At 48.9% G+C, this 142620-nt stretch overlaps 5 protein-coding genes across 9 annotated transcripts in view; 3 read left to right on the top strand and 2 right to left on the bottom strand.

The window, feature by feature from the left end:
* The first annotated feature begins 23050 nt into the window (after nucleotides 1–23050).
* Nucleotides 23051–70676, top strand: MUC16 (mucin 16, cell surface associated). The gene is made up of 88 exons (XM_048927234.1): nucleotides 23051–23486; nucleotides 23909–24028; nucleotides 26778–27386; nucleotides 28428–28573; nucleotides 30692–30902; nucleotides 32931–33539; nucleotides 34457–34576; nucleotides 38634–38813; nucleotides 39963–40571; nucleotides 43019–43161; nucleotides 43275–43342; nucleotides 43734–43906; nucleotides 43998–44036; nucleotides 44267–44409; nucleotides 44523–44590; nucleotides 44982–45154; nucleotides 45240–45278; nucleotides 45509–45651; nucleotides 45765–45832; nucleotides 46224–46396; nucleotides 46486–46524; nucleotides 46755–46897; nucleotides 47011–47078; nucleotides 47470–47642; nucleotides 47728–47766; nucleotides 47997–48139; nucleotides 48253–48320; nucleotides 48712–48884; nucleotides 48970–49008; nucleotides 49239–49381; nucleotides 49495–49562; nucleotides 49954–50126; nucleotides 50216–50254; nucleotides 50485–50627; nucleotides 50741–50808; nucleotides 51200–51372; nucleotides 51458–51496; nucleotides 51727–51869; nucleotides 51983–52050; nucleotides 52442–52614; nucleotides 52704–52742; nucleotides 52973–53115; nucleotides 53229–53296; nucleotides 53688–53860; nucleotides 53950–53988; nucleotides 54219–54361; nucleotides 54475–54542; nucleotides 54934–55106; nucleotides 55192–55230; nucleotides 55461–55603; nucleotides 55717–55784; nucleotides 56176–56348; nucleotides 56438–56476; nucleotides 56707–56849; nucleotides 56963–57030; nucleotides 57422–57594; nucleotides 57680–57718; nucleotides 57949–58091; nucleotides 58205–58272; nucleotides 58664–58836; nucleotides 58922–58960; nucleotides 59191–59333; nucleotides 59447–59514; nucleotides 59906–60078; nucleotides 60164–60202; nucleotides 60433–60575; nucleotides 60689–60756; nucleotides 61148–61320; nucleotides 61406–61444; nucleotides 61675–61817; nucleotides 61931–61998; nucleotides 62390–62562; nucleotides 62648–62686; nucleotides 62917–63059; nucleotides 63173–63240; nucleotides 63632–63804; nucleotides 64821–64969; nucleotides 65046–65113; nucleotides 65422–65594; nucleotides 66094–66208; nucleotides 66842–67014; nucleotides 67348–67511; nucleotides 68187–68254; nucleotides 68691–68845; nucleotides 69346–69509; nucleotides 69608–69672; nucleotides 70335–70510; nucleotides 70612–70676. Exons 1-88 carry the CDS (start codon nucleotides 23051–23053, stop codon nucleotides 70674–70676), a joined length of 11727 nt encoding a protein of 3908 aa, XP_048783191.1.
* A 317-nt stretch (nucleotides 70677–70993) lies between these two features.
* Nucleotides 70994–77196, top strand: ACTL9 (actin like 9). Its single transcript, XM_048927939.1, has 3 exons — nucleotides 70994–71336; nucleotides 72217–76687; nucleotides 76894–77196. Exons 2-3 carry the CDS (start codon nucleotides 75512–75514, stop codon nucleotides 77194–77196), a joined length of 1479 nt encoding a protein of 492 aa, XP_048783896.1. The 5' UTR covers nucleotides 70994–71336; nucleotides 72217–75511.
* Nucleotides 77197–84201: 7005 nt separating this feature from the next.
* On the bottom strand, nucleotides 84202–97130 carry NFILZ (NFIL3 like basic leucine zipper). Of its 5 annotated transcripts, none has more exons than XM_048927934.1 (3): nucleotides 96985–97130; nucleotides 88103–88263; nucleotides 84202–86838 (listed from the first exon to the last, which is right to left on the bottom strand). In XM_048927934.1, exon 3 carries the CDS (start codon nucleotides 86815–86817, stop codon nucleotides 85945–85947), a length of 873 nt encoding a protein of 290 aa, XP_048783891.1. In that variant the 5' UTR covers nucleotides 86818–86838; nucleotides 88103–88263; nucleotides 96985–97130; the 3' UTR covers nucleotides 84202–85944. The 5 variants fall into 5 exon arrangements, with proteins under 5 accessions (XP_048783891.1, XP_048783890.1, XP_048783888.1 ...); XM_048927933.1 differs by lacking the exon at nucleotides 96985–97130 and adding an exon at nucleotides 93408–93622; XM_048927931.1 differs by lacking the exon at nucleotides 96985–97130 and adding an exon at nucleotides 93370–93622.
* A 9437-nt stretch (nucleotides 97131–106567) lies between these two features.
* Nucleotides 106568–127563, bottom strand: LOC125685117 (tyrosine-protein kinase ZAP-70). Its single transcript, XM_048927923.1, has 13 exons — nucleotides 127365–127563; nucleotides 115003–115457; nucleotides 113407–113567; nucleotides 112794–112932; nucleotides 111566–111644; nucleotides 111266–111306; nucleotides 110422–110470; nucleotides 109556–109730; nucleotides 109039–109245; nucleotides 108572–108764; nucleotides 108112–108252; nucleotides 107531–107643; nucleotides 106568–107199 (listed from the first exon to the last, which is right to left on the bottom strand). The coding sequence occupies exons 2-13, from the start codon at nucleotides 115402–115404 to the stop codon at nucleotides 107076–107078; spliced, it is 1824 nt and encodes a 607-aa protein (XP_048783880.1). The 5' UTR covers nucleotides 115405–115457; nucleotides 127365–127563; the 3' UTR covers nucleotides 106568–107075.
* Nucleotides 127564–131900: 4337 nt separating this feature from the next.
* Nucleotides 131901–142620, top strand: part of ADAMTS10 (ADAM metallopeptidase with thrombospondin type 1 motif 10) — a 49017-nt gene continuing 38297 nt past the window's right edge. Inside the window, exon 1 of the mRNA XM_048927917.1 lies at nucleotides 131901–132220. The gene's annotated coding sequence lies outside the window, so the exon portion shown is untranslated. The remainder of the gene's footprint in view (nucleotides 132221–142620) is intronic.

Consider the following 142620-nt stretch of genomic DNA (forward strand, 5'->3'; position numbering starts at 1 on the left):
CACACTCTGATGAATGCTGTTTTGAGTACTTCTCCAATGGTATTTACCATTACCCATCACTCCCCATCTCCTGCTCCACGGTAGGTGTGGAGGGCTCAGTGATGTGTTGGGGCTCAGTTTGTTGCGATAGGACAGGGGGAAATGATTTCACACTAAGAGTGAGGAAATTTAGACTGGATATAAGAAAAAAAGTTCTTTAGAATAAGAGTAGTGAAGAACTGGCACAGGTTGCCCAGAGAGGTAGTGGGTACCTCATCCCTGCAGACATCCAAGGTCAGGGGATGGGGCTCTGAGCACTGATGGAGCCATGAGTGTCCCTGTCCAGAGCACAGAGTGGGACCAGATGGCCTTTAAGGGTCCCTCCCAAAGCATTCTATGATTCTATGAAATCTCTGTGTGGGTTGGGGATGTGCTGCTCGGTCTCCATTCTGGCAAGGGAATCCCTTGGGTTCCTTTCGTGGGGAGAGAGCACAGCTGCCTGGCTGCTGAAAAACCCAGTCAGGGTACGTTTGCCACCAGAAAGGAAAAGCCCTTCTGAAGAATGCAATGCTAGAAATGCAGGTGTACAGGATCCACACACGTCTCTGAACACTTGACCTTCAAATTCATGCTTTTCACCACACCCAGATCGATGGGCATCTGGTCGAACTTCATGCCGCAGGTGCTAAGCTTTCCTCTGTGCAATGAGCCAGAATGCCTCATCCATTGTATTGGCATTTGCCTTCCCACCACCCCCTTCATTACTGCCTTCTTAACCATGTCATTGCTGAGGAGCACAGAACACCATCTTCAAATCCAAACCTTGATATATCAGATCCAGACTTCAGTATCTGTAAAATTCAGAGTCTGGGTTTCAGTGCGATCCAGCAGATAAAGATGGGATGATTGCAAAACAAAGAGCCCCAGCAGTGGTTCTGAATCCCAAATTCAGCATGCCATTTTGCCTTCTCTACAAAGTCTATTTTGCAATGCACCTGCAAAAGAGTTAACCTCCGTGGGACTGCAATTTGACAGGATTCCAGGCATTCGCACTATTTTCTTTCAGAAAAGTCCTTTGGGCTCTTAATCAGTTACAGGATTTAGTGTCATTATTTACACCTTGAAAGGAGGAAGAGAACCCCCCCACAGCCCCTGGGGGACAATGCTGGGCCCCTCCTCACCCTGACCGCACTGCGTCAGCACTAACCTTTCAGAAATCTCCTCTTGCAGAGCCTTGTCACCTGCATAGCAGTCTGTGATGTCCGGCGACTCGAAATGAATGGAGGAGATTAATGCCCTTTGTGAGATGGCTTTCAGGATTTCTGCATAGTTGACACGTTTTTTCTTGTAAGAAGCTGGGCATGAGTGATGGAATCACACAATCACAGAAACATAAAATCACCACGGTAGGAAAAGATCTCCAAGATCATCCAGTCCAACCACTGACCTACGACCAATATTTCCCCACTAAACCACATCCCTCAGTACAACATCTAAATGTTTCTTGAACACCTCCACAGACAGTGACTCCACCACCTTCCTGGGCAGCCCATTCCAGCTCCTGAACACCCTTTCTGAGAAGAAATGTTTCCTAATATCCAATGTGAACCTCCCCTGGAGCAAAAAAATCAAATGAGCAGCAACTGTGGTGACCCGGTCCTGTTCCTCATGTCCCCAGTGGTGCCCAGGCATATGGAGGAACTTTGCCTGGTAAGGTCCCCCAGAGCTCCAGACATTTCCCTCCCGTACTGCTGGGTGTGTGCTGTCATCAACCTGATCTGGTGGGGGACGACAAGCCCATGGCAAGGGATGGAACTGGAGGGCTTTAAGGCCCTTCCAACCCAACCCAACCATTCTGTGATTCTATGATCTCATGGGGAAACACCATTCCAAAGGACCTTCAGAGCAGATCCTGCTCCACTGCAGCCACCACGAGAAATAAAGACAATTCTTACCCATATCCTAACTTTGCTAAATCATTCATTCTGCACACTGGATGCTCACATTGCCAACGTACTGAATGTCCCTTGCAGAACCTCTAGACTGATGACATCACAGCCCTTACAAGCTGCAGTAGGATGAGTTATGTGAGATTAGCTTTCCCCTACAAATGCAAATTTGTGTTTTGGGGGTAGGTCCCATTGAACCAAGCCTTGTAGAGATTTTGTGATTTTCCCTGTTTGGCAGCAATATAATTACAGTCCTGTGGATGGCTGGGAGGAAACAAGATCCCAGGAGCTGCCTATGGCTGCTAGCGCAGACTGGCTTCCAAAGAGCAGGTAAGAGCGGGATTTCTCTTGATAATTTCCTCTTACTCACTCTGGCCATTTACTATCACATTGTGCCTGCAATCCTCAAAATGCTGATGTAGCTCTGCATATAGTTTCACCATGGCTTCTGACAGATAATGACAAAATTAGGTAAGAAAAAGGCATCCACAAAATCCCACTTTTTGTCAATCAGTGATTTAACTGCCAGGAAATAATGGTATTGCATGCAACGCTATGGGAAAAGGTGTCATTGTTTTATGATGGGCTGCTCTTTGTGTGAACAAATGCTTATGGTTTACCAAAAAAAGAAATCAGGAACATTAAAGTATTTTAATCAGGGGACAATTTGTTTGTAAAACCTTTCAAGCCTGCAAAATGTTTCCCTCTGTAATTCCTTGTAAGATCTGAGTAATGGACTTCTGAAAGTTTGGTGCTTTAATGCAGTACTGGCTTGGATACTGTGGGGGAGGATGAAATAAATATCTAAAATTTGACCAGACAAATTGGTTAAAAAGTTGCATGGAAATATCTAGAAGCAGATTTTTCAAACAGTTATTTGAAACTGGTGTTGCTGAAGGAAAAGTCAAGGTTTGCCATTAGCTCCCTGTAAAGCATTATACTACTGAAATCATTATTGCTGTAATGTAATTAAACCTGAAATAAAGGAGACATAGACTCCTAAAGAGAATATCTTTCACATATTGAAGCTCATAATAAATCACACAACTGTCTTCCTACTATAAGAGCACTGTCTTACTATTGTTGTACCATTCCTTTTTTTTGGTAAAAATAAGTTTCTCAAAGAGAAAACCAACAAACTTCTTTTGCTAAGTGCTCACCCCTACCAGTGCACCAATAATTTAAGTGGTAATATATGCTTAGGAAGATTTAGTGTAACGTTCCAAGGTGTTTGGAAGGCACGAGAATCTCAATAATGAAATTATTTCATTACTCTTCGCGTTTAAATGACTTTCCATGAACAAACCAACACCTCTGAGGATCATTTCTTTCTAGTGAGAAGCACGCAGAAACCTGAATCAGCCCTCAGGTCTCACAGCAGCCTTTGCTATTTGGGATTCTTCAGTGTAGGGACTTTCCAGCAGCCCCCAGCACACAGCACAGGTGTGTGTCCCAAGGGACCCCCAGTGCCATGCTGCTGCAGACTCCTTGATGGCATCCCTAGAACCTAAAGCAGAAGAACTGAGGCAGCCTTGGAAGTCCACTGCATTCAGCCAAGTCTCCAAGAAAGTCCCTCTGATATTTCCTCACTCCTCAGATGCTGACAGGAGCATCTTCCAGACACCAAGCCTGATAGATTCATGAGGTTGTGCTGCCAACACACAAAGCAAAGGGACTCCAAAAATTGGAGTTAGGGATGTTTCTATCCAAAGGTCTAACGCTGGGGGAACTGTGATGCTCTACTTGGAGATACTAGGTTAGAAAGGAAACCAAAGGGATTCTCAAATTCTTTCTTAATTTAGCCCATCCCTCCAGGCTAAAGAAATCATGCTCTGACAAAGGAGAAAAAACAATTCCCAGATAGCACAAGCCTACTAACCTCTAGCTTGCTTTTCCCGGCCTTGTTCCACCCTGAAATGAGCTCACCTAAGCCCAGAAACAGCCAAAGAACCAGAGATGAATGAGGAAGCCAGATAACAAAAGGTTCCTAATCCTTCAATTGTTCCCTTTGCTGTAAAATCTCTTAGTAATTGGTCAGTGAATTAGTCACATAACTCCTCTGACCTCAGGATGGGCACTGAAGCATTAAGAGAAAACAATCTGCACTTGGGACTGCACCAAACCCTCCACATCTGATGAAGGCAAAGACAGGGTTTGTCATGTTACTGACCTTCCCTTCCCTTCCCTTCCCTTCCCTTCCCTTCCCTTCCCTTCCCTTCCCTTCCCTTCCCTTCCCTTCCCTTCCCTTCCCTTCCCTTCCCTTCCCTTCCCTTCCCTTCCCTTCCCTTCCCTTCCCTTCCCTTCCCTTCCCTTCCCTTCCCTTCCCACCACTTGCCCCAAAACTAAGAGATGAGGGTCCATCAACTTGTTTGAGAAGGTTCAAAGCTGTTTTACTCCTTTCCCAAGCATCCTAAACTTCAGAAGAGAACTCAGATCCTCTCCCAGGAGAGAAGAGCATACAACACATTACTTGCATCTGCACAGCTGCTATAATGACCATTCACGTTAACCCAATTTGCAATAGTTCTATTCTTATATGAGGACATACAAAGTAGTGTTTTTCAAATACTTCCCACTGCAAAGCAGATAACAGCACTAAATGTAGTAGGGAAGGGAAATTAGTATAATCAGCAGCACACTCACTAGGAAATAGATCTGTGTGTGCAAAGACATGGCCCAAAGGAGTTCAAGGAACAGTCTTTGCCTCTGGCTAAATTGGCCCTCGTTGGGTCTAAACACTCTCTGGCAAAATGTCATTATTTATCTGCATTGCTTAGCTGGTGACACCAGCAAAACTCATTGCAATTTTGGATCCTTTCCCTGCTGACCTCAAAGGCACCGAGCAGCTGGGGAGGTCTGAGCACCTCTTTGCCTTCCATCTGCATTGCACAACACAGCAGAGGCTGCTGCTGAGCTGGCCCTTGGTGAGGGGAGGAAACGTCTCCAACAATTTGTTAACATCAGGGCAGACGACAGGCTGTTCCTCATCTATTCTAAAATTTGTAGGAGCAGCTTCTTTCCTGGGGCCTCGTGATCCCACGTCTGAGCCAGAACGATGTAACTGCATGATTCAATGGGAGCTTAATGGGGGATGAATATTGGAATTTACGGCATTGCAGTTTTGTGACAGTTACTTTATTCCCCTTCAGAACACAAAACTTTTCCTTGTAGAAAGCAGTTTTGTTTTGTTTTCACAGCTGAGCTATTGTTTGTGGATGGCATTTGTGTCAACGTGCAATCAACAGATGCACACAGCCCTCTAAGAAATAAATCTTGTGCTTTCGTTGCAGCACACAGAGAAATTCCAGATATTGCAGGGGAATTTAAGTCAGAACATCTAACAGGAGAAATGTCTTCCATTCAGTTTTTTTGGTATTATTGTTATTGTTAGCATTGTGTTCTGGCCTCAGCACAACCACTTTCAAAATAAATACACACATCTAGCCAGAACCAAAAGCAATACAGAACCCAAATTATTTACCTTGAACCTTTTTCCAAACTAATGGATTGAAATGGAAGAAATGTAGGCAGTGCTTCTGCGGGCAGAGATTTACTTGGACTCACTTCTGTTTCTATGGGCAGAGCAATGTGACACAAGCCAGACTGCTGCTCAGCCATGGAGGATCAAACATGCTCTGATTCTCCTTTTGTCCCCTAAGTAAATAACGATAAGAGGCTGCAGAGAAACCTTTAGTGCATTTCCTGCTTGTTTCTTTGATCATTTGAAAATTAGGGATACTCTTGCTCTTGGAACTGTATTTATATTTGATTTCACGAGGTAAAAATCAAAAAAAAGCTTTAAAATCAAATCTTGAAAATAGGAGATAAAATCAACACAAAGCAGATGTATCAACAAGTTATTTTCCTTACACTTTGAATCTTCTGTCTGCTGAATTAATGTGTATTATAAGAACAGCAGGAGGAAAAAAACCAGAAGTCCTTGTAGTGATGCTGGTCAGGCACTGGTACAGACACAGGGGATGGTGGGGTCACCGTCCCTGGAGGGGTTCAAGGGACGTGGTCAGTGGCATGCTGTGATGGGTTGGGGATCTGAGAGGTCTTTTCCAACCTGGAGGAATTCTGTGATACCCCCCAGAAGTGCAGCTAGTAGAACTTCAATTCTATTTGAGCAGAACCCTTACGCTTAGGGAATGCATTGTTTTCTTGTTTAATTTATTCTCAAACTTGCCATATGTATGGCATATGTTCAAGGCAAGTCTTAAAAGGACACAAAGCAAAAATACAAATCCAACACAGATCTCGGAATCTGATACGAGTAAAAATAAATGGGCTTGCATGATGGTCTACGCTACTGGATTTTGCTGCTTTCATTATCCAAGATATTTCATGCAAATCCCCCAAAATGCCTTTGTGACATTGCCATACACTGAGTTCATGTCTATGTGCACCTTATGAGTCTTGGCTGCTGTTCACCAATCCTGGAACCAACCAAGGGCAGCCTTGATAACTCAACTGTTCCTCACTCCACACAGCAAGTTAAGCAAAGAATACCTGTTATCTCAAATAAAGCCAGTTTTAAGCTCCTCAAAGAAATGGTGTTCTTTGGGTTTATAAAGTCGTGATGCTTACACCCCAGCAGAAAACCTTTGCCACCACTGTGAGACAACTGGGTGGTGCTGAGCGCTCCTCTTCTATTGGAGAGAGAAAGCAGCTCTGCAGGGCCGATGCCCCTGGAAACAACACCGCTATTATTCACTACCCAGTGAGAACTGGACTTTCATGGGAGGAGATGAAAACAAATAGGTGTTGCAATAAATCTTCCTTACAAGCTGGACAGGTGTCCTGAAAAAGATGTTTATTAATCCAATTCTGCTAAATACCAAGACATAAGGAAGTTAAGGCAGGTAATTCTCTCCATAGCAGTCACAAAGCAGCCCTTTTTCCAACAGTACTCTTCCTTATGCATGACTTAGAAGTTACGCTGTTACCTTTTAGCCCTAATTTGCATTACTTCCTTCGTAAAAGCTGTAAAAATAACATTAAGTATATGGAAAATCAATAATTTCATCTGAAGTTATGTGTACAGGAGACTGTAGAAGAACTCACCTCCAAAATCTCCTTAATAACTTCAAGGAGAATTGGCCACGTTTGCACCTACTGACAGGACTCCTGCATGAAGCAGATTCCCCTACCAATGTGGAACATCCCAACCTTTGCTTGAATCTATATCACAGATCAAATCTGCATATTCCATTGTGTCCCTGTCAGGGATAGAATAATCCTGGAGATGGCATTGCATCAGCTCTTACAACCTGGTATTTTATATTTCATCGTCACGGAATGGAAGGATGCAGTTTGCTAAGTATACGTTGATGCCACAAATGACAGCCTGCATTTTGAACCGTGCTGCTATAACCCAGTAGACAAAGTGTTCTTAGATTAATTATTACAGATGATGGAAAAAAAAAAAAAATCTATACAAAAGATGTCAAGGTTAATGATTCAATCAGGAAGAAAAGTGCCAGCTGAAAAAAAAAAAAAACCAAAAAAAACTCTGTATGACAGAAATTATTATGCTGAATGAACAAAAAGAATTACAGATTTCAGAATAAAAGGTGGCACTTAGAAAATGCCAGCACCCCCACTTGTGTGATTGTAAGGCTATAGCCTACCCTGAGATTTTTCAAGCAAGCAAACCTTTGCTCTCCCACATTCTATTTTCTCCAAAAAGAAAAATCCACCAAGACCTACATTTATACCCCAAATTCTAAAAAAGACTTCAAACATGGAGCTCGTTACAGGGGGTGGTGTGAAAATTCAGCCTGCTCAACTGCAGCATGCATGTCGACAAGTTGTACCTTGGCTCTCTGCCTTCAGGCACAGGTTGGTATTTAAAGCTCCGACTCGTCCCACCGCCACCGTACTACGGGACTCGTGTCTTCTCTATAATGAGGGCTTATTTTTCTATCAGATCTGTTTTGCCTTCAGCTAAGGAGTGTTAAATACACTTAGGGGAGCCCGCCGCCCTATGAATTACCTCCTCTCTGTAAATCTCAGCTTCTCACTTTCACTTATTAATTATAAAATCGCCAGGAAGGTCTTAATTTAAAATGGATGCTTTTAGCGGAGCGCTCTCAAGATGTTCAGATGTTTATTTGGGCAGGTATGGAAGCCTCGTGGAAGTAAAACATGGATGTGCTTAGCACTGAGCTTCATCTCTGCCTCACCCTTGACCATCATCATCTGCCCATACACCAGCTGTGCACTGGAGAAAACGGGAGACAGGCTCTGCTCCTTCAAAGGGAAATGTGGGGCTTGCAAGATCCTTGCAATTTTAGTTAAGCTTGTAAAAATTAGATGCAAAATGCCATATGATGACCTTGCTCTGAAGCCCAGCTTGGTAGACTAAGCTCAAGTTCACTTGTTGCTCTTGCCCTACAGTAACTGTTTGCCCCCCTCACTCTGTATTGCTCCATCAGAGCCCAAATGCCTCATGTTTTATTGCTGCACACTGACAAGGGCTGACCTCTCCCTCCACTCCTACTACAAAGGCTTTTGTGTGTTGTGTGTTGCTAGGAGGGAAGACATGGAAGGACTGCTCTGCATTAGCTTTGCCTTTGCCTCCTTCACACCCCAACGTGAGCTGCTTGACCTCAGCCCTTACCCATTGGCAGCTTCCAATGAGGAGGAAGAGATTCAATACAGAATTTAATCCGAAGTTAAACAGAAAGACAAAACGGGTTGGCTGAACAACAAGAGTTCCAATACTCCGCCATGAATCCACACCAATATCAGCTGTAACTAAAAGACCACCAGACTGATACCACTAATGGAAACGCGACCTCGTGCAGCGCAGAGCCCTTTGTGCCACCTGTAGCAGCTGCTTCAGAGGAAATCCACCAACCTCACGTTTTGAGCAACAAACAACCGCCCCAGAAACAAATTGCTTTAAAAATCTCTAGTTTTCCATCAGCCTTTTATGAATACTCGCTGTTGCTCTTCATTTGTACCTGCAAAGCTGCTTTCTGAGGTATAGGATGCACTCTAGTGGTTCTCACAAGTCACAATAGGGACCCCGTCCTGTTTCTCTGAGCAGAGCATACACACAACGGGGACATAGAGTCAAATGTGGGCTGTGCCCTATAAACTGGCATCAGGCAGAATAGGTACCAATCTCCACAGAACACCCCCTTCCCCATGTCAAACAACAAACGTAATAATAACAAGATTTCAGATTTTTCATTTCTGGAGACACAGAGTACTTTCTAGATTATAGTTTTGTCTCATGTCTTTGTTTAAGAAATCTGCCACTGCAGAACCTATGCCTAGGTAAGACAGGAGGGTCTTGGTCAGGGTTAGGGGAAGTGATGAGCAATATTGCTTTGGTATGAAATGAGCTCAGTAGTCTCATTCCAGCTCCCATATGACACTTCTGAACATCTCCAGTCCACTGCTTGGACTGGCACTGATGATCATTCAGCTCTTTGGGTACCTGGTCCTTACCTGAAGCTGTGGCAGAGGGAGAGTCACCATTACATTCCCTGCAGCAGCATTGGGATTAGAGGTAAAGCGGCTCATTTCTGTGCAGCAGTAATCTCGATTCATCCCTCTACTGTCAGTGTGGGGGCAGCAGAAGAGGCAGTGTGTGCCTTGTCTTTTGTGGGATCATAGGGCTAGCACATTTCTGGATGAAATGAAACAGCTGAGGGGCAGTGGAGCCCTTGTATGACTGCCTGCCTCCGTCCTAGCCCCACTCTGGCTCCAAAGTCTAGGCAGTTGGGTGTCCCATCATTTTCTGATTCAGTGATGGCAATGCTTGCATTTTCAGACCTGCCCCGTTCCCAGGTTGATACGTAAACTTTACTTTCATACTTTCTTTCTTTCTTTTTTTTCCCCCCCGTTTCTTCTTTTAAATTCAAATGCTTTTACATTGCTTTTCCCACAGCCCATTTTCACATACAAAGACTTCGCTGGCAGTACAGGTCCTCGTGAAAGCTTTAAATGGATTCACAAACATAACTGCATTTTTGTAACCATAAATCAACACTTCGGGTCCACAGCCTTCTTGCCCAGATAACAACAGGCTTCTTAAACCAAGCAGGACTTTAAGGTGTGTCAGCTGCTCAACTAACAGAGCAACGTGCTTGCATTACCTGAGTTACTTCCATAACATTTGCAATTTGCTTGCAGAGGTAGCAGAATTGCGAGGAGCCTGAAGCAAACTCTCATGCAGACAAGAGGTCTCAAGGCAACAGAATGAACTGGAAACAACGCTCAGTGCAATGCTTTGTAAAAGCTGCATTCATTGTCTTGGCATTTTATCTCGACACGTGCACAACAGGTAGGATGCACCCTGTGTTATTTCATGCAGTGCTCCAGGGGAACCGTAAGTTTTGTACAATGGAAGGGGAAGGTTTTTAAAAGAAAATGGTGTATGTGCATTTATATGTCAACTCCATATGCTTGTGTCTAACTGTATGCAAAGATAGAACCAACAGGAGCAGGTTGTATTGAAAGTTTTTCTGCAGAATATCTGTCCATATACACGTGCACAGTGCATGAAGTCAAGGCAGGATGATTTATGGCAAAAAAGCTTGAGCAGGCTGTGGCCTTGTGCTGAGATGTGAGGCTCCTGCAGGTGGTTGGTCAGCCATAGGGAGGTGGCAATAACGGTGGTGTCAGAGAGATGGATCAAAGCTGCAACTGCTGCTTTTTGAGGTTGTTCTGTCTATTTTCTCTCTCGCTACTAAAGGAAACAAGTGTCTAAATTTGGGTAGCAAAAAGATCCAAGTTCTGGTAATAATTCAGTGAGAAACTTTTGACCACTTGATGGGCTTATGTCTAACTTCCTCTATTTGAGTAAACAGAGAAAAGCTGTTACCATCATGCTCTGAGATTTTACCTCCAGAGTGCAGGCATCCTCCTATCTGAGTTCAGCACATGAGAGAGAAAACATCTCTGCAATTTTTGCATGCAGAGTCCCAGTCTGGTTCAGCACAGTGCAAACACCAGAAGGTACATTTCCAGTCAGGTCTGGGAACACAAATCTAATTCCTGTTCTATTTTGTTTCCAAATCTATTTCTATTCTGTTTTTCTTTCTATTCTGTTTCCAAATCTAATTCTAATTATTCCTAATAATTTTCTAATTCCTATTTATAGACCTGATCCAAGTCTATAAATATCTAAGGTGTGCGGGGCAGAATGGCGAGGCCAGACTCTTTTCAGTGGTGAGTGGAGACAGGACAAGGGGAAACGGCCAGAAACTGCAGCATAGGAAGTTCTGCACCAATGTGCGAAGGAACGGCTGTGCAGTGAGGTGAGGAGCACTGGAACAGGCTGCAGGGAGGTGGTGGAGTCTCCTTCTCTGGAGATGTTCAAGACCTGCCTGGATGCCAACCTGTGCGACCTGCTGTAGGGAACCTGCTTTGGCAGGGGGTTGGACTCGATGATCTCTGGAGGTCCCTTCCAACCCCTACAATTCTGTGATTCTGTGATTCACAGTGCAAAACAGAGATTTTGAGGTGGGGGGGGGGGGGTTAGGGAAGAAAAAAAAAAAAAAAAAGGGCTTTCAAAATCCATCCCACAGGGCTGTAGATTGTGCCTGTGTAATTGCTGCAGGAATCCAGAAGGTCACTGGTTAAAACTGGTACACATCCATTTGCCACTAAACGGGCGTTTTAAGCCAAACAACGCACAAATTGCCATTGTATTTGACTTATTTGATTATGCCTTAGAAGATTTCTCTGTGCTATGGAATGGTTCTTAGCTGCTATGCAGGGCTAAGAGGAGCATGTGGTCTGGAGGGCCCATCTGGGCCACCACGTCCTTGTGCTGCTTTGAAGCAGCACCTGAGCCAGAGCTGTTCTTCTCTCCGCGCAGAGCTGTTGGGAGGAGATCTGCCATTGAGTGATGCCCTAATCCAGAAGCAAACCGAAATAAAAATAGTATGGAACAAGAGGAAATCACTTCCATCCACAGCTCTTACCCGCTGTGTGTTGAAAGTGCAATTCTTTGTTAATGCCAGCAGAAGGAAGTAGTCGTTTACAAACAGACCGCTGAAAGCAGATAAATCAAGCAGTGTGCTTTATGGAGTGCTCATTAACACAGGACAGTCAAAGAATGACATTTCTTATCAATTGTTTTCCAAGTGATTTAGAGAAGTACTCATGTTTCCCAATGAAGGTTTTCCTTCGCCGCCTCAGCAGAAGTGCAGGAATTAATTCTGTTTGAGAACTGAAGCTCTCATAAGGAAGTTCACCCCTAGTCAAAACATCAGGCTTCAAAACCAAACAACCATGAGCCCTTCAGAAGGTTCTTCATTCTTTCCAGGCTAGTCAGACCTTCGCTTTCATTTACGTATGCACAAAAAGAGGTGTACACAGGTAGGTGCTCCCTCCCTGCAGGTACAAACAATTGGATGAGTAAAGATGCTGCCTTGGGTGAGTGCTACTACAGAAACCTCATGGAAACTTCCCTTTTTCATTTTTTTCATTTATTTTTTTTCTTTTAAGGGGAGTTCAGGTTATCCTTTGTAGCAAATATTGCTTTTAAATCACAGAGGTGTTTCTGATAGGATATGTTTCCATGAGTGAATTTTGATTGCAAGTTCTTTATTTTGTACAAGTATGAAGTCCACCTGTTATGCCTCTCCATTGCTCTCCCATGTAGGATTTTGATGCTGAAAACTGAAACAATAAGCAGACTCCTCTGGGTATTTATACTTAAGAGTGAAAGCAGGGCTTATATATAGAATCATAAAGGTTGGAAAGATCTTTAAGATAATCCAGTCCAACTATCCACTTGCCACCAGTATTGCCCACTAACCATGACCCTAAATACCACACAGAATCATAGAATCATTAAGGTTGGAAAGACCAGTAATATCATTCAGTACAACCATCTGCCTACCACCAATACTGCCCACTAACCATGACTCTAAACACACATCTACACACCTTTGCATATATTTTCAGAATGAATTGCAAAGCTGGTTTGCCTCGATTTTATGTTTCACTATGCTCTTTCATACTGCCTCTGTCTTTCTCTCCAGCTCTCTAGAATACAAGGAGCACTTTTCTTCCATTTTTTTAGAACGATTTTATGCATACAGATAAAAGAAAACTGAATAAAGACAGCAATCAAGGAGAAGGGAGTTGTGAATCACACATCGTTTCACCCTTACTAACACTTAAGGGAAAGGTCAAGGACAGCTGTTCAGCTTACCTAACTGCTTGCACAATGCAGAACACTCACGTCAGTCCCTTGGACCATGATGTTGTAGCTACCGTAATTTCAGAAACTTTGGGAGGAACTGCTGGCCTTTATAGGTTATACAACCTGTGCACACCAAGGAATGAAGAGTGTCACTTAATCACGTAAACAAATGGAAGCTGCATTTTACAGAAGTATAATATCTATGTGAGCAATAACTATTTAGTTATTCAAGTAGGACAATTGAATTCACTTTAGTTTTGTCATAAACATATTAACCAGTTTTTATTACTACTTTATCCATAGAAAAGGTCATTTTTAATGTAAATTATCTCAAATATTTACAAAAAAAACACAGATATTCAAGGCCGAATTGTATCCGGCAATTTGTACAACAGAGAAAATTTAACATGATTTTTAAAATCTAATAAAACAAACTATTAATGCTTATAAAGTAGGTGTTAAACTCTAATTGCATGCTAGAGACCTTCCAGACAAACATCCACCTTTCTATAGGAATGGCTAGTTGAAAATTTCCTCCCCCAATCTGCACTGCTGATGACAAATTGATCCTCTACACCTAAAACTGAGTTAATCACAAAGCCTGTCCACCAGGAAGAAGGCATGAAAAGGTTGTTGGCCCTTTCTCTAGTCAAAACACAGTGTAATGAGAACTGTTCACTAGAATCTAATGGAAAATACAGACCATGACCTGCTATTTCTGTGTCCATCTTGGAAAAGAAATTTCAGTTCTGGAAGAACGGTGAGAAAAAGGAAACAGAAAAAGTGAAAGAGGATGGAAATTAAGGGATGAAGGAACTCCAAGCCATACAAAGTCTGTGGCATAAGTTACACCTGTAGACTTTCATGTCCTTCATAGATTAATCATGATCAAGAAATCATCAGGCACAACACTTATGTCAAACTCATTCAATATTGTCAATGGTTCTAAATAGTCAAAAGCTTTTAAATTATTTTCTCAATTCATGGCACATGGCAGTCTGTCTTCCTTAAATGAAACTGTCCAGTTACCTAACAATAACATCTGCTGAATTTTGCCACTTTATTCATCTGTCTGCTGTCATGCATCCCTTCCATGTGTTCTCCTGAGACCTTTTGTCTATTCTCTCATTTGGATGCAAGGGGAGTTATTTCAGGGGATGACTGAGGCTATGTAGAGTTGTTTGCTTGCAGTTACAGCAGTGAGAAATAATCATGGCCCAACAGAATCCATACAATTCAGCTAGGAAGGATGAGGCTGATGGGATTTTTCTTAGCAATCAAGCTGGTTAGTACACAGCTCTTCATAGAACACCACCAAGAGATATTTTCTCATCCACACAAGAAGTTGCAGTACTGCAACACAGAGCTCAGCAAAACTGACTGAAAGTCTTCCTTTCTGTTGCGTATCCACCCTCAACTTAAATATCTAAGGGATGAATGTGTGATTGTGGCCTTCTTAAGGGTGTAAACGAGTATCCATTCCTGATTATTTCATGCTCAGATTAATGCACACTGACCTTTTCAAACAGCGAACTCCTTATTTCCTTACCTAGAGGGAAAGTACCACATTCTAATTTTAAAATCCTTGGTCTGTGAGGTACAAGCAGGTGTGTCACTCATCAAACCCTCAACAAAGCACTGGCATTATGCAAGGTGCTTAAGTTTAAGAACATTGCACCCTGAACCATCAGACTCATCTTCTTCCCTTCCCTGCGAGAGCTATTTCTACCTTACTAAGAGCAGAGCAGATACTGAAGGGATTGGACTCATCTGGTGAAACCACAGCCTAAAAAAGATGGATTGGACAACAAATTTATTTTGCTATAAGTTTATATACCTCATCCTTGCATTTTGCTGCTTTTCAGGTAAGTTTAGTTATATGCTGAGAAACTTTCTCAATGATTACTGTAGAGGTCTACATACTTTAAAATGAAATTACTACCACTAAAAACTGTAACCAAGGATAAAATGCTGCACTTGTGTCTGTGTGCTTAAGCAATACTGTCAGTTTATTCAGAAATATAGATCTAGGGAAAATACCTTTGCCATACAATTTTCTAAGTGGCATGCTTATTGAGCTCACTGCCTTGTCATCATTTAGCATGCAGTTTTTAATCAGATGTAGAAAAGAATGGATAGGAGTACATGATAATCCACCATTGGTGAAGAATATAAATGGAAAGGTACTGATCTAATTTTGTTTAGCAAATTCCAGAACAGATTATTATGCTTGGTTCTAGGAAACCAAGGAAACTGTGGGAGCTATTGGGAATAGGTGAACGGTTGGACTGGATGATCTTTTAGGTCTTTTCCAACCTTGGTGATTCTATGATTCTATGATTCTATGAAACCAGAGTTAATTTCTTACGTATTATTAAAGAATGAGTAAGATGTTAATAATTCCTTGATGAACTGTTATGTACAATCCTCACTTTTTAATTCATAGACAGAGAGAAAAATATTCCAGTGCATGTTTCTGGAAAATAATCAAAGTTAGAAATAATTTGAAAATGCTATGTTTTCAGATATTATTCTTTTTTTTTTTTTTTCCCCATAAAAGTGGTGATAAAGGGGCACCTGAAAATAAATAGTGAAATTTTCAGTGGCAACAAAATTGTGTAAGGTCTGAGGTTCTGGAATTCCCAGGTCACTGAAACAGTATTTCCTATAAAAAGGGAATTAGCTTTGTCATTGTCATTAGCTATGAATTTAAAATTCTGAAGGCATTCAACCATTAAAAAGTCAATTTTTTAATTATTATTATTATTATTATTTTAAATTCCAGTTTGGGCTATTTGATTTCTATAAAGAAAAGAAGCTCTGCGGCTTGAGTGACTTCTCAAATGAGTATAAATCTTATTTTCTAAAACAACTAAGACATTTAGGACTTGAAGTGCCGATGACTTTCAGAGCCATCCAAGCAAAGATATTCAGCAGAAGTGAATGGAGGTTAAGTTTCAGACAAATTTGTATATATATATATATACAAAATACATAAAATCCCTTTGCTTATCCAACCAATGTCCTAATTATTATTTGTTTAATGATAAAGAGAATTAAGACTTTTGAGTCTGAAGCAGAGAGGAAACAGGGGAACTACACACTACTTTAAATGATGCAAGCTCCAAGGAAACCACATGTATGAAAATTGCATTACTTCTGACTTTTCCCAGTAACCTTTTGGTTATTTTCATCTTAGCTCATGTATAAAAATCTGCAGAAGGATTTCAGCCCAAAGGCAGAATTTAAAGGGGTAGCATTGTGCCAGTTGAGATGAAAATATTCTCCTTTTCCCATTGGATAGCATAAAGCCTCAGCTTTGATTTAATGCATAAAAACTAGTGTTCCACTGCTCTACACATTTCTGACTGGGACTAGAAAATCTATGAGGTATTGCAGCACTCGTGTGATGAGATTTGGATGTTTTGGTGAATAATTGTGAGTAGAGCTGCAGTGGAAGGATAGGTAACGTCCTCAGATCAATAAGTGTGCAAATCCATTTTAATATTTCAGTGTATGCAACTCATCCAGTTATTCTCAGATCAATATACAGTGCTTCCAATTTGCTGGTTAGTGTACTAGTTTGGTGCACCTCACTGAAACATTGCACCTTTCTGCAAGGAGCTGCTTAGTCAGCAGCAAACAAATTGTATGATGGATGGGTGGACTAGATGACCATGGAAGTCTTTTCCAACATTGGTGACTCTGTGATTCAGTAAATAAATAAATAAATAAATATCCCAGCATCAAGCAACTTAGCAACAAAAGTGTTCCTAATGTTTACACAATCCACACCCTTCTAATAAAGGAATGCAGCTTCATTGAGTCCTCCATGAACATGCAAGTTTCTTGTTTATTTTAATCCTTACTGTAACCATAATCACAATTTTTAGTATTCTACAGGCTCTTGAGCCCTCTCATGATAAAAAATGCTAGAGTCAAGCTTGAATGAATTTACAAAGTAAGAAAAATATCATCAAAGACAAAGGAATTAAGAAAGGGCAAGGCATAATTTTTGCATAAGGAGGAAAGAGGGGTGGTTTGATTTGTGCTTACACTTGAATGCAGCAATGATTAGATTGCTTAGAACAGCAACTTACTGTAACCGTAAAGTCTCTAGGTTGGAGCCGGCTTGCAAACAAGATGATTGACGAGGTAGGAGGATAACCTCTGATGCTCTGGAAATGAAAGCAGAACCAACAGCTGCAGGCAAGAAAACAAATATTCAGATACACATTTATGCATATGGCATACAACAAAACAAAAGAAAAAGCTTGAAGGGATGAAGGAACACAATTAAGATGCGTTAAAATAACATTACACATTAAAACAGGGATATGATTCAGCATAGGGTTGTTAGATCTACAGTAGTACGGAAAGGTTGTGGTTAAACTAGATGACCTTTAAGGTGATTCTAAAATAAATTCCCCAAACACATTTTTTTAAAACAGCATCAAGCAATACAACAGAAAAAACGACGTCCACCGCTGCAACAAACAGCACAACTACCACAGTCACCACTGCTCTGCTCACAAGCACCAATGCAGGCCCCACTACTTCCACCACCATCTTCACTTCACATACGAGCACCTCTGCATCTCTGACAAGCACACCAGGTGCTACCACGTCGCCTCCTGCACCCACCACTGCTCAGGAGACCACTTCTCCAGCTGGGACGGCATCTACAAATACACCCACCACTACACCCGCAACAACCTCTACACTCACAAGCACTCCACTCCAAAACCCAACCACTGCCCTCTCAACCAATCCTGTAGAAACAACCCCCACTGCTACCCTCGCCACATCACCATCCCAAACAACAGCTGCAAGCTCGGCCTCTCCAGTGCCTACTCTTGTTGAAACAACTACCTTTCCCTCCTCAGCATCTGAAACATCCAGCAAAGCAGAAGAAACGACCACTGCACTCACATCAAGCCCAACTGCTGCATCTTCGGCTCAAACACCTACAAGCTCTCCTCAAGAGACTACATCCTCGCAAAACACCTCCCCACTTACGTCCACCTCTACCCCTGGAACAAGCCCATCTCCTACAAACACCTCACCAGCTACTCTAACCACTGCTCAGCAGAACACTTCTCCTGCTGAGAGTGAAACTGCACCATCCTCGGCCCTAACAACAACCTCCACTTCAACACTCACTACAAATTCACCGCTCCTCACCAGCGCTACTGTCTCCTCCACACCTATACAAACAACCACCACCGCTACCCAAGCAACATCTGCTCCTGACACTACAATTACCAGCTCCTCCACTCCAAAGGAAACTACGGCACTGTCGACAACCACCACAGTTCCCTCAACTATGCAAGACATCTCCAGCCAGGCTGCTGAAACGTCCACCGCTGCAACACACAGCACAGCTATCACAGTCACCACTGCTTTGCACACAAGCACCAATGCAGGCCCCACTACTTCCACCACCATCTTCACTTCACATACGAGCACCTCTGCATCTCTGACAAGCACACCAGGTGCTACCACGTCGCCTCCTGCACCCACCACTGCTCAGGAGACCACTTCTCCAGCTGGGACGACATCTACAAATACACCCACCACTACACCCGCAACAACCTCTACACTCACAAGCACTCCACTCCAAAACCCAACCACTGCCCTCTCAACCAATCCTGTAGAAACAACCCCCACTGCTACCCTCGCCACATCACCATCCCAAACAACAGCTGCAAGCTCAGCCTCTCCAGTGTCTTCTCTTGTTGAAACAACTACCTTTCCCTCCTCAGCATCTGAAACATCCAGCAAAGCAGAAGAAACGACCACTGCACTCACATCAAGCCCAACTGCTGCATCTTCGGCTCAAACACCTACAAGCTCTCCTCAAGAGACTACATCCTCGCAAAACACCTCCCCACTTACGTCCACCTCTACCCCTGCAACAAGCCCATCTCCTACAAACACCTCACCAGCTACTCTAACCACTGCTCAGCAGAACACTTCTCCTGCTGAGAGTGAAACTGCACCATCCTCGGCCCTAACAACAACCTCCACTTCAACACTCACTACAAATTCACCGCTCCTCACCAGCGCTACAGTCTCCTCCACACCTATACAAACAACCACCACCGCTACCCAAGCAACATCTGCTCCTGACACTACAATTACCAGCTCCTCCACTCCAAAGGAAACTACGGCACTGTTGACAACCACCACAGTTCCCTCAACTATGCAAGACATCTCCAGCCAGGCTGCTGAAACGTCCACTGCTGCAACAACCAGCACAGCTATCACAGCCACCACTGCTCTGCTCACAAGCACCAACGTAGGCCCCACTACTTCCACCACCATCTTCACTTCACATACGAGCACCTCTGCATCTCTGACAAGCACACCAGGTGCTACCATGTCGCCTCTTGCACCCACCACTGCTCAGGAGACCACTTCTCCAGCTGGGATGACATCTACAAATACACCCACCACTACACCCGCAACAACCTCTACACTCACAAGCACTCCACTCCAAAACCCAACCACTGCCCTCTCAACCAATCCTGTAGAAACAACCCCCACTGCTACCCTCGCCACATCACCATCCCAAACAACAGCTGCAAGCTCGGCCTCTCCAGTGTCTTCTCTTGTTGAAACAACTACCTTTCCCTCCTCAGCATCTGAAACATCCAAAGCAGAAGAAACGACCACTGCACTCACATCAAGCCCAACTGCTGCATCTTCGGCTCAAACACCTACAAGCTCTCCTCAAGAGACTACATCCTCACAAAACACCTCCCCACTTACGTCAACCTCTACCCCTGGAACAAGCCCATCTCCTACAAACACCTCACCAGCTACTCTAAACACTGCTCAGCAGAACACTTCTCCTGCTGAGAGTGAAACTGCACCATCCTCGGCCCTAACAACAACCTCCACTTCAACACTCACTACAAATTCACCGCTCCTCACCAGCGCTACTGTCTCCTCCACACCTATACAAACAACCACCACCGCTACCCAAGCAACATCTGCTCCTGACACTACAATTACCAGCTCCTCCACTCCAAAGGAAACTACGGCACTGTTGACAACCACCACAGTTCCCTCAACTATGCAAGACATCTCCAGCCAGGCTGCTGAAACGTCCACCGCTGCAACAACCAGCACAGCTATCACAGCCACCACTGCTCTGCTCACAAGCTCCAATGCAGGCCCCACTACTTCCACCACCATCTTCACTTCACATACGAGCACCTCTGCATCTCTGACAAGCACACCAGGTGCTACCATGTCGCCTCTTGCACCCACCACTGCTCAGGAGACCACTTCTCCAGCTGGGATGACATCTACAAATACACCCACCACTACACCCGCAACAACCTCTACACTCACAAGCACTCCACTCCAAAACCCAACCACTGCCCTCTCAACCAATCCTGTAGAAACAACCTCCACTGCTACCCTCGCCACATCACCATCCCAAACAACAGCTGCAAGCTCGGCCTCTCCAGTGCCTACTCTTGTTGAAACAACTACCAATCCCTCCTCAGCATCTGAAACATCCAGCAAAGCAGAAGAAACGACCACTGCACTCACATCAAGCCCAACTGCTGCATCTTCGGCTCAAACACCTACAAGCTCTCCTCAAGAGACTACATCCTCGCAAAACACCTCCCCACTTACGTCCACCTCTACCCCTGCAACAAGCCCATCTCCTACAAACACCTCACCAGCTACTCTAACCACTGCTCAGCAGAACACTTCTCCTGCTGAGAGTGAAACTGCACCATCCTCGGCCCTAACAACAACCTCCACTTCAACACTCACTACAAATTCACCGCTCCTCACCAGCGCTACAGTCTCCTCCACACCTATACAAACAACCACCACCGCTACCCAAGCAACATCTGCTCCTGACACTACAATTACCAGCTCCTCCACTCCAAAGGAAACTACGGCACTGTTGACAACCACCACAGTTCCCTCAACTATGCAAGACATCTCCAGCCAGGCTGCTGAAACGTCCACTGCTGCAACAACCAGCACAGCTATCACAGCCACCACTGCTCTGCTCACAAGCACCAACGTAGGCCCCACTACTTCCACCACCATCTTCACTTCACATACGAGCACCTCTGCATCTCTGACAAGCACACCAGGTGCTACCATGTCGCCTCTTGCACCCACCACTGCTCAGGAGACCACTTCTCCAGCTGGGATGACATCTACAAATACACCCACCACTACACCCGCAACAACCTCTACACTCACAAGCACTCCACTCCAAAACCCAACCACTGCCCTCTCAACCAATCCTGTAGAAACAACCCCCACTGCTACCCTCGCCACATCACCATCCCAAACAACAGCTGCAAGCTCGGCCTCTCCAGTGTCTTCTCTTGTTGAAACAACTACCTTTCCCTCCTCAGCATCTGAAACATCCAGCAAAGCAGAAGAAACGACCACTGCACTCACATCAAGCCCAACTGCTGCATCTTCGGCTCAAACACCTACAAGCTCTCCTCAAGAGACTACATCCTCGCAAAACACCTCCCCACTTACGTCCACCTCTTCCCCTGGAACAAGCCCATCTCCTACAAACACCTCACCAGCTACTCTAACCACTGCTCAGCAGAACACTTCTCCAGCTGAGAGTGAAACTGCACCATCCTCGGCCCTAACAACAACCTCCACTTCAACACTCACTACGACTTCACCGCTCTACACCAGCGCTACTGTCTCCTCCACACCTATACAAACAACCACCACCGCTACACAAGCAACATCTGCTCCTGACACTACAATTACCAGCTCCTCCACTCCAAAGGAAACTACGGCACTGTTGACAACCACCACAGTTCCCTCAACTATGCAAGACATCTCCAGCCAGGCTGCTGAAACGTCCACTGCTGCAACAACCAGCACAGCTATCACAGCCACCACTGCTCTGCTCACAAGCACCAATGCAGGCCCCACTACTTCCACCACCATCTTCACTTCACATACGAGCACCTCTGCATCTCTGACAAGCACACCAGGTGCTACCACGTCGCCTCCTGCACCCACCACTGCTCAGGAGACCACTTCTCCAGCTGGGACGGCATCTACAAATACACCCACCACTACACCCGCAACAACCTCTACACTCACAAGCACTCCACTCCAAAACCCAACCACTGCCCTCTCAACCAATCCTGTAGAAACAACCTCCACTGCTACCCTCGCCACATCACCATCCCAAACAACAGCTGCAAGCTCGGCCTCTCCAGTGTCTTCTCTTGTTGAAACAACTACCTTTCCCTCCTCAGCATCTGAAACATCCAGCAAAGCAGAAGAAACGACCACTGCACTCACATCAAGCCCAACTGCTGCATCTTCGGCTCAAACACCTACAAGCTCTCCTCAAGAGACTACATCCTCGCAAAACACCTCCCCACTTACGTCCACCTCTTCCCCTGGAACAAGCCCATCTCCTACAAACACCTCACCAGCTACTCTAAACACTGCTCAGCAGAACACTTCTCCTGCTGAGAGTGAAACTGCACCATCCTCGGCCCTAACAACAACCTCCACTTCAACACTCACTACAAATTCACCGCTCCTCACCAGCGCTACTGTCTCCTCCACACCTATACAAACAACCACCACCGCTACCCAAGCAACATCTGCTCCTGACACTACAATTACCAGCTCCTCCACTCCAAAGGAAACTACGGCACTGTCGACAACCACCACAGTTCCCTCAACTATGCAAGACATCTCCAGCCAGGCTGCTGAAACGTCCACTGCTGCAACAACCAGCACAGCTATCACAGCCACCACTGCTCTGCTCACAAGCACCAACGTAGGCCCCACTACTTCCACCACCATCTTCACTTCACATACGAGCACCTCTGCATCTCTGACAAGCACACCAGGTGCTACCATGTCGCCTCTTGCACCCACCACTGCTCAGGAGACCACTTCTCCAGCTGGGATGACATCTACAAATACACCCACCACTACACCCGCAACAACCTCTACACTCACAAGCACTCCACTCCAAAACCCAACCACTGCCCTCTCAACCAATCCTGTAGAAACAACCTCCACTGCTACCCTCGCCACATCACCATCCCAAACAACAGCTGCAAGCTCGGCCTCTCCAGTGCCTACTCTTGTTGAAACAACTACCAATCCCTCCTCAGCATCTGAAACATCCAGCAAAGCAGAAGAAACGACCACTGCACTCACATCAAGCCCAACTGCTGCATCTTCGGCTCAAACACCTACAAGCTCTCCTCAAGAGACTACATCCTCGCAAAACACCTCCCCACTTACGTCCACCTCTACCCCTGGAACAAGCCCATCTCCTACAAACACCTCACCAGCTACTCTAACCACTGCTCAGCAGAACACTTCTCCTGCTGAGAGTGAAACTGCACCATCCTCGGCCCTAACAACAACCTCCACTTCAACACTCACTACAAATTCACCGCTCCTCACCAGCACTACTGTCTCCTCCACACCTATACAAACAACCACCACCGCTACCCAAGCAACATCTGCTCCTGACACTACAATTACCAGCTCCTCCACTCCAAAGGAAACTACGGCACTGTTGACAACCACCACAGTTCCCTCAACTATGCAAGACATCTCCAGCCAGGCTGCTGAAACGTCCACTGCTGCAACAACCAGCACAGCTATCACAGCCACCACTGCTCTGCTCACAAGCACCAACGTAGGCCCCACTTCTTCCACCACCATCTTCACTTCACATACGAGCACCTCTGCATCTCTGACAAGCACACCAGGTGCTACCATGTCGCCTCTTGCACCCACCACTGCTCAGGAGACCACTTCTCCAGCTGGGATGACATCTACAAATACACCCACCACTACACCCGCAACAACCTCTACACTCACAAGCACTCCACTCCAAAACCCAACCACTGCCCTCTCAACCAATCCTGTAGAAACAACCCCCACTGCTACCCTCGCCACATCACCATCCCAAACAACAGCTGCAAGCTCGGCCTCTCCAGTGTCTTCTCTTGTTGAAACAACTACCTTTCCCTCCTCAGCATCTGAAACATCCAGCAAAGCAGAAGAAACGACCACTGCACTCACATCAAGCCCAACTGCTGCATCTTCGGCTCAAACACCTACAAGCTCTCCTCAAGAGACTACATCCTCACAAAACACCTCCCCACTTACGTCAACCTCTACCCCTGGAACAAGCCCATCTCCTACAAACACCTCACCAGCTACTCTAACCACTGCTCAGCAGAACACTTCTCCTGCTGAGAGTGAAACTGCACCATCCTCGGCCCTAACAACAACCTCCACTTCAACACTCACTACAAATTCACCGCTCCTCACCAGCGCTACTGTCTCCTCCACACCTATACAAACAACCACCACCGCTACCCAAGCAACATCTGCTCCTGACACTACAATTACCAGCTCCTCCACTCCAAAGGAAACTACGGCACTGTCGACAACCACCACAGTTCCCTCAACTATGCAAGACATCTCCAGCCAGGCTGCTGAAACGTCCACCGCTGCAACAACCAGCACAGCTATCACAGCCACCACTGCTCTGCTCACAAGCACCAATGCAGGCCCCACTACTTCCACCACCATCTTCACTTCACATACGAGCACCTCTGCATCTCTGACAAGCACACCAGGTGCTACCACGTCGCCTCCTGCACCCACCACTGCTCAGGAGACCACTTCTCCAGCTGGGACGGCATCTACAAATACACCCACCACTACACCCGCAACAACCTCTACACTCACAAGCACTCCACTCCAAAACCCAACCACTGCCCTCTCAACCAATCCTGTAGAAACAACCCCCACTGCTACCCTCGCCACATCACCATCCCAAACAACAGCTGCAAGCTCGGCCTCTCCAGTGTCTTCTCTTGTTGAAACAACTACCTTTCCCTCCTCAGCATCTGAAACATCCAGCAAAGCAGAAGAAACGACCACTGCACTCACATCAAGCCCAACTGCTGCATCTTCGGCTCAAACACCTACAAGCTCTCCTCAAGAGACTACATCCTCGCAAAACACCTCCCCACTTACGTCCACCTCTTCCCCTGGAACAAGCCCATCTCCTACAAACACCTCACCAGCTACTCTAACCACTGCTCAGCAGAACACTTCTCCAGCTGAGAGTGAAACTGCACCATCCTCGGCCCTAACAACAACCTCCACTTCAACACTCACTACGACTTCACCGCTCTACACCAGCACTACTGTCTCCTCCACACCTATACAACCAACCACCACCGCTACCCAAGCAACATCTGCTCCTGACACTACAATTACCAGCTCCTCCACTCCAAAGGAAACTACGGCACTGTTGACAACCACCACAGTTCCCTCAACTATGCAAGACATCTCCAGCCAGGCTGCTGAAACGTCCACTGCTGCAACAACCAGCACAGCTATCACAGCCACCACTGCTCTGCTCACAAGCACCAACGTAGGCCCCACTACTTCCACCACCATCTTCACTTCACATACGAGCACCTCTGCATCTCTGACAAGCACACCAGGTGCTACCATGTCGCCTCTTGCACCCACCACTGCTCAGGAGTCCACTTCTCCAGCTGGGATGACATCTACAAATACACCCACCACTACACCCGCAACAACCTCTACACTCACAAGCACTCCACTCCAAAACCCAACCACTGCCCTCTCAACCAATCCTGTAGAAACAACCCCCACTGCTACCCTCGCCACATCACCATCCCAAACAACAGCTGCAAGCTCGGCCTCTCCAGTGTCTTCTCTTGTTGAAACAACTACCTTTCCCTCCTCAGCATCTGAAACATCCAGCAAAGCAGAAGAAACGACCACTGCACTCACATCAAGCCCAACTGCTGCATCTTCGGCTCAAACACCTACAAGCTCTCCTCAAGAGACTACATCCTCACAAAACACCTCCCCACTTACGTCAACCTCTACCCCTGCAACAAGCCCATCTCCTACAAACACCTCACCAGCTACTCTAACCACTGCTCAGCAGAACACTTCTCCTGCTGAGAGTGAAACTGCACCATCCTCGGCCCTAACAACAACCTCCACTTCAACACTCACTACAAATTCACCGCTCCTCACCAGCACTACTGTCTCCTCCACACCTATACAAACAACCACCACCGCTACCCAAGCAACATCTGCTCCTGACACTACAATTACCAGCTCCGCCACTCCAAAGGAAACTACGGCACTGTTGACAACCACCACAGTTCCCTCAACTATGCAAGACATCTCCAGCCAGGCTGCTGAAACGTCCACCGCTGCAACAACCAGCACAGCTATCACAGCCACCACTGCTCTGCTCACAAGCACCAATGCAGGCCCCACTACTTCCACCACCATCTTCACTTCACATACGAGCACCTCTGCATCTCTGACAAGCACACCAGTTGCTACCACGTCGCCTCCTGCACCCACCACTGCTCAGGAGACCACTTCTCCAGCTGGGATGACATCTACAAATACACCCACCACTACACCCGCAACAACCTCTACACTCACAAGCACTCCACTCCAAAACCCAACCACTGCCCTCTCAACCAATCCTGTAGAAACAACCCCCACTGCTACCCTCGCCACATCACCATCCCAAACAACAGCTGCAAGCTCGTCCTCTCCAGTGTCTTTTCTTGTTGAAACAACTACCTTTCCCTCCTCAGCATCTGAAACATCCAGCAAAGCAGAAGAAACGACCACTGCACTCACATCAAGCCCAACTGCTGCATCTTCGGCTCAAACACCTACAAGCTCTCCTCAAGAGACTACATCCTCGCAAAACACCTCCCCACTTACGTCCACCTCTTCCCCTGGAACAAGCCCATCTCCTACAAACACCTCACCAGCTACTCTAACCACTGCTCAGCAGAACACTTCTCCAGCTGAGAGTGAAACTGCACCATCCTCGGCCCTAACAACAACCTCCACTTCAACACTCACTACGACTTCACCGCTCTACACCAGCGCTACTGTCTCCTCCACACCTATACAAACAACCACCACCGCTACCCAAGCAACATCTGCTCCTGACACTACAATTACCAGCTCCTCCACTCCAAAGGAAACTACGGCACTGTCGACAACCACCACAGTTCCCTCAACTATGCAAGACATCTCCAGCCAGGCTGCTGAAACGTCCACTGCTGCAACAACCAGCACAGCTATCACAGCCACCACTGCTCTGCTCACAAGCACCAACGTAGGCCCCACTTCTTCCACCACCATCTTCACTTCACATACGAGCACCTCTGCATCTCTGACAAGCACACCAGGTGCTACCATGTCGCCTCTTGCACCCACCACTGCTCAGGAGACCACTTCTCCAGCTGGGATGACATCTACAAATACACCCACCACTACACCCGCAACAACCTCTACACTCACAAGCACTCCACTCCAAAACCCAACCACTGCCCTCTCAACCAATCCTGTAGAAACAACCCCCACTGCTACCCTCGCCACATCACCATCCCAAACAACAGCTGCAAGCTCGGCCTCTCCAGTGTCTTCTCTTGTTGAAACAACTACCTTTCCCTCCTCAGCATCTGAAACATCCAGCAAAGCAGAAGAAACGACCACTGCACTCACATCAAGCCCAACTGCTGCATCTTCGGCTCAAACACCTACAAGCTCTCCTCAAGAGACTACATCCTCACAAAACACCTCCCCACTTACGTCAACCTCTACCCCTGGAACAAGCCCATCTCCTACAAACACCTCACCAGCTACTCTAACCACTGCTCAGCAGAACACTTCTCCTGCTGAGAGTGAAACTGCACCATCCTCGGCCCTAACAACAACCTCCACTTCAACACTCACTACAAATTCACCGCTCCTCACCAGCGCTACTGTCTCCTCCACACCTATACAAACAACCACCACCGCTACCCAAGCAACATCTGCTCCTGACACTACAATTACCAGCTCCTCCACTCCAAAGGAAACTACGGCACTGTCGACAACCACCACAGTTCCCTCAACTATGCAAGACATCTCCAGCCAGGCTGCTGAAACGTCCACCGCTGCAACAACCAGCACAGCTATCACAGCCACCACTGCTCTGCTCACAAGCACCAATGCAGGCCCCACTACTTCCACCACCATCTTCACTTCACATACGAGCACCTCTGCATCTCTGACAAGCACACCAGGTGCTACCACGTCGCCTCCTGCACCCACCACTGCTCAGGAGACCACTTCTCCAGCTGGGACGGCATCTACAAATACACCCACCACTACACCCGCAACAACCTCTACACTCACAAGCACTCCACTCCAAAACCCAACCACTGCCCTCTCAACCAATCCTGTAGAAACAACCCCCACTGCTACCCTCGCCACATCACCATCCCAAACAACAGCTGCAAGCTCGGCCTCTCCAGTGTCTTCTCTTGTTGAAACAACTACCTTTCCCTCCTCAGCATCTGAAACATCCAGCAAAGCAGAAGAAACAACCACTGCACTCACATCAAGCCCAACTGCTGCATCTTCGGCTCAAACACCTACAAGCTCTCCTCAAGAGACTACATCCTCGCAAAACACCTCCCCACTTACGTCCACCTCTTCCCCTGGAACAAGCCCATCTCCTACAAACACCTCACCAGCTACTCTAACCACTGCTCAGCAGAACACTTCTCCAGCTGAGAGTGAAACTGCACCATCCTCGGCCCTAACAACAACCTCCACTTCAACACTCACTACGACTTCACCGCTCTACACCAGCACTACTGTCTCCTCCACACCTATACAACCAACCACCACCGCTACCCAAGCAACATCTGCTCCTGACACTACAATTACCAGCTCCTCCACTCCAAAGGAAACTACGGCACTGTTGACAACCACCACAGTTCCCTCAACTATGCAAGACATCTCCAGCCAGGCTGCTGAAACGTCCACTGCTGCAACAACCAGCACAGCTATCACAGCCACCACTGCTCTGCTCACAAGCACCAACGTAGGCCCCACTACTTCCACCACCATCTTCACTTCACATACGAGCACCTCTGCATCTCTGACAAGCACACCAGGTGCTACCATGTCGCCTCTTGCACCCACCACTGCTCAGGAGACCACTTCTCCAGCTGGGATGACATCTACAAATACACCCACCACTACACCCGCAACAACCTCTACACTCACAAGCACTCCACTCCAAAACCCAACCACTGCCCTCTCAACCAATCCTGTAGAAACAACCCCCACTGCTACCCTCGCCACATCACCATCCCAAACAACAGCTGCAAGCTCGGCCTCTCCAGTGTCTTCTCTTGTTGAAACAACTACCTTTCCCTCCTCAGCATCTGAAACATCCAGCAAAGCAGAAGAAACGACCACTGCACTCACATCAAGCCCAACTGCTGCATCTTCGGCTCAAACACCTACAAGCTCTCCTCAAGAGACTACATCCTCACAAAACACCTCCCCACTTACGTCAACCTCTACCCCTGCAACAAGCCCATCTCCTACAAACACCTCACCAGCTACTCTAACCACTGCTCAGCAGAACACTTCTCCTGCTGAGAGTGAAACTGCACCATCCTCGGCCCTAACAACAACCTCCACTTCAACACTCACTACAAATTCACCGCTCCTCACCAGCACTACTGTCTCCTCCACACCTATACAAACAACCACCACCGCTACCCAAGCAACATCTGCTCCTGACACTACAATTACCAGCTCCTCCACTCCAAAGGAAACTACGGCACTGTCGACAACCACCACAGTTCCCTCAACTATGCAAGACATCTCCAGCCAGGCTGCTGAAACGTCCACCGCTGCAACAACCAGCACAGCTATCACAGCCACCACTGCTCTGCTCACAAGCACCAATGCAGGCCCCACTACTTCCACCACCATCTTCACTTCACATACGAGCACCTCTGCATCTCTGACAAGCACACCAGGTGCTACCACGTCGCCTCCTGCACCCACCACTGCTCAGGAGACCACTTCTCCAGCTGGGACGGCATCTACAAATACACCCACCACTACACCCGCAACAACCTCTACACTCACAAGCACTCCACTCCAAAACCCAACCACTGCCCTCTCAACCAATCCTGTAGAAACAACCCCCACTGCTACCCTCGCCACATCACCATCCCAAACAACAGCTGCAAGCTCGGCCTCTCCAGTGTCTTCTCTTGTTGAAACAACTACCTTTCCCTCCTCAGCATCTGAAACATCCAGCAAAGCAGAAGAAACGACCACTGCACTCACATCAAGCCCAACTGCTGCATCTTCGGCTCAAACACCTACAAGCTCTCCTCAAGAGACTACATCCTCGCAAAACACCTCCCCACTTACGTCCACCTCTTCCCCTGGAACAAGCCCATCTCCTACAAACACCTCACCAGCTACTCTAACCACTGCTCAGCAGAACACTTCTCCAGCTGAGAGTGAAACTGCACCATCCTCAGCCCTAACAACAACCTCCACTTCAACACTCACTACGACTTCACCGCTCTACACCAGCACTACTGTCTCCTCCACACCTATACAAACAACCACCACCGCTACCCAAGCAACATCTGCTCCTGACACTACAATTACCAGCTCCTCCACTCCAAAGGAAACTACGGCACTGTCGACAACCACCACAGTTCCCTCAACTATGCAAGACATCTCCAGCCAGGCTGCTGAAACGTCCACCGCTGCAACAACCAGCACAGCTATCACAGCCACCACTGCTCTGCTCACAAGCACCAATGCAGGCCCCACTACTTCCACCACCATCTTCACTTCACATACGAGCACCTCTGCATCTCTGACAAGCACACCAGGTGCTACCACGTCGCCTCCTGCACCCACCACTGCTCAGGAGACCACTTCTCCAGCTGGGACGGCATCTACAAATACACCCACCACTACACCCGCAACAACCTCTACACTCACAAGCACTCCACTCCAAAACCCAACCACTGCCCTCTCAACCAATCCTGTAGAAACAACCCCCACTGCTACCCTCGCCACATCACCATCCCAAACAACAGCTGCAAGCTCGGCCTCTCCAGTGTCTTCTCTTGTTGAAACAACTACCTTTCCCTCCTCAGCATCTGAAACATCCAGCAAAGCAGAAGAAACGACCACTGCACTCACATCAAGCCCAACTGCTGCATCTTCGGCTCAAACACCTACAAGCTCTCCTCAAGAGACTACATCCTCGCAAAACACCTCCCCACTTACGTCCACCTCTTCCCCTGGAACAAGCCCATCACCTACAAACACCTCACCAGCTACTCTAACCACTGCTCAGCAGAACACTTCTCCAGCTGAGAGTGAAACTGCACCATCCTCGGCCCTAACAACAACCTCCACTTCAACACTCACTACAAATTCACCGCTCCTCACCAGCACTACTGTCTCCTCCACACCTATACAAACAACCACCACCGCTACCCAAGCAACATCTGCTCCTGACACTACAATTACCAGCTCCTCCACTCCAAAGGAAACTACGGCACTGTCGACAACCACCACAGTTCCCTCAACTATGCAAGACATCTCCAGCCAGGCTGCTGAAACGTCCACCGCTGCAACAACCAGCACAGCTATCACAGCCACCACTGCTCTGCTCACAAGCACCAATGCAGGCCCCACTACTTCCACCACCATCTTCACTTCACATACGAGCACCTCTGCATCTCTGACAAGCACACCAGGTGCTACCACGTCGCCTCCTGCACCCACCACTGCTCAGGAGACCACTTCTCCAGCTGGGACGGCATCTACAAATACACCCACCACTACACCCGCAACAACCTCTACACTCACAAGCACTCCACTCCAAAACCCAACCACTGCCCTCTCAACCAATCCTGTAGAAACAACCCCCACTGCTACCCTCGCCACATCACCATCCCAAACAACAGCTGCAAGCTCGGCCTCTCCAGTGTCTTCTCTTGTTGAAACAACTACCTTTCCCTCCTCAGCATCTGAAACATCCAGCAAAGCAGAAGAAACGACCACTGCACTCACATCAAGCCCAACTGCTGCATCTTCGGCTCAAACACCTACAAGCTCTCCTCAAGAGACTACATCCTCGCAAAACACCTCCCCACTTACATCCACCTCTTCCCCTGGAACAAGCCCATCTCCTACAAACACCTCACCAGCTACTCTAACCACTGCTCAGCAGAACACTTCTCCAGCTGAGAGTGAAACTGCACCATCCTCAGCCCTAACAACAACCTCCACTTCAACACTCACTACGACTTCACCGCTCTACACCAGCACTACTGTCTCCTCCACACCTATACAAACAACCACCACCGCTACCCAAGCAACATCTGCTCCTGACACTACAATTACCAGCTCCTCCACTCCAAAGGAAACTACGGCACTGTCGACAACCACCACAGTTCCCTCAACTATGCAAGACATCTCCAGCCAGGCTGCTGAAACGTCCACCGCTGCAACAACCAGCACAGCTATCACAGCCACCACTGCTCTGCTCACAAGCACCAATGCAGGCCCCACTACTTCCACCACCATCTTCACTTCACATACGAGCACCTCTGCATCTCTGACAAGCACACCAGGTGCTACCACGTCGCCTCCTGCACCCACCACTGCTCAGGAGACCACTTCTCCAGCTGGGACGGCATCTACAAATACACCCACCACTACACCCGCAACAACCTCTACACTCACAAGCACTCCACTCCAAAACCCAACCACTGCCCTCTCAACCAATCCTGTAGAAACAACCCCCACTGCTACCCTCGCCACATCACCATCCCAAACAACAGCTGCAAGCTCGGCCTCTCCAGTGTCTTCTCTTGTTGAAACAACTACCTTTCCCTCCTCAGCATCTGAAACATCCAGCAAAGCAGAAGAAACGACCACTGCACTCACATCAAGCCCAACTGCTGCATCTTCGGCTCAAACACCTACAAGCTCTCCTCAAGAGACTACATCCTCGCAAAACACCTCCCCACTTACGTCCACCTCTTCCCCTGGAACAAGCCCATCTCCTACAAACACCTCACCAGCTACTCTAACCACTGCTCAGCAGAACACTTCTCCAGCTGAGAGTGAAACTGCACCATCCTCGGCCCTAACAACAACCTCCACTTCAACACTCACTACAAATTCACCGCTCCTCACCAGCGCTACTGTCTCCTCCACACCTATACAAACAACCACCACCGCTACACAAGCAACATCTGCTCCTGACACTACAATTACCAGCTCCTCCACTCCAAAGGAAACTACGGCACTGTCGACAACCACCACAGTTCCCTCAACTATGCAAGACATCTCCAGCCAGGCTGCTGAAACGTCCACCGCTGCAACAACCAGAACAGCTATCACAGCCACCACTGCTCTGCTCACAAGCACCAATGCAGGCCCCACTACTTCCACCACCATCTTCACTTCACATACGAGCACCTCTGCATCTCTGACAAGCACACCAGGTGCTACCACGTCGCCTCCTGCACCCACCACTGCTCAGGAGACCACTTCTCCAGCTGGGATGACATCTACAAATACACCCACCACTACACCCGCAACAACCTCTACACTCACAAGCACTCCACTCCAAAACGCAACCACTGCCCTCTCAACCAATCCTGTAGAAACAACCCCCACTGCTACCCTCGCCACATCACCATCCCAAACAACAGCTGCAAGCTCGGCCTCTCCAGTGCCTACTCTTGTTGAAACAACTACCATTCCCTCCTCAGCATCTGAAACATCCAGCAAAGCAGAAGAAACGACCACTGCACTCACATCAAGCCCAACTGCTGCATCTTCGGCTCAAACACCTACAAGCTCTCCTCAAGAGACTACATCCTCGCAAAACACCTCCCCACTTACGTCCACCTCTTCCCCTGGAACAAGCCCATCTCCTACAAACACCTCACCAGCTACTCTAACCACTGCTCAGCAGAACACTTCTCCAGCTGAGAGTGAAACTGCACCATCCTCGGCCCTAACAACAACCTCCACTTCAACACTCACTACGACTTCACCGCTCCTCACCAGCACTACTGTCTCCTCCACACCTATACAAACAACCACCACCGCTACCCAAGCAACATCTGCTCCTGACACTACAATTACCAGCTCCTCCACTCCAAAGGAAACTACGGCACTGTCGACAACCACCACAGTTCCCTCAACTATGCAAGACATCTCCAGCCAGGCTGCTGAAACGTCCACCGCTGCAACAACCAGCACAGCTATCACAGCCACCACTGCTCTGCTCACAAGCACCAATGCAGGCCCCACTACTTCCACCACCATCTTCACTTCACATACGAGCACCTCTGCATCTCTGACAAGCACACCAGGTGCTACCATGTCGCCTCTTGCACCCACCACTGCTCAGGAGACCACTACTCCAGCTGGGACGACATCTACAAATACACCCACCACTACACCCGCAACAACCTCTACACTCACAAGCACTCCACTCCAAAACGCAACCACTGCCCTCTCAACCAATCCTGTAGAAACAACCCCCACTGCTACCCTCGCCACATCACCATCCCAAACAACAGCTGCAAGCTCGGCCTCTCCAGTGCCTACTCTTGTTGAAACAACTACCTTTCCCTCCTCAGCATCTGAAACATCCAGCAAAGCAGAAGAAACGACCACTGCACTCACATCAAGCCCAACTGCTGCATCTTCGGCTCAAACACCTACAAGCTCTCCTCAAGAGACTACATCCTCGCAAAACACCTCCCCACTTACGTCCACCTCTTCCCCTGGAACAAGCCCATCTCCTACAAACACCTCACCAGCTACTCTAACCACTGCTCAGCAGAACACTTCTCCAGCTGAGAGTGAAACTGCACCATCCTCGGCCCTAACAACAACCTCCACTTCAACACTCAATACAAATTCACCGCTCCACACCAGCGCTACAGTCTCCTCCACACCTATACAAACAACCACCAACGCTACCCAAGCAACATCTGCTCCTGACACTACAATTACCAGCTCCTCCACTCCAAAGGAAACTACGGCACTGTTGACAACCACCACAGTTCCCTCAACTATGCAAGACATCTCCAGCCAGGCTGCTGAAACGTCCACTGCTGCAACAACCAGCACAGCTATCACAGCCACCACAGCTCTGCTCACAAGCACCAACGTAGGCCCCACTACTTCCACCACCATCTTCACTTCACATACGAGCACCTCTGCATCTCTGACAAGCACACCAGGTGCTACCATGTCGCCTCTTGCACCCACCACTGCTCAGGAGACCACTTCTCCAGCTGGGACGACATCTACAAATACACCCACCACTACACCCGCAACAACCTCTACACTCACAAGCACTCCACTCCAAAACAGAACTGCAGCTGTCCTTGTAAAAATTGCAGAGACAACACCCACTGCTATCCTTGCCACAACACCATCCCAAACAACAGCAGCAAGCTCGGCCTCTCCAGTGCCTACTCTTGTTGAAACAACTACCTTTCCCTCCTCAGCATCTGAAACATCCAGCAAAGCAGAAGAAACGACCACTGCACTCACATCAAGCCCAACTGCTGCATCTTCGGCTCAAACACCTACAAGCTCTCCTCAAGAGACTACATCCTCGCAAAACACCTCCCCACTTACGTCCACCTCTTCCCCTGGAACAAGCCCATCTCCTACAAACACCTCACCAGCTACTCTAACCACTGCTCAGCAGAACACTTCTCCAGCTGAGAGTGAAACTGCACCATCCTCGGCCCTAACAACAACCCCCACTTCAACACTCACTACAAATTCACCGCTCCTCACCAGCGCTACTGTCTCCTCCACACCTATACAAACAACCACCACCGCTACCCAAGCAACATCTGCTCCTGACACTACAATTACCAGCTCCTCCACTCCAAAGGAAACTACGGCACTGTCGACAACCACCACAGTTCCCTCAACTATGCAAGACATCTCCAGCCAGGCTGCTGAAACGTCCACCGCTGCAACAACCAGCACAGCTATCACAGCCACCACTGCTCTGCTCACAAGCACCAATGCAGGCCCCACTACTTCCACCACCATCTTCACTTCACATACGAGCACCTCTGCATCTCTGACAAGCACACCAGGTGCTACCATGTCGCCTCTTGCACCCACCACTGCTCAGGAGACCACTACTCCAGCTGGGACGACATCTACAAATACACCCACCACTACACCCGCAACAACCTCTACACTCACAAGCACTCCACTCCAAAACCCAACCACTGCCCTCTCAACCAATCCTGTAGAAACAACCCCCACTGCTACCCTCGCCACATCACCATCCCAAACAACAGCTGCAAGCTCGGCCTCTCCAGTGTCTTCTCTTGTTGAAACAACTACCTTTCCCTCCTCAGCATCTGAAACATCCAGCAAAGCAGAAGAAACGACCACTGCACTCACATCAAGCCCAACTGCTGCATCTTCGGCTCAAACACCTACAAGCTCTCCTCAAGAGACTACATCCTCGCAAAACACCTCCCCACTTACGTCCACCTCTTCCCCTGGAACAAGCCCATCTCCTACAAACACCTCACCAGCTACTCTAACCACTGCTCAGCAGAACACTTCTCCAGCTGAGAGTGAAACTGCACCATCCTCGGCCCTAACAACAACCTCCACTTCAACACTCACTACGACTTCACCGCTCTACACCAGCACTACTGTCTCCTCCACACCTATACAAACAACCACCACCGCTACCCAAGCAACATCTGCTCCTGACACTACAATTACCAGCTCCTCCACTCCAAAGGAAACTACGGCACTGTTGACAACCACCACAGTTCCCTCAACTATGCAAGACATCTCCAGCCAGGCTGCTGAAACGTCCACTGCTGCAACAACCAGAACAGCTATCACAGCCACCACTGCTCTGCTCACAAGCACCAATGCAGGCCCCACTACTTCCACCACCATCTTCACTTCACATACTAGCACCTCTGCATCTCTGACAAGCACACCAGGTGCTACCACGTCGCCTCGTGCACCCACCACTGCTCAGGAGACCACTTCTCCAGCTGGGATGACATCTACAAATACACCCACCACTACACCCGCAACAACCTCTACACTCACAAGCACTCCACTCCAAAACGCAACCACTGCCCTCTCAACCAATCCTGTAGAAACAACCCCCACTGCTACCCTCGCCACATCACCATCCCAAACAACAGCTGCAAGCTCGGCCTCTCCAGTGCCTACTCTTGTTGAAACAACTACCATTCCCTCCTCAGCATCTGAAACATCCAGCAAAGCAGAAGAAACGACCACTGCACTCACATCAAGCCCAACTGCTGCATCTTCGGCTCAAACACCTACAAGCTCTCCTCAAGAGACTACATCCTCGCAAAACACCTCCCCACTTACGTCCACCTCTTCCCCTGGAACAAGCCCATCTCCTACAAACACCTCACCAGCTACTCTAACCACTGCTCAGCAGAACACTTCTCCAGCTGAGAGTGAAACTGCACCATCCTCGGCCCTAACAACAACCTCCACTTCAACACTCAATACAAATTCACCGCTCCTCACCAGCGCTACAGTCTCCTCCACACCTATACAAACAACCACCACCGCTACCCAAGCAACATCTGCTCCTGACACTACAATTACCAGCTCCTCCACTCCAAAGGAAACTACGGCACTGTTGACAACCACCACAGTTCCCTCAACTATGCAAGACATCTCCAGCCAGGCTGCTGAAACGTCCACTGCTGCAACAACCAGCACAGCTATCACAGCCACCACAGCTCTGCTCACAAGCACCAACGTAGGCCCCACTACTTCCACCACCATCTTCACTTCACATACGAGCACCTCTGCATCTCTGACAAGCACACCAGGTGCTACCATGTCGCCTCTTGCACCCACCACTGCTCAGGAGACCACTTCTCCAGCTGGGACGACATCTACAAATACACCCACCACTACACCCGCAACAACCTCTACACTCACAAGCACTCCACTCCAAAACAGAACTGCAGCTGTCCTTGTAAAAATTGCAGAGACAACACCCACTGCTATCCTTGCCACAACACCATCCCAAACAACAGCAGCAAGCTCGGCCTCTCCAGTGCCTACTCTTGTTGAAACAACTACCTTTCCCTCCTCAGCATCTGAAACATCCAGCAAAGCAGAAGAAACGACCACTGCACTCACATCAAGCCCAACTGCTGCATCTTCGGCTCAAACACCTACAAGCTCTCCTCAAGAGACTACATCCTCGCAAAACACCTCCCCACTTACGTCCACCTCTTCCCCTGGAACAAGCCCATCTCCTACAAACACCTCACCAGCTACTCTAACCACTGCTCAGCAGAACACTTCTCCAGCTGAGAGTGAAACTGCACCATCCTCGGCCCTAACAACAACCCCCACTTCAACACTCACTACAAATTCACCGCTCCTCACCAGCGCTACTGTCTCCTCCACACCTATACAAACAACCACCACCGCTACCCAAGCAACATCTGCTCCTGACACTACAATTACCAGCTCCTCCACTCCAAAGGAAACTACGGCACTGTCGACAACCACCACAGTTCCCTCAACTATGCAAGACATCTCCAGCCAGGCTGCTGAAACGTCCACCGCTGCAACACCCAGCACAGCTACCACAGTCACCACTGCTCTGCTCACAAGCACCAATGCAGGCCCCACTACTTCCACCACCATCTTCACTTCACATACGAGCACCTCTGCATCTCTGACAAGCACACCAGGTGCTACCACGTCGCCTCCTGCACCCACCACTGCTCAGGAGACCACTTCTCCAGCTGGGACGGCATCTACAAATACACCCACCACTACACCCGCAACAACCTCTACACTCACAAGCACTCCACTCCAAAACACAACCACTGCCCTCTCAACCAATCCTGTAGAAACAACCCCCACTGCTACCCTCGCCACATCACCATCCCAAACAACAGCTGCAAGCTCGGCCTCTCCAGTGCCTACTCTTGTTGAAACAACTACCATTCCCTCCTCAGCATCTGAAACATCCAGCAAAGCACAAGAAACGACCACTGCACTCACATCAAGCCCAACTGCTGCATCTTCGGCTCAAACACCTACAAGCTCTCCTCAAGAGACTACATCCTCGCAAAACACCTCCCCACTTACGTCCACCTCTTCCCCTGGAACAAGCCCATCTCCTACAAACACCTCACCAGCTACTCTAACCACTGCTCAGCAGAACACTTCTCCAGCTGAGAGTGAAACTGCACCATCCTCGGCCCTAACAACAACCTCCACTTCAACACTCACTACGACTTCCCCGCTCCTCACCAGCGCTACTGTCTCCTCCACACCTATACAAACAACCACCACCGCTACCCAAGCAACATCTGCTCCTGACACTACAATTACCAGCTCCTCCACTCCAAAGGAAACTACGGCACTGTTGACAACCACCACAGTTCCCTCAACTATGCAAGACACCTCCAGCCAGGCTGCTGAAACGTCCACCGCTGCAACACCCAGCACAGCTATCACAGCCACCACTGCTCTGCTCACAAGCATCAATGCAGGCCCCACTACTTCCACCACCATCTTCACTTCACATACGAGCACCTCTGCATCTCTGACAAGCACACCAGGTGCTACCACGTCTTCTCTTGCACCCACCACTGCTCAGGAGACCACTTCTCCAGCTGGGACGACATCTACAAATACACCCACCACTACACCCGCAACAACCTCTGCACTCACAAGCACTCCACTCCAAAACCCAACCACTGCCCTCTCATCCAATCCTGTAGAAACAACCCCCACTGCTACCCTCGCCACATCACCATCCCAAACAACAGCTGCAAGCTCGGCCTCTCCAGTGCCTACTCTTGTTGAAACAACTACCTTTCCCTCCTCAGCATCGGAAACATCCAGCAAAGCAGAAGAAACGACCACTGCACTCACATCAAGCCCAACTGCTGCATCTTCGGCTCAAACACCTACAAGCTCTCCTCAAGAGACTACATCCTCGCAAAACACCTCCCCACTTACGTCCACCTCTTCCCCTGGAACAAGCCCATCTCCTACAAACACCTCACCAGCTACTCTAACCACTGCTCAGCAGAACACTTCTCCAGCTGAGAGTGAAACTGCACCATCCTCGGCCCTAACAACAACCTCCACTTCAACACTCACTACGACTTCACCGCTCTACACCAGCACTACTGTCTCCTCCACACCTATACAAACAACCACCACCTCTACCCAAGCAACATCTGCTCCTGACACTACAATTACCAGCTCCTCCACTCCAAAGGAAACTACGGCACTGTCGACAACCACCACAGTTCCCTCAACTATGCAAGACACCTCCACCCAGGCTGCTGAAACGTCCACTGCTGCAACAACCAGCACAGCTACCACAGTCAACACTGCACTGCTCACAAGCACCAATGCAGGCCCCACTACTTCCACCACCATCTTCACTTCACATACGAGCACCTCTGCATCTCTGACAAGCACACCAGGTGCTACCATGTTGCCTCTTGCACCCACCACTGCTCAGGAGACCACTTCTCCAGCTGGGACGGCATCTACAAATACACCCACCACTACACCCGCAACAACCTCTACCTCTACACTCACAAGCACTCCACTCCAAAACCCAACCACTGCCCTCTCATCCAATCCTGTAGAAACAACCCCCACTGCTACCCTTGCCACATCACCATCCCAAACAACAGCTGCAAGCTCGGCCTCTCCAGTGCCTACTCTTGTTGAAACAACTACCTTTCCCTCCTCAGCATCTGAAACATCCAGCAAAGCAGAAGAAACGACCACTGCACTCACATCAAGCCCAACTGCTGCATCTTCGGCTCAAACACCTACAAGCTCTCCTCAAGAGACTACATCCTCGCAAAACACCTCCCCACTTACGTCCACCTCTTCCCCTGGAACAAGCCCATCTCCTACAAACACCTCACCAGCTACTCTAACCACTGCTCAGCAGAACACTTCTCCCGCTGAGACTTCAATTGCACCATCGTCTACGTCTCTACTCTACACAAGTCCTTCTTTCTTATCCAATTCTGTAAAGATATCCACCACTGCTCCCCAGGGCACATCACATTCCCCCACTACTACAAGCTCTTTCACACCAAGGGAATCTACAAGTCTTGTGCCAGAATCTACATCTCTGTCTACGTCATCAATGCCATCCTTCCCTTCTTCTGAATCAACCACCGTAGTCTCCTCTATCCTAGCTAGCACATCCTCTCCTTATCATTTCAGAACTTCTACTTCTTCAACAGCACAGGCATCTACACTTCCTTTTTCTGATGTTGGAAGTACCACTTATTTTGAGAAAACTTCTCATCTTAATTTTTCTCCTCTTCCTATTACATGTAAGTATATTGATCTTATAATGAATGGAATTAAAAACTAAGTGAAATAAGTAAATTTTGTACTTGTTAGATTAGCTTTTCCATTGAGGTTATATTTTCCTTTTTTATTTTATGTGCATTTTGTAATAGATCCAATGGATACCTCATGCTCCTTATGCTCTGATCTTCTTCACCTTAGTCAAATATTGTATTGTCTTGAAAGCAACTCTATACAATATTTCTACTGCAATTAAATTCGTACTTAATTTAGTAGGTCAGAGATTGTACTTTCTGCTGTGAGATTATACCCCTGAACAAAATAATTCGTATCAGCATTGGAGAATTATACCAGTCATTACTCTCATCAATTTTTATATTACTTACTGAATGGGAACAGAATGCCAAAACTTGCACACTCCAGGAAGTTAGGTGTACTTGCACTTCCTTTCTGAATGCCTTACTGATATATATTATGTGATATAAAATGTGATATTATGTGATTATGTGATATAATTCCACTCTCCTCTGTATTGTCATTTTATCAGAAAAGATGAAGGCTAAACAGTCTTCAATTATGCGATAGTCGAAAGACAGAATTATGTGCAGTGTATAATGAAATCACAATGAAGAGTAGAGTGGAAAATTAAGCAGACAAGAGGAGCAGTAACATACAAAAGAAACCACTGTTGCCCTCCATAGGAAAGTGAATGTAGCACCTCTCTGTTATGTTTTGAAGGCCACATATACATAAATCAATAAAAAAATAAGTAACCTATTAGACTGTGAAAGACTATAGAAAAAGCGTGAGCACGTGGCCAAACAGAGATGTTATGCATGTACAAAGGATTAAGAGTGCAGAAGAAAATAATGAAATTATACTCAAAGTAAAAGGAATTTTAAGAAAAAAAAGGTAAGTAATAAGAATTAATGGGATTACATTAAAAAAAATAAATAAACATAGAAAAACAACAACAACAAAAACTAAAAAAAGAGATTAAATATAAAATATATAAGAAAAATAAAAAAATAAAAATATTAATTCATAAAGATGAACTAAAAATCATAAAAGACAACAATAAAAAAAATGCAAAACAGAAAAAAATAGTGGACTATAAGAAGGGAATACAAAACAAGAATTCTAGATAAAAATACATCTCCTAAAATACAGACAAATAAGAAAAGATGAAAATAGAAAGTCATTTCAAATACAAATGACAGTATCATTCTATGACGACAGGAAAATGTTTTGGATTAAACACAAAACACTACAGAACTGCAAACAAAAATAAGTCAGTGCACACAAATAGCAGCACAGACACACAAAGACTGGCTTCAGGCCATACGAGATAAAGAATAAAATACACAAGACATCGAAAAACAGCTCATGTCAAAAAGGCATGTAAAGCCGCAAAGATGAATCTCAAAAATGGAGCTCGTGAAGCCTGGGACAAGTGCAGAACCCGCCAGACTTTGCCATCACAGTGACGGCTGGGGAGGAGAAATAGCTGGCCAGGCACCACTGCCTTGGCCCTCCCACAGCCTTCACAGCCGTCCTCCTGCACCCTCTCACTCCCCATCTGTGCTTCTTGCAGCTCCCACTCGGCCGCCAACCACACCTCCAGGCCTCGAGCGTTTCACCGTCAACTTCACCATCACCAATCTCCCCTACGATTCCGACCTGCACGTTCCTCACTCGGCAAAGCTCAACAGCACCCAGAGGGTCATGACCACCTTGGTACGTAACCCGCAACGCTGCCAAGGCCGGAAGGGGAGCTTGCCTGACACTGGCTCTGGAAAGTATCCAGCGATGCAAGCAGGCTTCTCATCACAAACCTTTCTCGTTGCCAGCTCAACCGCCTTCTCAAGGACACCAGCATTGGCCCCAATTTCCTTGGATGTGCAACGACAGCCTTCAGGTAGGGGTGGCCACCCAGGGTCCCTGCTCAGATGCCAGCACTCGTGGTCCCGCCACACTTCCGCTCTGTCACCACCAAGACCTTCTCCCTGCTCTCATTCTCCCTCACCACCTCGGCCCTTGGAGCCTCCCCTCGCCGCCAGACCCCTAACCCTCGGGTCATGGTGCTGAGCAAAGAACGACTCCACAGTCTCCTCCTGCCCACGGCTTCCGGAAACAAAGCCGTACTTTCAGTGGAGGCAGGAGTGGAAGGGAGCCCCAGCTCGGCCTGACCGGGCAGTGCCGAGCATGCATTCACGGAGACGCACACGTTCAGCAGCCGCAAAGCCTGTCGACCTTGGAGCAACGAGGTGCAGAAGCCAGGTGCTCAGGCATGGCTTTCTGTTTGGCAGGTCCCTGAGGCAAGGCGACAACACAGGCGTGGACCTCGTCTGCAGCTACAGGAAGGAGCCCTCCAGCCCTGACTTGGACAGGGTGGGCCTTTACCACGAAGTGAGCAACAAGACCAGAGCCGTCACGCGCCTGGGCCCCTACAGCCTGGACAGGACCAGCCTCTACGTCAACGGTGAACAAGGCCTCTCCTGCTGCCTCCCTCTGGCCCTCCGCCTTCCCCCCACGGAGCTCCAGCTCATGTCTCTCTCTCTCTCTCATTCCAGGTTACAACGAACAGCCAGAGATGCGGCCAGTGACGCCCAGTGAGTACCACACTGGGGCAGGATGCACCCAAAAGGCAACGGGTGCCTCGCGGGCCTCTCGTCCCATGAGCTCGTGAAGCCTGGGACAAGTGCAGAACCCGCCAGACTTTGCCATCACAGTGACGGCTGGGGAGGAGAAATAGCTGGCCAGGCACCACTGCCTTGGCCCTCCCACAGCCTTCACAGCCGTCCTCCTGCACCCTCTCACTCCCCATCTGTGCTTCTTGCAGCTCCCACTCGGCCGCCAACCACACCTCCAGGCCTCGAGCGTTTCACCGTCAACTTCACCATCACCAATCTCCCCTACGATTCCGACCTGCACGTTCCTCACTCGGCAAAGCTCAACAGCACCCAGAGGGTCATGACCACCTTGGTACGTAACCCGCAACGCTGACAAGGCCGGAAGGGGACCTTGCCTGACACTGGCTCTGGAAAGTATCCAGCGATGCAAGCAGGCTTCTCATCACAAACCTTTCTCGTTGCCAGCTCAACCGCCTTCTCAAGGACACCAGCATTGGCCCCAATTTCCTTGGATGTGCAACGACAGCCTTCAGGTAGGGGTGGCCACCCAGGGTCCCTGCTCAGATGCCAGCACTCGCGGTCCCACCACACTTCTACTCTGTCACCACCAAGACCTTCTCCCTGCTCTCATTCTCCCTCACCACCTCGGCCCTTGGAGCCTCCCCTCGCCGCCAGACCCCTAACCCTCGGGTCATGGTGCTGAGCAAAGAACGACTCCACAGTCTCCTCCTGCCCACGGCTAACGGAAACAAAGCCGTACTTTCAGTGGAGGCAGGAGTGGAAGGGAGCCCCAGCTCGGCCTGACCGGGCAGTGCCGAGCATGCATTCACGGAGACGCGCACGTTCAGCAGCCGCAAAGCCTGTCGACCTTGGAGCAATGAGGTGCAGAAGCCAGGTGCTCAGGCATGGCTTTCTGTTTGGCAGGTCCCTGAGGCAAGGCGACAACACAGGCGTGGACCTCGTCTGCAGCTACAGGAAGGAGCCCTCCAGCCCTGACTTGGACAGGGTGGGCCTTTACCACGAAGTGAGCAACAAGACCAGAGCCGTCACGCGCCTGGGCCCCTACAGCCTGGACAGGACCAGCCTCTACGTCAACGGTGAACAAGGCCTCTCCTGCTGCCTCCCTCTGGCCCTCCGCCTTCCCCCCACGGAGCTCCAGCTCATGTCTCTCTCTCATTCCAGGTTACAACGAACAGCCAGTGATGCGGCCAGTGACGCCCAGTGAGTACCACACTGGGGCAGGATGCACCCAAAAGGCAACGGGTGCCTCGCGGGCCTCTCGTCCCATGAGCTCGTGAAGCCTGGGACAAGTGCAGAACCCGCCAGACTTTGCCATCACAGTGACGGCTGGGGAGGAGAAATAGCTGGCCAGGCACCACTGCCTTGGCCCTCCCACAGCCTTCACAGCCGTCCTCCTGCACCCTCTCACTCCCCATCTGTGCTTCTTGCAGCTCCCACTCGGCCGCCAACCACACCTCCAGGCCTCGAGCGTTTCACCGTCAACTTCACCATCACCAATCTCCCCTACGATTCCGACCTGCACGTTCCTCACTCGGCAAAGCTCAACAGCACCCAGAGGGTCATGACCACCTTGGTACGTAACCCGCAACGCTGCCAAGGCCGGAAGGGGAGCTTGCCTGACACTGGCTCTGGAAAGTATCCAGCGATGCAAGCAGGCTTCTCATCACAAACCTTTCTCGTTGCCAGCTCAACCGCCTTCTCAAGGACACCAGCATTGGCCCCAATTTCCTTGGATGTGCAACGACAGCCTTCAGGTAGGGGTGGCCACCCAGGGTCCCTGCTCAGATGCCAGCACTCGTGGTCCCGCCACACTTCCGCTCTGTCACCACCAAGACCTTCTCCCTGCTCTCATTCTCCCTCACCACCTCGGCCCTTGGAGCCTCCCCTCGCCGCCAGACCCCTAACCCTCGGGTCATGGTGCTGAGCAAAGAACGACTCCACAGTCTCCTCCTGCCCACGGCTTCCGGAAACAAAGCCGTACTTTCAGTGGAGGCAGGAGTGGAAGGGAGCCCCAGCTCGGCCTGACCGGGCAGTGCCGAGCATGCATTCACGGAGACGCACACGTTCAGCAGCCGCAAAGCCTGTCGACCTTGGAGCAACGAGGTGCAGAAGCCAGGTGCTCAGGCATGGCTTTCTGTTTGGCAGGTCCCTGAGGCAAGGCGACAACACAGGCGTGGACCTCGTCTGCAGCTACAGGAAGGAGCCCTCCAGCCCTGACTTGGACAGGGTGGGCCTTTACCACGAAGTGAGCAACAAGACCAGAGCCGTCACGCGCCTGGGCCCCTACAGCCTGGACAGGACCAGCCTCTACGTCAACGGTGAACAAGGCCTCTCCTCCTGCCTCCCTCTGGCCCTCCGCCTTCCCCCCACGGAGCTCCAGCTCATGTCTCTCTCTCTCTCATTCCAGGTTACAACGAACAGCCAGTGATGCGGCCAGTGACGCCCAGTGAGTACCGCACTGGGGCAGGATGCACCCAAAAGGCAACGGGTGCCTCGCGGGCCTCTCGTCCCATGAGCTCGTGAAGCCTGGGACAAGTGCAGAACCCGCCAGACTTTGCCATCACAGTGACGGCTGGGGAGGAGAAATAGCTGGCCAGGCACCACTGCCTTGGCCCTCCCACAGCCTTCACAGCCGTCCTCCTGCACCCTCTCACTCCCCATCTGTGCTTCTTGCAGCTCCCACTCGGCCGCCAACCACACCTCCAGGCCTCGAGCGTTTCACCGTCAACTTCACCATCACCAATCTCCCCTACGATTCCGACCTGCACGTTCCTCACTCGGCAAAGCTCAACAGCACCCAGAGGGTCATGACCACCTTGGTACGTAACCCGCAACGCTGCCAAGGCCGGAAGGGGAGCTTGCCTGACACTGGCTCTGGAAAGTATCCAGCGATGCAAGCAGGCTTCTCATCACAAACCTTTCTCGTTGCCAGCTCAACCGCCTTCTCAAGGACACCAGCATTGGCCCCAATTTCCTTGGATGTGCAACGACAGCCTTCAGGTAGGGGTGGCCACCCAGGGTCCCTGCTCAGATGCCAGCACTCGCGGTCCCACCACACTTCCGCTCTGTCACCACCAAGACCTTCTCCCTGCTCTCATTCTCCCTCACCACCTCGGCCCTTGGAGCCTCCCCTCGCCGCCAGACCCCTAACCCTCGGGTCATGGTGCTGAGCAAAGAACGACTCCACAGTCTCCTCCTGCCCACGGCTTCCGGAAACAAAGCCGTACTTTCAGTGGAGGCAGGAGTGGAAGGGAGCCCCAGCTCGGCCTGACCGGGCAGTGCCGAGCATGCATTCACGGAGACGCACACGTTCAGCAGCCGCAAAGCCTGTCGACCTTGGAGCAACGAGGTGCAGAAGCCAGGTGCTCAGGCATGGCTTTCTGTTTGGCAGGTCCCTGAGGCAAGGCGACAACACAGGCGTGGACCTCGTCTGCAGCTACAGGAAGGAGCCCTCCAGCCCTGACTTGGACAGGGTGGGCCTTTACCACGAAGTGAGCAACAAGACCAGAGCCGTCACGCGCCTGGGCCCCTACAGCCTGGACAGGACCAGCCTCTACGTCAACGGTGAACAAGGCCTCTCCTGCTGCCTCCCTCTGGCCCTCCGCCTTCCCCCCACGGAGCTCCAGCTCATGTCTCTCTCTCATTCCAGGTTACAACGAACAGCCAGTGATGCGGCCAGTGACGCCCAGTGAGTACCGCACTGGGGCAGGATGCACCCAAAAGGCAACGGGTGCCTCGCGGGCCTCTCGTCCCATGAGCTCGTGAAGCCTGGGACAAGTGCAGAACCCGCCAGACTTTGCCATCACAGTGACGGCTGGGGAGGAGAAATAGCTGGCCAGGCACCACTGCCTTGGCCCTCCCACAGCCTTCACAGCCGTCCTCCTGCACCCTCTCACTCCCCATCTGTGCTTCTTGCAGCTCCCACTCGGCCGCCAACCACACCTCCAGGCCTCGAGCGTTTCACCGTCAACTTCACCATCACCAATCTCCCCTACGATTCCGACCTGCACGTTCCTCACTCGGCAAAGCTCAACAGCACCCAGAGGGTCATGACCACCTTGGTACGTAACCCGCAACGCTGACAAGGCCGGAAGGGGACCTTGCCTGACACTGGCTCTGGAAAGTATCCAGCGATGCAAGCAGGCTTCTCATCACAAACCTTTCTCGTTGCCAGCTCAACCGCCTTCTCAAGGACACCAGCATTGGCCCCAATTTCCTTGGATGTGCAACGACAGCCTTCAGGTAGGGGTGGCCACCCAGGGTCCCTGCTCAGATGCCAGCACTCGCGGTCCCACCACACTTCCGCTCTGTCACCACCAAGACCTTCTCCCTGCTCTCATTCTCCCTCACCACCTCGGCCCTTGGAGCCTCCCCTCGCCGCCAGACCCCTAACCCTCGGGTCATGGTGCTGAGCAAAGAACGACTCCACAGTCTCCTCCTGCCCACGGCTTCCGGAAACAAAGCCGTACTTTCAGTGGAGGCAGGAGTGGAAGGGAGCCCCAGCTCGGCCTGACCGGGCAGTGCCGAGCATGCATTCACGGAGACGCACACGTTCAGCAGCCGCAAAGCCTGTCGACCTTGGAGCAACGAGGTGCAGAAGCCAGGTGCTCAGGCATGGCTTTCTGTTTGGCAGGTCCCTGAGGCAAGGCGACAACACAGGCGTGGACCTCGTCTGCAGCTACAGGAAGGAGCCCTCCAGCCCTGACTTGGACAGGGTGGGCCTTTACCACGAAGTGAGCAACAAGACCAGAGCCGTCACGCGCCTGGGCCCCTACAGCCTGGACAGGACCAGCCTCTACGTCAACGGTGAACAAGGCCTCTCCTGCTGCCTCCCTCTGGCCCTCCGCCTTCCCCCCACGGAGCTCCAGCTCATGTCTCTCTCTCATTCCAGGTTACAACGAACAGCCAGTGATGCGGCCAGTGACGCCCAGTGAGTACCGCACTGGGGCAGGATGCACCCAAAAGGCAACGGGTGCCTCGCGGGCCTCTCGTCCCATGAGCTCGTGAAGCCTGGGACAAGTGCAGAACCCGCCAGACTTTGCCATCACAGTGACGGCTGGGGAGGAGAAATAGCTGGCCAGGCACCACTGCCTTGGCCCTCCCACAGCCTTCACAGCCGTCCTCCTGCACCCTCTCACTCCCCATCTGTGCTTCTTGCAGCTCCCACTCGGCCGCCAACCACACCTCCAGGCCTCGAGCGTTTCACCGTCAACTTCACCATCACCAATCTCCCCTACGATTCCGACCTGCACGTTCCTCACTCGGCAAAGCTCAACAGCACCCAGAGGGTCATGACCACCTTGGTACGTAACCCGCAACGCTGACAAGGCCGGAAGGGGACCTTGCCTGACACTGGCTCTGGAAAGTATCCAGCGATGCAAGCAGGCTTCTCATCACAAACCTTTCTCGTTGCCAGCTCAACCGCCTTCTCAAGGACACCAGCATTGGCCCCAATTTCCTTGGATGTGCAACGACAGCCTTCAGGTAGGGGTGGCCACCCAGGGTCCCTGCTCAGATGCCAGCACTCGTGGTCCCGCCACACTTCCGCTCTGTCACCACCAAGACCTTCTCCCTGCTCTCATTCTCCCTCACCACCTCGGCCCTTGGAGCCTCCCCTCGCCGCCAGACCCCTAACCCTCGGGTCATGGTGCTGAGCAAAGAACGACTCCACAGTCTCCTCCTGCCCACGGCTTCCGGAAACAAAGCCGTACTTTCAGTGGAGGCAGGAGTGGAAGGGAGCCCCAGCTCGGCCTGACCGGGCAGTGCCGAGCATGCATTCACGGAGACGCACACGTTCAGCAGCCGCAAAGCCTGTCGACCTTGGAGCAACGAGGTGCAGAAGCCAGGTGCTCAGGCATGGCTTTCTGTTTGGCAGGTCCCTGAGGCAAGGCGACAACACAGGCGTGGACCTCGTCTGCAGCTACAGGAAGGAGCCCTCCAGCCCTGACTTGGACAGGGTGGGCCTTTACCACGAAGTGAGCAACAAGACCAGAGCCGTCACGCGCCTGGGCCCCTACAGCCTGGACAGGACCAGCCTCTACGTCAACGGTGAACAAGGCCTCTCCTCCTGCCTCCCTCTGGCCCTCCGCCTTCCCCCCACGGAGCTCCAGCTCATGTCTCTCTCTCTCTCATTCCAGGTTACAACGAACAGCCAGTGATGCGGCCAGTGACGCCCAGTGAGTACCGCACTGGGGCAGGATGCACCCAAAAGGCAACGGGTGCCTCGCGGGCCTCTCGTCCCATGAGCTCGTGAAGCCTGGGACAAGTGCAGAACCCGCCAGACTTTGCCATCACAGTGACGGCTGGGGAGGAGAAATAGCTGGCCAGGCACCACTGCCTTGGCCCTCCCACAGCCTTCACAGCCGTCCTCCTGCACCCTCTCACTCCCCATCTGTGCTTCTTGCAGCTCCCACTCGGCCGCCAACCACACCTCCAGGCCTCGAGCGTTTCACCGTCAACTTCACCATCACCAATCTCCCCTACGATTCCGACCTGCACGTTCCTCACTCGGCAAAGCTCAACAGCACCCAGAGGGTCATGACCACCTTGGTACGTAACCCGCAACGCTGACAAGGCCGGAAGGGGACCTTGCCTGACACTGGCTCTGGAAAGTATCCAGCGATGCAAGCAGGCTTCTCATCACAAACCTTTCTCGTTGCCAGCTCAACCGCCTTCTCAAGGACACCAGCATTGGCCCCAATTTCCTTGGATGTGCAACGACAGCCTTCAGGTAGGGGTGGCCACCCAGGGTCCCTGCTCAGATGCCAGCACTCGCGGTCCCACCACACTTCCGCTCTGTCACCACCAAGACCTTCTCCCTGCTCTCATTCTCCCTCACCACCTCGGCCCTTGGAGCCTCCCCTCGCCGCCAGACCCCTAACCCTCGGGTCATGGTGCTGAGCAAAGAACGACTCCACAGTCTCCTCCTGCCCACGGCTTCCGGAAACAAAGCCGTACTTTCAGTGGAGGCAGGAGTGGAAGGGAGCCCCAGCTCGGCCTGACCGGGCAGTGCCGAGCATGCATTCACGGAGACGCACACGTTCAGCAGCCGCAAAGCCTGTCGACCTTGGAGCAACGAGGTGCAGAAGCCAGGTGCTCAGGCATGGCTTTCTGTTTGGCAGGTCCCTGAGGCAAGGCGACAACACAGGCGTGGACCTCGTCTGCAGCTACAGGAAGGAGCCCTCCAGCCCTGACTTGGACAGGGTGGGCCTTTACCACGAAGTGAGCAACAAGACCAGAGCCGTCACGCGCCTGGGCCCCTACAGCCTGGACAGGACCAGCCTCTACGTCAACGGTGAACAAGGCCTCTCCTGCTGCCTCCCTCTGGCCCTCCGCCTTCCCCCCACGGAGCTCCAGCTCATGTCTCTCTCTCATTCCAGGTTACAACGAACAGCCAGTGATGCGGCCAGTGACGCCCAGTGAGTACCGCACTGGGGCAGGATGCACCCAAAAGGCAACGGGTGCCTCGCGGGCCTCTCGTCCCATGAGCTCGTGAAGCCTGGGACAAGTGCAGAACCCGCCAGACTTTGCCATCACAGTGACGGCTGGGGAGGAGAAATAGCTGGCCAGGCACCACTGCCTTGGCCCTCCCACAGCCTTCACAGCCGTCCTCCTGCACCCTCTCACTCCCCATCTGTGCTTCTTGCAGCTCCCACTCGGCCGCCAACCACACCTCCAGGCCTCGAGCGTTTCACCGTCAACTTCACCATCACCAATCTCCCCTACGATTCCGACCTGCACGTTCCTCACTCGGCAAAGCTCAACAGCACCCAGAGGGTCATGACCACCTTGGTACGTAACCCGCAACGCTGACAAGGCCGGAAGGGGACCTTGCCTGACACTGGCTCTGGAAAGTATCCAGCGATGCAAGCAGGCTTCTCATCACAAACCTTTCTCGTTGCCAGCTCAACCGCCTTCTCAAGGACACCAGCATTGGCCCCAATTTCCTTGGATGTGCAACGACAGCCTTCAGGTAGGGGTGGCCACCCAGGGTCCCTGCTCAGATGCCAGCACTCGCGGTCCCACCACACTTCCGCTCTGTCACCACCAAGACCTTCTCCCTGCTCTCATTCTCCCTCACCACCTCGGCCCTTGGAGCCTCCCCTCGCCGCCAGACCCCTAACCCTCGGGTCATGGTGTTGAGCAAAGAACGACTCCACAGTCTCCTCCTGCCCACGGCTTCCGGAAACAAAGCCGTACTTTCAGTGGAGGCAGGAGTGGAAGGGAGCCCCAGCTCGGCCTGACCGGGCAGTGCCGAGCATGCATTCACGGAGACGCACACGTTCAGCAGCCGCAAAGCCTGTCGACCTTGGAGCAATGAGGTGCAGAAGCCAGGTGCTCAGGCATGGCTTTCTGTTTGGCAGGTCCCTGAGGCAAGGCGACAACACAGGCGTGGACCTCGTCTGCAGCTACAGGAAGGAGCCCTCCAGCCCTGACTTGGACAGGGTGGGCCTTTACCACGAAGTGAGCAACAAGACCAGAGCCGTCACGCGCCTGGGCCCCTACAGCCTGGACAGGACCAGCCTCTACGTCAACGGTGAACAAGGCCTCTCCTCCTGCCTCCCTCTGGCCCTCCGCCTTCCCCCCACGGAGCTCCAGCTCATGTCTCTCTCTCTCTCATTCCAGGTTACAACGAACAGCCAGTGATGCGGCCAGTGACGCCCAGTGAGTACCGCACTGGGGCAGGATGCACCCAAAAGGCAACGGGTGCCTCGCGGGCCTCTCGTCCCATGAGCTCGTGAAGCCTGGGACAAGTGCAGAACCCGCCAGACTTTGCCATCACAGTGACGGCTGGGGAGGAGAAATAGCTGGCCAGGCACCACTGCCTTGGCCCTCCCACAGCCTTCACAGCCGTCCTCCTGCACCCTCTCACTCCCCATCTGTGCTTCTTGCAGCTCCCACTCGGCCGCCAACCACACCTCCAGGCCTCGAGCGTTTCACCGTCAACTTCACCATCACCAATCTCCCCTACGATTCCGACCTGCACGTTCCTCACTCGGCAAAGCTCAACAGCACCCAGAGGGTCATGACCACCTTGGTACGTAACCCGCAACGCTGACAAGGCCGGAAGGGGACCTTGCCTGACACTGGCTCTGGAAAGTATCCAGCGATGCAAGCAGGCTTCTCATCACAAACCTTTCTCGTTGCCAGCTCAACCGCCTTCTCAAGGACACCAGCATTGGCCCCAATTTCCTTGGATGTGCAACGACAGCCTTCAGGTAGGGGTGGCCACCCAGGGTCCCTGCTCAGATGCCAGCACTCGCGGTCCCACCACACTTCCGCTCTGTCACCACCAAGACCTTCTCCCTGCTCTCATTCTCCCTCACCACCTCGGCCCTTGGAGCCTCCCCTCGCCGCCAGACCCCTAACCCTCGGGTCATGGTGTTGAGCAAAGAACGACTCCACAGTCTCCTCCTGCCCACGGCTTCCGGAAACAAAGCCGTACTTTCAGTGGAGGCAGGAGTGGAAGGGAGCCCCAGCTCGGCCTGACCGGGCAGTGCCGAGCATGCATTCACGGAGACGCACACGTTCAGCAGCCGCAAAGCCTGTCGACCTTGGAGCAATGAGGTGCAGAAGCCAGGTGCTCAGGCATGGCTTTCTGTTTGGCAGGTCCCTGAGGCAAGGCGACAACACAGGCGTGGACCTCGTCTGCAGCTACAGGAAGGAGCCCTCCAGCCCTGACTTGGACAGGGTGGGCCTTTACCACGAAGTGAGCAACAAGACCAGAGCCGTCACGCGCCTGGGCCCCTACAGCCTGGACAGGACCAGCCTCTACGTCAACGGTGAACAAGGCCTCTCCTCCTGCCTCCCTCTGGCCCTCCGCCTTCCCCCCACGGAGCTCCAGCTCATGTCTCTCTCTCTCTCATTCCAGGTTACAACGAACAGCCAGTGATGCGGCCAGTGACGCCCAGTGAGTACCGCACTGGGGCAGGATGCACCCAAAAGGCAACGGGTGCCTCGCGGGCCTCTCGTCCCATGAGCTCGTGAAGCCTGGGACAAGTGCAGAACCCGCCAGACTTTGCCATCACAGTGACGGCTGGGGAGGAGAAATAGCTGGCCAGGCACCACTGCCTTGGCCCTCCCACAGCCTTCACAGCCGTCCTCCTGCACCCTCTCACTCCCCATCTGTGCTTCTTGCAGCTCCCACTCGGCCGCCAACCACACCTCCAGGCCTCGAGCGTTTCACCGTCAACTTCACCATCACCAATCTCCCCTACGATTCCGACCTGCACGTTCCTCACTCGGCAAAGCTCAACAGCACCCAGAGGGTCATGACCACCTTGGTACGTAACCCGCAACGCTGCCAAGGCCGGAAGGGGAGCTTGCCTGACACTGGCTCTGGAAAGTATCCAGCGATGCAAGCAGGCTTCTCATCACAAACCTTTCTCGTTGCCAGCTCAACCGCCTTCTCAAGGACACCAGCATTGGCCCCAATTTCCTTGGATGTGCAACGACAGCCTTCAGGTAGGGGTGGCCACCCAGGGTCCCTGCTCAGATGCCAGCACTCGCGGTCCCACCACACTTCCGCTCTGTCACCACCAAGACCTTCTCCCTGCTCTCATTCTCCCTCACCACCTCGGCCCTTGGAGCCTCCCCTCGCCGCCAGACCCCTAACCCTCGGGTCATGGTGCTGAGCAAAGAACGACTCCACAGTCTCCTCCTGCCCACGGCTTCCGGAAACAAAGCCGTACTTTCAGTGGAGGCAGGAGTGGAAGGGAGCCCCAGCTCGGCCTGACAGGGCAGTGCCGAGCATGCATTCACGGAGACGCACACGTTCAGCAGCCGCAAAGCCTGTCGACCTTGGAGCAACGAGGTGCAGAAGCCAGGTGCTCAGGCATGGCTTTCTGTTTGGCAGGTCCCTGAGGCAAGGCGACAACACAGGCGTGGACCTCGTCTGCAGCTACAGGAAGGAGCCCTCCAGCCCTGACTTGGACAGGGTGGGCCTTTACCACGAAGTGAGCAACAAGACCAGAGCCGTCACGCGCCTGGGCCCCTACAGCCTGGACAGGACCAGCCTCTACGTCAACGGTGAACAAGGCCTCTCCTGCTGCCTCCCTCTGGCCCTCCGCCTTCCCCCCACGGAGCTCCAGCTCATGTCTCTCTCTCATTCCAGGTTACAACGAACAGCCAGTGATGCGGCCAGTGACGCCCAGTGAGTACCGCACTGGGGCAGGATGCACCCAAAAGGCAACGGGTGCCTCGCGGGCCTCTCGTCCCATGAGCTCGTGAAGCCTGGGACAAGTGCAGAACCCGCCAGACTTTGCCATCACAGTGACGGCTGGGGAGGAGAAATAGCTGGCCAGGCACCACTGCCTTGGCCCTCCCACAGCCTTCACAGCCGTCCTCCTGCACCCTCTCACTCCCCATCTGTGCTTCTTGCAGCTCCCACTCGGCCGCCAACCACACCTCCAGGCCTCGAGCGTTTCACCGTCAACTTCACCATCACCAATCTCCCCTACGATTCCGACCTGCACGTTCCTCACTCGGCAAAGCTCAACAGCACCCAGAGGGTCATGACCACCTTGGTACGTAACCCGCAACGCTGCCAAGGCCGGAAGGGGAGCTTGCCTGACACTGGCTCTGGAAAGTATCCAGCGATGCAAGCAGGCTTCTCATCACAAACCTTTCTCGTTGCCAGCTCAACCGCCTTCTCAAGGACACCAGCATTGGCCCCAATTTCCTTGGATGTGCAACGACAGCCTTCAGGTAGGGGTGGCCACCCAGGGTCCCTGCTCAGATGCCAGCACTCGCGGTCCCGCCACACTTCCGCTCTGTCACCACCAAGACCTTCTCCCTGCTCTCATTCTCCCTCACCACCTCGGCCCTTGGAGCCTCCCCTCGCCGCCAGACCCCTAACCCTCGGGTCATGGTGCTGAGCAAAGAACGACTCCACAGTCTCCTCCTGCCCACGGCTTCCGGAAACAAAGCCGTACTTTCAGTGGAGGCAGGAGTGGAAGGGAGCCCCAGCTCGGCCTGACCGGGCAGTGCCGAGCATGCATTCACGGAGACGCACACGTTCAGCAGCCGCAAAGCCTGTCGACCTTGGAGCAATGAGGTGCAGAAGCCAGGTGCTCAGGCATGGCTTTCTGTTTGGCAGGTCCCTGAGGCAAGGCGACAACACAGGCGTGGACCTCGTCTGCAGCTACAGGAAGGAGCCCTCCAGCCCTGACTTGGACAGGGTGGGCCTTTACCACGAAGTGAGCAACAAGACCAGAGCCGTCACGCGCCTGGGCCCCTACAGCCTGGACAGGACCAGCCTCTACATCAACGGTGAACAAGGCCTCTCCTGCTGCCTCCCTCTGGCCCTCCGCCTTCCCCCCACGGAGCTCCAGCTCATGTCTCTCTCTCTCTCATTCCAGGTTACAACGAACAGCCAGTGATGCGGCCAGTGACGCCCAGTGAGTACCGCACTGGGGCAGGATGCACCCAAAAGGCAACGGGTGCCTCGCGGGCCTCTCGTCCCATGAGCTCGTGAAGCCTGGGACAAGTGCAGAACCCGCCAGACTTTGCCATCACAGTGACAGCTGGGGAGGAGAAATAGCTGGCCAGGCACCACTGCCTTGGCCCTCCCACAGCCTTCACAGCCGTCCTCCTGCACCCTCTCACTCCCCATCTGTGCTTCTTGCAGCTCCCACTCGGCCGCCAACCACACCTCCAGGCCTCGAGCGTTTCACCGTCAACTTCACCATCACCAATCTCCCCTACGATTCCGACCTGCACGTTCCTCACTCGGCAAAGCTCAACAGCACCCAGAGGGTCATGACCACCTTGGTACGTAACCCGCAACGCTGCCAAGGCCGGAAGGGGAGCTTGCCTGACACTGGCTCTGGAAAGTATCCAGCGATGCAAGCAGGCTTCTCATCACAAACCTTTCTCGTTGCCAGCTCAACCGCCTTCTCAAGGACACCAGCATTGGCCCCAATTTCCTTGGATGTGCAACGACAGCCTTCAGGTAGGGGTGGCCACCCAGGGTCCCTGCTCAGATGCCAGCACTCGCGGTCCCGCCACACTTCCGCTCTGTCACCACCAAGACCTTCTCCCTGCTCTCATTCTCCCTCACCACCTCGGCCCTTGGAGCCTCCCCTCGCCGCCAGACCCCTAACCCTCGGGTCATGGTGCTGAGCAAAGAACGACTCCACAGTCTCCTCCTGCCCACGGCTTCCGGAAACAAAGCCGTACTTTCAGTGGAGGCAGGAGTGGAAGGGAGCCCCAGCTCGGCCTGACCGGGCAGTGCCGAGCATGCATTCACGGAGACGCACACGTTCAGCAGCCGCAAAGCCTGTCGACCTTGGAGCAATGAGGTGCAGAAGCCAGGTGCTCAGGCATGGCTTTCTGTTTGGCAGGTCCCTGAGGCAAGGCGACAACACAGGCGTGGACCTCGTCTGCAGCTACAGGAAGGAGCCCTCCAGCCCTGACTTGGACAGGGTGGGCCTTTACCACGAAGTGAGCAACAAGACCAGAGCCGTCACGCGCCTGGGCCCCTACAGCCTGGACAGGACCAGCCTCTACGTCAACGGTGAACAAGGCCTCTCCTGCTGCCTCCCTCTGGCCCTCCGCCTTCCCCCCACGGAGCTCCAGCTCATGTCTCTCTCTCATTCCAGGTTACAACGAACAGCCAGTGATGCGGCCAGTGACGCCCAGTGAGTACCACACTGGGGCAGGATGCACCCAAAAGGCAACGGGTGCCTCGCGGGCCTCTCGTCCCATGAGCTCGTGAAGCCTGGGACAAGTGCAGAACCCGCCAGACTTTGCCATCACAGTGACGGCTGGGGAGGAGAAATAGCTGGCCAGGCACCACTGCCTTGGCCCTCCCACAGCCTTCACAGCCGTCCTCCTGCACCCTCTCACTCCCCATCTGTGCTTCTTGCAGCTCCCACTCGGCCGCCAACCACACCTCCAGGCCTCGAGCGTTTCACCGTCAACTTCACCATCACCAATCTCCCCTACGATTCCGACCTGCACGTTCCTCACTCGGCAAAGCTCAACAGCACCCAGAGGGTCATGACCACCTTGGTACGTAACCCGCAACGCTGACAAGGCCGGAAGGGGACCTTGCCTGACACTGGCTCTGGAAAGTATCCAGTGATGCAAGCAGGCTTCTCATCACAAACCTTTCTCGTTGCCAGCTCAACCGCCTTCTCAAGGACACCAGCATTGGCCCCAATTTCCTTGGATGTGCAACGACAGCCTTCAGGTAGGGGTGGCCACCCAGGGTCCCTGCTCAGATGCCAGCACTCGCGGTCCCACCACACTTCCGCTCTGTCACCACCAAGACCTTCTCCCTGCTCTCATTCTCCCTCACCACCTCGGCCCTTGGAGCCTCCCCTCGCCGCCAGACCCCTAACCCTCGGGTCATGGTGCTGAGCAAAGAACGACTCCACAGTCTCCTCCTGCCCACGGCTTCCGGAAACAAAGCCGTACTTTCAGTGGAGGCAGGAGTGGAAGGGAGCCCCAGCTCGGCCTGACCGGGCAGTGCCGAGCATGCATTCACGGAGATGCACACGTTCAGCAGCCGCAAAGCCTGTCGACCTTGGAGCAATGAGGTGCAGAAGCCAGGTGCTCAGGCATGGCTTTCTGTTTGGCAGGTCCCTGAGGCAAGGCGACAACACAGGCGTGGACCTCGTCTGCAGCTACAGGAAGGAGCCCTCCAGCCCTGACTTGGACAGGGTGGGCCTTTACCACGAAGTGAGCAACAAGACCAGAGCCGTCACGCGCCTGGGCCCCTACAGCCTGGACAGGACCAGCCTCTACGTCAACGGTGAACAAGGCCTCTCCTGCTGCCTCCCTCTGGCCCTCCGCCTTCCCCCCACGGAGCTCCAGCTCATGTCTCTCTCTCATTCCAGGTTACAACGAACAGCCAGTGATGCGGCCAGTGACGCCCAGTGAGTACCACACTGGGGCAGGATGCACCCAAAAGGCAACGGGTGCCTCGCGGGCCTCTCGTCCCATGAGCTCGTGAAGCCTGGGACAAGTGCAGAACCCGCCAGACTTTGCCATCACAGTGACGGCTGGGGAGGAGAAATAGCTGGCCAGGCACCACTGCCTTGGCCCTCCCACAGCCTTCACAGCCGTCCTCCTGCACCCTCTCACTCCCCATCTGTGCTTCTTGCAGCTCCCACTCGGCCGCCAACCACACCTCCAGGCCTCGAGCGTTTCACCGTCAACTTCACCATCACCAATCTCCCCTACGATTCCGACCTACACGTTCCTCACTCGGCAAAGCTCAACAGCACCCAGAGGGTCATGACCACCTTGGTACGTAACCCACAACGCTGCCAAGGCCGGAAGGGGACCTTGCCTGACACTGGCTCTGGAAAGTATCCAGCGATGCAAGCAGGATTCTCATCACAAACCTTTCTCGTTGCCAGCTCAACCGCCTTCTCAAGGACACCAGCATTGGCCCCAATTTCCTTGGATGTGCAACGACAGCCTTCAGGTAGGGGTGGCCACCCAGGGTCCCTGCTCAGATGCCAGCACTCGCGGTCCCACCACACTTCCGCTCTGTCACCACCAAGACCTTCTCCCTGCTCTCATTCTCCCTCACCACCTCGGCCCTTGGAGCCTCCCCTCGCCGCCAGACCCCTAACCCTCGGGTCATGGTGTTGAGCAAAGAACGACTCCTCAGTCTCCTCCTGCCCACGGCTTCCGGAAACAAAGCCGTACTTTCAGTGGAGGCAGGAGTGGAAGGGAGCCCCAGCTCGGCCTGACCGGGCAGTGCCGAGCATGCATTCACGGAGACGCGCACGTTCAGCAGCCGCAAAGCCTGTCGACCTTGGAGCAATGAGGTGCAGAAGCCAGGTGCTCAGGCATGGCTTTCTGTTTGGCAGGTCCCTGAGGCAAGGTGACAACACAGGCGTGGACCTCGTCTGCAGCTACAGGAAGGAGCCCTCCAGCCCTGACTTGGACAGGGTGGGCCTTTACCACGAAGTGAGCAACAAGACCAGAGCCGTCACGCGCCTGGGCCCCTACAGCCTGGACAGGACCAGCCTCTACGTCAACGGTGAACAAGGCCTCTCCTGCTGCCTCCCTCTGGCCCTCCGCCTTCCCCCCACGGAGCTCCAGCTCATGTCTCTCTCTCATTCCAGGTTACAACGAACAGCCAGTGATGCGGCCAGTGACGCCCAGTGAGTACCACACTGGGGCAGGATGCACCCAAAAGGCAACGGGTGCCTCGCGGGCCTCTCGTCCCATGAGCTCGTGAAGCCTGGGACAAGTGCAGAACCCGCCAGACTTTGCCATCACAGTGACGGCTGGGGAGGAGAAATAGCTGGCCAGGCACCACTGCCTTGGCCCTCCCACAGCCTTCACAGCCGTCCTCCTGCACCCTCTCACTCCCCATCTGTGCTTCTTGCAGCTCCCACTCGGCCGCCAACCACACCTCCAGGCCTCGAGCGTTTCACCGTCAACTTCACCATCACCAATCTCCCCTACGATTCCGACCTGCACGTTCCTCACTCGGCAAAGCTCAACAGCACCCAGAGGGTCATGACCACCTTGGTACGTAACCCGCAACGCTGCCAAGGCCGGAAGGGGACCTTGCCTGACACTGGCTCTGGAAAGTATCCAGCGATGCAAGCAGGCTTCTCATCACAAACCTTTCTCGTTGCCAGCTCAACCGCCTTCTCAAGGACACCAGCATTGGCCCCAATTTCCTTGGATGTGCAACGACAGCCTTCAGGTAGGGGTGGCCACCCAGGGTCCCTGCTCAGATGCCAGCACTCGCGGTCCCACCACACTTCCGCTCTGTCACCACCAAGACCTTCTCCCTGCTCTCATTCTCCCTCACCACCTCGGCCCTTGGAGCCTCCCCTCGCCGCCAGACCCCTAACCCTCGGGTCATGGTGTTGAGCAAAGAACGACTCCACAGTCTCCTCCTGCCCACGGCTTCCGGAAACAAAGCCGTACTTTCAGTGGAGGCAGGAGTGGAAGGGAGCCCCAGCTCGGCCTGACCGGGCAGTGCCGAGCATGCATTCACGGAGACGCACACGTTCAGCAGCCGCAAAGCCTGTCGACCTTGGAGCAATGAGGTGCAGAAGCCAGGTGCTCAGGCATGGCTTTCTGTTTGGCAGGTCCCTGAGGCAAGGTGACAACACAGGCGTGGACCTCGTCTGCAGCTACAGGAAGGAGCCCTCCAGCCCTGACTTGGACAGGGTGGGCCTTTACCACGAAGTGAGCAACAAGACCAGAGCCGTCACGCGCCTGGGCCCCTACAGCCTGGACAGGACCAGCCTCTACGTCAACGGTGAACAAGGCCTCTCCTGCTGCCTCCCTCTGGCCCTCCGCCTTCCCCCCACGGAGCTCCAGCTCATGTCTCTCTCTCATTCCAGGTTACAACGAACAGCCAGTGATGCGGCCAGTGACGCCCAGTGAGTACCACACTGGGGCAGGATGCACCCAAAAGGCAACGGGTGCCTCGCGGGCCTCTCGTCCCATGAGCTCGTGAAGCCTGGGACAAGTGCAGAACCCGCCAGACTTTGCCATCACAGTGACGGCTGGGGAGGAGAAATAGCTGGCCAGGCACCACTGCCTTGGCCCTCCCACAGCCTTCACAGCCGTCCTCCTGCACCCTCTCACTCCCCATCTGTGCTTCTTGCAGCTCCCACTCGGCCGCCAACCACACCTCCAGGCCTCGAGCGTTTCACCGTCAACTTCACCATCACCAATCTCCCCTACGATTCCGACCTGCACGTTCCTCACTCGGCAAAGCTCAACAGCACCCAGAGGGTCATGACCACCTTGGTACGTAACCCGCAACGCTGCCAAGGCCGGAAGGGGACCTTGCCTGACACTGGCTCTGGAAAGTATCCAGCGATGCAAGCAGGCTTCTCATCACAAACCTTTCTCGTTGCCAGCTCAACCGCCTTCTCAAGGACACCAGCATTGGCCCCAATTTCCTTGGATGTGCAACGACAGCCTTCAGGTAGGGGTGGCCACCCAGGGTCCCTGCTCAGATGCCAGCACTCGCGGTCCCACCACACTTCCGCTCTGTCACCACCAAGACCTTCTCCCTGCTCTCATTCTCCCTCACCACCTCGGCCCTTGGAGCCTCCCCTCGCCGCCAGACCCCTAACCCTCGGGTCATGGTGTTGAGCAAAGAACGACTCCACAGTCTCCTCCTGCCCACGGCTTCCGGAAACAAAGCCGTACTTTCAGTGGAGGCAGGAGTGGAAGGGAGCCCCAGCTCGGCCTGACCGGGCAGTGCCGAGCATGCATTCACGGAGACGCACACGTTCAGCAGCCGCAAAGCCTGTCGACCTTGGAGCAATGAGGTGCAGAAGCCAGGTGCTCAGGCATGGCTTTCTGTTTGGCAGGTCCCTGAGGCAAGGTGACAACACAGGCGTGGACCTCGTCTGCAGCTACAGGAAGGAGCCCTCCAGCCCTGACTTGGACAGGGTGGGCCTTTACCACGAAGTGAGCAACAAGACCAGAGCCGTCACGCGCCTGGGCCCCTACAGCCTGGACAGGACCAGCCTCTACGTCAACGGTGAACAAGGCCTCTCCTGCTGCCTCCCTCTGGCCCTCCGCCTTCCCCCCACGGAGCTCCAGCTCATGTCTCTCTCTCATTCCAGGTTACAACGAACAGCCAGTGATGCGGCCAGTGACGCCCAGTGAGTACCACACTGGGGCAGGATGCACCCAAAAGGCAACGGGTGCCTCGCGGGCCTCTCGTCCCATGAGCTCGTGAAGCCTGGGACAAGTGCAGAACCCGCCAGACTTTGCCATCACAGTGACGGCTGGGGAGGAGAAATAGCTGGCCAGGCACCACTGCCTTGGCCCTCCCACAGCCTTCACAGCCGTCCTCCTGCACCCTCTCACTCCCCATCTGTGCTTCTTGCAGCTCCCACTCGGCCGCCAACCACACCTCCAGGCCTCGAGCGTTTCACCGTCAACTTCACCATCACCAATCTCCCCTACGATTCCGACCTGCACGTTCCTCACTCGGCAAAGCTCAACAGCACCCAGAGGGTCATGACCACCTTGGTACGTAACCCGCAACGCTGCCAAGGCCGGAAGGGGAGCTTGCCTGACACTGGCTCTGGAAAGTATCCAGCGATGCAAGCAGGCTTCTCATCACAAACCTTTCTCGTTGCCAGCTCAACCGCCTTCTCAAGGACACCAGCATTGGCCCCAATTTCCTTGGATGTGCAACGACAGCCTTCAGGTAGGGGTGGCCACCCAGGGTCCCTGCTCAGATGCCAGCACTCGCGGTCCCACCACACTTCCGCTCTGTCACCACCAAGACCTTCTCCCTGCTCTCATTCTCCCTCACCACCTCGGCCCTTGGAGCCTCCCCTCGCCGCCAGACCCCTAACCCTCGGGTCATGGTGTTGAGCAAAGAACGACTCCACAGTCTCCTCCTGCCCACGGCTTCCGGAAACAAAGCCGTACTTTCAGTGGAGGCAGGAGTGGAAGGGAGCCCCAGCTCGGCCTGACCGGGCAGTGCCGAGCATGCATTCACGGAGACGCACACGTTCAGCAGCCGCAAAGCCTGTCGACCTTGGAGCAATGAGGTGCAGAAGCCAGGTGCTCAGGCATGGCTTTCTGTTTGGCAGGTCCCTGAGGCAAGGCGACAACACAGGCGTGGACCTCGTCTGCAGCTACAGGAAGGAGCCCTCCAGCCCTGACTTGGACAGGGTGGGCCTTTACCACGAAGTGAGCAACAAGACCAGAGCCGTCACGCGCCTGGGCCCCTACAGCCTGGACAGGACCAGCCTCTACGTCAACGGTGCATGTCTTTTTCTTTTTTCCTCCATTTTTATCACATTTTTTTTTATTTATTTGCCATTCATCTTTTCATCTCCTTTTTTTTTTTTTTTTTTCTTGCTTTTTTTGTTTTATTATTGCTTATTTTTCACTTTTTCTGCTTTTTCCATGTTTCGTTGTTTGAGCATTATATAATTGTTTCCTTTTTCACTTTTTCTGTATTGTTCAGTGTGGATGGTTTCACAGCTCACCTTCCTCTACCTGTTTTCTGAAACTGTGATATTTTTTGTATTACCTTTTTCTCAGCCTGAGCCTCATTTTTTACACTGGTATCTTTAGCCTTAAGTGGTATTCTTTATGTTGATCAGGGCCATTTTCAAATGAGAAAGCGTGTGGTTTAATACATCTTATTATCATCTTATTATTTCTTATGAGATGACCCTTGATCACTGAAACTCCTCTGCATGTTATTCATTGCAGTACCAGAGCTCCAGAGTACAAGAGGTGTTTGTGCAATTCTCTTAGGTTTTGATTTTCGATTTTGGCTGGTCTTGTGCAGAACCTTTGCCTCTTCCAGCCAAGGATGTTCTATGATTCTGTGATTTTATTATCTCTCAGATCAGATAGGAAAAAGCAGATGGCAAAAAACTGTCAGCCTCATTAAGTTAAAACAATCACAAACCCTGAAGTCATTAGGAATATGACATGTTCAGTATTGCTGCTCTTGATCAGTTGGAGCCAGAAGACATTCTTGGAATATTTTCCTAATGATTGCTCATTTCTTTTCAGATTACAATGAACCACATGATCTGTCATGTAAGTATATTAAAATTTATCTGTCAAACTACTTAGAGATATAATTTACTTTTTTTTCTGATTTCACTGTGCTCATGAGATTGCCATATACCTCCAGTTTATGGTCATGTTCATAAGTTTCTTACGTAAATGTTATAAAAAAGACAAAAACAGATAATATTGCATCTTATGATTTTTTGTGTGTTTGTTTTTGCTAATCTGCATATTTTTTCTCTCTTACAGTGGAAAAGCCATTCAACACACAAAGCCCGGGACAAATAATACAGCAATTCACAGTGAACTTCACCATAACCAACCTCAGGTTCACTACAGACCTAGGGAGATCACATTCTGCTATATTCAATTCTACCAAGAAAATAATGCAACATTATGTAAGCTAACATCACGGTGTTCTTAATCACCCAGTGTTTTGCATTACCCATGCTCACAGAGACCTTTCCTTGTCAGATTGACCCTCTGCTTCGGAAAAGCAGCATTGGCCCTGACTTCATTGGCTGCAAAGCGATACTATTCAGGTAAGCAATGTAGCTGGAAGACAAATGGATTTACTTACGTTTGATTGATACTTAAAACCTTATTTTCCTTTCTCAAGAAGTCAGCAATAATGCTTTTATGCATTTTTCTATGTGCTTAATTTTACAAAGCCTTTGTGCTATAGCACCAACATCTCAGAATAACTTCTGCAGTTTATCTCTGACATTTGTGGACAGATTTTAATTGCTTCTTTTGTCTTGTTTTTCTTCTCTTTTTAATAACATCAGAAGAAAACCCACAGATTTTTAGAACGAGTAACAACTAAACTTGATTCCACTTGATTTCTCAGGTCAGTGACGAATAGAGATAGCACAGCAGTAGACAGCATCTGCAGCTACAGAAATGGCTCCCAAGTGCCCAATTTTGACAAAGCTACAGTTTATCAAGAACTAAGGAGCATGACAAACAACATCACCAAATTAGGAATCTATAAACTGGATAAGGAGAGCCTCTATGTCAACGGTAAGTGCATAACTTTCAGTCCTCCAGGCACCAGAGCAGTTTGGAACCACACTGGGCTTTAGGAAACTCTTCAGTTTAAAAAAAATAATAAAAGTAAATGTAAGGAAAAGGTGATCCTTCTAGAATTTTCTGCATGATTTGTGTAAGATGAAGTGCATGCTTCCAAGAACATTTTCACATTGACATTTTTGAAGATTTTAATTTCTACGTTGCATTGAAGAGTGAATTAATTTTAGTCTTGACAGCAATAATTCACTTGCATATGAACATTTCACCTGATCTCTCTACCCCACTTAGTTAAAGCAGTACATGTATTTTCTCACTGTAGTCCTTCATAATATAAAAGGCTCTTTCTGCCCAAGCAAGAATTTAACAGATTCACACCCTCAGGGACTGGCTCTGGTGATTCATTCCTGAATCATCCATTTAATTATCCCCTCTTTCATTCTTTAAGTGTATGGTTCACTCACAGAATATTTCTCTTGCATTTCCTTTTCAGGTTATAACGAACCACTCCAGAGATCACGTAAGTGCTTTGCCAAAAACAGGTTCCTTGGAGTAGTCTTAAAGTTTGAAAAGATTGTGGATGTCTCTGAAACCAAGTATAGCTTTTTGTACTGTAAAATAATAATCCTTCTCCCATTTGATTACAGATCTGAGAGTAACTACTGCTCCAAGCCCAACAACCAGCCATTTCACACTTAATTTCACCTTGACCAACTTCCAATATACTGCAGATCTGGATGCACCAAATTCCCGCAGATTCATTTCCACAGAGAAAGTTATCAAACATTATGTAAGTCTGGCTCTGGCCTTCCCATTTTGAGTTACAGTGATCTGGTATGCTTTCAAGTTCTCAAATTTACTTTATTACTATTATTTTAAATAGATTGACCCTCTGTTCAAAAGAAGCAGCATAAGCTCTGTCTACACTGGATGTAAAGTGATGAGATTTAGGTAAGATTCATGAAAGCTCAATTATCTATTTGTCTGTTCTCACGCAACTTATACTTGCATAAGTTACTACATGTGCTGATGCCAGAAAATAGAAGTCAGTGGCAACTGCTTTCCCATTCCCAAATTTGTTTATGGTGAAATTATCTTGGTATTCAAATGCTGCCACAATTCTTCACATTCCACTGAAAGATATAATGAGCGTTGCACTTATTCATAGCCACAGGAATCACACAGGGTGTTCTGTAAGCATCAGCAGCATCCTAAACTGTGTGTCTAACATTTTCACTTAGGTCTGGGAGACGCAGGGGTGACACAGGTGTGGATGCTGTCTGCAGCTACAAAAACAACGTCAGCATGGCCAGGTTTGACAGAGAAACAGTTTATCACGAGCTGAGCACCATGACAAATGGCATCACCAAACTAGGACACTACAGCCTAGAGAAGAACAGTCTGCACGTTAATGGTAAGCATGCATGAGCAGTAAAAAGCAATGATTTTTCATCACTTGGAGAGCACTCCTCCCTCTCCCATTCCATCAGGGCTGGAATACTAATGAACTTTTCCCTTTGGTTTGTTGGGATTCAGTGTGTTTTGGCATTAAGGCAAAAAAAAAAAAAAAAAAAGCCAACATGTTGTTGCTGGTCTAAGAGCACTTGCATCCCTTAAATCATACAAATTCCTGCACAACATCACTGTTACATCATATGAACTAAACATGGACGTACCCACATTTTTTTTTTGTGGTGTGCATAGATCTGCTGTAAAAATAAAAGCACTCTACCTTTTTTTAATTTAGGTTTCCACCTCACAGACACAGCTACCACCAGAAAGCCTGTCTTGAATAAAGCTCCAGCCATAACAGGATACAAACTGAGCTTTAGAATAGTCAGTGAAAACTTAACTAACCCAGACTCTCAGTCTCCAGAATACAAAGCAGCACTGGAAAGCATCAGCAAAAAGGTAAGGAGCTGCAGTTCAAATACCACCATATCTGCACTGTTCAACTTTTGCAGCAACTACTGCGTATTTACTTAAACTACTGTTTGCTTAATTAAAAAACAAAAAACAAAAAACAAAAAAGCAAAAAAACAAACACATTTGGGAACAAAATTTTCTAGAATCTAAAAAATGAGATTGGCTTTTCAGACAGTTAAATTTTTTAGTTTACATGTGGTTTTAAGCCTCCATCCGTGCACCATGAAATTTAAATGTACTCTTACTCAGCACTGTAGTCACATAGTCACCAACTCAGAAGTCAGCACATTCATAATAAATTGCTGAGAAAGGAACGGATTCTCTTCATCACCAATCCATCAACATACCTGACAAAGCCTTAGGCAGCTTTTGCTTTTTAAATGAAGTCATACCATTCTGTGCTTTGAGATCCCAGTCTGTTTTGTCCATGAAATATGGATCAAGATGACAGCCATCAGTCAATGAATTGCACAGTTTAACAGTGGCAGCTTGTCTAAATAAGACAAAATGGACTACCAAGCTGGAAGTCAGACCCCAGCAACAGAAGGCATATTCAGAAAAAAAATATAACATTGTTCCACATCTACAGGCCCTCCTGCTGCCCTAAAGCATCTACCAGAGCTCCAGAACTCATTATTTAACGTGACATTTTTCTTTCAGCTGAACCAATTGTACCATCAGAGCAACCTGCAAGACCAGTTCCTAAACTGCAGTATCACAAGACTAAGGTCTGTAATATAACTTTATTTTAAAAGGTTTACAAGATTGCAACCCCTAGTACTGTTCCCCAGCAGCCAAGTACTGTCCTTTGCAGAATTCTACCTGTCCATTAACAATTTGGTTCATGCCTTATCAGCTTCCTAGAATTCATCAGTTTGAATTCTTCTTAACTGATGCAAACTCAGACTCAGTCAGGATTTTTGTAGGGTATCCCCAGATCAGTATTTACTGATTGCCATCAGCAATTTTACCCCCTAAAAATGAGGTCTGAAGGGTGACTCTGTACCCTTCTGCCTTCCTCCTCCCAACTTGAACTCTGCTACTTTTAAAAAGAGAGCATTGGGCACATCTCTAGCGTCCTGCTTTCATGGGAAGAGGCTTGGACAAGAGACTCTCACATTGGTCAGTAGATTTTTAACTCAGAAGCTCTGTTTCTGTCCATAGGGCTGGATCCATAGTGGTTGACTGCAATTGCTTCTTCCAGCAAGAGCCCAGCATCAACAGGGCTGTGGTTGAAAAGGCTTTTCAGAATGGGACTTCAAATACAACTGGACTATGGTTGGGAAGCAGCTATCAGTTGCAAGAATTCTCAGTAGATGGTATGTTTAAATCTCAGCTGCCCTGTTTCCATTCAGATCATCTCATTGCCACAGAATTCCCCATTTTCTTCTCTAACGTGGGGAAAAGTCTATTACTAAGCTGAACTACTGAACAGAGGGCAGAGTTTAGCCATTTTTTTTGACCCATTCAGTCTGGATCAATCTATCCTTTAGTCCTCAATTGCTCCTGTGACTATTCAATGCTAAGCAAGAAAAAAGTGAAGTGATAACTACTTACCATAACTTCAAGCACTGAGGAATAAACAGATCTACCTTTTTCCAAATATATAATTCCTGAAGAACTGACTGGCTTAGTATATTGCAGAAAGATTGGTATTTCAAAGGGTAGTTTGGGAACTTGCTGTCAGATCCCAGTGCAACTCACTCTATTAACTTCATCACATTTTACCAACTAAGCCTTCCAAGCACCTTCTTCTGCACTGATTGGCAGAAGAACCTCCATTTCTCTTTGAGTTTATCCTAACTCTTTCACTTTCCAGGCTTGGAACTAGCAATTCAAGCAGCAACTGACAAAACACCTCTCAAGTCTGAGAAAGAAAGCTTCAGATTAAAATTCAGAATCACCAACCTCCCATACTCCCCAGAACTGCAGGACTCCAGGTCACAGATGTACCAAGAGAACAAAGAGAAAATTGAGAAAGAGGTAAGTTAACAGCAATAGCTTGGAATGATTTCCCTGTCCAAATTAAAGATGCATTAAATTTACTCATTTTTCTCAACTGTTCTGTTTCTTCCCATCAGCTCAATGTATTCAGAAATAGTAGCATGAAGAACTACTTTGCTGGCTGTACCGTGGAGAGTTTTGGGTATGACCTACTTTGGAAGTGTTTACGTTTCATCAGAAAGAGTATTTAAGCAGAAATGGCATTCAGAGCCACAGCCATGGTGCTTATGCCTCGTTGCCAATATTTGTGCTCTTGATGACACATAAAATACACTCATTCTCTCATTTGGCTTATTCAAATAAGCTAAAAATTAAACATATTCACAAATATGTCATGATAACTGACTGGCCTGAGATTTAAATCTACTTTATCTTCTTCACCATCTCTTTGGAGGAACAAACAAAAAAAAAAGATGAGCTGATTTATCTTAGAAATGCCTGGGATTGAGACACTGGGTGTATTTCACAGGCCAGGGAGGTGGTGGGGTCACTGTCCCTGGAGGTGTTCAGAAACATGGAGATGTGGCACTGAGGGACATGGGCAGAGGGCATGGTGGGATGGGTTGGGGTTGGACTGGATGACCTTAGAGGTCTTTTCCAACCTGAATGATCTGATGATTCCAAGGCTATACAAGTGCCTTTCTCACCCAGCTGACACTACAAAAAAACTGAGTTATGATCACAAAACATCACATAGCTATCCACAAGCATGAATCTGAGGCTGAATCCCTCTCCCTAATTCTATTCGGCTCTGTGCTTCTTTCTTCTTGTCCCATAACAATGATTCTGGTTTTCATCCTCCAGGCCAGTCCATGGGAAACCTTACACAAGCATCACCTCTGTCTGCAAATTCACACATGATCCCTTCTTAAGGACTTTACAAAAGCAAGAGGTGTATGAAGAGCTGCAACGCTTGACAGATGGGTTCACCAAGCTGGGCCCCACCTATGAGCTGGATGAGCAGAGTTTAGTGGTTGAAGGCAAGTGCTCCCAAGATGACTTTGCAGGAACTTTTGTTACTTTTGTTTTTGTCACCTCTGTAGTGCTCTGTTTCTCAACTGTCCCACCCTTTCTTTTCCAGATTACTCTTCGCCCTCAGCAGCAGAACAAGACTCCAAAAGATCTGGTGAGTGTTTTTGTTTTTAGAGTGACTCACCCTAAAGCCACCAAACATTTGAGCTACAGTAAATTAGTATGACTTAGTTTGAATGGAATTAGGACCTATGGAAAAGCCCAAAAATCCAGGAGTCTTGGGAGGTGAGCACAGCCGTAGCTTCACTACCAACAGTAAACAGGAAAAAGAAGTGCTCGGAAAAAGTTGCTTTTCCTTTCACCATCAACAGCTAATTACAGTTAGTTTTGCTGGCACTGAGCCCTGTTTTCACCCTGGAGGGGTCCAGGAGACAAATTTTGTCTCTCTGTACACCCCTGAAACCATCTGAGGGCTCCAGTGCTCCCTGAGTTGCATTTGAAGTTGTACCTCCTTAGACCCTCATTCCATTTGATCTGGGTTTTTGTACATCCTTGCCATTCTCAACACCACAAAGGCGTGTTTGTTCTGTGGCCAAGGAGGGGCTAGATGCAGCCTTCTAGTGATTTTACCTCACCTGGTTGTACAGCACTTCTGAACTGCCTTGGGGCAAGATCTCTTTCTGTCCAAGGTAAAACAGCTACACGTCCAAACAAAACAAAACAAAACTGATGTGCTCCTATTTTGCCTCTGCAGAGCTTCAGTTCTGGGCAATAATCCTCATCTGCGTTTTTGCCTTGCTTGGGTTCATTCTCCTCCTGTTGTTATGCTTCCTGGTAAGTTGCCCTTTTGCTCTCATACCTCTCTTCTGGCTATAAGAGAGTCCAGTGATCTGAGCTGCTGCAGGAGGGACTGTCAGACAGCCACAGGAAGCACGGTGGGAGCACAGCCCCAACACACACAGCTACAGCAAACCCCATGCCAAATCCTACTCCAGTTACTGTCTGGTTTCTCAAATTTGTGCACATGAGCATGGGGAAGGATATTTATAGCTTGCTAAACTGATCTCTAGGGAAGGAGGCAGTAGATCACAAGTGAGATCCAGAGTATTTTGCAGGAAAAAAAAAAAAAAAGAGGTGCAAGCAGGTTGAATAGAGAATCTCCTACAAAACCCCTCTTCAACCTCAATCCTGTTCAGAATAATCAAGTTGCTGATAAAGGAATATAGAAAAAATTACCTATAGGTAATCAGATCCAGAATTTCGTTCTCAATGCTCTTAACACAGCCTGTACCAGCACTGTTGGATTGCATTCCAGCTGCATCCCTTAGGAAACTGCAGAGAAGACCCTTTTTGCTCACTGATACTTATTAAATAGGAGACACTCTCTTAATAGTACAGTTTCATCAGCAGCTGTGTTTGTTTTGCTCAGTCTGCAGAGAACATGGATTCCTACCCTTGGAGGTTCAGGAGTAAAAATTAGACAGCAGGATTGAGAAGAAACAGCTCAGATTTAAAACTAGGGACTGTGTGGGCTTCTGCCTGTGCAGCCTTGGCAAATGGCTCCTTCACCAAGTCCCTCCATCTGTCAGACAGAGGACATCTTATGGCAGGGTGGTTTGGGTCTGTTTAGTGAAATTTGCCTTTTTGCAAGCTTTTTTTTTTTTTTTTGCTTTTTTTTTTTTTCTCCCCATTAACGTTATTCCTTTTCCACCAGATTGTCTTTTGCCTAAGAAGAAAGTCAGATCTGTACCAGGTTCAGCAGGGCATGTACGGTGTGTTCTTCCCACATCTGGGCACAAAAATCCATTGACAGAACAGGTGAAGTATTGTCTTCACAGTCCTGTCATCCGTTCATGAAGGAAAGAAAAATGTTTACAAATACTAGAAAAATGTTTCTTTAATAAATTATGTTTAGCATTTTCTCTTGTCTTGGGGTAAATCTTTGCATTCTTACCACAATTATTTTCATACTATGGGAAATTGCCAACAACACAGTTTCATCCCAAACCAGAAAATGCATCTGTCCCATCAAGATCTCTGATTAAACATCCCATAGTATAGGGCCTGATGTCACCTTTATGGACACTGGGACTTTTCCTGCCCTTCCAACCACAGCAGTGCCCATGAGCTCAGAGCACCACAGCTTGCTGCAGAGCACAGAGGGAGGTGGTGCTGATCTCTAGGTAATTATTCAATGCTATCATTAGACTCTGTGCTGAAAGTGAAAGCACTAGAGTTAATGAAACCACGATTAGTCATTAATCCTTCCACTGCAGGCAAGGTTTCCATGCAAACTGCCTTTTTACTTTCAAAGCAAACCTCCTCAGGGCAGGTTGGACCGGTTTACCTCCCAGGTCAGGTTCCTCACTGCACAGCAGAGCCTGAGGAATAGAAACCTTTTTGCTTGATCAAACAAAGGTTTTCAAGCACCCAGGATTATGTCAGCATCACCAGCTTAAAAGCTTTCTGCAGCAGCTTGTGAAAGACTTTGCAGGTTTCTGTGCCACCCACATGTGACAGCAGCCGCGATAGCAAAGCTGTGAGCAAAGGACTTTCCAGCTCCAGCTTTGAAGGCTCTATCCCACATCTTCCCCACATCCCATGTCCCTGCCGTGCCTGAGCATCCCCCTCCCTCTACCCAAGGAGGTGCAAGGGATGCAAACAGTGGGACAGCGCAGGGTGCGGAGATGTGGCAGCCAGCACGCACCACACTGCTGTTTTGTAGAGCCATTTCCTAGAGGTGCTGAGTTTTCTTTTTTTAAATGCTGTGCCCACAGAGCAGAGCTGCTGCAGTGCTGTGAGCTCTGCCACCTCCTGCTCCTCTCCCAGGGCTTTGCCGAGACCAGGAGCGGCTGGCACTTGTCTTAGAGAACACATCAGCAGCCCCTGTGCTGGCACTGCTGCCCCATGCAGCCACTGGGACAAAACCTTGCATTGTCCCCATGGAGCTCCTGGCAGCACCCTGGGTCCAGTACAGACCTGAGAGCACTGGGACAAACTTTCCTGTACCACAGCAAGTTACAAACACTGATGTAATTCAGAAAAACCTTAGTTTAGATGCAGCATAGCAGCACTTAACACTCTCTGACCTATTTGAGGGCACTCCAGAGAGCCAAGAAACCATCCCAGCAATACCATGCTACTCCATTTCCTGAGGTGTTGCTGCAGACATGTCCTCTGCAGAAGGAGCCACTGCTGGACATGTCAAGCATTCCCCTCTCCCTGGCTCAGCCACCAGTGCTCCCTGGAAAACCAGGGCATGCATCATACATCCAACCTTACTAACTTTTGCCACCATGGGCAGAGCATCCAAACCCAGTCCTGCCAGTCTCCTCCACCCAGCCCCTAAAAGCCATGCTGCAGTTAACAAAGCTGAAATACACTTAAGGAGCACCAAGGCAGCCAAGGGCATTTGATACCAGTCCAGATACCTTACTGAAGAGCTGCAGAAAGGAAGCTAAGAGAGCAGCAGCAGCTTGAGCATGCCATGGGGATGGCTGATACCCTCTGTGGGCCTGCTTCCTAAGAAGAAGTGACCTGCACACACCATGGCACTGCTGAGCATCCTTGCATGATGTCACAATGCGCTCCCTGTTTTGCTTGGACCTGTGCCTACGTTTGCTATGGAGCTGTGGTTCACAACTAGAGCCCACAGCAGCTCATAGTGACACAGGCAGCCCAGCCCTGGCCATGACCTGGCCTCAGGCACTGCACAGTTCCTGGAATGGGGCACCACCCGTTCCCTGTGGTGGGGATTAGTCTGCAGGGCCCCAGCTGAGCAGCAGGGTCATGCCCTAGGCCAGCCTCAGCTCCTTTCCTCCCAGCAACATCTTTGCCCCCTACTGTCCCATTCCTGCATTGTGCAAATGCCATTCCTCTGCATTTCTGTCCTCACGTTCATCCTAACTCCATGGAAGATCCACATTCTCTCTTTCTCTATTATGTTCCATCCAGACCTCACCAACACTGCCCTGGTAACTGCTGCTCCATAATAGACAGTGCATCAGCCTCCTTTTCAGCTCTTTAAACATTTGATGCTGAACACTGCAGACAAGGAACTACAATGACAAGATTCATCTGCGTCTCCTTGCTTTTCTCAGCAACTCTTCTTCACTTGTGCCCTCATTTACAAAAATTCTCTGCTGGCTATGGAAACAGTCACCAGAAAGTCATTTGGGTATCACCCAGGCTCCTCTCTAAACTCCCATCCCCAGCACTACTCATGCAATGTTCCCATCCTTCTTGGTCCTCAATGGAGACAAGAACTCAGTTTCCCCAAGCCACCCCAGCCACTGCCATATCCAGACCACCTGCCCTGCACACAGGCAGCACCTGACTCTAGGTTGGCTTTATCTTTCTTGCTCATCCCCTTCATTGCTTTGCTGCTAATTGTCCCTCATCATCCTTTTCCCCCACCCTGCTCCATGAGATTCCATGAGCTTGGTGCAGACAAAATGAGAAACACCGGCACCACCAGCACTGAATGGCGTTGCTCCAACCTTCCCTCAAGAAACAAACTCACACTTCCCTCCAAGCCACTGCTGGATCTGGTTCCTCTTTGCTTTGCAAGGCCCACCTGTTCCTATCCAGCAAAACCCACTAGCTTTAGGGGGCAGCAAGAGAAAGAAAATGAAGAAACCATTCTCACATTGCAGCTTTCTCACACTGCAGTTTGCTCAATACAGCAGCATGAGGAGGAGCATTGATGCAATGCATCTTTTCATCAGCTTTCATGCCCACAGTGCAGCTCCACTGTGGGCCTTCTGTGAGTGCTGAGCCCAGCAGGAAGCACAGGGCTGCTTTCCTTGGGTATGTATAAGCACAAAGACTCATGGAGCTGTTTTCCTTCTGCGTGTGTAACCACAAAGCTGCTGCTCTGGTCACACTGTACCACGAGGGATGCCCCCAGACACTGGTTTCTGGCCAAGCAGCACTAAAGAAACAGCAGAGCAAGCTCTAGAGCAGACCACAACCCCTCCCCAAAACACACATACTGGTGTGAGCTGGCGATGGGCATCATCCTCATTTTGTCCCCACACTCCTGCCAGAAAGTAGCCAGTACCTTTAGATGCCATGCATGGCATTCTCCCCTGCTGCCACAGCTCAGCCTGGATGATGTCACAGTACCCTCCAGCATGTCACAGTTTGGCAGATTCTGCCCAAGCCCACTCAGGGGAATTTACTGCCCAGCTCTGTTTCCTAGGCAATGTTCTGAGATGGAGAGGCCACAGGAAGGTGGGATGGGGCCTTCCCAAGATGGGGACTCTCTACAGACAGAGAACTATTCCTCAATCTTTATACTCCATCAGTGCCACCCAGATGAGCTGGAGCTAGGCTCCGTCAGCAGCTTCTCCTCCAGTACTGTCAACTGCTCCAGCAGCGAGGGCCCGAGCATGGGTCCAATTGTGATTGATATGGGCACAAGGAGCTGCAGAGCAGGGTTTTCTGGATACCATTCCCCCAGCGCTGAGGTCAGCACCCTGGTGGGCCACTGTATGAGCTCAGAAGAAGCCAGGGCTAGGGTGGTTATTGGAGAGGAGGCATTGCTGTACCCTGACACTAAAACCACAGAGGTGATGCACAATGGCTTCATCATTAACTGGGAGGCAGCTGAAAGCCTATGGAAGTACCTCCTTGAACATGAGCTCCGGGTGAACCCTGAGGACCACGCGCTGCTCCTCACAGAGCCACTGTTCAGCCCCACCAGCAGCCGGGAGAACATGGCAGAGGTGGCTTTCGAGGTGCTGGGCACTCCGGGTCTCTTTGTTGCCCCTCAGTCGGTCCTCTCTGCTTATGCATATGGCAAGATCAGTGCTCTGGTGCTGGATATGGGCCACGAGGCCACCCGTGTCGTGCCGGTGCTGGAGGGCAGGAGCATGGCATGCAACTCCAGTCAGACAGACGTGGCAGGACGGTGCCTTACATGGTATCTTTCAACTCTTCTGGAGGACATGGGGCAAGTGCTCAGCAAGGGGATGATCCACATGGTGGAGGGCATCAAGCATGCATGCTGCTACATTGCTGATGACTTCCAAAGCGAGTGTCTCCTCCCACCCAGCTCCCACACCATGGATATTTCCCTGCCCAATGGGATGATGCTTACCCTCAGCAAGGAGCGCTTCCAGTGCCCAGAGGTGCTCTTCAACCCTCCGTCCAGCTGGGGAGATTCCTTTGTGAGCATCCAGGTTGGATATTAGGAAGAACTTCTCAAAAGGAACACTCCAACATTGGTACTGTCAGCCCAGAAGGGTGGTGGGGTCACCTTCCATTGAGGTGTTTAAGAAAAGGGTAGATGTAGCATTTAGGGTCATGGTTTAGTGGGCAGTATTAGTGATAGGTGGGTGGTTGGATTTTAGAGGTCTTTTCCAACCTTTATGATTTTATGATCTAGGAGACAGTGCAGAAGAGCGTTGCGCAGCTCCCAGAGGAAATCACACCCACCATGTGTGCCAATATTGTCCTGTGTGGGGGCTCCTCGCTCTTCAAAGGGCTACAGAAGAGGCTGTGCAATGAGCTCCTGGGTCACCTGCCATTCAGCACTACTATGAAGGTGGGGGGCTCAGAGCTGCGGCGACATGCAGCGTGGACAGGAGGATCCATCCTCGCCTCACTCTGCAACTTCCAGTCATGTTGGATCCGCCGTGATGAGTACTATGAGGTAGGGCCACACATCGTCCACCAGAAATACTTCTGAAATGACACCCCAAAGCCAGCAAGAAACATTGGTGCAGTTTTATCACAGCTACAGACCAAGCAATAATAAATAATTTTGTACCACCTGATTACAGTCACCTTCCAGCCCCACATGGTCCCAGCTGAGGGCTGTTAGGGTAAATGCACAGACTCAGCTGCAGGTGCTGCTTAGCACACACACCACAGCACAAGCAGCAGCCCCATGGGAAGGCATCAAATCCTGCCCTGAACCCCTTATTCTCCCATCCCTGCTCACTGTCTGCCATCCCCATGTTGCAACCGTGCACCTCACGCTGCCCATTGGGGTCCCACATCAGATCGGGTTCCTCTGCTATCAGAGCTCCATGCTGTGATTTGCACAAGAGCTCTGCAGCCACAGCCTTGGCACCAAGCAGAAGCCACCTGTTTCCCTCACACACAGTTGCAGCCTTTGCTGTCACTTGGGGCCATGAAAAGCCATTAGCACTTATATAATACAAAATTAAACGAACCAACCAACCCACCCAAATGCACTCGTGCTCAGAGCTGCCCAATAGGGCAGAAACCAAAGCCAAAACCCACAGTGCCTCCCTCCTAAACCACCCCAGTGATTTTTCCTACCTGGACCACATGGCTTGCAATTGGACTGTTGGGGGCAGAGGGGAATGGGAAGACACAGAGAAGAAATGCTAGCTCCCACCCTTACTCACTCTTTGGGTGAAATTTGTCCCCCTGCTTGGTTTTATAGGGCTGAGGGTTCCAAGTCACAGCTGCAGCTCCCACTCCATCACCACAAGCTGGGAGCCAGGAGCAGCCCCCCTTCTCCCTGCTCCCCCACTGTGCCTAAGGGGCTGCTCCTTTCCTCGTGACTTTGTCCCCAGCTGTGGACACAAATGCTGCAGTGAGGATCAGAAGCCACAGAAAAGATTACAAATACTAACAAGTTCAGCACCAATCCTTCCCTAAGCAGCACCTGAGAGAAATCATGCTAAATTTAACTAGATTGCATGAAACTCCCCAGGTCTTTGGAAGCTGACACAGGATTTGGTGCCAGTTTTTAAGCTGGTGGTAGTTTCCTATTGCCCCAGGCCATGGGACAAACCCAGTCTGATCTCATTGTTACCCCGTGGCTCTTTGGGGCTGCTTGGTCTGCATCGAGCTGTGGGAGGGGTGTGGGATGCTGCAGGAGGAATGCTGCAAGGATGCAGGAGAGATGCTGCAGGGACACTGAGGATGGCTCAGGGATGCTGCAGGCACACACTGGGGACACAGGATCTTGCAGGGCACTTTCCCACGGCTTTCTGACAAGCAAAGAATATTTGGCTCTCGTGTTGACTCAAACTAACTACTTCATTTCCCCTGAAACTTTCCGGAGAAAACAAGTTCTTATCTCACTAGAAACCCAGGCCACAGATGCCAGGTGCCTGGGAGGAGTGAGCAGCTCCTCTGAGCTGATAGCAGCACTCCTGCCCCAGCAGGGATGGGCTTCAGGATGGGGCTGAACCCTCAGGCAGTGTGTGTGCATTGTTAGCCCTGTGCAGCTGCAAACTCCACTCCCATGTGTGCGCTGCAGATTTGTCCCCTGTGAGCTGAAAAGAGAAACACAGAGCACCCCAGCATCAGTTAAATGCCAAATTCTTGACTTTCTTCCTGTAACATTTTTTTGCTAAAGGCTTAAAAGAGGAACAGCACTCTAATTCTGACTCTGACATTGAGCACAACCCTCAGAGTGAATCATAGAATGGCCTGGGTTGAAAAGGTCCATAATGATCATCTACTTTCAGCACCCCTGCCACAGGCAGGGTCACCAAGCACCAAACCAGGCTGCTCAGAGCCAGAGTCTGGCCTTGAATGCATCCAGGGATGTGGGCATCCACCTCCTTGGGCAACCATGGCACGTGCATAGCATATTATCTCGATGGTGCCAGCAGCCCTTGGTCACCCATTTAGTGACCTAGAGTGAATATGCAGTGAATGAGCCCCACAGATCCCCACACACCTTCAGCAGAGCGTGAAGCCCCCCCAACCATGCATCTCAGAGAGGTGAGATGGTAAGGTACAATGGTAAGATTTTGAGGTTAGTCAAAATGTTGTGGTAAATTAGCGGAAAGTATTTTTCTGCCTTAATCTTCCTTCTGATGCAGTGCCCAGGTTTTTCTACTGTATTAAAGAAAGGCACTGAGCGTGGGAGGTGTGAACTAATGCTACCGCACTGGGAAGGTGGTGACAACCCAAGATCTCAAAAGGATGTTCATCAGACTCCCTGTTTTAACTGTGTGAATGAGTAAAGTGGAAAAAAAAGGGAAATTATTGGTCTTTTAGAAAGAAAAACAAACCAAACAGCTGCCAGACAACCTTGTCAGCAACTGCTATTTAAGAGCACAGATATTTGCTCATCTCTGCCCAGAGCAAGTATTAACCTTTACACACGGCCTTTGCGCTCTATTCCCTTTCACTCTGTGTTCCCTCTGCCCCAGCAAAGCCCTGGCCATTGCTTGCTGATGCATTGCAATGCTTTGGTGGTGGGAACATTCCCCAGCAGCAAAACCTCCCTGTGAGTCACACACAGGGCTGCCCCGTGCCCGGGAAGGATTTTCCCAAATACTGGAGGTGATGAGGTGTCCTCACATAGCCCAAAGCATCTCAGGCTCACTGGTGCTCGTGCTGCAGCTGGCTCTAACATCCCCCAAATCATATCTTCATCCTTCATCTGCGCTGCCTGGTGTTTGGAGGTCAGAGTGTGCTCAGCGGGCTGAGCTGTGCGGTGCTTTGCTGAGGCACAGAGGGAGCTCTGGGACCCACCAGAACTTCCCAAGGGAGGGCAGGGGCGAAGGGGACTGGGACAGCCCACACTTCCAGCATTGCCTCCACCCATGGGACCCTGGAGCTGCCCTAGCAATAATGCTCCCTATTCCTCACTTCCTTAAGAGCTGAATAAATAAGGTTACTACAGACCTAAATGACTTAAACCTTACAACTTAGCGTATCTGCATTTCATACTCCTTAAAAGGAAAAAGCATTAACATTTTCCCTCCAAATCCAGCTCAGGGTGACCAAGAAACCACATCTAGTTTGCTGCATCAGCACTGTTTGGTGTAGGAAATAGAATGGGATCAATAAGAGCTTTTCCACCTCAATGGTATCTTCTGATCCCTTCCATAGGAGTGACTCCCAGCAGCCAGTGTAACCACTTCCATGCTTTGTGAGTCACCACCAAACATTTTGGGTTTGTAGATGTGAAAACCAAATGCAAGTGTTAAACTTTACAGGGCTCCCTCTCTGCCTGGGTAGCACCCCCCTCTCACTATGGGTGCAAAAGGCAGCACAGCAGCAAAACTTTATGGCCAGACATCCAAAAAGCTGAGAGCTGTAGGACCAAAGCAGCTCTTGCAGGTTGACCCCTGCACAGCAGTAACCTTTCCAGATGTGTGCCAGATGTGGCGATGGTGTGAACAAGATGTGGACAGCTTCCAGGTTTAGCTTAACACAGATGTGAGCACTGGGGGAGATTTGGGGGATTTTACCCTCAAAAAAAAAAAAAATAAAAAATAAAAGGCATTTCAAGGGGTTCTGTGGGAGTTTGCTCACACTTTAGCCCAAGCTAATAGATGCAGTTATCACTGAGCAAAGCTTTTTTGGTAGAATGAAGCAGGAATAGAGAAAACAGAACTGCTGTGGCTATGGGCAGCAGAGCTGGAGGAAAGCAGTGGTGCTGGGAAATGCAGTCCTGGGACACAAATCAGGAGGATTTGGGATGAAGCTTGAATTCGGGCACAGGTTTGTGCTAGTTGCTCATTTATCCACACCCAGCCCTTCCACAGCAGAACTGCTAAGACTAAAATAAATAAAAATAGAGTCAGTCAAGCTTTATTCATCCTAGAGTGTTGCTGTTTGAGTAGTTTGTTTCTTTGAGGTTGCGGAGTTGTCAAACCTCCCCAGTCCCCTCTGATGTTTTAGCACACTTATCAGGTATGAGTAAAGCTATGTGCGAGAAATGAAAGGTTGTGGTCTTCAGAAGAACTGGTATCAGAAAGGCAGCCTAAAGATGAATAGCTTAGTGTGTTCACACTTCTTCTGTTGCGTATATTACACTGTATTCACGGGGCAATGTATGGGTTGTACTTTCTTTTTCTCTTTTTTCTTCTTTTCCTGCGTATTTGATCACGCATTTGAAAGACTGCGGTGCTGATAAGAGAAAGATAGGAGCTGGGAGGGAGCAGAGTAAACACAGATTCCCTGCACACACAGGATGCCTCTTTAATTATCACTTCATCTGAGCACAACTGCGCACAAACAAAGACATTTGTTGGCACTGGGAAGTTGCACAACGGCTCCTCAAGCGTTTTGCATCAAAACGGAGCTAAATCCCAGCACTGCCTTATTTCTGACCTGCCTTCAGAGTCAGCTCTGCTGTTGGTGAGAACAGCTAGATATGAGCATAAGGACAACTCTTACCTGGGGTAGGCTCTTCAGCAGGAAAAAAAAATAGAGATGCAATCCAGGCAGCTCAGAGGACAGCCCACAGCTCACTTCAGAAGCAGATTTTATGTGGCTGATAAGACCAGTGAGAAATAAGGAACAGAAGCACTGTGGTCACTGAAATCTATTGCCACACAATCCCTTTGAACAGGAAACAATAAAACCCAGCTCTAAACCCAGTGTCCAGAACCAGAAACTCACCACAATTGTGAGAGCATCCCTAGGAAGGCACTGGAGCGATATGGGATCCAAACACCACCATTCTCAAGCATCCTCACCCTGCAGACAGCCCCCAAGCTTTGAGCTGCCCCTGACCAGCAGTTACAAAGGCACTGAGCCCTCTGCAATCCTGAGGATTGCAAATCAGCTGCAACTGAAGCAACTGCCACCAATACTGCCAACATGACCTGGCATTACGGATGGTGGAAATGCCAGCCAGCAACACCTCCGTTTTTTTCTTTCCCATATAAGGACTTGTTCTCTTATTTATAAATGACTCCCTGGTACTGACATGGAATTAAGTCAGAAGAATACTCTTGGGTGGAGTTGGGGTTGGGATCGGGGTCGGGGTTGGGAATGGGGGTGGGAGATGGAGTTGGCATTTGAGTCTGAGCTGCCCATGGCAGGGGTCACGATGAAGAGCAGGGAGCAGCTCCTTCTGCAGATGGCTAACGCTGATAGTTTTGTATGTTATCAAATTTTCCTTTCTGATTCTTTTATAATAACACAAATACGACCAAGATTAAATTAAAAATATATTTTCAAAAAGGTGTTGCCCATACAGGCACACTCAGAACTACACAATGTGCCAGACAGTGATGAATTCTGAATGCTGGGTTTGTTTCCAGAAGTCATTGCTAACTTTTCCTACCTCAGTAATGATTCAGTTTTTTGTCCTAAGCTAAAGGTCATCATTAACTCATACTCTTAAGGGAAGGCTCTGTAATCATCGCTCCATCTACCACTGCAAAGGTGTGAAAAATGTTGCCTGAAATGCATGATGACAGCACCTATGCCTCCCCCCAAAAAAGCCAGAATAGATTTTTGAAGAGGTATGGCAAGTTTGTGGGGCTGTGATCTCTTATGGCAGGTGAACAATACTTGTAACAGACCCTGCAGAAACTTACTATTTCTTTTCCTTTGCTGCCCAAACCCGATTTTAAAATTGGGACCCACACCCAGTTTTAGCCATAAAGCCTCTCTGCGATCTCCAGCTCTGATTTCCGAACCTTTGTAATTTAGAGAGTTTGAGTCAGCTCCAAATTTGCTGTTGTGGAGCTGAACCAGTTGAACCCTGGTGCATGGAGCCGGAGGCAGTGGATGGGTGCTCTGCCTCCTTCCTATGCACCCAAAGTCCAGAAAACCTGAAATATTTCCCTTGCCTCCTCTTCAGGCACATACAGTGCTGCTTTCTTTTGTAAATCTCATCTCTGTGTTTATCCAGCTTGAAAACGACATGAAATTACCTTGTATCGAAGGCTGGTTAATGATTTAATTTCTATGTTGGAGTAGAAGCAGAATAGACCAGTTCCATTCCAGGCAAGCCCTGCAGTTTTCATTATCTGAAACAATTAGTACAATAATGGCTATTCTTTGAGAGCATTGTCAAATGTGCTTTGGGGATGGGATAAACGATGGAGAGGACTGGATCTCTTTGGGTACCAGCGGAACAAGGCAGCAAATGGGAAATGGAGGGAGTGGGGATGTTCTCTCCTCCTGCAGCCCCAGAGGGGAGAAGAAGCAAATCCCAAAGTGGAGAAGGGGCTGCAAGCAACAGTAGGAAGTGGTTGAGAGGAGATGGGTGTGGAGTGCTTGGAGCCATGCAGGAGCAGGGGGAGATGATTCCTCTAGCCAAGTAATGCCGAAGCCACTTTCTTGCTGTGGGCTGTTCTCAGGGGAAGAGAGGATGGGGGGATAGTACAGGAAATCAACACACTTGTGGTTTCTTTTAATCTGCAAGTATCACTGTGTCAAGTTTCGCACCTGAAGAGCATTTGCAGCGCTCTGGTTTCCCTCCATGCCAGAAGGCACAGTAGCACTGTGTCCACTGCTGCGCAGCCGACCTCGGGGCTCTGACCTCAGCGGCTGAAGGTGAGAAGACCTGAGTTCCTCACACTGACCAGAGCACAAAGAGCACACTGGGCTGCTGCTGAGCCAGCCCTGCCAACAGCAGATCAGCTGTGCATCAGTTACAGGACTCTGAGTGGAGAGCTGTGGGCTCTGCTGTGAGCATGCAGCTAAGGACAGAAGGAAAAGGGTTGGGGTATTGTAAAGGTATGTGCCCCGCAACCTGGTTCATTCTTGCCCTTCATCACAGCTACCTGTGCTCCTTCTGTGCAGGACTTTCCTCTGGGGATATCTGTCCTGGTAGTTGTTCCCAGAGGGGGCAGCTCCCCAAATGTCTGGCCAATACACTTTACACCACTTCTGGAAACAGATTTTTATTAGGCACAATGTGCTGATACGCCTCTGCAATCCAGATCCCACTGCGTGTGTTTAACATTACAAGATCACAGATGGTTGGGGTTGACAGAGACTTCTGGCTCCATCTAATCCATCCCCTGCTCCAACAGGGACACCCAGAGCAAAGTGCCCAGGATTGTGTCCAGGTTGTGTCCAAAGGAGACCCAACAGCCTCCCTGGGCAACCCATTGCTTTGGAACCTGCACAGAAGTGCTTCATGATGTTCAGAAAGGAACTCTGTGTTCCAAGTGAAAAGAGATTGGCTGCTTTCTTTGCACCTTCCTTGCAGTGATAGGATGAGAGGTAATGGCTTTAAGTTGCACCAGGAGAGGTTCAGGTTGGATATTAGGAAAAACATTCTCAGAAGGAGTGGTGATGCATTGGCACTGACTGTCAGGGAAGTGGTGGGGTCACCGACCCTGGAGGTGTTTGAGAACTGTGGAGATGTGGCACTGAGGAACATGGTCAGAGGGCACGGTGGGATGGGCTGGGGTTGGGCTTGGGGATCTGAGAGGTCTTTTCCAACCTTAGTGATTCCATGATTCTATGACGCAGGCATTTATAAACATTGATCACATCACCCTCAGCTGAATCCCCTCTTTTCCAAGCTGAACATTCCCAGCTGCTCCCAGCAATAAGGGCCCTCAGTTTTGAGGGATTTTTACACCCCATTTCACGTATCAATGTTCTTCCTTTTACACTCTTCTCATTGGTGCATTTATTCATTATCTATAAAATGCTTTCTAGAAAAATGCTTGACAATTGTCCTCATCCCACAGATGTTTCAGTGAGAACAGTGTGCCACATAGCGGTTTTATTTTATAAGTAATTAATTTCAAAATAAGAAAATGGATTGGAAAATTCATCTAAAGTTAATAGAATGTTTTATAAAAGCAATTTTCAAATACGGAAGTATTATTTCTGAAAACGCCTTATTTACACGGAAAGAAGTGGGATGAAGATATGTTTCACTTTTCATTGAAACAAAAAATAATAATAGTCCTCCAAAATAGCTGTTACGAAAATAAGTGGAAATTAATGTATCTTATGGACCACGCTGTCTCCAGTCAAAGAGAAAAGAGTTCATTCCCTCTGAAGATAAATTACGACAAAGTGAGGATGAAATGGACCAGGTTCTGCTCTCAGTTCATGCCAGTGTGAATCTGCTGCCTTCTTATTGCTATTCCTTTTTCTTGCTCCAGACAGCTGGAGGGTGTGAAACTCTTTCCATCCACAATTTCCAGTGTTAAACAATTAGATTTTCATCCCCGTTTGTGAAGATGGAGGTGATGACAAAGCAAAGGGAATTAAAATGGTGGTCACACCCAGCAGCTGTAGCAGTGGTGTGGAGCCACTATTGTGTTCCATGGTGTGGGCACCACCTCTTTGCCTCTTCCTGCCCCTCATCCCTTCACACTTCAAGGTTGGATGGGATTCTGAGCAGCCTGATCTGGTGGGGGGCACCCAGCCCACAGCTGGGTCTTGGAACGAGATGATCTTTAAGGTCCCCTCCAACCCATTCTGTGATGCTATGAAGTTTTTGTTTGGTTGGCAAGTAGAGCAACCAGGTGAAACTGAAGCTTACCAGCAGCCATGGGGTCTGGCAGGTCCATCGCAGCAAGACTGACATCATGGCCAACTGCAGTTGTGCTGTAGTGATGCAGCCCAGCCCTATAACTTCCCTCAGCATTTATGCCAAAGAGAAAAAATTACTTCCTTCTTTAAAGACATTTCCCTCCCACCCCTCCTTCCAAACACTTCATGTGATTGGAATATATCATGTCTGCTCCCAGAGACGTTGTCTCTGCTCCCACAGAGGGATCCATGGTCACTGTCCTCCGAGGGCTTTGGTCTTAATCCGGAGTTTGTGAGGCAGAGCTGAAGAGCTTCGGCCCTTTGTGTGATCTTCCGAAGGGGAGGGCAAGCTACATGGGGGTGGAGGAGAAGTTTTGGGCACTTGCTGCTCATCATCTTCATCTGAGACAGTCGTGGTGCTTTCCTTGCTCATCTCTGTCAGACCAGGACAAGGGGATGAGAAGCAGGCACTGCCTGGGAAAGGCAAATGGAACACATGTTTGTCTGGGCAGTGGTAATTGAGGAAAGGAGAGCAAACTGTGGGTCTGAAGGCTGAATCGAGCCTCTTTGGTTGGTGAAGGCCAGGTGTGTCCATAGAAACTGGCTTTGAGTCACAGCCAAGGAAGTTTCTAGATGGGTTAAAGGTTTTGCATGAAAAGTCGGCCGGCTCCAGCACCTTTGGCACAAAGCTCTTTGTGAAGAGGCAGGAACCCCCAGCAAAGGGCTCCGCTTCAGGGAACGGCGAGAGCCCTTTGTGCCCTCGGAAATAAATCCCTAGGAAGTCCTGCAGGGAGCGGCCCTGCTGGGTGCTGGCATCGGGGCTGATGAGCCCAAAGCGCAGTTTGAGGGCCAGCAGCTCCGTCCTGAGGATGGCATTTTCCTCGCTGAGCGCGGCCAGCTGGCTCTCCATGGCGAAGTCATTGAGTCGCCTCTTCTCCCGCGAGCGTTTGGCCGCCTCGTTGTTCTTGCGTCTCTTCTCCCAGTACATGTTGTCCTTCTTCTCATCTGGCATGAACTCCCGTTTGCGCCGGGAGGGTCCGCTCACTCTGCTGTGCAGGAACTTTGCTTTGCTGTGCTGAAGTGTGAGGTCGCCGATGGCGCTCAGCGGTGCCATGAAGTTGTCCATGGTTGTTGACGCAGCTCAGTTCTGCCACAATTGAGACATAAAGCTGTTACCACTGAAGCTGCTGTTAATCGTTACATTAATAAACAATATGAAGGGGAAAAAAAAGAACAAATTAAGATAGCCATGTGCTTTTTTTCCTGCAATCACACCAGGAACACAGTTGATGCATCTAAGTCTTCGAATCTCAACATTGCCTCAAAGACCATCATAGAATCAAAGAGTCACAGAACCATTTGAGTTGGAAGGGAACCTGTAAGGCCATGTGGTTCCACTCCCTGCAGTGAATACAGACACCCAATGCTCCATCAGATCTCGTCCCCTGACCTTGGATGTCTCTACAGAGTACCCAAAAGTTGACTGAGAAGAGTTAAAGAGGAGACATTCTGCCAACCCTGTGCACAATCACAAGTACTTTGCCTGACTTAAATCAGGATAACAAAAGTTGCTTTCACATACTGTTTATCTCCCACTGATCTGAAACAGCCTTGCTTAGGAGATAAGTCTCATTGCCTCTGTTTCTCAGATAAAGAAGGCAAAGGGAACTGATTTACTTTAGTTACATACCTTAGCAGATGAAATAGGATTACAACTCAAACGCATCTACTCAGTCCTGGATTCTCCTAAAAACCACTGGTCTTACTTTATAAAGCTGGATTTGATGACGTTTGTGATTTTGGTAGGACAATCACAAGGAGTTATCACCACACATCTCCCTCTAAACTGCAAGCTTCCTGTATCATGTGGGTCCTCCAGGAGATCAAATGGGCTGTGCTGATCAGGTGGGGATGTCTAGAAGTAAGCGCCTGCATGTGGTCCCTCTGTCACCCTCTATGCAAAATATCTGCTGCTTATTTTTATGGATATAAAGACCTCCAGTGTTGTTGTCTACTCTGCTTTCTGCACAATGCAGAACTGCAAAACGGACAAATATGCATCTACAGACAAATCCACATTTATGTCTGACTTTGTTCAGCAGGACCAGAGCTCTTTGCTGGTTTAAATCAGGGCAAGTTCCAGGAAAGTACGCTGTCCCAGTGTGATTTTGTAATTAAATTGTTTTAGTTTAGCTGTAACTCTTTGAGATCTCAAACTGTATGTGAAGATTCCCAGGGTAACTAAAGACCAAAACAAAGAATCTCCTTTCGCATGAATATGTTTGGGGTAATTCCTCTGGCTCTTGTTTAAATTGACTCCTGAGCTCAGAGCATCAAAGTGAGTGTGCCTGTGGTTACTGGCAGCGTCAAAAGGCAGAAATATGCTATTGTTGTAGGGCTTAATCACTTACCAGGAATTTTTCAAGTTAGTATTTGACGTGACTTCTTTGTTGAATGAGTCAAAGACGAACAGGTGGCTTTTTCACTGTGTAAATTCATCAGCTGCATCGGGCAAAGTAGTTTGTCTTCTCCTTGTCCACCTCTTGCTCCCAGTGCCTGTCATGAGGACGTCCTATAAGAAGTTTCAAGATTGTGGTAACCAACAGACTCCGGTCAACATAGCTGGGAAGAACATGAAATAAAAGGGACCCAAAAGAGATACGCATGAGACAGAACAAAAAAAGTAACAAAAAGCCTGAGTTCTTCCTTCCAGCAAACAACCTCTTCTTCTCTTATCTCCACCCCAAGTAGCCTCTGATGAACTATACTTTCCAACAGGTTGTACAGAGCCCTCCAGCAAATGTATATATCTGACAGGAACTGCTTCACTGCAGATGTACGAGGTGATACACACTTCTCTTTAAATAAAACACACTGCCTCATCAAACAATGGTGAATCTGTTGTGTTGTTTTTTGGGTTTTTTTTGTGTTTGATCATAATTTGGGGTACTCAAGTTATATTATTCTTCTTCCCAAGGATGCAATAAAATTAGAATAGTGCCAGTAAAAGGCAACTGGAACAGGCATAGATTTATTTCTGTATACGGAAAGGCTAACTCATTATTTCTCAAGAATAAAGGACACGCACTGGAGTTACTGAGCAGTGGATTACAAAGAAAGAGAAGGAAGCACATCTTCGTGCAACGCAACATTAAAATTCGTAGTCTTGTTACCTTGGGATAGTGTGACCATCAAAAGCAAAAGGGGAACCAAATAAAGATAGTACAAAAGATTGCACCAGGCAGATCTTTGAGCTGACTCCATCTAATTGTTCTTGGGTAATGAAATATTAGGTGAATTCAAGTACGACATAAATCATTGAATCATGGAATGGCTTGGGTTGGAAGGGATCTTGAAGATTATCTACTTTCAACACCTCTGCTGTGGGCAGTTTTGCCAACCACCTTATCAGCAGCAGATCAGACTGCCCACGGCCCCCACATTTCCAGTGAGTGGGTGATAGAAGCTGTAAAACTGAACACTGCAGTGGATCACATATTTGTCGTGAATCAGAACAGAGAATGAATCGGATCGCCTAAAATGCAAACATTTTAATAAAGTGAATGTCTATGTTTTGTTCTTTACAGTTCACTAATCTGTAATGTACAAATCGAAGTGTTACCACTTTTCATATCACCTCTCCTTCTATATGTTAAAGGCTTTTTCTTAAATCTTCACATCCACTCATTTCACCCCTACTTACATCACAAATTCATATCTACAAACACTAGTTCTACTTTTGAGCTGGATCTTGTTTTAAAACAGAGCCAGGAGGACCATTTTTTAATCAAGAACACAAGAAGGCAAGATTTTTTAACCCACAGCACAAGAAAGATGTGCAGCTGTTGGTGTGGATCCAGGGAAGTCACAGTGATGCTCAGAAGGTTGGAATCCCTCTGCTATGGGGACAAGCTGAGGGTTGGGGCTGTACAGACTGATTAAGAGAAGGCTCCAGGAGACTTCAGCGTGGCCTTTCAGTACTTAAAAGAAGCTCTCAGGAAGGAGACGGACTTTTTACATGGACAAGGGGAAATGGTTTTAAACCAAAAGATTTAGATTAGATGCTAGGGGGAACAAAGGGAAGAAAGCTTCCAACTACTTTAAAAAAAAAAAAAAAAATCTATTATTCCATTATCCCATTATTCCATTTCACTCCAGTGTCAATTTCTGGATCATACTTTCATTTCCAGCTTCCTTTCTGTACTCAGTGCAGCACCCATCTACGTATGAGACAATCCAAGGAGATATCACTGGTGTCTGACTTCACCATAGTCAAACTGGCAGCAGAATTTAAGATCGAAAGAGTTTAAATCAGCACAAAGGTTGAGCCAAGCAACCCTTGCTTTATGCTGATGGAAATGAGGCAGGAGGTTGAAGCTCCATGATCTTTAAAGTCCCTTCCATCCTCAGCCATTCGATGATTTACCCAATTTTACACTCCTCAATCACACCAGCTTAAACTAAATCAGATCTCAGCTACTAATCTCAATCTCCTCAATACTTCAGTATCTAACCCGCAGGAGTTATTCAGAATTTGCCCTGATAAAATGAGATAGTAGCAGCAAGCCCCAGCGAGCACGGTATGATTTACAGCAGAAACCTTTGCAAACTTCTCGCAGGAACATCATGCGGTACAAGCACTGTTAAGCACCTCAGTAAACATGCTTGTGTCCTCTCTGCTGCTCGGTCTGTGGTTTGGTAATATCTCACAGTGCTCTCTAAACCTACTGGCCTATTTAAGGCGAAGGGCTATTATTCTAATCACGTTCTTGGCTATTTCACATCCATGCTAAGGCAGCGGTTAGCAGCTGCTGCTGAGCAATATGCATTAATCTCTTTTTGTATTTCAATGGGAGATGGCATGACCCTACAGCAGAAAGAAGGGAAAAAAGACAGGGAGAAAACCTATGGACCTACATTACTGAGCTCCAGGAAAACTGCTTCTGTGGTTCATACCAGTGGAAGAATAAATCTCGCTGGCAATGTGTTAAACTTACATTCAAAACAAAACTGACTCAGAAACTACGAGAATCTGCCAAAGTCACGTATTTGCTGCACATCTATTTTGAAAACACGCAAAGGATTGTTGACTCACATTGCCAAATGTTGCTGTAAGGCTGCCAATGTGCTGCGATGCCTCTATGTCTGTCAATGTGTTGCGATGCCTTTTCAGACAGAGCTTTAAAGTTGAGCATGTTCACTTTTTGGACCAGGTTTTCTAAAGGCTGGTTTCCACCACAGATTTGCATTCCCACTGGGTTCTTGTTTGAAAACCAGACTGCAAGACCCTGTGAGGATTTCCTTTAAAACCTGTCCATGCCCTCTGAATCTGTACAGAAAGACTTGACTTTCAGGGGGCTGAAAAATAGATTCAGCTTTTTGAATGCACTAAGATTCTAGATTAAATCGTTGCCTTAGGGGCTTAATCACAACAGGGTTTTTGTTAGGGTTGAATTGCAGTTTTCAGTCTTGGGGTGCAAGACATTTGAAACAACGTGAACCTCCCCAGCCTCACCAGCAGAACTGCAGGTTCTTACAACTGTAAGCTGTACAAACCTCCTTCAATTCCTCCATATTTGTGATCAAAGCACTGTGCAGGCTGCACTGCCCACGGCAACTCGCCTCAAAGCAACTCAGGTATTGCAAACCAACCTCAAAATTTTACCGTTTGTTGACAGTGGACTGTAAGACTGGAAATGCTTTGAAAATCTCTTAAAACCTCAAAGTTGCTGATGATTCTTTGCAAGCTACAGTTTTGCAGTTCTTGGTCTGCAGAACCCTCAGTGTGTGCTGCTGATGGATAAAGAATCTTCATGTGGTTTGCTCCATCCAGATCTCCTCTGCTTCCAGGCACCTCCCCCTGTACACTGTGACTCAAGGTAGGACAGTGCATAAAAATATTCTTTTTCTCTGGGGAGAAATCACTTTAAAAAAAAAAAAAAAAGAATCTATTTACTTCCTCAGCATTATTTTATGATATGGGTGGGAAGCATTGGATTTTTGGCAGATTATGCTGGATACACTTGGGTTTTTTATAAACATTTTTCACTTGTCTTATTCCTTCAGTTCCAGCCCTACTGGGTAGACCCTGCCCCAGGAACACCTAAAGTCAGAATAGCTGAATTGTGCCCTTTTCTCTCACCATTTCTGCACTGCACAGTGCAGCGCAGCACAGTGACCTCTGAGCTGTTTCATTTGGATGCAGTAATACTGCGCAGGAGTTCCCCCAAGCTAACTCACTCCAACAAGATCAATTAGATCAATTAGCATGGCCAGGCCACGCTTTCCAATGCAAGCTGTTTCCTGGCAGCACGTTCAAGACCAATGCACAAATTTGCAGGACCAGACCTCCTGCTATATCAGATCAGTGACATTGCTTGTAGAACAAAAGGACATAAGATTATGCCATGCAAGAGCATAGATGACAGATATGAAGTTGTTAATTTTTGTGTGTGTATATATTAGGTGGCAGCTTTTGTTCTTGTGCTACCAAGAAGGTGGAGCTGTGTTTCTCTTAGTGTGATGTAGGAGAAATCTTGTTCCACCGTTGGTTGGAGGTGGACGTCTGATCACAGTGCATGCACAGTTCTGCCTTGCTCTGCCTACCCAGGGATGGAAAATTCCATTGGGTTCATACAGAACCTGACAAAAAAAAAAAAATGCTGTCACAACAGTTTCTTTAAAAGTAAAGATCAATTCATGAAGATAAGCTCATCATTATCTGAAATTCACCCCAGATGATACGGTGGTGCCTCATCAAAAGGAAGAAATGAGAGGCGGATGAGACCAACAGGTAAGTCCCTTCCTCTCCATGGCAAAGAATATCATTGCTGTGAAATCAATGAGGCCTGAGTGTGTTTTTAAAGCAAAGCATAGGCTGCGAGCTTCTCGTGAGACAAGGCAGAAATGCTGCCTTAAGTAAACCTGCCATTAATTTTTGCAAATCTGTGGCTTTCAGTCTTGGAAATGAGAAGTCGAGAACCACCAGGAAACAATTCAGCGCCTTTCTCATCTTTCCTAGATATTACCACCCAAAGTCAGTACCAAGGACATGTGAAAACCTCTTTTGAAAGACTGTGCACAACCATTTGCGAATGACAAAATCCCCCATCCTGCAGACACTGCAAAGACACCACTGTCACAGTTAATGACAATACTTAAGGAAGGAAATCAAAACAAGCCCTATTAAAAGCAATGTGCTGCCCCTAAGTTTCAAAATCCATTCGCTAGCAAACAGCCATCAGAACAGAACACCTTCTACAGCTGATACTCTGACTCTTTATCTTTTCACTCATCTGTTTCAAAAAGCCCATCGCTAAAGGCTTTCTTTTGGACAGGAAAGCCTTCAGGACCTGCTTGATCGCCCATTCTCCTGTTCCTTGTGCACTCACATCAGCAGTTACAAAATATTCCTGAAATTCCAGTTAGAAAACTGCTGCTGAGCCATGCAGACAGAGGCACACAGCAGACAGAAAGCCCCCCAGGGTTCTGCTAACCCAGCAGTGCACTCATCAAGACCCCAGCCCTAAGAAACAGCTTTGCTATAAGTGAACAAACCACAGCCAAGCTCTCCCTGTCTTTTCCTGCTCCATCTCTACCACAAGCACCTCCAGGATGGAGGACCAATTGCAGCATCCCCTTTAAAACACTCCTAAATAAAACTCATCTCAGTGCTTACCCTTCTGTTTCAGAATGAGAAATAGAAACCATTCTCACAAAGTAAGTATCCGATCAGGAGCAGAGCACGGCGAGGAGCAGGTATTTCTGCGCACTGTGCCATCCCCATTGCTTTCTGGCAGGAAGACCCCCATCGTTTTGTTCTTCTGCAGTGGTTCCATCGCAGGATCTGATGATGCTCTCTAGAGACTTTCCTTTTGCTTTTTAGAGGAAGGAAGCCATCACTACTCGTTTGCCTTGAAGGCTGCCGGGCCCCCTGTGCTCTCTGAAGTGTGTGCAAAGGGCACCCACTGCAGAATGTGATCACATCTCTCATTCATTAACTGTTAATATCAAGATTTTCTGTCAGAGGTTTCCCTTTCACTCTGCTATCACAGGAAATAAATGAAACTTTTGAAGATGCTGCGAGGCAGAGTCATGCATCTGCCTGAGTTTCTATCACACACAGAACTGGTGAGAAAGCCACTGCTTCTCAAGACGAAACTCCTTATTTCGGTCCCAACTCATTGAGTTTCTCCGTTCCCAAAGCAACTTGCTGCTTATCAGTGCTTTATCAGATTCAAAATACATACTCCTGGGTAACTGAAGCGAAATGGTTACGTAAATTCACCTGTTCCAGTCCTAGAAATAATATTTCTGGTTTAAAATGAATTGCTGCTGTTGAGTTCCGTCTGAAGCTATACTGAAGAGCACCTCCACAAATGCCGTGTGACCTATTCCAGATTCCACCCAGAGCAGCAGAAATCAGTACCCAGGTTATAACGCTTTTTTACAGAAATCAGCAGTAGAAAAACATCATTTTTCCACGCCTTGAGTTATTCTTTGCACTATTACTACACACAACTGGACACAGATTGCTGTACTCACCACCACCTTTGCTCTCGCCAGCAGTCCTTTGAGATCCCCAACTGCACTGGACCAGTCCTCACCTTCCCAAGCACCAGTAGTGGGAGACACTTCAATCCAAGCACCAGTGATGGGGATGCTTCACCTCCAACCATCGCAGCCACACCGACATGGCAGCAAAGCAAAAGCACACGTCAAGCCAACACTACGTGATAACCGAGCCGGAAGGTGGAGGAGAGACCCAGAAACCAGAGGAAACAATGAGAGAAATTTAAAGGAGTGAGAAATCCAAGGAAATTGTTTTCAAATTTGGCTTTTAAGGAAAAATTACGTCCTGTTGTTTTTCAGATAAGTAAGGATACGTCAGGGCCACTGAAAGTCATGGAAGGTGAGAGAAAATGGTGCTTATCCCACTGTCAATTTATTTATCCCACTATTTATTTATCTAATGACAGAACTTTTCAAATAATTTTACCAACACTCTTCAGAAACAGATCTTCAGTGTACCTTTGCCATTCATTTACCATTACCTTTTGTCTGCTAGCAGTAATGACTCCCTCGGTAGAACTACACTTTATGTTGCTTATATTAATAACCAAGAGATTATGAACAGCAGAATGAGGTTTGGCAGATTTGCAACATCCAGATAGATAAACATCTCTGGCCTATGTGGTGTCACTTGGTTTTACAACAAATACTGCCTTATTAACTTGCATTTTATATCTGCCATCTCACCCATTAAGAAAGGAGGCTTTATGGCACAGCCTTTGGTTTTGTGCTTGTAGGCTGTGCTGTGGTCTATCAGTACAAAACCAAAGCCCTTGGTAGAGATTTATGTACTGTTTTCAAGTGCTTCTAACAACAAATAAGGCCCTTGAAGTGGAATATGTGAACCCTGTAAGTTCATGACTATGACATTCATCCCGCTCTATTAATAATATGTTTTATCTTCTTCACTGTAACATTAAATTTTCCCCACAGCAAAATAAGGACAGTGAATACTGGGCAGTAAACGGGGGTTAAATATTCCCTTTCTTTTGGGGGTTTCTCTTTCATTCTCTTTCATTTTGGGGGTTAAATATTCCCTTTCTTTGCATACAAGTGTCATGAGAAGTCAGCGTTAAAATTCAAAACCAAAACTACTTCGCCACAAGCTTCAGAGATAACACAATAATTTTATAACACCTTCCTCCAGGTACAATAAACATGCATCACCTGAAAACAGACTGCATATAATTTCAGGAGTTCATCTGGAATATTTTTCCCTTTTTCCTGATTCTAATTTGTTTCTGAAGGGGAAATCTGGAGAGGTAGAGGGGGAAATGACAACAACCCTTCCCCATCTTTGAAATGAGATGTAAAAGCTTTTTCAAAGCAAGAAAGGAGAAGGCTTGTTGCCAGAAGCTTTGTGAAGTGAAGAAACCACGTTAAAAGCTGAGCAATGGTAGAAGGAAAGTCTGACATAGTGTTAATGATTAATTTTTTAAGCAGTTTTCAACATCTGGATCATTTGAATTTTTGATCTTGGCTCTCAGTTCTTCTAACATGACCAGGGATGTACTGAAGGGCATACACATCAGTACCTTTCCCATACAGAGAAAGCATAGGGAAGCCAATTACCCAGACTTTGAAATAAAGAATGAGATTTTCAGAACAGGTTTGCAGCTAGGGACTCTACATTTTTTAAAAGCTGGCCATAAGTGTCAAAGAAAGGTCAGGATGAGGAGGAAGAAGATGGAAGAAAAAGGTTTGAAGCACTTAGAAACCAGCTGGAACAAAACTGGTGGGTCCTCGACACTCAAGGTCAGGCTGGATGGGGCTCTGAGCCCTTCGGAGCTGTGGCTGTCCCTGTTCATTGCTGGGGAGTTGGACAGAGTTAATGGTCCCTTCCAACTCCAACAATTCTATGATTCTAAGAAAACTGATTGTGTTGTCAGTAGTTTCATCAAAGCCAATTGGCTTCATCATCTCGACCAGCAAAGCTTTGTACAGACAAACAGCTGGGTTCTCCTTTTGGCCAAGGAAGTCACCTCTCTACTACAGCTCCTCTGCAGAGATTATGTCTACCCCCTTCTTAGGAGCTGCAAATCCAGCACTTTATGTTCACCATGTTATGATCAAGCTCAACTACTCTGCTGGCTGCCATACACACACCAGGGGATGCTCTAGAAACAACAAAATCTGCCCAGTGTAGAAAGCAAATTCTTCTTACTCTCACAGCCAGGAAAATGCAAGCTCCAGAAGCGGCAACAAAAATATCTGAGCACCTCAACAAGGCAAACACAGCAGAACCATACAATAAAATCTACAAATATAACCACTCCAGTGTTCCTCACTAAGGATAGGAAGAGAAATTTTGGAGAAAGGTATGAGGCACTGCAAGATGGTGAGTGTGCACATATCACATATGTGAACAGATAGATGGCGTGTTTGCAGGGAGTTGGAATGAATGTAAGGAGTTTAGAGAAAAAGAAGGATGAAGGGAAGGGAAGGGAAGGGAAGGGAAGGGAAGGGAAGGGAAGGGAAGGGAAGGGAAGGGAAGGGAAGGGAAGGGAAGGGAAGGGAAGGGAAGGGAAGGGAAGGGAAGGGAAGGGAAGGGAAGGGAAGGGAAGGGAAGGGAAGGGAAGGGAAGGGAAGGGAAGGGAAGGGAAGGGAAGGGAAGGGAAGGGAAGGGAAGGGAAGGGAAGGGAAGGGAAGGGAAGGGAAGGGAAGGGAAGGGAAGGGAAGGGAAGGGATTGCCTGGTGCCTGGGTCCCCTGGCCAGGACTTACCTTGTAGGTCACACAGGGTCATCCTGCATTGGCTCCTATCCAACAGCACTGTACAGGGTGAGGGGTGATGAGCTCCTCTTCTGCCTCAGAGCTTGCTTCTGGTGACAGCCCTGTCCTCAGAAACGTGTCAGTGGGTCAGTGAAGATCTTTTTTTTTTAATCTTTTTTTTTTCAATTTTTTTTCTTTTTTTTTTTTTTTTGAGGTCTCAGGAAAGCCAGAGTCATGCAGTCATTACGTAAGAGGCGGTGGCAGGGTAGGCAGCACTATGAAAATCAGGTGGCCCCGGTGGCACCGCTGCTTTCACTGTGCTTCCCGTTAGCATTTGCACCCTGAACACTCGTCAACCCCAGTGGTGGCAGTGGAGGGGGTGGCCTTCCTGAGCCTGAAGTTGAAGCGAGTCTGCAGCAGGGGTTGAGTCACTCAGAAAGATACGTGTCCAAGTGCCTCGTGCATGGGAGCTGAGGGAGGGAGCCGTGCTGGTGAGGAGTAGAGGTGGCAGAGCCCCACTGGGAGATGGGAGGGGAAGGAAGGAGGGCAGAACCACCCTGAGCATGCAATAGATGTGGGGAGAAAGATCCCATGCTGGTAATCATAGAATCATCGAAGGACTCGGGTTGGAGGGGACATTAAAGATTATCTAGTTCCAAGCCCCTGCCATGGGCTGGGCTGCCAGCCACCAGATCAGGCTGCCCAGGGCCCCATCCAACCCATCCTTGGGTACCTCCAAGGATGGGGCACTCACATTCCTTCTAACCCCTACAATCCTGTGATTCTCTGGGCATCCTGTTTCAGTGCCTCACCGCCCTTTGAATAAAAAAAAATTCCCCCTAAAAGCTAGCTGAAATCTCCCTCTTTTAGCTTAAAGCCATTCTCTATTGTCCTATCAGACCATGTAAGATATCACTGTCCGTCCTACTTGTAAGCTCCCTTTCAGTACCAGAAAACCCCAGGGAGCTCTTCCTGAAGCCTTCTCCAAGCTGAACACCCCCAGCACCCTCAGCCTTTCTCCAGCACTTTGTTTATCTTCATGGCCCTCCTCTGGACCCACTGTGACATCCCCCCATCCTTCCTGTGCTGGAGTCCCCAGACCTGGATGCGCTACTCCAAATGAGACCTCATGAGGGTAAAGCAGAGGGTACATCCCCTCTCTACCCACTGCTCCTCCTCTGTAGGTGCTGCCCAGGGGTCTGTCAGCTGTCTGGGTTGCAAGCACACACTGCTGGCTCATGTCCATCTTTTCATCCATCAGGACCCCCAAGACCTTCTGTGCAGGGCTGCTGTCAAGGAGTTCTTCTCCCAGTCTGTATTCCCACCTGGGATTGCCCCAACCCCACACTTGGCCTTGTTGAACCTCATTAGGTTATCATGTGTCCACTTTTCGAGCCTGTCTAGGTCCCTCTGGATAGCATCCCTTCCTTGTGTTGTGTGAACTGCACCGCTCAGCCTGCTGCCATCAGCAAACTCACTGAGGGTGCACTTGTCTCCACTGTCTTGGGCTGCATCTAAAATATGTAACATAGTTAATGTACATGAGTAACAAAACATCTTTTTTTAAAGATTTTCTATGAAAAAGTTTTTTAAAAGGCATCAAAAACATAGAAATAGTGGGATATTTGAGCTCATTTTTGTGAAATTGATGCATCATAGACTGTTTCAATGGAAGTAGATGCAATTCTTAGTGAGTTCTCAAGGTGCTTGTCAGAGAGTTTTGATCTGATTTTACTCTTCCTGTGCTTCATCCTTCAATGTATTTGTTCACAGAAGTTCGTGCTGCCAGAAAGTGATGGCACAAATTTGTTGTGAAACGAGGGATTTTTTTTCTGGAAAGTCAGTGGTATTTCTCTATGGATTTAAATTCCTGATCACCACAGTGAGGATATTCATTGGCTGCAAATTTTACGGTGCTAATGCTTTCATGGTTTACTCTCCATCTGCTTTGACAGTGCTGGGACCTCATTGTGCTTTTGCTTTCTGTTGTAACACAGTGATGACGTTCAGCTGATACAGCTGGGATTCACTTTGCTGGATGAGGATTACAGCTTGTCTTGCATACCCCAGGGACAAGAAGAGAAGGACATTGCTCTGCTCAGGCTCAGTGCAATCCAGAGAAGCTGATAATCACCACTGTAGGCAGCTTTATGTGTTTGTAAACATGTCGATAGCCTGTGCCACCTGGTGGACACCAAAGATGAAACACTGAGATGTACTGGGGTGAATTAAATGCTTGCTGAATGCACGAACACTGCTCTGAGTCCCAGACATCAACTGGTTCCATCCATAGAGGTGGAGTGGAAGAACAGTGAGGGCTGAACCACCCAACCCAAGGGATACAAATGGGGCTGGGGATACATCAGCTTTTACAGAATCTCTTCTTGGTCATTTTAATCGTTGTGAATTAAAATGCTCAAAGTAGCTGAGTGACTTAGATCTTAGTTTTCTATGTAAAATATGTCAGCTTTGCCCTGGATGTTTGGCTGTATCGTACTGGGAGCCCAGGACTGTGGATCTGGAAAGAGGCTGAGCTGTAGAGGTCATTCTTCTCCCTCTTTATTCCCAGAAGAAATTAAAGTGAGAGGTACAGCTCAGGTTCCTGCTGCAAGCCTAGAGCCAGGAGCACCAGCTTAACTTCAGTTTGCTCAACAGGCTGGACTATACCAATCATAACCATGCTTGGAATATACTACTTTGCTGAATTTTTTCCCCTGGGAAATAAGGCCATGGGTCTTTTTGCTTGTCAAGATAGAAGATACTGAGCACTGTTGGTTTTTTTTTTCCATGGAAAAACAACCTTCTGACTTAAAGATCTGGAAATACTTATCTCTGCAAATTACGGTCTAACTGCAACATGCTGGAAGTGGTGAGTTATGAAAGGAGATATGAATAAAAAGCATTTTTATGGAAATGCATTGTGTACAGTGATTACATCGGATTGTGAGAGCATTTCAGATATTCAGAGGTCATTTTGGAGGCTGTTACACCCAATGGTTTCTGTGTTGCCATCTGCTGTGCACTGTGAGTGTGAAAAGAGCTGCATGAAGAAAAACATTCAACCCATTTTTCCACAGAAATATGGGTTTTCATCTGGTAGGACATTTTCCACAACAATTATCAATTTTCAATTAAAATTGAATATTCATACTCTGAGTTTGGAAATCTCTCTTATTTTTTCTCGCCACTGGTTTTCAATTTGGACAATCAAAACATTGCAGCCAAAAGATTCCCACATCGTTTGTCTGGTTTTGTTGTTTTGTTGTCTTTTTTTTTTTTTTTTTTTTTTGTCATGTTGGTTTCAAACTGCCTCCAAAGGATGAGAAGAAAAACTACTCAAAAAAGACAACTCCTTTTTTTCTGCTTATTGTTGTCAAAATCTTTGCCAGGAACAGAAAATTTACAAACAGCTCTAAGTGCATTTGTGTGACTGCCAGACTTCTTGCTGCAAGGAAGATGCCCAGGGAAGCATTGGAGTCGTTGTTCCTGGGGCTGCTTAAGGATAGGATAGATGTGGTACCTGTGGACATGGTTTACTGGGCAATATTGGTGGTGGGTGGATGGTTGGGCTGGATGGTATCAAAGGTCTTTTCCAACCTTAATGGTTCTATGAGTCCCTGGGGACTTTTCATGGCTCTGAGATACGGATTTCCTTTCTGCTTATTTTATTAACTCAAAGTGAAGCTGAACACACCTGCATTGCTGTGACCAGGGTAGTGGAAAACCTGAAGAAGTCATATTAAGTCTCACCTTTCCTCGTGAGATCATCCAATCATAGAATGCCTTGGGTTGGAAGGGACCTCAAGAATCATCAGGCTCCAACCCCATAATGCTGTATCTGAACCTCGTCTTCAAAACCTCACCCATGCACCCACATTAACAACCACAGAGAGCTCCTCCTTTGCACTCAAAGGCTGTGGCTTTCATCCTTTGGGCTTCTTCATGCTCTTCCCCGAGCCCCAACACACAAACTGCTGTGCTCCTTCACCACCATCATTCTGACTTTACCTGTACAGACGTGTTTCTGATTTCAAGAGAAATGACTTGCATGCTGATTGCAAAGAGGGAGAGGGATTAGAAATATCAGCGTTTTTGGAGGATTGCTGCCTTCAGTGGTCATTCACCCCAGCTACTAATAAGAGTAGACTCTGTCTACAGCCCCTCGCACTTTTCTGCCAATTACTACAAGGACACAATAATGAGATGTGACATATTTCAGCCAAAATGAAGGAGAGACTTTCATATAAGCTCTGTAACTCACTGTCACATTAGAGAAGGAAGCTCAGTGATGGACAGTGATTTGGATTTGGACTGCTAGGATGATAACACTGAGTTGGCCTCTCATTGCAGTGATCTTGGAGGTATTTGGCAATTGGGATGCATTTTGCTTCTATCACTGCAGTTCTGCACAGATTTTGGCAGAATTTGTCCCTGGGAAGTAGTTGGCCTGAAGGGTTGGAAGGCTCCTCCATCCCTTCTGTCATGCCTGAGCCATTGTTTAAGAGCTGGCAGCAGCTTCTGCTATTAAAACCCGCTGACATCTGTAGTGTCAGTGCTGTCACTGTGAGACCAGGGTGTGCCATTTCACTGCTAGACTGAGGGAATGATGCTGGTCAAACCACTCGAGATGAGATGGAACAGCACAAGAGGTAGGTTATTAATCAGTTCATGAAGGTCCTTGGAGGAAATGGGGTTTTAAAGAATGGGAAGGAAAAGCGGAAGGGAGGGAGAGAGAAGGAAAGGGGAAGGGGAAGGGGAAGGGGAAGGGGAAGGGGAAGGGGAAGGGGAAGGGGAAGGGGAAGGGGAAGGGAAAGGGAAAGGGAAAGGGAAAGGGAAAGGGAAAGGGAAAGGGAAAGGGAAAGGGAAAGGGAAAGGGAAAGGGAAAGGGAAAGGGAAAGGGAAAGGGAAAGGGAAAGGGAAAGGGAAAGGGAAAGGGAAAGGGAAAGGGAAACAAATAGGTTTTCTCATAAAAATTAAATTGTGGACACCAGGGAGAGTGCAGTTCATGCTCACTGTAGTTAAGATGAGTTTGAAGTGGAAGGAGGCTTCCACTTCGGGTAGACAGTTTGCAAACAAACAAATGTACAGCCTGCGTTATTGTGTGCATGCAGAGATCTGCACCTTGAATTCATTTATATACACATACACACACAGAAACCTATCTAGATATGCCTGGGCATAAATATGCCTGATTATTTCTGCACCAAGTTCCACAGAGGGGTTATTCTGCAGCTCAAAGGGTCAATAACAAAGTGCAGAAAAAGAAAATGTAGGTAATTATTTGTCCTGACTGTAAGTCATATCATCCTTTGGAAACTGCTCACAAGGAACATTTACATCCTCCTTCCATGGACTTGGTGGGAAGAATGATCTCCACAAGTTCCCATCACTTAATTCCCTCATCATTTAAGCTCTACCTCTGAAATCTGTTTTCCCTTACGTGGGTCTTCTCAGTCTGCATCTGTACTAAGGCATCCCCTGATCCCAGTGATGGAGGGTGAAATGTGTGTGTTATTCTCCATTGATGTGAGCTCCCATTTCCATCTCGTCAAGCTGGCTTTCTCCATCCACATCCATGGCCTGCACTTGTTCTTTTGCCAGTATACAGAGAAACAAGGTCAAAACCCACAAGGGAAGGAGTGACAAGGATGGGAGACTGTGGTATGCTAAAGTCAAGAAAGGTAATTGATGTATAAATGGATGCTGGACTAGATGAAGTACTGGCACAATCCAGTATCTATCTTCTTGTGTTTGGTTTTTAACCAGTGTACAGTCCATAGAATGCTTTTTCCACCCTCATTCTGCTTTGTGTCAGTTGATACACAAACATGAGAAACAGAATTCTTTCTCCTTTCCCACTTATGTTATCACATCTCTTATTAACCATTGCAGACCTTTTCCATACCTTTTTATTTGTTAACATTTTGGAATATCTAGTTCAATGTTATGTGAAAGTGGCTAGAGCAAGACAGTGTTTTTGGGCATTTCCCTATTTACTGTCATAAAAATATTGAGTTCCTTTTGTGAAGGTGAGGTTTGCACAGGCTCACACACAAAAAAAAAAACAACACTGTCCATTTTAGTATAGCATCCATGTGATTCCAACACCTGCACAGAAGAAGGACCAAAATATCCTTGTTTATGTCTGTATGTGTATTTGTACACACATTTGGACGTGGGTTGGTGAAAACTGTGGCATATGCAAACAGTTGCACTGATGGAGATCTTAGACTTAAACCTGGCATCAAAGTTGATCAGCAAAGACCACATGCTTGGTCCTTTTAAACCATTGGTTAAGTCACTTTGCTTGTGGGTCTTTCCCATTGGAGCCTTAGGACCTGCCCTTGCTGTCACTTCCCACATATGTTCTTGCTGTGCTTCTTGCTTGCAAATAAAAGCACTGCTTTCAATAAGACTCACTTAGAGCATAATATGTGCAAACTGCAAAAGGCTGAGGCAAATTCACAAAGTATTAGGTTGTGTATTTCTGGAAAGCACTGCTGTGGGGAACAAAAAAGGCATAAAGACAGCCAAAGAGATGCAGATAAATGGCCGCACAGTTTGCCATGCCTAGACAGGATTTCCTATTCATTCTAGGTCCAGGGTTCTTGACTGCATGTCATTCCAGCCTATTTCCCAAAATGCACCAAATCATAGCCAAAATCAATTTCTAGTGTTTGCTGAGGATGGCATGGTATGTTGATACTGGGGAGGGAGCTGATTCTTGCCTGCCTGTTACACCACATCCCTATTTACACCATGCCAAAGGATGTGGCAACTGCCACCTCTCTGACATGACCATGCCTTACACCCACACCACACTCATTCGCCCAGGGAGTAAATGAGTTGGAAGGAAATTTTCCTTCAGAAGACTTTTCCATCCGAAAATGCTGATTAGACTGAATCGAAATGTTCCGTGGAAAGGTTTCGATTCCGTCAAAGCTTTCAGTGGAAATAATCAAGCCTTGGCCAGGCTGTCTGACGGGCGAGCCTGCCTTGCCTGCTGCCAGCTCACCCGACTGCCTACGAATCATTGGCCTTTTGGCACTCTGGCTACAAGATTTCCCAGCCAGCAGGCTTCTGGATGCCAAGACACCAGCTCAGCGTTGGCTCTTGCCATGTTCCCTGCCTGGGGCAGCTCTGTAACCATGTGCTCCCTCACCTCTGGGGTTGGAATTTTGATTCTCTTTGGATTCCTTTCTTTTGATTTTTTTTTTTGTATTATTTTTTGCATTTTTTTATCCCACTGAAAATAGTCATGCCTTAGTTTGCCTTTCAGTTCAGATGTATTGTCAGGAGCTCACACTTCAGAATCATAGAATCATAGAATCACCAAGGTTGGAAAAGACCTAAAAGATCACCCAGTCCAACCGTTCACCTATTCCCAATAGCTCCCACTAAACCACGTCCCTCAACACAACATCCAGCCTTTCCTTGAACACCCCTTTATGCACCACAAAGTGGTATCCATCTATTTCTGTTAGTAAGATGACTTCCAGCACCAGGTGCAAGTTCTGAAAATACATTAGTGGTTTTTCTTCCCCATTTTACCCTTCCTGCTCACAACCTTGGCGTTCACACCAGTGACATTACATTAAAGTCTGCAGCTGTGTCCACACCTACAAATATTAGGAAGAGCACAACCATGCTCTGAACAATGGGAGTGTTTGGGAGAAATTTTGAGTTGGTTTGCTGGGGAAATGCATTGTTAATACCTAACGCAGACAACCTGCATTCCTCTTCTCCATGAAGAACATCTATTTTACATCTAGTTTTTCAGCTTGCCTCCTTTCTTCTTCACGTGCAATGGGGTTGATAGTAAAAGACCACAGTAACGCTTGGCTACTTCTGGTCTGCTGTATATAGATGGGTGTGATGGCATTCTGCTGGAGCATCATGGCTTGTTCAGCTTCTCTGCTGTTAGTCACATAGTTGTCATGATGCTGAACAAAATGAAAGTGCCTAGATAACCAGAGGAGATAGAAAGGTGAGTGCACGCTGGTGATCTCAGTGCAATTGATAAATATTCGTGTACTGGTGATATGTTGCAATGCAATAGATCTGCACCAGCAGTGTGATAGATTGTTAGATGGTGTTGATCAGATGTGAGCATCAATGGTTTATCATGTCCCCCCGTTATCAGTGTGGGTGTTGAAGTTAGGAGATGTTCCGCCCTTCAGATGGAGAACATGAGAATTAGAAAGAGTTTTAAAGAATAATGCAAAGTAAAGAGTAAAAATACAACAAGGAGAATAGGGGAAATTGAGATGAGGAATGGTCAGCAAGAGAAGAGAATTTGAGGAAATTTATGGAGAACACAATCAGCCATAGAGTACTGAACTCATTCTGTTGCTCACTTCAGCCTGACTTTATCTCATCAGTGACTCAGCCCTTGCTCAAACACTCTGAGATCAGCAGGTTTCAGTATTTGGGCTGCTGTCAGTGGGTGAAGAGAGATGGCAGAGCTGGATGCATCTGCGCTGGGGATGGAGAAGAAGAGAGGCTGTCCTCGTTTGCAGGGCCAGTGCACCATGAGACCTACAGATGTAGTGGTTTGCAAATAGAAGGAACATCAAAACTTTGCTTCTACTTTCTCAGGGAGGAAAACGTGACACAGAAGATAATTTTTTTTCCTATCTCTGCTACTCACTGAGCCAACATGAACAGACACTTTCTCTTCTGATATCTCCTTTCCCCTCTGTTGGCAAAGATAAGTTGTCCATAGCTCTCAAGCATATAGGAGAAGCTAATGGGTTTGAGAGTGAAAATGATTTAGTATGTGAGTTGTTCCTGTCACTGGAGGCTGTAGCCAAGGCAAAGAGAGGGGAACATTTAAGTTTTCATCAGATTGAGGTTCTCTGACAGTTCTGAGGCTGTACCAAGGGGGTAATTCAGGTCTCATACCTGAATGGTTGCTTTCAGATCAAATCCACCTCCCCTTCAGGTTTAGGTAAGGGCTGCGCCCCCACAGGGCTGTTTGTTTTACCTTCTGGACAAGGTACACTGTGTGAGTTACTGTGTGGCTTTCAGATACCAGAAGATGCTGAGAGATAAGCATTTCTTTTTGCTGCATCTCAGAGCTCTGATCTCCTCCTTCCTCTGCTTCCCCTTCTAAACACTGCAGACCACACCTCAGAAGCATGGGTCACACACTGCACCCAGGGTAGGGGTAGAACAGTGCAAGCCTCAATAGAAAGATAGATAGATAAACAGATAGATAGATAGACAGACAGATAGATAGACAGATAGAGGGATAGATAGATAGACAGACTGAGAGATGGATGGATGGATGGATGGATGGATGGATGGATGGATGGATGGATGGATGGATGGATGGATGGATGGATGGATTTCCATAGTGGACTCAGCCGAGCAGCTTTTTGTGCAGGAAAGCTCCAGCTCTGCCCTGAAGCCAACCAAGGGTGACAAGTGTGGTGACTCTGCAGGCATATGGAGAGAATCAGAGAGGGAAACTCTGCCTTGCTGGAAGGGAATGACAATTTTCAGCTTGAAGCAGCTGCAAGTATTTACAGTTTGATAGTCTGAGACATGGGGATGCTAAAAAATATAGTTTATTTATAGAGTAACACTCATTTCAGTAGCACAGAGGCAGTCAGGGCCCAGGGGGCAAGCAACAGATGCTTCGGGTTTTGTTGTATGAGGAACCTTAACCAGTGCAGGGAAGAAGACACCATGCCCTGTGCTGAGCAGGTTTCCAGCACAAGAATCTTCTTCTGAGGGATGGGGAAAAATCCAGGTCTGCTGGAGCCAGCACAGTTCATCCTCAGTAAGCCTGGTTGGCATTAAGCTATGATATTGGGATATGGTTTTGGAAGTGAGTAGGAAGGAACTACAACACCGTCCTGTTCTGTCGTGTGCCAGTCAGACTGGAGGTGTAAACCATGGCTGGCAGTTGGGAAACACAGAGCACAACTGAGTGCTCTCCCCTGCTGTCTGCTGGCAGCATCATCTCCTGGCTTCTTAGTTCTGAAGCGAAAAAAGAAAACCCACCATATAACAGATTAAAGTCAAAATTTGCAAAGAGCCTTTCCAGGTCCTGTGCAGGAAGTCCAGGGTGTGTGTTGAGGGACAGATAGGGAAACTCAAGGAAAAGCTGCTTTTGACTTGTCCTCTGCCTTCGGACCGTTTTCTGTCTTGGTGGCAATGCTGTAGTAGTAGGTGCGGATCGTGTTTTCCACTGAAAAAAATCCTGGACGCTCTTCCCATCTGCAAGGGCAGAAAGGAACAAATAAGAGCCAACAGAAAGGACAGAAGTGGGTTGACCCAAAGGAGGAGGTAGCAGGCACCAAAAAATGTTGGGGGGGGGAACAGGACAAGCTGTACCAGGGCTAAGGAGACCTTTCTAGGATGAGAGGTGCAGAAGCAGAGAGGCTCTGACATCTTCCAGGGTTGATACAGGCGAATGAAGAGGGACAATAAGCAAGGAATAGATGCATTCTATGTGTTGTGGATTTGGGAATGAGACAAAGGCAGGAGACAACATTCATTTGTATTGTGCTGATGGGCCAGCAGAGAAATGAGCAAGGGAAGTCCTTACCTGTAGGTCCAGCATTGCATCATGAGGGCGTAAATCTCTGCCGGGCACTCAGTGGGACAGTCCATGCGCTTCCCTTGCTCTATGAAGCTGATGACCTCTGGGCCTTTCATTTTCTAGGAGAGGATCAAGTGAAAAAACATTTTAATTGTTTTGGAGCTAGCAACAGGCTCAGCAAAGGTAGATCTGTGCTGGTAATGCTTTGGGTCCATGCACAGCAAGTCCCATATAGTCGCCATCTTTGGGTGTCTCACCCCAAGCCTGTGCTGAGCAGTGTCTGAGCAACTGATATTTCAGCTCTGCAAGCAGTTGGAAGGATCAAAGAGAAGATCTGCTTTGATTCAAACCCTAATGTTTTGTTTCCCATTTCCTCTCCTTTGCATGAACACAAAGCTGAAGGACTCAAGGAATCCAGTTTGTGCCTTCCGCAAAGTGGAAGTGAGCCTGTCTGCTTTCCCTTCTGTTCAACGGTGGCAAAAGCTCAAGGGAATGGAAACTGAAGTTTCAGTGCGTCTCAGCCTGGCTTAGAGTGGGAATTCAAATTGTAGCATCCACCCACAATAGACCCAGCTCTGCCTCCTCACCTTGTACGGTTTCTGCCCGTAGCTGAAGGCCTCCCACATGGTCACACCGTAGCTCCATACATCACTCTTGCTGGAGAACTTGTGATAAAGGATGCACTCTGGCGCGTACCATTTCAAAGGCCACTTTCCTGCTGTCCTGGCCTACAGCAAAGAAAAAGGAACATCTGCACCCGGAGATAAAGATTGCTCTGGGCCAAATCCAAGTTCTGCTTTGCTACATGTTTGTGTTAAATGCAGTCCCACATTGCAGGAAAATCCCCCTTGTCTGCATTTCTTCCTCACCTCCTGGATCTTTGCAAAGCCCCTTTTAATGCCACAGCACTGGGGTTGGACAGAATGTGATATGGTTGTGCAGCAGGTCTCCTGGGTAGAGCCCAGAGCTCCAGTTTCTGGGGGTCTCAGCCCGCAGCCTGGAGGCCTCCTGCTGGCTATTTCCATCTTTTGCTCTGCTTACACTTACCTTGTAATAGCTGTCATCAGCACCGAGAGCCTTTGAGAGGCCAAAGTCACTGATCTTGGCATAATGCTGATTGACCAGCAGGACATTTCTTGCTGCCAAGTCCCTGTGGACAAAATTTTTTTCTTCCAAGTACTTCATCCCCATGGATACTTGATGCATCAGCTCCACAATATTGCTGACTGTAATCTCGTCTCTGGGGAGGATGGAAAGACAATGCAGTAATAAAACTGCTGGACAACAAGGACCTGTCATTAATCTATACAACGTAGTCCCCTCTAAGCTCTCCAACTGCAAAGGAAAATGAACAAGGACATATCTGATCTAGAAGCATTGCCCCCTGTTAGCTTGCATTAAAAGGAATCTCTTGCTATTGTTACCCTCCCTTTCCCTACAAAGTCAGACTCCCCTGACAGCAATGAGGTCGATGAGAAATGCAGAGAATCAGCCATGTTTTATTCAGTACTCACTTCTTGGAAGACAAGAACTTGTTGAGTGGGCCACCAGAAGCCATCTCCATCACGAGCATCAGGGACTCTGCCTCACAGACCCCAATCATGCGGACAATGTAGGGGTTGTCCAGCTGGTGCATGATCTGAGCTTCTGTCATCATTTCATCCCTCACTGTTTTCTCATTGTTGCTCTTCAGCACCTTAATGGCCACATCGATCTGCTTCCTGCACAGAGTACAAGAGGAAAAAAAGAGACATGGATAAATTAAGCAGCAGCTGGATTCATGTAATATTCGTCTCTTGTAGGTCTGAAGGCATGCCTGGGAGCATGCAACACATACTACACCCTCAGGACACTAAGGCTGTCACTGAAAGTCCTGGGAGAGCCACCACTGACCTTCCAAAGTCTCTCTTATACAGCCCATTATCACTCTAGGGTCTCTCTAAGTATAAACTGGATGGCAGGGGACACCTCTGAGCTCAGTCTGAAGCACCCTCTTCTTTCTCCCTGGGCATCTCACAGGGCAGCACTCACTTTCTCATTTTGTAGACTCCTTTCTTGACACAGCCAAAGTTTCCTGCTCCCAGTTCTACTTCATCGATCATCAGATGGTCCCTCTTCAGGAATAGTTTCTTATCCTTCAGCTCCTCAGGGTCACTGTATGGGCTCTCATAAACACTGGTGTCCATGGGTAGCATGCGTGACTTCCCTGCATGTTCCAGAGAGATACAGTTGTTTGTAGTTGTAAATTATGTACTCTTCCCTGCCCCTCTCTCCTTTGTTTGGATTTTCTCCTCCCTCCTGGCCAATTTTCCTGCAGGATCCAGCATTCAAACTTTCCTCCTGGGCATCTCCCTTCCTCTCACAGCCCATGGCCTCACTGAATTAAAATAGAGGACCTGGGATGGAGGGAAACTTTGGAGCACTCCCATTCCACAGGTTCCTGCAGGTCCCAGATGTGTAGAATCATGAAGGTTGGAAAAGACCTCTCAGATCATCCAGTCCAACCACCCACCTACCATCAGTATGGCCCACCAACCCATGTCCCTGAGTACCACATCTGCACATTTCTCAAACACCTCCAGGGTCAGTGACTCCACCTCTTCCTTGGGCAGCCTGTGCCAACACATCAACACTCTTTTGGGTGCTTAACTTCACCCCACTGAAATCCAACTGAAGACACCAAGAATTTAGTAGGCAGAAGATGTGGAATAGAACAGGACTTTGCTGGCTATTGGATACAGGCAAACAGTTCTGCAGCATTCTTGGCTCAGCACCCTGAAGTGAGTGGGATGTTCTTGGGTGCTCTTGTAGAAAAGAGGCTTTGCAGCACAGCTTTTTGACCAGAAAGTGATACAAATGGCAACTCCTATGGCTTGGGGGCTTTCAGAGATGCTCACCTACAGGCTCTGGTGTGTATCCATCTGCATTGAGAGGCCCAAGGTTTTTCTGGAAAAGAAACAGTGATGAAGTGGATAAAGCAGCCAGGGGAAATTGTTTTAACTTAAAATGGGAGAGGTGAGGGACAGAGAACCTCTGCAGTCCAACAGAGGCCCAGCTGGTGGTTTCCACTGTAAGGTGCAGTGTTGGGCACAAGGATTGGCATGGCATTGAGCTGGTCTGGTCTTGGCTGGCATGAACCCTGTGCAGCTCTGCAGCCTCAGAGCTGTTACTGCTTTCTGGAACAACTCGTCCAGCACAGCTCTGAGCCCCAGTTCTGCTTGCAGTAGTCACTGTAGCAGCCCACCACAGATTGTGAAAGCTCTTTGACAATCCGGGTAAATGCTCAGCCCTTTATTTAGGTCTGTTGGGCACTCACACAGCCCAAACTTGCTGGTTTCAGCACAGCTGGGCACTGAGCATGGACTTTCCCCGGAGCTGGGAATGCAGAGGGAGCACAAAGACGTGGCCCATGGCCAGCAGCCAGCAGTGGGGCTGAGCATTCCCAGAACACAACCACATCTCCCTCACTCCTGCTCAGCAAGGAGGGCAGGGGGAGAGGGCTCCCCAAGGACAGCCCCATGTGTTGCAAGGAGCACAGCGTGAATGGAAACCATTCTTGGCACTGATGGTAGCTATGCCCAACTATTCCTTGTCTCCATCCAAGCTGGAAAGGAGACAGCATCGCAGCCGGCCATAATATATTCCAGTTGAGTTGTTGCCTTTTAAAGAAGAGGATAGTTTGATCAGTTCAAAGTGCCACTAGATGAGGTACCAATAGAACAGACTCTCCCCACAACTTACGCTCACGGAGGGGTGGGTTGGTGGAGCTGGTGCTGCAGAGGCTGTGGATTGGGAGAGAGGAGTTATTAGCGAAAGTCTGCTTACACCCCAAGCAGGAACAGAGCATCAGTCCTTTGAGGATCCAATCCCTCCCACACAAATGTCCTTTTCTACCACTTTAACCATAATGGATGTGGAAACGTGCATGGGTATGGGCACTGTTCCCATCCCTCAGGTGTCCCACAGGACAGGATATGAAATGATGGTTGTGACACCTGGGACAAGTGACTGAGGCCAGGGTTGGCACTGGCACCATCTCACCTGGCATGCTGGGGTTGGGGCAGCTTTCCCTCAGGTAGAAAATCAGCCCGTCTGGTTTGAGCTTCAGATATTCCACCAGCTGATAAAGGAATCAGGGGAAAAAGGGATTAAAGCAAACAGAAAACCATCTCTTCTTTTGCAGGCAACACGTGTGGTTTATCATAACGATTTCTCTCAGATTTATGGCAACCAGGGACTCAGTTATTTCTTTCTATCTGTGCACTAAGGAAACTTCTACATCATTTGTATCTGGGTGTCTGCCAGAGCTGGGAAGAGTTTGGGAAGTCAGATAAGCCCCAAAGAAAGACAAAGGGAAAACCTTTAGTAGTAGGGCTGGGTAGGGCATTCTCAGTGTAATGTCATTGTTGCCACAGCCGGAAGGGGCTGTACGTCTGATAAAGACCGAAAGGAACCTTTGGCTTTCCCAGCAGAACCCCAGCATTCACTTTCTGGATCTCAGGCACTTTTCCACTGCAGCACCCCCTGGTTCCAGCACAGTGGGGCCCTCACTTTAGCTGGAGACCACCACCCCAGCCCTGGCCACCAGAGCACAGGGGACCAGACTTTCTCTTCCCCTCCTGAGTGGCTCAGATTTCATTCCAAATTAGGAGCCTGGCACAGTTCTGTTTCCATTATAAAAAAAAAAAAATGCCCCGAAGTCTTTGTTTTCTTTCAAATTCAGAGTGAAAACAGTCCTGGGAATTTGAAAAATTCAGCAAAACAGTTACAGTCTGCAAACAGCCCTCCCCAGAAAGAAGTGGTGCATTCCTTTCCTGGAGCAGCCCCAGGAGTTGGACTCAGTTATCCTTCAAGGGTCCCTTCCAACACAGGTTATTCTGCGATTCATTGGGCTGCAGTGTGCCCACAGTGAGCCAGGATGGGGGCTGGTACCTGGGCTTCAGGCACTTGTCACATCCCCTAAAACCCAGCCCCCTCCTCATGGATGGGATCTCACAGCCATCTCCTGTCTGCAAACAGCCTCTGTGGGGTGACAGGATGTGTCTCCTGGCACTTGGATCTGCGGTCATGTCAAGGTTCTGGGAGTTGGCTCAAGACTTATGGGCCTCCCGAGTCTTTGTGTGCAAGATCTTAAAGACTTTCCAAGCTCTTGATGTCTTTAAGGCTCCAGATGGCCTTTCCTTTCCCCCAAGGCATGGGCAGATGTAGCAAGGGAGAAGTGCCTTTGCTTTGCTAGGACAGCAGTGCTTATCATCCCCCAGCACGGTACCTGCCAGAGCGTGTCAAACTTGGTCCCCTCAGGGATGGAGTACTTGCCAGACTTGTCCTGGTCGATCCGATAGTGATAAACTGTTTTGCCATAGACAAGGGACAGAGCATAAGTGCCGTTTTCCTTTTTGTCTCTCAGCCTGGTGGGAAGAAGAACTATTAAAAGCAGCTCGAGGTTTTGCCCTGCGAATGGCTGCAGTGGTGGTTGGTTATTTCTTTCTCCAACTGATTAGGGAGATAATTAAATTAAGGGCTGTCTCACCTCTGCAGAGGCACATTATTCTACAGAGCCTCAATTTCATTGTTAAATGTCCTTGTCTACTGAACCTTTCATCTGACATCAACCAGTGCATTAATTAATAAGCATGCTTCTTGCAGACTTCTACACACAAGAAACAAAGCTCAAAACTGGATTCGTGAAGGCCAGACACTTCTTGGGAAATAACAGATGTGGAGTGGCAGAGCCTGAATTTCAAAGATCCGTAACAACAGTCTGACCATACCTAACCAAACCTCTCAGGAATACTCACATGAAACAAATAACCAGAGGGCACTGGAAGTGGGGAAATGGTAGATGGAATGGGGATGGTACCTGCCAGGGTTTGTGTACTCACAGGAATTTCCCATCAGGTTGTGCCCCAGAGTAGAGCCTCCGCTCAGCTTCATCCCGGGCAATGTTGCCATGGTACCAGGGCATCCTCTCATGGGCTGTGGTTGCAATAAGCTTCTCCACCTGAGGGGCCTGGCTTATAATGGCCTGTTCAAGGGCATCCCCCTGGAAGAGAGAGAGAAGGGAGGCATGGCTTCAGCATATCTTGGAGTGATGTCACAAGGAACTTGGATGGTCCTGTAACTGAAGCACCAGTGACTTTAATCATGCCTGAAGCACTGCTGGATGGAATTTTGTTATTCTGTGCATCACTGTTACTCGCTTATCTGAATTGCTTTCTCCTCTTAAACCCATCTGATGTCCATTATTTGCTGGTGAGGGAACAAGAGCTAATGGCCTCAATTGCTGCAGGGCAGGTTTGAGTTGGATATTAGGAACAATTTCTTCTCGAAAAGGTTGATGAAAAATTGGCACAGGCTGGCCTGGGAGGTGGTGAAGTCACCATGCCTGGAGGTGTTCAAGAATCGTGGAGATGAGTCACCAAGGGACATGGTTAATGGGAATAGTGGGATGGGTTGAGATTGGGCTTGATCTTACAGATCTTTTCCAACCTTAATAATTCTATGATTCTAAGAGTGAAGAAAACATGTTCGTATGGGTGATCTGACATCAGCTTTGTAGGTGCCTTCTCCCTCTGTGTTCCTGGGAGACCAGGACCCCTTCCCTGGCTGCCTGCTGTCCCTGGGCAGTACAGTCTGGAAATCAATGTGTATTACCATAAAGGATTTCTATCAGCTCCACACTTTATAAGGAGCTGCAGGTTTTCATTTGCCAGTAGGTGGCAATGTCCTTTGTGTTATCTACCAGCGGTGACAGTCCAGCTTCATGGAGAAACCCTATTGAAGGTCTCATTCTGAGCAGCACCTCTAGTCGAAAACGGGTCACTTTTAGAGATCTTTTGCAGAAAGGCTCCCTGGAGAGCCAGGGATGCCTGATGCCTGAGCCATCTTTCTGCAAAAGACTTGGAAGTGACTGAACAGCCACTGTGGAGGCGTCAGCAGGGAGGAAAAACTCGTTATATGGCTGCTACTATGGCTATCCACAGAGTTTTGCTTAGTCTGTCTACCTTATCCATGCTCCTGTGTACAACCAACCATAGCAATCTCTCTGTAGCTGTTTTTAAATTTAAACAATAAGCAGACTTGAGCTGGTACTCAAGTGCCTCAGGCTCATAGGCAAAACCTCCAATGACTTTGCAGAGCAAAGGAAACCTGAGCAAGAGTTTTAAGCCTGTTTGCATCATGACATTATGGAGGCACAGATGAGGGTTTAACTACAAAGAATGTCCTGTGTGCTGCAGAGGAGGAAATGGTGCATGGAGAAATGCTTATAGAGTAGCTGGTGACCAACCAACACCAAGCAACTGAGATATCAGACTGCTTTCAGTGCTTGCAGTCACAGAGGAGAAAGAGCTGGCTGTACCATGATGTGGCAGAAGAGGAGGAAGATATTGATAGAGGAAGTGAGGATGGGAGGTGGCAGTAAGACCCAGAGATTGCTCCTTGCACAGCCCCATGGTGCTGTTGGCCACGACCATTACCTCCAGTCTCCATGTCTGTCGGACATACTCGCGCACCATGTTGTCCCTCATGCTATCAAAGACCCCAGGCTGGGGCTCCACGCCGCTGGGGCGGTTGCAGGGTTTGCGGAGGGTACAGCAGAGCCCATCGGCATCCTTGGAGTAAAACTCACAAAGTTCCTCAGGCCCACAGTGTGCTTTGCCACCCGCGATGGCGTAGGTTCCATTCATCTGGCGCTCGATGGCGTAATGATAGAACTGCAGGTTGCACACCATGGAAAGGACGTAGCCCCCCAGGCTGCGCAGGCACTGCCGCAGCAGGAACAGTCCATCTGACATGCCAGCCAGCTTCAGGTACTCCTCAGCCTCTGACCTGGCAATGCTGCCATAGTAGAAGGGAAGGTGAGCGGCAGCATCCGGCATTGCTGCACGCGTTGGAACTGCCCGGCTCGGCTTACACGCTACTGGTGCTCAATCTGGAAGGGAGAACCAAAGTTCTTCATTGATTTAATCTTTCAAAAATGGGTAAGTGGGATTCAAACACATTTATCCAGGGATTCTTCAGCCTTTAGGGTCACTTTGAACATTGCTTGCATGGGTGAATTCACATTTCTGCTCTGAGAATCCAACACAGCAAATCCTCTGTTCTGCCCTGAACAGAGCTAGAAAGTCTAAGCAGAAATACACCTGATTTTCATCAAGTTCAAGCAGAGAATGCACCAAATCCTACAGTGAATTGCTCCAGTCACAAATTACCTTCACTGTTAAAAATGTGCTTCTTACATCCATCCCAATGTTGTCAACTTTTACTTCCTATTTTCTCTTTGGCACTGTTCACAATAAAAGGAAATTCTTTCTCCTCTCTGAATAAATTATTTTTGCTGTAAAAGTCCATTAGGACAAAACTTCAAATAAATTAAGATCAAAACATCTCATGTTTTAATCTTTATGTCTAAAGAACATGTAGATATACAACTGCAACAAACACAGCAAAAGAAAGTAAATACAAACCCAAGTGATTCTAGGCAGACATTACCCAACAGTTGACAGGAACAAGAAGAAGCCTTCCTCTAATGGTCCCTTGATAAATTGTATGGACTTTTTTCCTCCAATACCTGATTTCTGAATTTGGTCAATACTTTGATTGCAATTCCTGTAAGTTCCTATTTCTACATCTTGCGTGTGCTCCAGGGAAAGCTGGAGCTCAGAGGTGGCTGGCTGTCATTGCAAAGCAAGTTCAATCCCCCAGACCCCGTCAAGCTGAAATGTGCAAGCGTTACTGGAATCCCTGCTCAGCGCAGCCTAAAACCAGAAGCAAACCTACCATCATGCTGCTGCAGTGCTGGTTCTTGGTGAAAGTGCGGTGAGAAATGGCACTTCATTGACTGAGTCATTGCAGAGCCCCTTTCCCTGAGAGTTACTGGTTTTGTATCAAAACATCTAAAATCACCCACGTTGATTAACGGAAATCCTACAACATTTACAGGGTCTCATTTGTTCCCTGGAGCCTAATCTTCAGTTTTGTCATTACGCAGATGCTGACCCCAAAAAGACCAGAATCAGAGAATCATAGAATCATTGGGGCTGGAAAAGACCACTAAGAGCATCTAGTCTAACCGTCAGCCCATCCCCACCATGCCCACTAACCATTCCAGTCATGGTGTCCCTCTGCATTTCCCACAAATGCGTCACTCATGTTTATAGTAAAGGAAACTCAGGCCAGCCTCTGGTATTTACCCTGATTTTTCTCAGCATCACCCCCATTTCTGAACATGACAGGAAGAGTAATGCTGATCATTGGTCCCACTGTGCCGTTGCAGAAGTGGCTCTCAGGCTGGAACTGTGCTTGGTTGGCCATCAGAATCACAGAATCAGAATGGTTGGGTTGGAAAGGATCTTAATGATCATCAAGCTCCAAGCCCTCACTGAGAGCTATGTGCCCCACACCAGATCAGGATGCTCAGGGCCCCCTCCAAACTCGCCTTGGGCACCTCCAATGATGGGGCATCCATCACTGGATGTGCCATGCCACCTAGCTGCCTCTTGCCAGCTCTGGTCTCCCAAGGCTAGGGAAGGATCTGATGTGTGCTCTGTTTTGGTAGGAATGGTGTAGGAGCTAGGAGGAAACCATTCTGCTCTGTGCACCTTGCTCAGTGTTCAACAGACCCAACGGGGAACTGGATTTATGGCAACCAGACTCTTCTCTCTACCTATTTGTTTGTTGTGCTCATTAAGCCCAGAAGTGCCCCTCTGATGAGAACAGGAAAGGAGAGCAGGCGCAGGGAGGAGGTCTTTCAGCTAAGGCAGGAAACCACAACAGGAAGCCGTCAGCAGCACTTGCAGCCTGCACGTGGAACAGAGTGTAAGCCCTGTCAGGCAGCTCAAGCAAGCCTAAATTCTGAATTCTGAAACCCCTTTAATCAAAGTCAACAAATGAAACAAAGTGGGATCTCGGCCGATCTGCCAGTATGAGACAGAAGGCAAACGAGAGCACACCACAGCTAAAAAGCTTGAACAGCAGTCAGTGCTTGGAGCTCATTGGAAATGCTCCAGGAAGCAAAGCAGCCCTGATGTTGGGTTCAGTATCCCCCATTTCTGCTCCTGAGATGGGATCACTGGCGGTGGGTTGAAGAGCAAGCACTGCAACTCCTGTTTTTTGACTGCAGAGTAAGCTGATGAGTCATGTTCACACAGGAAGGAAGAGGAAGCACTGAGTATGCAGTGGGAAGGTTGACAGCTTCTTCATGTGCTACTAATTTCCACTCACTACCTGGGATAAACAGGTACAAGGGTGAGGCACCCAAACTCATTGGTTCCCTTCTCTGTAAAGTCTGGGACCAAAACATCACAGAAAATGGAACATTTGAAAACTGTTCAATCAGCAGAAGCCATTGATCATCACTGAGCTCCTACAAAGTTTCCAACTGCCTACACAGGCAATTTGGTTACAGAGTGTTTTTCTCTCCAAGCCCAGGGTTGGAGTCAGGAGAGCCTCAGAGAGATATCAGAGTGAAGGCTGGGATCAAAGCTTGGCTTAGGCTATGGAACCCCTTGGTTCTGGCCATGGAACCCCTTTTGCATAAGACTTGCTGCCACAGATGAACCAAGTTATCACTCTTTAGAACTCTTCTATGTTCCCAGCCATGTGCAAAAGTCATGTCCTGAAGTCTGAGAGCAGATTGATACCCTTGAACAGGATGATTTACAGCCCTGACAGTGTCCAGGCTCTTTCTCCTACCCACACCTCAGGGCTCCAGGGCATGGCTAAGCTCTCACTCCAAGCTATGGCTCTGTTCCTCCACATTGCCTCTGGGTAGACCTGAGCAATCCTGGCACAACTTCAGCAGGCTCACACAAACATCCCAAAACTTTCTTTTCCTGCAGTGTAAAGTGCAGGCAAAAATGAGAACTGATTTCATGGGTTGCTTTGCCAGACATGACAAACCAGTGCCTGGAGGAAGCGATGCAGGGCTTCCAAGCAACAGGACCTGTTTTTTCCAGCACCTGCTCTATCTCTGTCCCTCAGGGTGCAGCAGTACAAGTACTGAGCGTTCCTGGTTGGTACTTTGAGTGCTCAACCCGTTGGGGCTGTGATAATGGCATGTTTGCAAGTTGGCGTTATGACACGAGGAGGCACTGGAAAAAAAAAAAACACCCACGTAAAAAGTACAGTCTGCATAGCACGATGCACAGGAAAGCCAGGCAGGAAGCCATCGAGACGTCAGTCAATCAAATCTATGTGTAGCTGCCCACTCGCTTTTGAAGGGTTGAACAATGTCACAAGTGTAGAAGTTGCCCTTAGATGCCAGTGAGTTGAGGGCTTGCTATATGCAAGATGATGGGCTGAGCTGGTTCCCATGTCATGGGACGTGGTGTTTGAAACACTAAATGACAATCGAAATAACTTCAGATCAACTTTAATTGCTTCATAGTTTAAAGCAAAACCCTAAACTTGCTTCGGATTGTCCTGACTGTAGCCTTCTTGCGATTAATGTTCAGTTTTCATTTATGCATTCCATGGCAGCTCTTCCAAAGATTTCTTCATAAGCACTTACATTTCCTGGCTTCAGCTGCTTTCTGACCTCCCTGCTGCTGACTGCACACCCAAACCCCAGCCATCCAACCACGTGTTAACATTTGAGCTATGTGTGAGTGGGAGTTGGTGAAGCTCTGAGCCCATTTGTTTGCTCGCCCAAGCAGGGTGCCTAGTGCTTGTCATTGAAGATAACGATCTCCTTTACTTGTCAGTGTGTGTTCCTGACTCAGTCCTACCTGAAATGGTTGTGTTGACTGAAGTTGCATGGAAAAAGCTCCCTGGTGTGGCTGGAAGCCTGTATTTTTCCCAAGGACCCCATTTGTTCTCATTGTTGAAGTGAGCAGGTAAACCCAACCTGCTCATCTGCCCATGGATTCCTGGCCATGTACAGAAACTCTGCACACCTCTGCTCTTTGAAGCAGAATATGGGAGTCATTTGGCCACAGAGAGAGCCCACAGTGCTTTCTGAAAGGAAAACGTATAATTCCACAGTGGTGTTTATGAGTCCCAGGCAGGGGCTCAGCACTGCTGGGACGCTCCTGCTCCACATCTCCTTGCTGCTTTGCTTCAAATTGGCCCCTCTAAACCTGAGGCTGAGGGTGCTCATCCTTCTCAGAACGGGAGAAACAGTGCAGCAGAGCGTGGAGAATTGATGACACGCTTGTTTGGTGCAGTCAGATGGCAGTAAAGGCCTGAGCTCATTCATATCCTGCTGGGGACTTGTTTTCCTTCTGTGGTTATTTGTCAGATGCTAATGAGCGGAAGCAATTTGCTCTTCTCTCCTTGAGAGCAGGAGATGGGGAGGGGGCAGGGAAGGGGGGGACCACCTGCCTGGGCCCTGTGGTTACAGCTATCTGCCTCCTTTGCTCCAGCTGTTACTTTAATGGCTGGGATTGCCATGTTGTCTGGTGCCAGCCTGCTTTTCACTGGTGGCTGTGAACCCGCAGAATGCTGGGGCAGATGTTTCTGCAGTACTGCACAACAGAAATCGGGCAGATTGTGGTCCCCTGAGCCAAAGCACTGAGAGTAACTTTGTTTTTATGACAGTTACCCGTTTAGTTGACCACAAGAAAGCCACAGGATACCAGAGGGTGGTGGGCATGGAACTGGCTCCCCAGGGATGCTGGAGCTCTCAACACTAAGTTTTCAATGGTGCTGTGTGGAGCTGGGAGTTGGATTTGATGATCACTTCCAGCTGGGGGTGTTCTATGAGTAGAGCAGTAGGAAGCACCAGTGGATCACTTAAAGGTGGTGGTCCTACTTCTGGATCAGCACAGGCGAACTCCATGCATGAAATTGTTTCCTATTTATGTGTGGCCAAGCCTGTGGTGCATCACATGCTCTGACAGCTTCTAGCTATCTCTTAGTGCTTTGCTTATGAAATATTAATAGAAAGACGGTGAAGCATGCAGGTATCGGTGTGTTTCTTGGTGCAGAGTGGCTGCTGGTTGCTTTGCACTGGGTGATTACTGGCCACGGGGTTGGTAATTAGTTCTGCCACTGATTATAGGAGTTTGAGCTCCTTCCCTAAAGAAAAGAGTATTGGTTCTTTATATTGTGCTCTTCTTCCATGAAAAGATCCCTGAACAAGAGTTTGTTGTAGGTAGGACCTAGCAGACCCTGATAAATCAGAATGTCCAGAACCATATTAAAAGTGCTGCCTTTGATGAGGGTCTCAAAAATCCGACTAAATGTGATGCTTTGCTTCAAGCCAAGCTGACACTAATATTTTGGGGATATACAGTAGTATGCACAGTCCCATGTACCCCGGTACAGGGAAAAGGACAGCACTGCTGTGCCCTTTAGTAGCTGGATTAGTGCAGGAACAATCCTGAGTTCTGGTCCCCACAGATGGGTGTACTTCCCCCCCGGACCTCCTGGTTTGCAGTAGCATCCTCTCCTATTTCAAATATGCCCATTAAGGAGCTTCTCTTGGAGCACAGGTGGGGTGCAGGATCCACGGGTAGGGGTGATAGCATAAAGCAGAAGAACACTGCCCTAAGGCAACTTGTGCTCAGCAGCTGCGTGTGGATTTGCTTTGGAAGGCTGTGAACACCCTGCTGATCCTTTGTAGAGTCACTGAAAATACTTCTGGCCCCCTGGACCCACTCATCCTGAACAGCTTTTAATTAGGTTCCAGCATGGTTAAACACAGTGCATTGTTCACTGCCTGGTGTTGGGGAGTGCTCTGTGGTCTGATAACTCAGCTGTGGGTCAGCGTGTCTAAATGAATGATGTCAGGATGTCCTGAGGATGGGTGAGCACAGCATCTGTCCCTGCATTTACCTGCTATGCAGGTGGAGCTGGAGCTGACAGCCAACCAGAAAGGGGTTGGGATTCCAGCAGGGTGAGTGTGCAGTCCTTGAGAGACAGCTGTTCCTTATGCAGCTGTACCAGATTGGCTGTTGGACTCCATTCCTTTGCTCCTGGTCTTGGTGCTGGATCTCAGTTATTCTGGAGAGGGAGACAAACTGTCTAGAGATACCTTGGGCAGCTCACCCACCTGCTGGTTAACCTTCCATTAAAGTTCCTCTCAAATGGGTTAAAGCCTGCTGATTCAGTGGAAACACATTGCATGTGATACGTACAGAGATTAATGCTGATCTAGTTTCAGTTCCTCAATCTTTCTGATTAATTTTGTATGAGGCAATGGTTACTGTATTTTCTCCCTACTGAGCTTTTGTTATTGGATCATTTGATATGGTAGATCTTGCCAGGCTTCTGTTGGTTTTCTGTGTTGCATTGGTCCACCCCAAACTACCCAGCTTCTGTCTATGACACAAGGCATCTTTTCTTTGGACAATATCTCTACACATAGCCATAATCTTGCTCTGGTTTATAGTCCTGCTCTGAAGCTCCCCAGAGCTCTCCAATCGCTGCCATTAGGGGAAGAAAAGGGCAGGGATATTCAATTACTACTCAAGGAGGAGCAAGCAGGTTGTATTGAGGTGGTGTTGGTGCCCTGAACCTGAGCCAGGAGGAAGACTGCCATGTGCTTGAGGTGCCCCATAACTCAGCCCCACAATGCTGACACAGTAGTACCTTAAGGAGATGACCTTCCTCTAGCCCTGCTAGAGGGGATTTAAGCAGACAGGGTAAAAATATCCACTCAGAACTTGGCTGAGACACCAAAGTGAACTTCCCTGTGCTTGCAGCAAGAGCCATGGGCTCTCGAATGGCCGTGAGTCACTGAGGTTTCTCAATCTCATTTTGAAAGGCCAGGCAAAGGGGTCTAGCAGCCAGTGTGGGCAAGACCAAATGTGGGGCTTTGGCTGTTTGTCTCTTGCACTGCTTTTGTGAGCAAAATATTCCTGTGAACAGGTGGGAGGTGGGAACGGGGTTGGAAGAGGGTTGGGTGCATTCACTGCTTCTTGGATGCACAAAGATGAGTTTTGTTTACGTGGAACAGATCAAAACCAAGGCCCTGCCAAACAAAGTTCCAACAATAAAAAAATTAAACCACAAACCCACCCATATGATTCAGTGCTGGTAGTGGACACTATCCTGTCACCTGCATGTTGTGGATGGAGACAGCTTATTTCAATATGTGTTTTGGTACTAGAAGTGTTTGTAAACATTGCAAGCACAGGATGGAGCAAGTGAAGGGCCTGGCTGATGTGACTAATGAGCAGGGACTAATTATGTGCATTATATGTTGAGCAGGTGTGACAGCAGGCAGGGAAAGAGAGCAACCATTAGGCATCTGAAGAATATGATCGTCTTTTGGAGTAAAAGCTTGTTTGGATGCACTGAAAAAATGATGTGAAGATAATGGAGATGATAACCAGCCTTACTTTCCACTCATTAATAAGAAACATTTTCTAATAGGATCCATCAGGATGTGGAACAGTATCTCACTTAGCACTGGGTCAGAAAAAGTACTGCAGGGAACTATCCTCCATGGGCAGGAAGAAACTGGGATGAGCTAATAGGACTTTCCCATATCTAATTTCTGCAATTCTGAGTTCCATTTAGGGAAAGTTACACTCTCTGTTTCTTTCTCTGGCCAAGATAACTTCTAGTCCAGCCAAAGCTCCATGGAATACTGAAAAACACTGAATGCAGAAACATTTTTCTTCCACTGTTGACATTTTTGGGTGGTCTTTTGTTGAGCATCAGTGTCTGAAATGAGAACAGATCCTCTGCCTGTTCACAGACAAGGGATACATGAGGAGTATTACTGCTCCCATGCACTTTTTTGTGAAGTATTTTTTTGTGATCAGCCACACTAAGGTGAAAAATAGCTTTTTCTCCATGATCCGGCAGATTCTTAGCTCTCATCCTTTCTATGCTGTCAACGGAAAGTTGCATCCATCAATGGAAGGATGCATTAATGTCTGCTCATGCTGTCCCTGCTGCTTACTGTGGGCAAGATGCACCATCTCCTGTAACTCTTCCACCAAGCAGACTAATGTTGAACACTTGCAGCTGAAAATGCAAACACCATCCTCTTTTCTCTGAACACAGGACACTGCATTGAGCAGCAGAGGGTTAAAGCTGTCTTTTGGAACGCCCTCTGGTCACTATGCTTCTGCTTTACCCTCTTGCAGCCTCCCCTTGTCAGCTGAACATGCCAACTACTTCTGTTGTGGTCCGCCAGTAACCCATCAAAACAAATTCTTGAAGGAGAACATTGCGGTCCAAGGACAGGGCTTTGTGCTGCAGTGCCCTCCAGGATGCTGGCTCCCACCCAGCCATGGTGGGACAGGCTGGATGTTCCCATCCCATGGTTGCTTGGGCACTGCTGGCAGAATTGTTGTTGCTGAGACTCACCCACCACGAACCAGGCTGAGAGACCAATAACAATTAGTTGCAAATAGGTTTTTCTTCTGCAATCCCAGCAGAGACAGAATGGAAAACCTTCCAGGTCCTGGGGAGCTGGGGCATTGGCAGCTGTGCAGGGCATGTCTTGCCCTGCGTGGGTCCGGCTGAGTTCTCAGAATTGCCCAGTGCTGTTTAACCCTGCCCTGGTAACGTGAATGCAGAGCTGCAGGTAGCACTGAACCCTCCTCAAATTCTGCCTGTGCCTCTGGCATCTACAGCCATCTCGGTCTCAGGGCCCTCTTGCAGGCTCCCGTCTGTTCCTGCACCAAAACTGCATTCCTTGGGGCAGTGCTTGCTGGCTTTTTGCACAGCAGAGGCAGTCTGGGCCGTGTATCTGTCTGCACTGCTTCTGGCTGTGGCAGGACTCTTGCTGACATCCGTCTGTCCTTTATACTTTGACATGATGACAGCTGTGGGAACCCTGAACATCTGATGCAAGATTTGGGGGAGCTTCTTCCATTGGCTTAGAGAAGTGCGTGCAGTCTCAGCTCCTTGGGGCTTTATGAAATGAGGCCATAGTTGTTTAAAAATAGATGTAGTTACACTCTCACCTCTGCCTTTCAGCTCTGTGTGTGACAGATTATAATCTCAGATTAGACACCAGGGGGCTAGCCATACATGTACATCTACACCCATAATCTTCAGGATCAGAGTAAACATCTAAGAGGAAGAGGGTCATCATTCTTGCTCAAAATATCATGTAAGTTTTCCATCTACCCAGCGGATCTCAGCTTTTTAGATACTGGTGTGGTCTGCTTCATGGCCATACTGGGAGTTTTCTGATGGGATGGAGAAGCAGCAGATAGGAGCAGGATAACAGATGTTCTTAATTGACCCAACCTATCATGGCTTTCTTTACTTAATGGACTCTACTGAGGGGTTGTTTAGAAGATTTTAGAAGCATAAATACTTTTCTTTTAAGGCTTTAATGGATTTTAACATTCATCTAGGCGCACTGTTACTTTCTTATTGGCCAAAAGTTTGACTGAGGGAGAACCTGGGCACAAAGCAGTGGTGCTGTGCCCCTCAGCTGCAGGATTTTCCCTAGGATGTGAGCATGAGATTTGAGTCAATAAATGGTAGTGGACAGTTCTGTTATTTCTTGAGGTTTGTCTCTATAGAATCTTAGAATGGCACAGGTCCAACCATCACTCTGACCTACCAAGTCCCATTGCTAAACTGTGTCCCTTAGTGCTTTATCCACATGTCTCTTGAACACCTCCAGGCATGGGGACTTCAGCACTTCCCTGGGCAACTCATTCCAGTGCTTGACCAGAAAAATAAAATAAAATGGCGTCTCAGAACCTAGCAGCCATCTCCTACTTGACAGCAAAGGTTGACTGAGCATTAAGTTGTTCTGAGCTTTGAAAGGCAAAAGATGAATCTCGGCCTGAAAGCTAATTTACAGGCATGAGAGGAGCTCTGTAAGCATTTTTTAAGAGGACTGAACATTCTTCAGACTGCAAGGGGTTACAAAATGGTAGTAAGAAATTCCTGAAGGAGAAATTCTGAAGAGAAAAATGAACACTTTGGGAAGCAGGGGAAGTTGACTTGGACTTCAATAACTCAGCTAGTTCTTGCAAAAGCACATCTGCTCTGAAGTGTAGGTGTGTGTTTGCATGCGACCAGCAGGCATTTGGGCAAAGCGTGTGACCTGCAAGTGGTAATGGAAGTTTGCATTCACAATCACTCACTTCCTATGTGAAAAGGTCTGTTCTGAGTGTTGAATTGCATCACTAGCAGGCAGCGTGCTATCTCTATTTTCCAAATTCAGAGCTGAAGCACAGTAAGTAAAGGGCTAATCTGCATGAGGCTTTTTTGTTACTTTGGTAATTCTAAGGACTCTCTGTTCCGGTTATTTGAATACGATTTGGGGATGTAGAGTCATCTTAAGACCTCCCTCCCCTAGGGTGGCTATACCTTTCTGTTTGGTGGAGTTTGAAGAAAGCTGCCCACGTTCCCCATTGCCACTGCTATCTGCCCTCTGTTCTAGGCTCTATTCTCCAGCCTGGGTCCCCCAATTTCTTTTGTGCCCATTTAATCCCAGACTTAGCAGGGCCCTTCCTATCATTTCTGTGGATTTTGTAAGCCTAAATTAGCGTAATTCAGTGATCGAAATCATTTGATCGGTGGTGGGGAAAGGATGTGCTTCACACATCTTTCTGTTCCTGATTCATGTTGCTCAGCTCAAACCCACAGAGTCCATGTTGGCAATATTCATCTCGGTGTCCTTTGCCCTTGGTATCTCTGCTGTTGTGCTGCTGGTCCCCCCACTCAGGACTTGTACAAGTCAGAGCTGCTGCCCTTTCTGACCTCTCAGACCATAACTGCTCCATCTGTATTTCCTGTACTGTTTGAGTGGGCTTAGGACCTGTACAAAGCCTGATGTTTTGAAGGCTTTCTGCTTCTTCTGAAGCCATTTACTTTACAGGCAGCACAGGGACTGCAGTGTCTGAGAGTTCTCAGAAAATCCTCTTTCTCATTAAGCTTAATAGGAATCAGCTTTAAAAAAAAAAAAAGCCATTAAAATCCACATGCCTTTATGATTTTTCTAATACTGCTGTGGCACCATCCATATCTGTGTAAGAAGCTGTATTCTTGGGAGCATCAGCAAGCTCTACAGGGACTTGGGTGAGGGAAAAGGGTGGGGAAAGACTGAAAATACACGAATCATCAATATATGAGGCAGCAGAGCCTCGTAGATCAGTTTGCTCGCCCCCTGCCAGGCTACCTAATCCCTTCTCCAGTCTCCTCTGCAGTTCTGCCCATGTGATGGGTTTCCCACTCATCTCTGCAGCGTGTATTCCACCATCTAATGGATCTGCCCATTAGGAAATGTTTTCTGAGGCTTAATCTCAATTTTCCTTTGTTCTAGTTTATTCCATAACACCATGGACTGTACTTGAACTGATGGGACTTGGAATTCTGCCTGTTTTCACAGCAAAGTGCAGAGCCGTAACAGATGAGATGACAAAGAAATTAAGAGAAGCAAATGTGAATTTGGTAGCCTATTTTCAGAATATACTTGCTGTCATATTTTTCAGTAGGAAATCTCTGAAGCCCTTCTTGATTACTTGGAGCATTATCCAACAGGTGCCAAATACCCTCATTCTTCCCACCTTGCTGCTTGGGCTCCCGGGCAGCAATGGACTTAAAGGGAATCTTCCAGAGAAGACAAATTCTGATGTTTTATGTCCAGAGATAAAAGAAAGAGAAAGACTGGCCCCAATTATTGGCCTGTAAGCTCCCATTTCATCTTAGGATCTAAATACCCCAACACGAAAAAGAGCCGTGAGGCCCCATAACGCTGTGCTGGTCTTCTCAAGCAGCGATGGAGCACTTGATAGAAGTGTAGAGAAGTGACACAATGAGTTCAGCTGGGCCTATTAACACCAGTGCTTCACAAGATCTTCCATCCTGCCACAAACCTGCGACTCTACCAGGTGTGTGGAGCACTTATGAGGCAAGGAACAAAGCAGCCATGTTGTAGAACAGCTACCGACAGCGAAAAAGAAGGTCTTACCTGGCTGGCGGGTGCGCAGGACGTCCCGTCAGGGGGTTGTTATGGCGGTTTTGAAGACAGAAAGGAAAGGAGGGGAAAAACGTTCTTTGGTGAGTGAGAAATGTGTCAATTTCGGAAGATAGGAGGGGAAAAGGCCGTAGCATCCAGTGAGCTTTCTGGCGTTTGCTAACCCCCGTTTGCTGGTTTCTTTGAAATGTGACCTATTTCCTTCTTGCGCAAGAAAGGAAGAAAAAATAAAAGCCGTGTAACTCTACAGAGTGAAAGAGCACCGAGATCTCAGTGCCAGGTCTTCAATGGAAGGATACAAATCCGAGGAAGGTGCTGAAGATCTGCTTTTATTTAAACAAATGTGTTGAGCACAGACATTACCTGACAGCAAAGCTCTCTTCTTGCCCATTGAGCGGATGTTCGTTGGGAAGCGAGCCTTGCACAAACACATCTGCCATGCCATGTCCTTGGGTTCTCAGCCTTTTGGAATTTTTCACATCTTTGGTGTGACAGTTTGTGATGGGTTCTACAGGTTAAGTCCTCTCCTCATCTATTTTTCCTGCTCAGCTTTCTGCTCAACTCTTCATAGTGCCACTACACCAACAGCTAGGAACCATCCAACACAACCCAATGTGCCTTTTTCTTGGAAGGGCTTTCAGCTGTTCCTCAAGGACATGTCCGCCTTTCCAGAAGGGAACAGTGTTTCATCACCAAAGAGTTTGTTGCCACTTGACAGCTCCAAACCCTGGGTTAAGGGGTTTGGTATCAGCTAATGGGTGACCAGGAAGAACAGTCACCAAGCTGTGACTTGTGTGCTGACTGCAAAGACATTTCCCAACAGGAATAATGGAGAATCCCAAGAAGATCTCAGAAATTTGCAATCTGGAAGTTGTGTGTAGGGCTGTAATTGTGGCAAGCTGAGCTTGCTGATGTTGAAGATTTGAGAAAAACAAATACCAGTGTTGGGTTACACATGCAAAATGCAAGAGGTCCTCAAGCATTACATGACTGCACAGCAGTTCATGGATGAGTCCCCTTGAAAAGCCCCGTGTTTATATTTTGACATGGAGCTCTACGTGATGTTCACCCAGAAATCTGTATTAAAGTCTGTTTCAAGCATAGGGTGAGATCCTGAGATAGCAAATGAGTCACCCAGGCAATTAAAAAAGGTGAAAATGCAGTGTCGTAACACACCCACCTTTGCAGTGCGAGCAGAGAGGTCTTGCTTACCAGCAAGGCTCACTTATGCATTTGTCCCTTGCCAATAATCCCCACAAAGTTGAAGCAATGCATAACGACCTCAGTAATTGGTTTTTTTTCCAGCTTTGCTTTCAGAGCTAGCAGTGGCTCTTTCAAGCTGAAGTTACAAATTTGGGAAACACCAACCCCATTTTTTTTTTTCTAACACCTGGCATTAATTAAACTGTTTTTCCACAGTTGGGCAATTAGTTTGCATGTCTCCACACCAGTGGAAAATCAAAACCATTTGTTTACAGCCGGTTTTGTTCACAGGTTCTCAACCTGCAGTACTTGAGCTGCAAACAAAGCAGGGCATTTGTTTATTACAGCAGTCGTGAGAAGCCCAAACGGAGTGTTGTGGTGTTAGGTACTGCACAAACATAAAAAGGATCAGTCTGTGGCCAAAGAGCTAGTCCCAACATGGATGTGGGGCCAGGCTGTGATGTAGAGCCAGAGCTGGGAACCCTGCCCAGTGTAGATGTAGCAAGAGTTCTTAATTTTTATTTCATGGACAAAATGGTTATACAAAATGACCCCATCAGGCCTCAGCATTGTCCTCCATCTCCGAGAATGGCAGCTTTAAAATGAGAACAGCAGCCTTAAAATGATTGTTGGCCTACAAGTGTTGCATTTGAGACACGGCTTAGTAGGCAATATTGGTGGTAGGTGGGTGGTTGGACTGGATGCTTGTAGAGGTCTTTTCCAACCTTAATGATTTGATGGGTGTGCTGGATGGACTGGACATCAGTCAGCATCCTCCAGAAGCGACACATCATGCAGGCATTGCTGATGAAGTTTCTCCTGGATTTGCTGCTGCATCCCCCAGAAGTGATGCACCGTGTGAGCATTGCTCACTGTATTTCTCCCGGATTCGGTGCTGCAGGGTTTGTACCCACAGGTGCTCGCAGGGCTCCATGCAGCCACACGAGGGTGCAGTGTCCTCGGGCTGCTGAGCACTGCGAAAGGGTCCTGTGGCTCTGCTGAGCTCCTGGGTCCTCTCCACCCCTAAATGTGTGAGTGAGGATGCTGGGGAGTTGCAGAAAGAGGATTTTAGGTGTCCTCGAGAGATGCATCCTCATCCTAGAAGAAGGGAGCAGCTGGCAATGTTAGGTATTGGAGACAAATGGTTTTGGCTGTCAGTTTCCTCTGAAATCCTTTTTTGAGGCATGTCTTTTTGTTCTGTATCACATCCCTTTATCCTTTCCCATTCCCCAGGCTCCTGTGCTTGCAATGAGACCTTGGGAAGGTGTGCACAGCCCCATCACCCTACAGAGGCAGGTCTGGGCTGGAGTGAACTCGGCTCTTGAGCTGTGGAATTTGTGTGGTTTGGTGTGAAGATGAGAGCATCCGCACAGCCCTGTGCAGGCTTTTGCCCCGAGCACACACGGCAGGGAGAGGGGTAGGAAGCGCAAAGCAGCTCATTCCTGTTTCTGAGCAGGGGAGATGGACGTCTGCAGCCTCAGTCCCTCTTAATTACACACTGAGTGGATTTGAAGACAAGTTTCAGCCCTTAGGATGGCAGCAGGCCATGCTTTGAGCAATTAGTTTTTCCCTGGCACCATTCAATTAAACCCCAAACACTTTGTTTGGTTGCTCTTTTATGCCTGTGCCGCGGAGGCTCAGACAATGGCCAGCGTGGCCTGCAGAGGAAGGAAACCACTCTTTCCACCCAACCAGGGAGCCAGCCAAAAATCCAGCCCAGCAATTGCAGTCTCTTTGAACTCCATTCTCACGCAGAAAGCCAGGACCAGTGCAAGGACCTCGCTGCTGTCCTGGGATGTCCTGGTTCCAGGAGCAGGACCAGGGATGGAGTTCGTGGTGGTGACCATGCACAGTCAGAACTCTCCTCCTCAGAGCAAGGCAGGTGTCCCTTTAGCATGTCCAGATTGTTGGGACTAGCACACCTCCTTGGCCATACCCACAGACCTCATCTCAGAGATTTGCTGAGCCAAGAGCTGCCTGCAGTCAGGAGGGTGCCTATGGAAATATCCCTATTCCTGCTCTCTTGCCTGAGCATCTGTTCATGGATGACTTCAGAGGCAGGGGGCTGGGGCAGGATCTGCACCCTGTCCCAGTGGGTGAAGGAAGGTGGTGGAGTATGACTGCTCCTGGGGCATCTGCTGCTGCTCCATTTGAGGAAAGGAGTTCAGAAGGCTTCGGGCAGTGGATGAAAATCCATCGTGGCTGTTAAATGCAAGGACGCAGCCCCTGGCTCAGCTATCCACGTACCGATAGCACAGGATACACTGCCAAAGGGACTGCAAGCTGCTTGCTTTCCTTTTAGTCTCTTTTCTCAAGCATGCCATGACCCAATAGACAGACGATCTGACCCACTCTGTGTTCCCTTCTAGCATCCAGGTGATTACAGACCACCTTGGGAATGGCTTTGGGGCTCATCTGTCCCCAGAGAGGGGCTCGGGCTGGGGCTCTGCTGTCAGATGCCACAGCTCTTGCTGTGTCCTTTCCTTTTCCATCCAGAAAAAAAGCAGGGCAATTGGGAAGGGTCCATATTTGTAATGCTTGCAGAATGACCAGGTAATTCTCTTTACCAAAACCTACATATTCTACTTTCCAATCCCAAAGACTTCAAACGGAAGAAGGAAATGAGGTCCTGCCCTTCATTGCTTATTGTTTTATGTGTTCTGAGGGAGATTTGTATCTAAACAAGCAGTATTAATTACTTGTAGTGTTTATTCTTTACCCTAGCAATGCATTGTCCTCAGTGGGACACTCCACAGTAGGAGCAGAACAAGAGACATTCTGCATCGCAGCAGCCAGCAGGGTGAAAATGATGTAACTGGGGTGAGAAGGGAATTCTTAAAGCATTGGTGAACTCTTGAGGGCTTCTTTAAATGTAAAGCCAATGCCTACTGGTGCTGTAGAGCTTGGCAGCCTTTGTTGAGGCCATTTTGTCAGACATGCATTGGTTTTATAACAACATTTCGAAGCTGCAGTTAAAATGAAAGTTGGGAATTGTATTTGTTTTGTTGGTTTGGTAGTTTTGTTTTTGTTTGGTTTTTTTGGAGGGGAAGGGGGTGAGGAGCAAATATCCAAGCAAAACCCACAATTGCTTTCTCTGTCCTGCCTGCCCTTGTGCTTTGCTGCTGCCATGGGGCTGCCCAGGAGGATGGCTGTTTCTCGCAGAGCTTTAGCTGATGAGTTTTATACTGCAGCAGCAAGACCTGCCTTCTGCACTGATGTCAGCACTCAGGGCGGGACTTTACAGCCCTGTGGGTTTGGGATTTTTTTTTTTTTCTTTGGATAATCCTGGCAAAATTCCTGAGAAAAATTTTTTCTTTTTTTTTTTTTTCTTTTTTTTTTCTTTTTTTTTTTTTGAGCAGCCCCTATACATGCTGCCTCCGAGCTGCTCTCTTATTACTGCTCACTTCCTGAAAGGAGACTTTTTAGCAAAGCCTCTAGCTGCAGCTCTGCCTGGGTCTGACAGAAGGAGGTTATTGAGGAAGGCGACATAAACCCTCAGCCTGGAAACTTTCTGACACTCACAGGACTGAGGGGGAGAGAGAAGAGCTTTTGGCCGCAGCTGGGAAAAAAAAAAACGGAGGAGAAAAAAAAAAAAGAATTAAAAAGGGGGGGAAAAAAAGAAGAAAGAAGGGAGAACGCTAGAGAAGGTAAAGCGCTCTTTAAAATAATCTTTCCAGAGAAAACTCTTTGAGGTCGGAGTGGGGTGGTCTGGGGCGGAGGGAATGCGAATGTTCTTTGAAATCAGAACCGTCTCCCTGGAGAAGGAATGAGCCCGAAGAGCGTTGCATGCTGGAAAAACATTTATGAGAATGAAAACCATGTTCACCGTTCTCCAACATTCAGAGTTTCCATAAAAACGCAGGGTTGTGTTTCAAAGCGTCTGCAGACAGCGGCAGTCGGCATCTGCTCACCTCCCCCTTCTCCCCGCGCCGCTCCACTTCTCATTGCTCGGAGCTGCAATCGCATGTTTGCTGCCCTGAAACTGGGTGCTCTGAAAGCAGAGCTGCTGGGGGTGAAGCTCTTAATTCCAGAATTATGGCTGCGGCGGCTGCAGCAGAGCGGTGCGTTCCTCGCTGTCCTCATTCCTGAGGATAAACACAGATTGAGCTCCTCTCCCTTTTGCTCTCCATCTGCAGGAGCGGTGCGGGCGGGGGATTGTAAACCGTCTGACCTGAAAAAGCTGCAAAGTCATTAAGTTGTGTGCATCGTTTGGCCCCGCTGTATGAGCCGTACGTGGTCTCTGCTCTGATAGTATTTGAAAGGGTTTTTTAAGGGAGATCGATCCCTCCGAAAGTGTGATTTTAGACATCAAAGTAAATATTAGCGATGGTGAAACGCCAGGAGATTATCTCATTAGAGCTGGAGGAGCTGTGCTATAAATAGGAAGGAGTTTATAAAATAACATCGATAAATCTCTACGAGAGGGGGAAAAATCAGGAGGATGGGGCAGGTACTGTGCTTGGTGGCAAAATTCAGCATTGCCGACCATTTTGGTCCCATTTGGGGACTGTTCCACTCAAGTGTGGGCACATCAGTGGGCTTTTGTTTCCCTGTACTGGTCCACACCAATGCCCACATTGGCTGGAGGTGGCTCAGCCACACCAGAGATCTGTTTCTTATTCTGTATGTTAATATTACTGTTAGCAGAGCTCGCACGACCGAGTGGTGATAGCAGGAAGAGTTTTGGAGTCTTTGCTCATTTTTTGGTCTCCATCACACTATAGATGGTGGAAGGGGAGATGCTGTGCTGGGCTGCCCAGGTATTCCTCGCAGTGCCGTGCCTGGACTGGCTCAAACCCTCACCCAATGAGGCTTCCCCCAGTGCTGGGGAGATGGTTCCAGTGTCATGAAATTTCTCCATATAAGGCTCATGCTGGCTGCCTTGGTTGCTCCATCCCATTGTTCTGGGCTGGCCCCACCAGCAGCACCCTCCGCTTTCCGTCTCCTTTCTATTTGTGAAACCTCCGGTGCCTGTAGGTGCGTCTGCTGTTGCATTCCCCCAGCAGCTGCTCGGTGGTGTGATGGGAAAGGTCCTGTCATCTCCTCTAAATCATGCTTTCCCCAGATAAGGCTTTGGGGCTGAGCTGTTTCCCTTGGCAGAGGAATGCCCTGATAAGCTGGGACTGAATGAGCAATCAGTGGGGCCAAGAGGAACCCTAAGGGTAGGTGTTGCCTGCTCAACGTAAACAGTTTCTACTCGTCATGCAAGAGGCCTTTTAATTACCAACCTGTATGTTATCACAGATGGCTCAAGGCCACCCAATGTGCGTATCACATGCAGTGCTGATCCAGAGTCTGCATGGGCTCTGCTGCCCAGGGAGCATCTCCATGGAGGGCTTTCAGTTCAGGTTGCCTCAGGCCCACCCAGGGGGTGGTTCTGTTGGAGCGCTCATCTCAAGCTTATCTGAAACCCCCAACTCCAAAAACCACTTTTCTTGCCAAGTTTCCAGCAATTAGTTCTTTCGAAGCCAAAAACACCGCAGGATGTGTTTGTCACGTCCTGTCCTGCCCAGATCTCAAGTTAACACAAATTAACTTAAAACAAACAGAATTTGGACCAAATTTGTCAAGTTTTCAGAAATAATTCCCTCGTGCTTAGGATGATGTCAGCTCAGATGTGCTGAAGATATGTAAGTCAAAAGATCTTTGCTTGACCCCATCGCCCGTAGGAAATGTTTGCAGAGCAAGGAGTCGCAGCCATTTCCTGGGAATCTGCAAGGAGGTCAGATCCCACGTGCAGCTCTTGCAGGGTGAGAAACAGCAAACCACCAGGCCTGGGTACGGATTAACTTTTCAACACCGAAGGAAGTTTTGTAAAGGAATAACATCAGGCAAATCTTCCTATCTCGGTTACTGGGAGTGCCTTAAATCAAGTCTGCAACCAATTCCAGCGTTGGAAGACTCTCCAGTGAGAAACTATGCCAAAATAGTTTTGCTCCATCTGACTTCAGTAGAGCAATGTCAGTGGCACATGCTAAGTGCAGGGTGTCCATTCAGCTGCTCTGCTGCTCTCCTGCCTTTTGTATTTCCCCTGGCTGGGAAAAGACGTGCTTGGGATGTGCCATGGTTGTGTACTCGGTGTGTCTGCATTCCTTTCTGTCATTCTGGACCACCATTGCTGCTATTGTTTTCTACTCTTCCATTGTAGCTCCATTTTTAGGGAGTCCAAATTAATTCCTGTGTAGTTCTAGAGATCCCTCTGAACTCAGTCATTCATAGATCCTGGTTCCAGTCGAATCTGATGGTAAAATACTGGCTCCCTACTATGGGAATTGTGGCCACTGACTTCATCAGGGCCCAGGATTTCACCCCAAAGTGGCTTCAGTCAAAACCACCATGGAATCACTGCTTCATCCCTATCAGGTTTAGCATCTCCTTACTCCCACTGCAGTTGGGCACAGATAAGTGTGCCAGGTGGCCTTTGGGCTGCAGCCTCCTCCTTAGAAAGCCACATATGCTCATGAGACGGCACGTTCTGTTGCACTGTGCCATACCCCACCAAATCCAAACCATCTGGGCCATATGTTTCCCCAAACAGAGAACCTGGAGCTTGAGAAAAGGAGCATATAAACTCTCTGGATAGCAGATCTCTTGGAGCTTGTACATGGGATCCAGAGACTGGAAGTGAGCTGCAGATCTTCTGGAGCTATGAGGGCTGGAAATAGTCCACAGCCCAGTGTGGTTTTCAAGAGCTCATCCTGCTGCAGAGTTCCCACAGTGTTCCTCTATGGGAATGTATCCTGTGGTCTGCGGGTGCTGTCATTCTCATAGTATCTTGTACAAAGAGGGGGGCCCGTGCTCAGCTAGTCCCCTCTCAGATCCCTTTCTCTGTGTCACCAGATGTAGCTGCTTCTCTCATTTCCTGGGAGAAGAGCCTGGTCCAAGCTGATCCTTCTGCTTCAGTGCCTGTCTGTGCAGCTCACTGCACTTCCCCAGGCCACTTCTGAGAGTGAACCCATGGGACAGCCTGAGTTTTGTGATCCAAACCTGACCTAATGTCAGTTATCCCTGTTCAGAGTGGGGGTGGGATCTCAGTGAGTCCCTTCCAACTGCAGTCATCCTTTGTTCCAGAGTGGCAGGACCAAACATAAAACCAAATACAAAACCATGGATGCATGGCATACCCAGATTTGTTGGTGGAGCACGACAGCACGCAGACAGCATCACAGGGGGCACGTGGGTGCCAAGCACTTACCTGCACATAACAGTGGTGACATCCACCCATGTGGGTTGCCCAACTGTGCATGAACACTGACAGTCCCAGCCTTGTGCATGTGGCCATCACATGTGTTCTTACACGTGTGGTATTTGCGTGTAATTGGCAAGGGTGTCATGCAGTAGGCACAGTGAACTTCTTTTAATGACTGCTCAGCCGTCTTTTTACTTCTGCTGTTCTGTCCGTGGCTGAAGCCAGCAAGGAGAGTGGTGGCAGGGGGCCAGCAAGTCTGGGTCACATGGAGCAGCTCCAAACCATTGCATAAGTCCGTCTGAAAGCGGACCTGCATGAGAACTGGTAGAGTCGTCTCCTGAAAGCAGAAGTCCAAGGCTGTGCTGCTTGGTAGCACCTTGCCTTGGGCTGGTTCAGCAGTATCTGGGCTCAGCCCTGCAGCTTGCACTGCCCCAAGCCCAGCACCACTCCCTGATGATGCTACGTGCTGGCACTTTTCTAATGCTTTCCTGTTGAGGACCTCCGAGCATTTTACCACACTTGGAGAATTGCAGTGACCCCAGCTTTCCAGATAGGGCCAGATCCTTATGTAACAGAGAGATAGGATTTCCAGAAAGCAGAGCAGTCGGTGTCAGAGGGAAGCTGGGGCTCCTGACTCTACACTCCTGTGCCTTCACTTTGTACTGGGTTCCTTTTGCCCCTTTGCTGGTGGAGTTAGTATCCCACCAGCAAATCCCACTGGATTTTGCAGCGAACGAGGGGGCAATTCATTCCTTTCCTCACTGAGATTGCCCTGAATAGACTCGACTGTAAAACAATTCTTGTGTTTAAAAAAAAAAAAAAAAAAAAAAAACACTCCCACACAGTACTGGAGAGAGCCCAAAACCCTATGAAGCTTTGCTTGTACAAAGGGATGGAGGGTGTGCCCAGTTTGAGCACGGCAGGGCCTGGCGCAGCACAGAGCAGGGGCAGTAGGAAGGCAGTGAGGGCATCCCCAGCCCTGCAGTGCTGCAGTGGGATGGAGATGTGGGTTTGTACCCCTCACTGCTTCGGTTCAGCCTGACAGAGTCAGTGTGCATCCTGGCACTGCTGGTGGACACCTTTGGATGGGATTTGGTCTCATTTTAATGCCACAAAATCAGATTTTCTTAGCCCGGCAAACTCCAAATGTGGCCCCAAATGTGGGGATTGGTGCCTGCAAAGGATCGAGTGGGGTGTGCTGTGATGGTGTGCTGTGGGTGTCCCGAGCCAGTGGAAAGGGGACAGACAAAGTTCTCTCTCTGCTGTGCAGTGGAGCATGGGGATGGATGCAAGTGGATCTGAAGGGGTTGCTGCAGAGCTGAGCACTGACCATCCCATGGCTGCAAGCTGCTGTTTTCTGGTGAATGATGATAACTGCGTGCTTGTTTCAAATTCTTTGCCTGCCATGCCCCCAGAGAGGCCCATCTTGGAGCTGATTGAGGTTCAAGATCTTGTTTTCAGTTCTGCAGATCTGTGACTTTAACCCATTTTTCCCATTCTGCAGTGGTCCTAACAGTGAGCTGACAGCTAATACTGATTTCTCTGTTTTTAACCCATAACTTTATTCCAGAGCTGAGGAATGACTTCCCAGTGGAAACCCTGTCATGCTGGCAGGCTGACTGCAAAACAATTTCTGCCATCTGCAAATCAGCAAGTTTCCAACCAAGCAATCCCTGAGATATTTGTTGCCCTGAGACATCAGGGCAGCCTCTTGTTCAGAGCCAGGAGGTGTCACAAAGCTCTGCACCCTCCCACATGCTCAGCATCCCACTGCAGGATATGCAGCAGGCAGAGTGGGAGCAATGCTTTTTGGTCTGTCCTATGGGATGTGCAGGGACCTGCTGGATAATGGGAGATGGCTGCACACCAAGGGAAGTCATCCTGACACTGAGGAGCAAACAGGCAGCTGACAGGAGGGTTGGGAATCTGTAGGTTTCAACAGTTTGGGGTGTGCAAAGCCCAAGGAGATAAAGGGAGGTAGAAAAGACAAGAGGTGATTTGGGGACATGACAGAAGGAGATATCCCCTCTGGCCACACTGTGCAAATAGTCCCATCCATGCCCGACTGTCAGGGCTGAGCTGTGACTTTGTGCTGCAGCTCTGCCTGGCAGATGCTGCATTTTCCTCCTGTCTGGACCTAGAAGCTGCTGAATTAGGCTTTCAAGTGGCCCTAGATTGCAAAAAGGCAACTAATCTTCCTTGAAGATACTGCATTTTGTTATGGTTTTTTCTACATTTTGCTGGAGACATCTGACCATGTGTTCTTACACCAAAAAGGTTGATCTGGGTAACACGGGGAGGCTTTTTTCTGGCTGTCTTGGGGTGCAAGGAGAAGACATCATATGGCCCTGTTTCCCCCCACTCTTCTCTGCAGGATGGCCCCATGCAGATGCTGCTCTCCCTTGAGCAGACCCATGGATGCCATGGAGTTGTGCCATGAATCTCTTGTTCCCCTCCACCACGCACACAGGGAGCCAAGCACCTGGGTCACCTCTGATGAAGGTCCCTGTGGTCATGGAGCAAGAAGCTGGCCTGTGGTGAGGGGCCACGCAAAATGGCCAACCACACAACAGGGGCTAAAGTAGAAAATGAGAATCACAGCACAGAGCTTTGGCACTGGGAGAGACCTCAGGGTGGGTTCCTTTCTGGTAAATGGGGATTGCTGCAAGGTCAGCTGCAAGCAGTGCAGGAAGGAGACCCAAGCAGAGCTGCCTAGCAAAGCTCAGCAGGGCTTTTAAAGCATTCCAATCCTCAATTAAATAATTTCCTCCACACTTGCACTTTATCTGAGCCACCTGTGTATGCTCACACTTGTAGGCATCTGGAGATGGGGATGGTATTCTAGGTATCCCCATTGCTGTCCCCAGTAGCACTCAGCTTTGCAGGTTACAAGTGGCAGGGACGTGGTGGTTTGCATTAGGCCGTGTCCCCTGAGCAGAGCAGCATAGGTTGAAGTCAGGACAGTCAGTGGAGACCACACGGAGTTCTGCTCCTGCCCTGCGGCAGTATTTGCAGTACAGATTTCAGCCAAGGGTTTCCAGCCAAAACTTGCGGGCCTCCGTGAAGCAGCAAGAGCAGGTGAAAAGAGGGCTGTTTTTATGGAAAACCTGGCCATTTTGGGATCAAATTCCATGACCTACAGGCACTGTGAAGTCCCCGTGAGTGGTGGGCATGTCTGAGGGGTCTTTGCATTTGTGGGGTCGCATACTGCAGATGGGCTGTGCTTCTTGCAGGGCATGTGATGCTATGCTGGTGGTTGGGTTGGGGCTGCAGCTGGTCATGCTACAGAATGTGGCACCACATCCTCAGTGAGGATGGGAAGTGCCATTAGTCCCATTTTACAGCAAACACCAGATCCACAGAAGCACAGGGCTTGGGGACAGTGAGTGCCCAGGGATCAGAGTGTTTTGAGCTTAGAATGCCTTGCCCAAAGTGATGCAAGATGTAGGTAAAGGAGCCAAGTCATATAAATCCCATGTTAGCCCCTCACCCTGGGACTATCCCTCCTATGAACACTGCGTGCTGTTGTCAATGCACAACAGCTTTCATTCATTTGTTAATGCTGTTGCTGATAGCAGAGCTCAGAATCGCTCTGCTGGGTGAAGCCGACTCACAGCCCTGCTCTCCCTGCACGCTGGGGAGGATGTGTTGGTGGAAGGGCTGGGGAGGGGGAGGGGGTGCACTGCAAGTATTTCCTCCCATTGGGGAATGCTGGAAGCAGAGATCTGTGTTTGTATTTATTCCTCTCTCAAAAAGGGAAAAGGACACCTGAGCTCATCATTTGCAAAAGTTGGATGAGAAACCTGGAACCCGCCGGGCCCTGCATCTTTAAAAGCATTTAAATTCCTCTTTTCTGCACTAGGAGGCACCTTGAACCTTCCTCTTGGCCCTGACCGGGGCCCATCTGCTTCCTATTACCTTCCCATAAAGCTGCCTCACCAGCCAAAAAGCCAGGCTTTCAGGGAATTCTGTCTGCAGCACCGATGTTGAAATTAGTAACAGTTGTCATCTGTTTTTCTTTTTTCTCTTTTCTTTCTTCCAGCTTGATTTTTAACCCCCCTGCTTCCTTCCCCCCTTTTTTGAGTGTTTTTGGTGTCGGAGGAGGAAACCTTGAGCCCAGCCACCGTCTAGAGCCCCATCACCTCTCTGCAGTCCTTGCTCTGTGTCCCCGCTGTCCCCAGGGCAGGCAGCAGCTCGGCGTGCCGGCAGCTCAGCCCACGGGTTCACGCAGTGAAGCCACCTTGGCAATGGGAGCAGGGAGCGTCAGCCGCTCGCGGGGCCCCTGCCAAGGACAACGAATTCCTTGGGAAGGAGCAAATCGCAACCGGCCCAAGCGAGGGAGGCACGAGACCAGGAGAGGTGACCCCATAGCCTGGGCCTCATTCAATTACTGCCGGTCCGTCCCAATACAAGGCTGTTGGGTCCTCCAGGGTGTCTGATCGCTGCCCTTCGGGAAGCAAAATGTGAAAAGTGAGGTTATGGAAAACTTTGTACATGCTGAAGACACCACTTAGAACTCGTCCTCGCTGCTTACTTGCTCTCTCTTCTGCGTTTTGGGTCTGTCTCATGCGTGGCACAGCTTCCTTGGGGTCTTGGAAGTCAGTGGGATGTGTGTTCCCTTTGCTGTGTGTAGGAATCGGAGCAGGAGCCCTTCCCCCCCAGCAGCTTACGGGAACGTTGCAGCTGTAATTCCGAACACGTGGCGCTCGGACCGGAGCTCCTTCCCGAGGTCAGGGGGCTGCGGGCTCCCAGCGCTCAGGGCTGGGGGCTGTGCAGGGCAGGCAGAGGGGAGGAGAGGTTGCTGCTGCCCTTTGGGGTCGTGGGGAGGAGGTAGGACAGGAAATAATGACATCCTGGAGGAAGCTAGTTCAACAGCTGAAAAACACAAAAAAATGAGTAGTAGAAAGCCCAGGAGAAAATACACTTCAGCTGAGCGGCTTTCTGTCCGCAGACCTTGGAGTCGTGACAGAATTGGAGAGCTGGAATCTCAAGCTTTAATAGATTCTGAAAAATGCTGACTTAGGAGAGCACTGCAGCACGCCGGGCTTTGGTTTCGCCTTCTGCTTTTCTCAGTTTGCTTCCTGCAGGGAGCAGGGACGAGCCAGCCTGCACTACTGCTGCCCTCGCCTTGCCCTCCCTGCAGGGGACATGGCAGGGGACAGCCTGCACTGAGCGCCTGTGATCTCAGAGACCTGCAATATTCACATCAGCATCTCCATGTTGTGGTGGCAGAGGGCAGAAAGCCCTGCCAAGCCTCCCGCCTTTGCTTCCTGCTTCCATATGCTGAGCAAAAGCAGCTCGACAGAGGATTTAGACGGTTGATCTCCACTTGGTTCTTGTGGTTGATGGTGGTTTGTGCAGTCTTTGAGGCAGTGGCTGTGGGTCTCCTGCTCTGGGGGGACCAGCCCAAGGCACCGCTGGTGGGCTTTGGCCATTTGTGACTGTAAATCAACAGATATAAACCTTAACATTTAAATTTCGGAGCTCGGAATTGTGATTTAGTGACTTAACATGCACAATTAATCTTCCCAATATTTTCATCTGGTAGAGAAATACAGTTAACTTATTTAGATTAATTACTGGAGCAGGAATCATCTCTGATTTATTCTCATGCCTCACCTATGCATTCAGGAGCATCGTTTTGTTGGAGTACCACCAACAGCATATCAAAGATGGGAGAGCAGAACTAGGAGTAAGTTACAGACTCCTTTGAGGATAATAGGTGAAGAGGTCTATGAGGAGGGATGGAGGCTCTCCTGCCTGCAGCCCGGCTGGTAGTTAGGCACTGCTTTTCAAAATGCACCAGAACAGAGTGAGGCAGTGGTTGATAACATTATTCCAAGTGTTTCCTTGCTGGGATGAAGATCACTCAGAGGCCGTTGCTGTTGGTGCCTTTGCAAAACCCACCATCCTTCCATCCCTTTGTGCACTTTCCTTGAGCCTATCTCATGATGCTCAGGCTCTGAAGCTGCTGCGGAGCTGAAGCCAGGCTTTAGGATGGGCTCATCCATTGCTTCTCTGCAGTGCTCTGTGGAAGCATCTGTCTTGTGCTCAGTGGCTTCTCCCAGGCAGAACATTGCTCTTCGGATACTTGGGATTCTCCAGGCAGGAGATATGTGCCATATTCATTGCATACGTCATCTGATCGCTGGATAGAAATGAAAACCACAGGCTTTATGCAACTCTCCAGCTCTATGTGAGTTCTGTATAATTGCCTCAGACTGAGTGGAAATTATCTGCAAGCCAAAAATCTTTCACTGAAGCAATTAGCAAATCATTTTAAATAACAAATACAATTGGAATCTCGTGATCCATTTATGGATAGAGCTGAGGGTAAGGGTGAGTTCACTGAATGGGTTCTTTGTTTTGAATCACTTTTCTAGGTTTAGCTAATGTTCTCAGAGAGCAAGTGCTCTTCTCTCAATGCAGTGATGATCATTAAAGTGTGTTCTGAAGCCAGAGACATTGAAATTGGGGTTTTAGATCACTTCTTGCTACCACCCTTAATGCTTTCATTTTGTATTTTCCTTTTTAAGAAATCAGGTGACTGAGATCAGGTAACCATTCATTCTTCCTTGTGGGCATTGTGGGCATTGGCAGCAGGACAAAAGGTTCCCATTTATTTTGAGCCTCCTTTCCTCCTGCAGTGTAAGGCAGACACCAGTCCCCTCAATCCCACTTCACAGTGCTGGAGTGTTGCAAGGCTGTACTGAGCAGAGTGCTCAGACAGCAGGATAACTTGGCTTTCTGATGCTGTGAACTGACTTGGTTAATTGCATTTGCATTTTGTTCCCGTTCTTTTTTTGCCTTCCTTTCTCTTTCTTTCCATTTCTCTTAAGCTCATTCTTCTTTTCTCGA

This window comes from Lagopus muta, chromosome 26 (assembly GCF_023343835.1).
Source record: "Lagopus muta isolate bLagMut1 chromosome 26, bLagMut1 primary, whole genome shotgun sequence".
NCBI classification, from domain to species: Eukaryota; Metazoa; Chordata; class Aves; order Galliformes; family Phasianidae; genus Lagopus; species Lagopus muta.

Coding starts and splice junctions, on each gene's coding strand:
- LOC125685117 (XM_048927923.1), bottom strand. CDS start 115,404: ATGCCGGATGCTGCCGCTCACCTTCCCTTCTACTATGGCAGCATTGCC. Junction 110,471..111,265: donor CAACCCACCCCTCCGTGAGC/GTAAGTTGTGGG, acceptor TTTCTTTTCCAG/AAAAACCTTGGGCCTCTCAA. Junction 107,200..107,530: donor ATGCAATGCTGGACCTACAG/GTAAGGACTTCC, acceptor CTGCCCTTGCAG/ATGGGAAGAGCGTCCAGGAT.
- MUC16 (XM_048927234.1), top strand. CDS start 23,051: ATGACATCTACAAATACACCCACCACTACACCCGCAACAACCTCTACA. Junction 57,595..57,679: donor GACCAGCCTCTACGTCAACG/GTGAACAAGGCC, acceptor CTCTCATTCCAG/GTTACAACGAACAGCCAGTG. Junction 67,512..68,186: donor TGGAAAGCATCAGCAAAAAG/GTAAGGAGCTGC, acceptor TTTTTCTTTCAG/CTGAACCAATTGTACCATCA.
- NFILZ (XM_048927934.1), bottom strand. CDS start 86,817: ATGGACAACTTCATGGCACCGCTGAGCGCCATCGGCGACCTCACACTT.
- ACTL9 (XM_048927939.1), top strand. CDS start 75,512: ATGGGCATCATCCTCATTTTGTCCCCACACTCCTGCCAGAAAGTAGCC. Junction 76,688..76,893: donor ATTCCTTTGTGAGCATCCAG/GTTGGATATTAG, acceptor TTTATGATCTAG/GAGACAGTGCAGAAGAGCGT.